The sequence below is a fragment of the Mercurialis annua genome, linkage group LG8, assembly GCF_937616625.2.
Source record: "Mercurialis annua linkage group LG8, ddMerAnnu1.2, whole genome shotgun sequence".
Lineage (NCBI taxonomy): Eukaryota > Viridiplantae > Streptophyta > Magnoliopsida > Malpighiales > Euphorbiaceae > Mercurialis > Mercurialis annua.
Window position 1 is genome coordinate 3,306,039 of NC_065577.1, and position 144,179 is coordinate 3,450,217.

Below are 144,179 nucleotides of genomic sequence, written 5' to 3' on the forward strand. Positions count from 1 at the left end.
TTCCACTTCAATTTAACACAAACGGAAAATTGGAAAATGAACTAAAATGATGATTTAAAAAGTTTGGACATTAAATAAAAAGGTCAAAAAAGTGAGGTATTTTTCAGCAATTAAGCCTTTTTTAATCAATGTTAAAAATTCATATTAACTTTAAAATACATTAAGGCATTGCTAATATATATATTAATAAAAAAACTTAATACTTATTTGAATTTTTAATAAAATAAAATTAAAAAATAAAATTAAAATATATTTGTAAATATTTAAATTATAAATTTAATATTCAATGCATCTTGCATGGTGTGTTTTAGCATGTAGAGCTTAGAATTCATATCGAAATACTACTTACTGAACATAAATACTCTTTATATTGATATTCACTTGAATAGATTGTATTTGGAGTAATATTTATTTTTATAGATTGCGTTAACTATTTAAATAAACATATCATGCTTGAGTTTAAAAATTTAGCACGATTGTTTAAAGAGATTGTATGCGCAGTTATTGAAATATACTCTCCTTGACGAATCGGGTAACAAAAATAATCAAATCATCTGAAATCAATTTTTGACATATTTTATTAATATATTTGACAAATTTATAAAATTATATTAACATAGCATGATTATAGGAGATTGATTTAATCTTATTAATTTTTTTTAATATATATATATATATGTAGTTCTTTAAAACAGAACCAATTTATTCTAAAAAATTATAATATATAAACTGAACTGATTACTTTCAGTTTGATTTTCTGATTATTTCGGTTCGGTGCACAAACCTATCTAAAAGCATGGCCTAATCAACTATTCTTTATTTTGTCTTAGCAACTTCACGGCACTTCAGTTGATGGTGGGACTGTACTAATATATAGTACTACATTGATTTTTAATATGTAAATTAAGAAAAATATTGAAATTTAAACTATAAAATATTATCCAAGAAACGAAATTTAAAATCTGCCCCAATTTTTTAATAGGCTTAATCATCAAAAAAACCCTCACCTTATCGCCCTTTTTCAAATGCACCCTGACGTTATAATTTTGTCAGTTGTACCCTAATTCACAGGTTGCAATCTTTGTGGAGAATTTTCGGAATCGATAATGCACGTTTTTAGGGATTGTGGCTGGGTCCGTGGTCTTTGGTTGGTTTCACCTTTGGGCTTGCGAGTTGAGTGCTTTAATGTGCAGAACATGTCATCTTGGTTTGATGTTATAAATGGAGGACCTGGAGCTGTTTGTAGTTTTGCTTTGGAAAATATGGTTTCAGCAGGGAAACATTTGGCTGCTGTTCTTGATGTCTCATATGGTGAGAGTCTGGCAATCCTTTTTGGTTTGAATATTGCCTTAGACTGTGGTTTCTCAGAGATCGTGGTGGAGAGCGATTCCCTTTCGATTATTCAGATGATTTGCAGTGGTCCGGCGGATGTATCACCCCAAGGTCTTGTCATCGGCGACATTTTAGCTTTGATTCCGAGATTTAATTGCATTAGTTTTGTGTTCACTCCACTCGTAGGGAGAAAATAATAAAACGGCTCACGCTCTGGCACGTTGGGCTTTATCTATTTTGGATATTAATTATTGAGGATGTTCTTAATCATATTTGGTCTTGTATTACCGAAGACATTTTTTTGGCTTTTGAGTCTTAATCTATTGCTCAATTTTTCAATAAAAAAAGTGATGGTTATTTTGCTCTAAGTTTGACAAAAAAATCAATTAAAGTTAAATATATAAGTTTTTTCAAAAAAAAGCATATTTTTCTTTGAAAAAAGTTCAAGAAATTGTTATTAAGAAATATTTTGACAAAAAAGAAATATTTGGAAAGAAAAAGACACCTTAAATTTAATATTTTGACTTACTTTACTTTTAAAGTTCTAAATTGTCCAATATATTTTGACATTTCAACTTCAGTTTGTAAATAATGCTATGTGAGTTTTTTGACTCCTCATTTAAAGAGATATGATGAGTCAAATATTAAATTTGATTTTTCTTTTCTATTAAAAGATACAAATTTAATCTTATTGGGCTCTTTGTGCAGAGTATAAAAATCAAATGAGTCTTTATTGATTACTAGTAATATTGACAAAACAAATTTTAAAATTTTAAATTTTTAGTGATTTAAATTTGTTCAAAACGTTATAAAATAAATTTCAATTTTTTTATTTTTTGTATTTTATAGCTTAAACCGTTTTACGACAATTTATGCATATATGGCAGCTATACTAGATAAATATATTGGCATATCAAATTTCAACATCTTAAAAACGTTACAAATAAAATTTTATAACATTTCACTTTTTTGCACTTGATAGCCTGAAAATGGATTAAGATTGTCGGAAATCGAATTTGGTTTACAAAATATAAAAAGATGAAAAGTTGAGATTTATTTTTTAACATTTTAAATAATGAAATTAAATTTTTATAAAGTTGAAACGTTAACGTTTATTTTGCCAATATTTCTAATATTTTTTCAAACTTAGACGCTGAGCTTAAAAAATTAGAAGATTCTTTATAATTTTATCAGTTCATATGAAATCGTAGTCAAACATTTGTTAATTATTTGAGTAATGACTTTTTAAGAGCATGCGTGCTTTACAAGAAAACCGTTTAGGTATTTTAATCTGAATAATTCCAGTTAATCACACAACTGTTCCTGCTGTTCTAATTCATATTCTACATTTCCCTACCACCTTTACAACCTTATTATTATAGGATTATGCTTATTTCTTCTTAATTTATAGGTTTTTTTCAAGTTTAATTAGTAAATATTCATGAAAATTTATAAAATTTTGCGGTTAGGATTAGTAATTTTATTTTCAAGAAAAGTGGTTTTTTGTGTGTCATTTGATGTAATAAACTTAAATATATTCAATATTTTCTAAAATCATACTATTAAACAAATCAAAATCCATACGCCGTATGATCTTCTATTCATATTAACTTAATAATCTTTATATTTACTCGAAATCAAAATTAGTTATGTGTCAAACTTAAAACTACCCCGATAATTTGATAAAAAAAACATATACTGACAGAGCAACTTTTAAATATTGGACACTATTATCCCTCTATTAATTAGCATTCATTTCTTTCTTTTGACTATTCTTTTAATTCCTAAATTAGCCTTATTTGAATAGAACACTTAAGCTTGAATATTTTTTTAATATTAATTTTTCTTTTTTTAATTGAAACCACACCTTTTAATAAACCTGCAAATTAACTTTCCGACGGCATATTTTTGGACTTTTTATGGCTTTGATAATAAAATGATGAATAAAAACGCAATATCACAATTAATATATATCACTTGCACTCAACATTCTGTTAAAAAAAAACTTGCACTCAACATTGTTAGACAAATGCAAGATATATCACTGTCAATGTAAATTTCACCTGCACTTGATTTTGCCACAAAGTTTTCTTAACATCACAATTTATTATTTAATTTGAACAAATTAATCTGAGTAATAATCAGCATAGAAAAACGTCAACATTGGACACCCATAAGAAAAAATTATGTGAGAAGATGTATTGCATTTTTTAAAAATAATCATTACTTGACTAATAATGCTGTTAAGAAAATTAGTTTTGCAGGTTTATCAAAAAAATTAGTTCGATTAAGGAGAAAGAAATCGATATAGAATAAGTATTCAGATTTAATTAAGTGTTTTATTTATTATCAAATAAGGCTAATTTAAAAATTAAAAGAATAGTTAAAAGAAAAAAATGAATGCCTAATTAATATAGGATAACAATGTCCAATATTTCAAAGTTGCTCTGGCCCTATAAATAGTTGATCTGGAAATATCGCCATCCTAAATTAAACTTATCATATCATAGTACATTATTAAAATGATGATATTATTGTAATTTAATTTGTTATTTTAAAACCATTAATTCAGCAAATAATGAATGATTATTTTAATACTGATAATGTTATTGATAATCTGTGATCTAACTTACAAATAATCAAACAAACAAGAGCTAAATCACATAATTCAGTCACACTTGGCAATCTCATATTAGCTCCAAAAAAAAAATTAAAATCCTCACAGTCAACACATCACTCTCTTCTTCTTCTTAATCTTATCCCATTTTTCAATCAAATCCTAATTTGCTAAATCTCCCAATCCCACCTCTCTCTCTCTCTACACTTTCTCTCTCTAGAAATAATAACACTCTCCACCACTCTCCTCCCTCCACCCACACCACCATCATCATCATTACACCAAATTCCCACCAAATCGGAAAATTGTTCTGACCCAATTCAATTCATCGAAAACCCAGAAAGCCCTTTTAATTTTAGTTAATTCCGTTGAGTAATTGTGTCTTTCTTGCATGATTAATGGAGAATTACTCGTATAACTCATACCCAGATTCCGGCGACTCATCGCCGCGATCACGCGAGATTGAATTTGAGAATCCGACGCCATGGGAGGATCAGTCATCACAGCCGCTGTCGCAGAATTTCAAAGCGAAATTCATGTGTAGCTATGGAGGTAAAATTCATCCACGTCCGCATGATAATCAGCTTGCGTATATTGGTGGTGAAACGAAAATTCTCGCCGTCGATCGGAATATTAAATTCTCTATCTTGATGAGTAAGCTTGGTTTACTTTGCGGCGGCGGAGGTGGCGGGGACGCTGATATTTCTTTTAAATATCAGTTGCCCGGTGAAGATCTTGACGCTTTGATATCCGTTACTAATGACGATGATTTGGAGCATATGATGCATGAGTATGATCGGCTTTTTCGTGCCTCTGCTAAACCCGCTCGTATGAGAATTTTCATTTTCCCGGTGAATGTTTCGCCGGCGGCGAGTTTTGGTTCTGAAGGGTCTAAATCGGAGAGGGACCGGTTCGTTGCGGCTTTGAATTCGGGTGCGAGTCATGTTGCTGAGAATAACAAACCAGTTGCTCAAAATAATGTTGATTTCTTGTTTGGGTTGGAAAAGGGTGTTCCGGGAACGCCTCCGGCGGCGATAAAGGTGCCGGATTTACCGGAAATTCATGCCGGGTCGGGTCATGATGATCGGGTTATGGGGTCGGATCCTGTTGCTATACAGACCCAGTTACAGAGGATGCAGATTAGAGAGCAGGAGCAGCAAGCTATGTATATGAAGAATAGTGATGATAATTTAATGAATGCTTACGGCGGCGTTGTAAGCGGCGGAGCGGAATATTACGTTCAAAAAATGCCGGAAAAAATTCCATCTCCGGCGAATTTACCGGTTTCTTTACCGCAGCCGGTTACTGCTCCGGCAGGATATTGGCCGGAGAAACAGATCCCAAACGGAGGATTCCCGCCTGGTACGGTGTCGGTAACCACCACTCCTATGCCGCCGGAACAACAGCTTTATTACATGCCGGGTCCTGCTCCGGGTACTGTTTATCATACTCCGGTGATGAGACAGGTGACCAGTCAAACAAGTCAACCATATTACATGCATAGAATGGGAGCACCCGGAGGAGGACCGGAAGTTTACCGGGAACAGCCGGTTTACAATATGGTTCAGCCGCCGCAGCAAGCGGGGCCGATGAGGCCAAGTGTGCCAGCTGGAATGGGAGTGCCGGATACTGGCTATGCGCAAATGGCGTATGATAATGGAGTCGGGAGACAGGTTTACTACACTGCGCAGGGTGGTGGTATGATGCAGTATCCACAAGCACCTCCTCCTCAATATCAAGGCGGTGGCGGCGGAGCCGCCGGTGGTGGTTTGAGCCAAGAGGGTAAAGTGGGGATTTCAAAAGCTTCACAGTAAATTTCAGTATTATTATGAATATTATTAATTATCTTTTTTTAAATTCTATTCTATATATAGAGATATTTATGCTTCTAATTTAAGGTAATAATTATGTGCTATTATGTAATGTGTTAGTTTTTATTATTTTATTTGTACACAATGGCTGAAGATTAAATAAAATAATCATCTTTAGTACAATTTTCAGGCTTAAGGTTGCAGTCTGAATTTTGCATCAGAAATGATTAGAAATGGACCACATTTTGAATCGAATAAGAGAGGTAAAATTTAATTATATTCATTTTTTATTTTGCTGAAATAGAAAAATATTTTTTTGAATTGGAAAAATAAAGAAAAATCAAACAATAAAATATTAAAATTCAAATCAAATCTAAACCGAATTGTAGTATTTTATATATTTAACTATTTGAATAATTAAATGAATCGATTTGATCATTTTCAATTCGAAACAACGAGCTCGTTGATATGTATAGTTTAGTGCATACTTGTACTCTTGACTACCCTAACACACATGGACGGAACTAGAATTGAGCGATCGTTTTTCATCTATTGCACATCTTTTCTTTACCGACTAATTTATCGTATTGTATATTTTTCTTATACATATGGTTTTGATATGTTTTATTCCGCCTGTTTTTTGATAATTGGGGAGGGATTATTGATTTTTTTTTATTTCGTCTTCCTTTCTATCTGCCCAACCTCTTAAACTTTTAAGTCCGGTACGGCTAACTCGTATCATCATCCCACAAAGCTCTCGACAGAACTCAAACTCGAGATGTTTATGGAATGTTTTACATTCTCCCATTAGGCTCTAATATTTGTCTAATGTGTAAATTTGCTAATATGTCTTCCACATTTAAATATTTTACTATCATTTCATAATCAATTTTTATTCTTGCCCTAAAATATTGACATTCTTGGTATTGCTAAGGAATGTGATAGTGCAATTATTCGAGTAAAATTGTGATTCTTATGCTCCTTTTCTTGTTACTCTTAGGATTTCATTATTCCCCACACTTTTTTAATCTCTTGAAGGAATTTGTATAAAAAAAAAATTAGGTTATGACAAACAACAAGTATTTGTGCTCTTTTGTGTGCCTCTAAAGCTCAAAATAAAAAAAAGCAAAAAAATGAGTATTATATTGCAGTGAAAATTTATATAATTAAGTTGATTGAAATATGTTGAATAAGTTTATCACGAAATTGCCAAATTGAGATACATTTAGAGTCCGTTAAAAAAAAAAAAAAAAGAGATACATTTAGAGATTATTTTTCTTTAAGTCTTTTTGCTTCTTGTTACTATTATTTGTATGTTTTTGTTATTATGAGACAAGTCTTTTAATAGTGTTAACTTATCATGATTCAAAGATTATAAAAACAAAGTGATTTTTTTTTATTTTTCTTGAGAAAATATCAAGATGTTGATTCTTTTGTCAATAAACAATATATTAAATTTTAGGAAATTGATATGAGTCATTGTCTTTAGTAGTCTATATAATGTATCAAATAATGTTGTCTTTTTCATTTGGCTTTTTCAACCCAAAATTTAATTTGTACCCAAAAAGTGAAAACTAATAAATATATTTGAAATTTAAAAAAATGTAGCCATTGAAGTTTCATAACCAAAACCATTCACATTTTTTTTACACATTGATATGTTGACGGATGATAAAAGTTAGTTAGATGTTGCATTTATAAAAAAAATACTTGAATAAATGAAAAAAGTTGGCATGCTGAGATTTCAGACATCACCTTTTTTATACATAAAATTAGGTTATATCAATATAAACATAAAAAAAACATCATAAATCAATTGATATAAGATATTTAAAATAAAATAAAATCAATTAGTTGATATATTCAAAATGAAATAAAAAAAATGTAAAGAACGAAATTTTAGCAATATAAATGAGTGCAGTGAATTTCAGTGGTGAGAATTTTCAAAAATCATTTGCACCTTTAGATTTTTTTTTATCTCAATCATGCTCTATTTTATACATAAGTGCTCTATTTTATACATATTTTAATAAAACAACAATAAACAACCTAAAAGTCTAAAACAACAATAAACATCCTCAACCTTCAAACTGGGATAAAAAAATTTACAGGAAAATACTGGGATGAAAAATTTTACAAGAAATTTTTTGTGTCTTTACTAAGAGATAAATAAAATTACACATTCAACTCCTTGCAACTAATTAAAGAGTACTTCTACATGAAATAAAAAAAAGGAGTAAAATATATTAAAAAAATTCATGATTCTCAATTAAGGTTTAGGGTTGTTTATCCTGTTAAGTTCTCTTCAATATTATTCGGTCAAAATAGAAGCTAAAATAGTGCTACCTTTTTCCTTAAATTTTTACATTAATTATAGTAATTTGGTAATAAATTTTTGTTATATTTTAAAATTCCATAATTTTATAGTTCATTTCAGATAAAAAAAATATACTATGCAAAAAGAAATCATATCTGTATGAATTAAAACTTTGTAAACGTGCCCTGATGAATAAGGCAAATGTGAATAGATAAATTATTTTCTTTGCATTCTACTGATGCTATTATTGTCTTTATTCATGATACTGATAGCATGAATTTTCAGATACAGGTGTGCAAAATATAAATGGAACATGACCCTACTACCATATTAAATTTATATTTTATGAATAATAAATATTAAATAATTGGCTGTTTCTTTTTCTTTTTTAAAAATAATATTAATAAAAACTATTTAATCTTATCTTCTTATTATATTGATATATTTTCTGCTGGAAAAATCAATATTCTATCATTAGTTTCAACCCCTGATGATATGTCACTATACATAAGATGATGTTAAATTTGAGAAGTGTGGAGCCAATTTATGTGGGTTGTTGATTTGTAATTGGGTCTTGTATATTGCCAAAATATTTGTTGTTTGTTATTTTATTAATTAGAATAGAAGAGCGTTTACGGAGAAATTGAACTCGCGACTTGATAGTTTATCGCCCGACGTTTAGCCATTTGAGCTATAGTTATGACTAACATTAAATACTCCTTAATTTTGTGTTAAATTGATAGATATTTTAGACAAATATTAACATTAAAATAATTATTCCTAAATAAAAGGAGGTAATTTATTAGAAAAGTAAAAAAATATTGAAATATCAAAATCACTAAAAGTTGATTTTTTTTAAATTATTGGACCTTATATATATTCAGAATTTAAATTTACATTTTTTTTCTCTTTTAACACTGTTAGTGATATAAAGTTTGTTCTGATTTTTTTTGAAAAGTTTAAATTAGTTTTATAGCTAAATTATTATAAAAATTAATTTATTATAATAAAAAAAACTGATTTTTTTTTGACATCTTTCATATGCCCTGTGTTCGATCCAAGCCTGCCTCTGCAGGTAGTAGGCTGAATTAAAAATGAATATCTAAATTAACTCCCGCTAACTCTCGCTAATAAGTAGAGTTTGTCTATTTCTGTTTAAAAAATAACAGAATATCTAAATTTATAATTATATTTAGATTTTAAATGTGTGTAAAATACAATTTTTTTTTTAAAATGGACATTATGAGTTTAATTATTAATATATATTACATTTATCTTTTTTTTACACACTCTAATGGAATCGTCTTTTCCGCATGCATTTCACAATTTAGTTTGTATTTGTAAGGGCTTAATATTGACAGGAATACAAATGATAATAGCCCAACTCATGATGCACCTGACCCAAGTTTAAATATCTCAACACAACAAAGCTCGAAATAAATAAGGCAAAATTCATATGGAAATCCCTTTATTTTATCATTTTTATTCGGGGAGTTTTTATACTATTTTTTTTATCTTTTGAGTCCATCTACTTACCTAATATTTAATTTTCAGATCTTTTTGTGCAACTGGAGGACAAAAAAATTATAAATAGAAAAACTAGAAAATACTGGAAAAAAAATTGAAATGGATAAATAGAAGGACTGAAAGAGTGAAAAATAGTACAAGAACTTAATGCATAAAATAGTATAAAATGGGGGCCTCTAGATAGTTTAGCCAACAAACAACTGCCCACTTCAATAAAACTTACAGAAATATAATTTTAAAGTGAATATTTTTTTTTAAGAAAAAAAGAAATTATTGAAGAAAGGTAGCATTTTAAAAAAATTAAATTCACAATTTTATCAGAATATTTTTTTTTTGACAATCAAATAATCTTTTATTGATAATAAAGAGCAGTTACAGGTGTAAGAATTCAGAAAGGGTATAACCGTTTCTAATGACCTGACATGGAATAAGATATAAACCTTGATTCGCAGATCGCATTACAAAACAAAATCAAAATTACATAACCGCTCTAACACAATAAGATCAAATCCTTTTCTGTCTAACAGAAGACTCACAAACTCTTCATAAAAAACAACAAATCTTTCATATAGAAAGAACAGCAAAATTTTCAAAAAAGAAAGACAATCGCTGTAAAATAGTTATCAAAAAAAAAATTAATATAACCTATAACGATTTCATTTTCAATCTTGAAAGGACTTGATCCATCTCTGATTTTTTATTTGTATATCTATTGAAATTGATGCGCCTCGTCGATAGATTTACCAACCAAAATGAAAAAGATGAAAAGGAGTCGGTTATTTATTTTATTCTAAAGTAATAAAAAAGAAATGGCTACCGCCAACGGCAAAAATAAACCATTGACGACAGCCGAAGCGAAAAACAAAAGAGAAACGCTTGACGACTAGGGTTTTCTATCAGAATATTATTTAATGTATATCATTTGAGTTATAATTCATTCATTTTAAACAAATATCTTAAATCATTTAAAGAAAAGCAACAAGATGAAGAAAAAAAAATTGAACATAATTCATATTAGTATACGGATTGGTAATTGGTGATGTCGTAAGAAATTACGGACTTGGATTGAGTTTATATGAATTTTTATCATTTATCAATCTATTTAAAACACATAAAAAGCATATCAGTTATATTTAACCCTTATAAAATGTAAAAGATATATTTAATTCTATTCAATTAATTATATTAATAGGTTAATTTATTGTATATGACTCAAATATGTCGGTGTAATAAATATTTATAAGCATCAAATTTAATTAATATTCATTTTTCTATGTCTAGATTATGTCTAATTTAATAAATGTAATAGAGTATTGTAACATATTTTACTTTAAACAGATAAAAAAAATTATATATAAACTATGATCTATATGACTTGTTAATGAGTTAGATTATTTGCGTCGTGTTAACTATTTAATAAATATGTCATGATCGGATTTGAAATGTTAACATGATTATTTAAACGCGTCGTGTTCAAGTTGTTGAATATGTGTTATATTTAAATAGATACATTATCAGTTTGTGGCACGACAACATAAATCATTAGGCTTAATGAATATGATGAAAAAAATGTTGTTTACGCAAATCTTTTTCCTTTGAATAAATTATACATATACATAATTCATAATTTTAAATCTATAAATGCTATTTAGTTTAAATATATTTGATACATATTGTAAGTTTCTAAATTTAATAGATTAGCATTTCTATCATTTAATAAATTTTCAATTCATCAATTTTTTTTGGCCAAACCCATCCTCAGGTCCCTCTACTCTTCACCTTTTTTTCATTGGGTCCTCTTACTTCCATTTGACGTAATTGGGTCCCTTGAACTTCTATTTTGTCGTTTTTGTGCCCTTACTTGGACGGAAGCCTGCGCGTTCGTTTCAAACGCTGTTAACTGACGGAGATGGTTTTACACGTAATTAAACAAGGAAAAATGAATTCCACGCTGTCACTATGCAGCTGACATGGAATAAAATAGAACATATTTCTCATTTCATTTCTTACCTTTTTTTACTTTCACTCTTCTTCTCAAATAGCCAGTGCCGCTCTGTATTTTGTTTGTCTCAACAATGGAAGATGAAACTGACTACGATGGTGTCATTCCTGCTGGAGAAATCCGCAACTGTAAGTGCGGCAAGAAGGCAAGGGTGTTACTCTCATGGTCAGAGAAGAACCCAGGACGAAGATTTTTTCGCTGTGAGGTTAGTTGTCCTTCTTACTCGAATTTTAGGGTTTCTCATTAACTGTGTTATGGAGTTTGAACGATTTTAGGGTTAGGGTTTGAACGATTTCTGGGTTAGGGTTTGAACGATTTCTGGGTTAGAGTTTGAACGATGTTAGGGTTAGGTTTTGACCGATTTATGGACTTTTCTTGACTCCAGCTATTAGGGTTTGAACGATTTCTGGGTTTTTCGTTTATGTATGCAATTGGGTTAATTGTTGTTTTAATTTCAAATTTTTTTGATTTGATTTACGTTTCCTGGATTGGTACTAATTGGTGGCTCTGGCTGTATTTAATTGTAGGGCAACCAATGTTCCTATTTCCATTGGTATGATGAAGAGTATTCCCAGCATATTAAAGCGATGCTTAACAAGCTCAAACGTGGAGAAACTGCCAGGAATAAGGAGGGAGAATACTTGAGGATGGAAATATTTCGCTTGCAATACTTGATGGAGCACGCAAGCACCCTCGATGCTGTTCAGTTGGAGAAGCAGCATAAGGAAATGAAGATGGAGAAAATGAAATTGGAGAGTGAGCTTAGCGAGGTTAGGACTGAGCTGAAGACCGAGATGAAAAAGAATGCACTGGAGATGAAGGATTATGTGAACCAGATTAGCTCACTGAAAAAGCAAAAGGAGATCTTCAATTATTTTACCATTGCTGTTGTTGCTGTGTTGATTAGCATGATTATTTTCATGCAATTTTAAGTATGTATTTAGTAGACTTGCAATGCCTAAGTGCAAGTCTATTTTGATGTAGTAAGTACTTTGACTGCTGATGGAGGTATTATTAGGATTTGAACAATATTTTGTAGGCCTGTAATATATTAAGTACTTAATGTTGAATGTTTGGCCTATTATTAGTAATTTGTGGTTAAATTTGACTTAGTAAATTTGTTTGATTTAGTTGCATAATAACAAGGCATTACCAATTTTTAGGAACACTGTAGTCAAATGAATGAAATAAGCTTTACCAAGTTCAGCCTGATATGCAACTAAACACCTGATATGCAACTAAGCACCAAATAAGCTTTACCAACTAAAATAAGCACACACAGTATAAATAAGCCTGATAACACTTCATTTAGAACAAGTAAAGAGTACACTTCATTGAAGGAGTAATTAGTGCATTAAACCCCTGTGCTAATACATACACCAAAGCTGGGGCATCAAAACAAAAAAACAGTGCACTAAACCCAACTTTGCACCAAGCTAAAGTAACTAGTGTAGTAAACCCCTGTGCTAATACATACACCAAATCAGGGGAATCAAAATACCAAACATACGTGCACTAAAGCCAACTATGGACCAGCCTAAATTAACTAGTGTCACTAAACCCCTGTGCTAATAAATACACCAAAACAAGGGCATCAAAATACAAAAATATCACCATATTAATGAGAGTTTGTTTTCTCAAGTATCAAAATAACAGAAGCAAAGATCAGTTCTGTTCTTTGGGAGGGCATGTGCTGGAACCAGGCTTCTTAGGAGCCCTTAGTTGTTGCTGCAGCTGGGTGATGCTAACTGCTTTCTGTCCTTGCCACTTTAACACTGTAGGTTTTTTCACATAGCTCCTATTAGAGGGTACTGCAACTTGAGTTGATGGTGCAACCTGAGTTGAGGCAGCAACTTGAGAACGTGTAGTATATCTACCAAAGATGGGTGCAGCAGTCTTTGATCCAGGCTGCAAACACAAACAAACAAATTATTAATATCACTCTATAATTAGACCATCTACATTAATGACAGAAATACTCACATTGAGTGTTCCTTTCCCTGTATATTCACTAATAAAGGTGCCTGCTCCAACAACTGGTTTCCATGGCTTCTTTCCTTTGGGTTGCACTGGCTGCTTGCCTTTGGGTTGCACTGGCTGCTTGCCCACTGGTTTCCATGGTTGCTTGCCTTTCGCCTGAAGTGACCCCTTTGCTGTTATCTGAACTCTCTCCGTCTCTGTGGTATGAACCTTCTGCTTCCCTTTGCCTTTGGCTTGATCAGCCTGCTTCCCTTTGCCTTTGGCTTGATCAGCTTGCTTCTCTTTCCCTTTGGCCTGATCAACTTTCTCTTTCCCTTTGCCTTGAACAGCTTCCTTCTCTTTCCCTTTGGCCTGATCAACTTTCTCTTTCCCTTTGCCTTGAACAGCTTCCTTCTCTTTCCCTTTGGCTTGAGCTGGCATTTGGACAGGTTCATTTATCACTATGCCTTTAAAGTGACCAGCCCTCATAGCTTCAGTAAAGTCATTAAGTTGAGTGACAGCTTCCTTGAAGTTAGCAATGTGCTGTGAACTCAGTGGTGTATTGTCCATGTCATCTGGTTGTGTAAACCTAATGCTATCATTATATATGAACATAAACTCAGAAATGTCATTTTGCTCCTTGTAATACAGCCCACTAATTCTTGGATACCCTAAATTTGTAACATGTTTCATGACCACACTGTAACAAAAGCAATCGATTTCACACAGTTCATCAACCAATGTGTGTTTTCCATTTTTATACTTATTGTTGCTAAATGTACCACCGTGGTGAATAACAATACCAACACATTTGTTAGACATATTCCTGAAAGAAAAAAAAATCCCAATTAGGGAAACATTTTTACTGCATAAAATTAAAAACCACACCATATTTGTATAATTCACACAATCAGGAGGTTTTTTTTATTACAATACAAGGGTATAATATAGGTCAAAACTACCAAGGAGTTCCAGTTAGGGCAGCATGTTTTTTTACCAGTCTGGTACATTAGGGCAAAAAATAAATACAAAGAGAAACATCATTTATCAGTTCAAACCAACCACTGTTAAAACCCTAGCTTTTAATTAAGTTTGACAGCATATAATAAATGAAAAACGACAACACGACCAGACTTAAACAGTTCAAACCAACAACAACAAAAGTACAAAACCCTAATTTTTAATTCGACCTTTTGGGGACCACTTCGAATAAACAAACAAATTTCATACAAAATTCAAAAAAACCCTAATTTTTCCAATCATGGTTTTCGGGACCACATCAAATAAACAAATAGTACATTAAAGTTTAAATATACTAACCTCTGAATCTTCGACAGCAAAACAGAATATGGTCCACTACCCAAGTTCTTCTTCGACAGCAACAAAGACGAATCTACTTTTAAAACAAAATAGGACAAAACTTCGCTTTTCACTCAATAGGATTCGTTTAGGGTTTCAATGTACTGGGAAGATAAAGATCATCGCCATTAATTTAGGGATCGTCAACTGAGATTGATTTAGGGTTTACAAATAGTGCGATTAATTTAGGTTTTCACTGGCTTCGATTAATTTAGGGTTTCAAGTCTGATAAAAAACGAAGGTATTAGGTTTTAAATGAGGAAAAACGATCGACTGCTAAAGTGGTAGAGGAAAATGATTCTTTTTGGGTTTAATTTAATTTTTTACTGATATGAGTAAAACGTCGCCGTTTTAATTTTTTGAGTTGTCATGAACAAAACGGCGCCGTTCGTTTCATCTACTCAGCATCCACGCGTTTATTATGAAAAGCACATGTGGAAGGTAGTGGATGGTGACTTGTCCACCACGTGGCTACTCAATCTCGGTTAACAGCGTTTGAAACGAACGCGCAGGCTTCCGTCCAAGTAAGGGCACAAAAACGACAAAATAGAAGTTCAAGGGACCCAATTACGTCAAATGGAAGTAAGAGGACCCAATGAAAAAAAGATGAAGAGTAGAGGGACCTGAGGATGGGTTTGGCCATTTTTTTTTAATTAGAAGATATTCTTTTTTGATAAATGATGAATATATTAGCTCATACACAAGAAGTTGAAGAATAAAAATAAAAACACTAGCTTGAAAAGAAAAAGTCTAGTGATTTAAATGCATCATTACCATCATAACTAAAATTCAGATAATGATATTTGTAATGACGAATGACACCCTTGTTCATGACGAGAAACTCGCTTATTTCTCGCTTTCTATATTTACCAAACACTAAAGAACCAAATAGTATTTAAAAATTTCTCTGTCTTGAAGAAGTTAGAAACATCAAACGTAGAAATTATCAATAACATCCGAGAACACCCAACTCTAGACATTTAATTTCCGAAGTAGAGTGTCCCAAAATACCCGAGCTGTTGCACAATGAATGACAATGTGCACGGCAGATTCAAGTCCTAAGCACAAAAAACACCCTGCTATATTAGTAGGAAGAAGGCTCCTTATCATTAAGAATTGATTCGAAAAGCGATACGATCCCAGTACACCAACTCGACGAAGAAAAAAATTCGAGGAGGTAAACATTGCTTCCAAAGGCTGGTGAGAAACTGATTTTTATGATGGCCACAGAAAAATTCAGATTTTCAACTATTATCATAACATAAGCAAGTAGTATTAGTCTTTTCATAGGAAAATGAATATTTAAGTTTGAAGATTTTTTATTTCTTATTTACAATACCTATGAGCTAATATAAAAATGTATGCAATAATGTGCAAAGAATAATTGCTTAGGTTTATAATATGTAAAAGGAATATCGATATATAACTATTTCTTATTTAATACTTTGGATAAAGACATCAACTTAAAGAAGTGTTCTTTTAACTTGAAATCTTGCTATACAAACTTCGAATCTAATTACCACACAATCATCAAAAAAAATTACCACACAATCATGAGAATGAACACAAAATAAACTAAACGAATTTCGGACACAAAATATCTTATTTATAATAATAAAAAAATACTTCCAACTTATTGCATTCAATTGTGAGATTGGTTGCAAATTTCAATATATGTTACTAAAAATGCTTGTTTTTCGTTTAATAATATATGTACTATATCCAGAAATTGTAACGATAATTTTTTTAATACAATAAATTAAATAAATTGTAGATTTAGATTCTGATACCAAATTTTAAACAGCTGTATATATGAGTACGGTTCGAACTCGCAACCTCACTTAAATTAGAAAAGCGCCTTACCAACTCACTTGCGCTTTGGTGTTAAAAAGTTAGTATTATTTTAACTCATTTCTTTCTTTATTCTATGATTCCGCATATAAAGACTCACATATGCAATGAAAAGTTTGCATAGCCCTGAAGTTCTATAAATCTACCATCAAATCTAGTATTTGTTTTGTGTTAAACCCAGAGAATATGAACGATCCAAAATATGGTTATCCTTACCCTCCTCCAGGTACTTAATTAATATTTCTTAATCTACACTTTGTTATTAATTTTTTCTTAACCATAATCCACTTTGTTTAACTATCTAGTTTTGCTTGATGTGTAATTTTTACAAATAAAATAGGCTTAATACATATGCGTGTCCCTGCACTTTTCTATTTTTGCACATAAGGTCCCTACACTAAAATATTCATCATTAAATCCCTGCACTTTAACTTCCATCATCCCCAGGTCCCTCTATTAAGGCGAGTGTTGACGCCGTTAACGCACTTTCAGTTTTCTTAATTTTAGATCCCTGCACTTTTAATTTTTTAATGTTACGTCCCTGCACTTTTAAATGTTGAGATTATATATAAATATGCATTAATTTTTAGTTTAATAAAATTAAATTTAAGTATAAAATATTAAAACCAATAGGGTACGAATTTAACATATTTAAATAATAATAATGTCAAAAATTATATCTTTTAGCTATTATTTTATTGAAAATTTCATTCATTCTTACTGAATGTTTAATGTATTACTATTCATCTATAAATAAAAAAAATTATTTATTTATTTTATTATGTTGAAAATAAAAGTGAATTTAATTTTTTTAACAAATAAACATAAACTTAGAGAAATAAAACGAATTTTAATATTTTTTATAAATAATTAAAATAATATTCTATACCGATAAATTTTATTTTTTAAATAATATGATAACATCGCACTTAGAGGTGTAAACGGACGTTGATCTTGATATATATTAATTTCGAAGTTGAGTATGTTATATAAACTTACAAGTTCGAGCTATCTACTTCCATTTTTAAAGAAGACATATCAAGCGGAAGTCTGAATGAATTTCTAATTTCTTAATAACTTTTATGTTACTTTTAATTTTTTTTTAAACTAATGTTGAATATTTCTTGAGTAAGGGCCTCATTCACGAAATGTACTCTAATACTTAAATCATATTTATTTTGATAAAATGATTGTTAATATAATTTTATTAAATCTTTAAATTATAAATTACTTAACTTTAAATAAAAAATAAAATTAATTAATTCTTTAATTATATTAAAAAATAAAAGTGAACTAGATTTTTTATTTTTTAAAAGTAAATATTAACTAACCTAAATAAAACTAATTTTAATAGTATTTATTAATTATTAAAATGATATGTTATACCAATGATTTTTTTTAAATAATATATAACAACATCGCACTTACAGAAGTAAACAGACATATTCTAAAAAAAAAAGTAAACAGACGTCGATCCTCATATATGTCGATTTTGAATTTGAGTGTGTTATATAAACTTACAAAATAAAGCTTACTGCTTCCATTTCTAATAAAAATAAGAAATAATAATATTTTTATTAATTTAAAAAATATTTTTATTGTTAATTTAAACATTATAAAAAGTTAATTAAATTGCATTAACATCTTATATTATTATTTAAAAATTATATATTTTTTAAAATAGATTTATTAAAATAGATTTTTATATGAAAACAATTACAAGAACTTTGTTTACATAAATTAAAGTGTAGGGACCTTATTTGTATAAATTAAAAGTGCAGGGACCTTATTTGTATATATCAAACTACAATATTTAATACTAGTCTCATTAACGGCGCGTGTACTGCACGCGCTAACAGAACCTTAACAGAGGGACCTTGGGATGATGGAAGTTAAAGTGCAGGGATTTAATAATGGGATACTTTAGTGCAGGGATCTTATGTGCAAAAATAGAAAAGTGCAGGGACACGCAGATGTATTAAGCCAATAAAATAATATGCAGGAGCTTATATAGGGCCACCGGCAGTTACGGCACCACCGCAATATTATGCAGCTGCACCGCCACCAAGAGAGGTCGGCTTTCTTGAAGGATGGTAATTATATATTCTTTATTTTATGATTTATACATTTTTGCAGCAGTTCACGTTTTGAATCAATTGTATTCTAATTAATAAAAAAATACAGTATCTTGGGTTATTTTATAAGAAAAATGGTTTATATTTATTATCTAAAGATTCATAAAAAAATAATCACAACATAATTTTTTTATAAACTTATATAGATAATTTCTTAAAATTTTGTGATTTTTTAATTTCTAATTATGGATTAATTTATTATAAATATAAAATAAGTGTAAATATACATTTTTATAAAATTTACTAGACTCTCAATATTTTTTTATTTGTTGCTTTAATTAGTACTAGTCATAAATTGTTGGACCAAACCGATATAATTTTTGATATATTTGTCTGTTTTGTTATAAAATTAGATATATTAATTCCGTTTAACTTCTTTAATTATTTCGCTTTGTCACAAATCTTTAGTTACTGTTTTTTTCTCGTCTCTTGTGTTTTCTTTTTATAGTTATATAGCTGAAACGAACGATCTAAATTATCTAGTATCTAAATAAAAACAGAAATTATTTTTTTAAATTATAAAGAAAAATTAATAATTTTAACCTAATTCAAAAGGTGACATCGGTTATCTCTTTTATTTAAATTTAATTAAATAACAGTTCATACACCAACTAATATAATTTTTTATGTTATTTATTTTTGTTTGAATTGCAGCCTTGCAGCTTTATGTTGCTGCTGTTTATTTGATGAATGTTGCTGTGATCCTTCTGTTGTATTCATCACTTAATTAATGATACTTATTTATATTCACTGCAGTACTAACTTAATTATCAGTTTGTATGTCTTTTTTTTATTGTTAATATTGAATGTGTTAGTTTGATTCCATTAAATTATATTTATGCATTTAATTTAACTGTTTGACGAATCTGTCTTTCTTTCATTAATGAGAACTCATATTCTATAAATTGATAAGCCATGCTTCTTTAATTATTTCAACTAGACATGTTCCTGAGTCGGATTTGAGCGATTTCGGACCGGAATTTAATGGATTTCAGAGTTTCTATGGTAAATTCGACTTCGGTCGAATCCGGAATTATGCTCTTTTCATTGCTCAAGTCTAGATTTGACATTTGGTCGAATACTATTCCAGTCTGACCTGCTTGGGTCGGACTTAAATATTTATTTGAAAAACTTTAAAACTACTTAAAAATTCCTCAATTACAGAGAATGCTTTAAGCGCAAAATTTTCACATGTACTAAAAAAATCACTTGTTAAGCTATTATTTAAACTTACAAAGAATACATGACAAGATACCTCAAAGATACATAGCGTATTAAAATTAAAATTTTAAAATTTAGAGTGAAAATATGAGGCACGTAAATAAATATAAATAAATTAAAAAAAACATATTTTTGAACATTTTGACCGCGTTTAGGTAGTTTTTGTGAATTTTTCTATTTTTTTATATCAAGGCCGTTTTCGAGTACATATTAAGTTTTTTTTATGTGTTAGATTGAGCTTTTATACTGAACTCCGTATAAATTAGATAGTAAATATTCGATCTGATTTGAAGTTGCATTTAATTGAATCCGATTAAAACCCGTCTAGATTCCGCTCATGAACATGTGTATTAAAATCTTATCTCACGACTGAATTTATACGGATTTTTTTTAACAGATTATTATCAAACAAATACAACAGATGATTGATGGATGAGGAAGACTCTATCCTGATTAAATTGTTTGTTTTTTTCGTGGAATTCTGCCTAGAAATGCCCATAAAATTGTCTTATTGAACTCTGCACAGCCAAATTTGCTGATCTTTTATGGTTATCTCACATTCTACATTTGCGTAGAACTATCATAAAAAAGTTTAATCACAAAAAAAACCCGATTTTTAGCCCATTTTCACTGTACCCTGACGTTGTCATTTTGTCTATATCACCCTAATTCGCATTTTTTATTTCCAGTTACACCCTAAAAAACTAAATTAACTTTTTTTCACTAGAAAAAATGTCAATTTAATTCTCTATTTTTTATTTATTTTCTGAAAAGTATTTCATATACTAAAAGTGAAGGATCCAATGAGTTTTTTTTCTAGTAAAAAAGGGTCAATTCAGTCCAAATCTACGAGATATACATTCAACTACTATATAAAAAGTTTGAGATATACTTAAACACATGATTACATTCATATATTCAAAACGCTGTTCAAAACTATAAACTGACTTTAGCATCAGAGAGTTAATCGGACAATCACCGTCCAGTTAATTTCTATCCTATTTTGCATGTTAATCCACCGAATCAGAAGGCATACTCTATCATTACTTAAGGTGAATATTTAAATATATATTGATTATTTAAAAATTGAAGTTACTAATTTGATTTTTTAACTTAGTAGTAAAATCAATAGTATTTCAGAGTAAATAATAAAATTGTTATAACTACGAAGTGGAAAATTCTGACAGTGCATTGTTAGACTAGTCTCTTTGAGATTTATAGTTGTATAGTTTAAAAAATTTGTGAGGATGTTACTCGTTAAAATAAATACATATAAAATTTAATGTAAAACAATTATCATTTCATATGAGATCACCATGATTGAAATTCAATTTTTTTAAATATTATTTAAAAATAACTGGTTTGTATTAGATTAAATAGTAGTAATAAAGAAAAACTGATTGGATTAAAATCAGGAATAACAAAGGCCCAACAAGGCAAAATTCACATATCCAAATCCTTGGGCTTCAGAAACTTGTAAAACACAACAGAATCAAAGCAAAACCCATTTTCGAAAATAAATACAGTTCCAAAACAAACCTTCAGCTGTGGGGAGTGTATGGTATTAAGTTCCCCAAAAATATTTTTTACTTTTAAATTCAAAAATAATTAGTATTTTTTAAGAAAATAGATGATTTTAAAAACAAATTGTAATTAGACAAAAATGTAAACTTTGTATAATTAAGTTAATTTTTAAATATATTGAAATTCCTATTCTCTTTTTGTTACAATACCATATGAAAAGATGCTCAATAATTATATTTATTATTGAATTACATTTAATTTAGTGAGTTCTTGATTTTTGTATAATTAGTTAATACTATAAGTTTTTTAAAATATTTGATTTAATTTTAAAGTAATTTGTACTGAAAAATTGATTAACTAAATTAAATCCCAAGGACAACACTATAACTAAATTGACTAATATCAAAATCAAAATAATAATTGATTTTTTAAAATTAAAAAAAAAAAAAGAGCACTCCATAAATTAGATCTAACTTCACTGAGAGGTTGTTTTCCTGATAATTTCAATCAAAGAAATAGATAGTGTTGATTAGTGAAACGATTAGTATTTTCCTATTATGTGTTTAAGGACAGGACGGCCGAATTAGGAAAGGACAAATAATTAACTAGTATATAATTATTAGTTCTTTAAAGTTTTAACAGTTGATTATTATTAGTTCTTTTAAATGAATTTATTTTTTAATTTAGACTATTTCGCAGTTGGTGGGAGAATTTTTTAAGTAGACTCAATTCACCACGTTATCCGTATACTAACCTATTATATTATGGCACGTCATTAAAACAGTGGCACTATCGTAATTTTATTTGTTACTTTTTATACATTTGAATAGTAATATTACGATATTGCTGCTATTTTAATAACCTATTATAATATGACGTGTTAGACTGAGTCAATCTAAAAATTTATTAGTCGACAAATTTTGTTTATCATTTAAGTCATTTTATGACATGTTAGATAACTATAAATTACAAGATAAATTTCTTTTGGGAATTTAATAATTATGAATTAAAATAAGATAGGTTATAGTATTTATCTTTTTAAGATAAGATCTCAACTAAAGATTATTTACTTATGATTTTGTTCAATTATAGTGAGACAAATCACAAAGTGACTTTTGTTTAAATATTATTTATATTCATAAAAAATTTACTTATTTATGATTTTTTATAGGAGCATCTGCAAAAAAAAAAACTTCACTTTTCACATTTATAACAATTTTAGCAATAATTTTAAAAAATTATAGAAAAAAGTCTTTTTTTTATTTGATATTTTACGGTCCAAAGTCATTATTCAATTATCATTTTATCATTAAAAACCGTCAAACGGTATCATTTGGTGACAAAGAAAATACATTTGTGCTAGAAATTACCAAACATATTTTTATGTGATAATATCTAAAATTTATGCTTAAATTGCTATAAACATAAAAGATGGGTCTTTTTTCTGCATGCAAATAATTCTCTTTATATAATCAGGCAAGTTTCTTTTAAATACTACTGAAAAAATCAATGTAAATGAGACATTGACAATAAAAAATGAAATAAAATAAAATGCAAGTTTTTTGCTGGATTATTAGAAATTAATATCTCAATAAAAAAGGAGAAAATTGAAATTAGTCAACTAATATCATTTTAGTTGGATCATTAAAAATCAATATCTTAATAGTAATACAATAAACAGCAATTAAAATATTAAATTAAAATGATGGCTCTAATGAATCATAAGAGTCAGATTTTTATTTATTCTTTTGTAATTTATTATATTTTCAAATAATATATTAAACTTTTATCTGTTAATACATTTCAGTTTATATTTTAAAACCGATAAATTTTTAAACTTAACATTTGGGAATCAAATCAAGATGATTTTAGGTTTCAAGATAGCGGGAAAATTTCCCACCAATTTTTCAACAGATTAAAAAATTACACGAAAAGTAAAATTCTTGACATGATGACATGTCAATAGTTCATTGGTTTAGTGTACGTTTGTTGCAGTAGACCGACTTTATCCGACAATTGCTTCTACAATTCTTACTCGTAATTTACAAGATCAAGGGGTAATTCCGTAATCTCCAATTCAATTCAATAACAATCAGCTTCATTCAGACGTGTAATGACGGAAATACCCTTGTGCTGTGACACAATTAACCACACGCGCGCTTTCACAGTCACCAATCACATGCGCGTAGCTTCGCGCTTACGCCGGACCACCCAGTTGGCTTTTTCATTTTATCCACCTCATCAATAAATGTGGACCCTATCCAACCCACGTAAATTAATAGGAAATGATTCTTAAAGTTTTTATCTTCGAGAAAATGTTTCTATTTAGCTTCAATTTTAACAAATTTAGTCCTTATAGTTATCTTTAAAAATTATAGATAGAAAAATTAACAATATCTATGAAAAGGATATCGTTTTAAGTTAAGAAATACACATCTTAAATCGAACGAGTGCCTAGCCTAATGTAAGGCCTCTCGAGCAATGGCAAGATCATTAGTTTTTTGTTCAAGTTAAATTTCGTCTGACTATTTAATATATTCATAATTTTCAGATAGTTTGAACGTAGTTTCTATTTAACTATGATTTTATTACGAAGTTTATGATTTTTCTAAATAATTTAAATTTTTTGACTCTAATTCCGACTAAAACCTACTTAAAATTGCATGTGGTACCGCTCGTCTCCATTATGGTTTCTAACTCAATTTTGCAACCTGTATTTTGGCTGATTTAAATGCTATACAATTTGACTACAAATATCTAACCAGCTAACATCTATTTTTATCAAAAAATAAATAAAAATAAATTTCATACAATGTTTAATCCAAAAAAGTGTCATGCAATTTTATTCTTTTGGTTTTTAACGAAAATCTGCATTTATCTATATGTTAGGGATTACTTTGTCAGTCTTAAATATAAAAAGGATGTAAACTTACATAAAATATAGCTGAGGGCCATCTAGTAATTAAATCAGTGAAGAGCCTTAAATTCACGACAAATTCAATTCAAATTCACAATCTTAGCCCTAAAAATCACTGACTTCCATCCAACAGTCACGAACACATCCACGTGTTTCAAACTCCATAATCCCAACCTTACATGCCAGGTCACACGGTCAGCTAAACGGTCAATAGATCAAGATAAAAAATTAAATTAACGGTCCAGATCCTGACCGTAAATCAACAGGGCAGATCTCATTGCCTTTAAAATACCACCATCGTTCCCCTATCTTCCTCGCTCTTACAAGGGAAACGAATTCCCCCAAAAAAAATCCCCAAACCCTAACCCTAAAAATTCACCCATTTCCAAATTCGTTGTAAATTTCCGATTTGAGTTAGTTTTTTTCGCGGGAGATAATTCGCGGTGGCGCGTGGAGTCAGTAGAGCTGCGCGTGGTCTCCACGCAGAGAGTAATTGATGTTTCTTTGGTTGCCAATTTTGACAAATCTTAGCCGGGAGACGGCCGGAATTTCGAGATTGCCGGCGGAATTTCATGGCGTCAGCTGTTCTAGCTAATCGAAACGAACCCAGTTGGTCCCAGCCACAGCCACGCGGTGTTGGTGCTAAATTCATGGGCAAGGTTCCCTTTTCAAACCCTAACCCTAACTCTAAATTCTCCAAGAAACGGCAATTTCAACCGGCGGCTCCTGCTCTGAACTTTGATATACCTCCGGCAGCTGCGGTGGATGATGCTTCGTCGATAAATCGGAGACCGGGAGCTGTTTCCGGTAGCGAATTTAACTCTGGTGGTTATGTTACGTTCAATATTGGTTCTTGTACGAAAAAGCAACTTTTAGAGCTGAAGAATCAATTAGTAGCGGAGCTAGATCAGATCCGGCAGTTGAAAAACCGGATCAATTCATCTCAGTCTGCACAGATCAGATCCACATCAAATTTCAACAAGAAACAACCGAAAAAGGGTATTCTCGGCAACAAACGGCCGCTTTCTGGAGTGTCGAATTACGGAGGGTTTGTCGCGAAAGATGTGAAAAGATCGAATCTATATAATCACCCTGAGAATGTGCAATTGATGAAGAAATGTGGGCAGATTTTGAGTAAATTGATGAAGCCGAAATTTGGGTATATTTTCAATTCCCCTGTTGATGTTCAGGGGTTAAATCTTCACGATTATTTTGATATAATCAAGCATCCGATGGATTTGGGTACTGTTAAGAAGAAAATGGCTGAGAATGCATATGATTCGCCTGTCGATTTTGCTGCTGATGTTAGATTGACGTTTAGCAATGCTATGAAGTATAACCCTAAAGGACATGATGTTTATACTTATGCTGAGCAGTTGTTATTGAGATTCGAGGAATTGTTTCGACCGATTAGAGATAGATTGGGCGATCTTTATGAAGATCAAGATCAAGATCATGTGTATGATGATCGTGATCATGAAATTGAGATTGAGCATGAGCAGGTTCATGAAGTACAAGCTAGTTCGTGGGATCATCATAACTTGAATCGCAGCGGTCTTGGAAGTGATGGAGGAGGTAGCGGTGGGGAGATTGAAAGGATTAAGCAAGATCCTGAAAATGTGACTCACATGATGGCCAACTCTGAGCAGGCATTTGTAAAACCAATTCCCCCAAGTGCATTGCCTAGTAATCCTCAATCAACATCGCAATTGCCCGTCAGGACTCCATCGCCATTGCGAGCGCCTCCGGTGAAGCATTTGAAGCAGCCAAAGCCTAAAGCTAGAGATCCTAATAAGAGGGAGATGACTCTTGAGGAGAAACATAAGTTGGGACTTGGATTGCAGAGTTTGCCTCAAGAGAAGATGGATCAAGTGGTGCAGATCATAAAGAGAAGGAATGAGCATTTGCGGCAGGACGGGGATGAGATCGAGCTAGATATTGAAGCTGTCGATAAGGAGACACTTTGGGATCTTGATCGGTTTGTGACTAACTATAAGAAAATGGCTAGCAAAATGAAGCGCCAGCAATTAATGGGCATTCCGCTTCCTGGTGCCGCTGTTAATGATGACAATAAGGTAACAAAAAATCTCATGGTTTTGGCTAATATATATTCATAATGTATCTGCTATTGTTTTGAATCTTATCGTGTGATTCTAATTTGGTTATGGCGGGCTTGATAATGCAGGATCTTTCTGGAAACGAAAGAGTTGATATTACAATGGAGGCAAAGAAGCCGAAGAAAGGGGATGTTGGTGATGAGGATGTGGACATTGGTGACGAGATGCCAATGAGCAGTTTCCCACCAGTGGAAATTGAGAAGGACAATGGTCACGCTAGTAGTAGTTCTAGTAGCTCCAGTAGTTCAAGTGATGGATCCTCCTCATCGAGCGGTATAAATAATTTTGAGTCCATTTTACATCATTTTCTAAAAATGAACAATTTTATTGCTACATATGCTATAACAAGATTCCAAATTGCAGATTCTGATTCAGGAAGCTCATCAGGGAGTGATTCTGAGGATGCACAATCGTAGGAGAGACATCAAAGTCGAATTTGTTTTAAACAAGTTTCGCAATTAACTTGAATATGGCAACAGACGCAGAGGTACTGCATTTTGTTGTTGCTTTTGGGGGGAAGAAAAAAAGACCCAATTTCTTGAGATTAGCAAATAGCAGCTTGCAAACATGTTTTGTACAGGGAGAGAGGGTTCTCAATTTGTTGTTGGTTGTTGGAGAAGAAATCCATGGAATTGGTGGTCAAAAGATGAACTCTTGGAAGGAAAAAAAGTAATTGCTTGTGTAAAAAGATGATCAAAATTGTAGTTAGGTTTAGGATATGTGGTGAAAAGTTTAGGATATGGTTTAGGGCTTTTAGAGAAGAGAGAAATTTAGATTTGATGAAATTACTTTGTACACATTACAATGCCTTAATACAAGCTTTTTAGCATCATCATCTTCATCTTGGGTTTTCTCTTTTGGTTGGTATAATTGGCTGTTATGGAAGTGGGGGGGAATATTATGTACCTACTAGCACTCAAGATGTTGAGCATGGCTATTGCACAAGAAAAGGGTCCCAAAAAAGTGAAAGCAAATTCTTCAATCCTTGCCTTGGCAGACAAGATATGCATCTTCATCAATTCTAGTGGATACATTTATGAAGTTAACTGAATTAACAGAATTAATCAAACTGTTCGATTTGCATTATGGAAAATGTGCGATATCTAGTTTGAACGTCGATTGAACAATCCGTATGTGATCCATGGATTTTCCATCGGCCCTCTCCGGACTCTCCAACTGATTCTACCATAGAGGCCAACAGATAAAGCAAACCCCTTGCTAAGTCTGTCATCGATCCCACGAGCTTCTTACTAATTCAATCACGATGTCAAAGTTTGCAAAGACTAGTCAGAGTTTGATGTACTCCCACATAAAATGCGTCCCAAGTGAAATACTTATCAGTATTCATCAAAACTGTTCTCTACCCACTCCTACTCGAAGCAAAGATTATAGGATATTTGTGTACTATTTTGTTTGTTTTGAACATAGAATTTGTATCTACAATGAGGGACCAAGTATTTTTGTAAAGATGGTCACTATCACCAACTAGTCTTTAACCTAGAGAGATACATGGTCATGGTGGATGTGAAAAGAACCTAAAACCATATGGAGTCAATTTTTAAGGTTGACACTAAAAAGATGACTCAAAATGGTTCAAATTGACAAAACAAAATTCAATAAACCAATTTTTGTGTGTGACCTAATGATCATTTGCCAAGAAATGAGTGGGAAGATTGTCATAGCCAGCTGAATCCTGTGACATTACAGGCTCACCAACTGATTCCAACCTTTTTAAAATGCTAATTAGTGGGTCCAAAATGATATAAAATTAGTGGCAAGGTTAAAAAGAGAATTAATAGCAATAATTTGGTGGGCTAATGAAATTTAGTAAATGTGAATTAATGTCAGTTCAGCTATCAAAATCATATGATAATATACTTAGTCTTGGATGCTAGTATTAAAATAATTATTCGGTTGGCAATTAAGATAGTCATGTTCTTTAAGGGAAACTTCTTAATAAATTTAGCTTTTGGTGACTTTTAATGACATTTCCTGCATTTTTAGATACAAAGTGCGGTTGCTTTCAAGATACAAAAAACCAACTTCTTTTCGGATATTTCTTTGCAAACACCACCTTGGAATTGACCTATTTCACCCTCACTATCAGAAATATCATCACATTAGGGGTCCGCAAAAAAATCGGACCAAAAAAATCAAACTCGTACGAATGATTGAAAAATTATGGTTCGGTTTAGTATAGTATAAATAATCAAACTTGGATTTAGTTCTGACATGATCATCAAAATTTTATCAATGGTACTTGAACTTTCTTCTCTCCCAACGCGATATATAAATTTCAGTACATAATTTAAATATACGTAAACTATAATTTTATAACAAAAAAATGTCTAATTCGTTGATAAATTTGTATTTCCATTAAAATTAACCGATGTTACAATCATATGCATATCTACTCAGCAAAATGCGTTTTTTAACCTACAAAACACGCATCACATGAGGTTCCACGTGATTGCCACATTAATCTATTTTAACAAGTACTCTATTGTTGTAAAATTAAAATTCGAGTACTAATCAAGCTAACGTAAAATTTCCCCAAATGACCATAATATCCCCATGTGCCTACGACATCTATCATCCACCACCAATTCAACAACATAATAATATCCACAGAAAGTAGGAGCACTGCATAATTCAATCACAGTGAATTATTAGGAATGGTACTATTGCATTCTTAGGTCTTGCTTCCCCTAAAATGCCAGGAACAAAAAATATAATAGACTTACTGAGACTATTAAAAGGTATATACAGTTTGATAGACTCAGCAAGCAAACTAATATATACATATATACCCTATTTGTTGACTGTTCACATATCTCATCTAATAAAGCAAAAGGAATACTACTAATATGATAATACTAACACTTATTTAAAGCCAACTTCTTATGGATTCTATTGCTAATCTCATCCTAATAAAATATTCCAATAAAAAAAGACATGCTGGAATGTCATGTAGTAGGGTTCAACACCTATTTTTCTCCATAACGAATTCACAAAAATTCAACACGCAGGATTGCAGATCATCTGAATAAGATACGTAGCGTGATTGAGTTAAAATCGCCGATCAATGAAAGCCACGTCAATTCTAAATTGATGTGGTTCGTTAGTTGATGATTTTAACTCAATCACGCAACGTCTTATACTTACAGGGTTTACATTTAGATACTTATTCAAGACATTAATGTCGAACAGCAAGGAAGAGTATGCATATGAGTGGGCAGAGAAAATGATGAACAAGCTGCAAGTTTGATGAAATTTGATGTTCCAAAAACAAAAGGAACATTTATCTGGAAAATTTAACAAACATATGCAAATCAGATCCATGAACTAACATCTTTTGCGCAAGAATTTAACAGGAAAAAAAAATAACTCGAAAACGGATAGATCATAGGTTCAAATAATCAAAGTGATACAAGAATTATGCATTTACCAAAACCTGACAGTATTCTCAAATAATACATAAACTAACTCATAAATAGCAGCTGGCAGATAATCCCAATAAATGTAGCAAGAAGTTGATAAGACAAAAAACACTGATTTTCTAGTTAAAGCATCAATTCTGGACTCTAACTGAACCTAGTATATATAAATATGTTTGAGGCAAAAAGCAGGGAGCTTCAACATTTCAGTGATGTATAATATCAAAGATGTGAAGCAATATCAATTCTTATTGCTGTCACTGGCTTTCTTCAAATTGATAAAAAGCTCACCGAGTTGAGATTCGCAAGCAGCTTGAGCCTCGGGGGTCAACGCTTTCAAAAAAGGCTTGGTGATATCATGCGTCGACACAATTTGAAAGATCTTGACGCAAGTTTTTCGCACCTCAGCTCTCCTCGACTTGTTCTCTGGCATATTTGTAACCAATTCCTTTATCAAATTACTTAGCTTTTGCAGATGGCTTTTCAAGATTTTCTTTGATGCATTGCGGCTGTCGTCATCAGTACTACTAGAACAAACCATCGATTTCAATATTTCCATCACTAAATCAAGAGCATCTACTCGGCGAAATTCTGACTTTGCAATGCTACATTTCTCCAGAAGCAACCCAAATAAATGATGTCCAATCCATGGCCTTCTTCGAAATATTTCTTTCAAAAATTCAGATTTAATTCGAGACCTTTTATTGTCAACATATTCCACCAACACCTCTTTAAAAATATCAAAAACTCTCTGCAGTTGAGGCTGAGGAATATTCTGAGCATCGATGATTTTTAGAATCCAATAGGTTGAATTCTGAGCTAGGGAAACAATCATTTTATGGCGCTTCAAGGAAGCTGACTGCTTCTTCTTTGACAGAGCTGCAGATTTCTTTTTCTTGAATGGTTTCGATGCCAACTTCAAATTCTTTTCCAGTAAAGATTCAAGTGTAGATAATTGCACATTTTCACCTTTAGGGAAGTCCTTCCCTTTAAATACTTTCTTTTGTAGAATTCCCCATATACGCTGTCCAAGCTGCTCACTGATTTCTGTAGTATGCGGATTAACAAGTGCACGAGCCAAATTTGTGTACACTGTCAGAACTTCAGGTTTACCTGCAAAATGAAGGCAGAAAGGAAGAGTTTTAATATGCATCGTGAACAGTGATTACTTTTTCTTTTAAACGCTTGGGCAAGTGAGAGGAGGCACTTTCTGACGGAAAAAACAAACAAAGGCTTAAGTGTTTTCGTAATTGTTAAAACAACATCGCCGACAAAGAAGGTTAGGAGCTTATTGCACCAGAGTCTGATGGCCAAATTTAGATTTATGCTAGAATCAAGAGATTAACATTTCCATAGTACAGCTTATCTCACCAAAAGTAATAACTTGCCTGGATTTTCATGTAGGTAAATCTCCAGCAAAGAAAGAACACGGAGTTTGAACAGAATTAGCTGGGATTGAGCAGTTTCACTCCCAGCCTGATTTCTTTTCTCTCTGAAAATTTGAGCAAGATAAGTATCCATGCGGAACATTGCATCATCATCCATATCATCTCCATCAGAATCATCGGAATCTTCAGGCGGTTCTTTTCCAGCTTCATCAGCTTCAATTACTGCCTCAGAATCATCTGTCTGCTCTTCATTGTCACTTGTTTCACCTGTCTCAGCTTCATCAATGTCTTCATCTTCTTCAACACCAAGAAAATCTTCATCATCATCATCTTCACTATCTGCTCCTTGATGTCTAGCTGGTTTCAAATCTTTCTTGATGACCCGCAACATCTGAAGTAGTCCGTCATTCGTCACATCATTACAGAAGTACTTGAAAACCTGAAAACATATATCATGCAAAGTAAAAATCACAATGCCAATGAAAACCAGAGGAATAAAAATTAATTATACACAAATAATCTCTTAACAATTCTAATACCTCCTTAAGTCCATTATTTAATGATACTGAATTATTTAGCAAGAGAAGTCAGAGAGCAACTGTATTCCAAAAAGAGGTCTGTCCAAGTAACTAATTCAAAAACTTAATAAAAATGAAAAACTTCTAAAGGTATAATGCCTCACATTGAGGGAAAAAATGAAGTTAAGAACTTGACCTAATTAGAGTAACAAGACAGGTACATAATACAACAGAAAATCTGCATTACTAAATAAGTATAGGAAACATCACGGCTAAACAAAATCCAGAAACTAAACTTATCATTACTGCACACACCTGTTCAATGGCAGTCCGCAAAGGAGCTGATGATTGTGGCAACAATGAAAGGAATGTCTCCACAAGTACATCCATTAACTCAGGACCGTCATCACTAGCCAACTCATCTTCTGCTGAAGATTCAAGATTAGAAGTTGGATAACCTTTCTTACAACAGATAATAAGTTCAGATACTGCTTCGTAGAATTCTCCTGGTTGAAGGAGCACTTGGAGTAGCAGTTGGATTAGTAAGTATCTCAGTGAATGCAATCGATTTGCATCTGCACTCATCCCACCACTCCTTTCCTGGATGAAGTAAAACATGTTAAGCAATTGGACGATCCTTCACTAGATACAAACAATATATCATGTCAAAGATACGAAGGCTTAAGTACAGACATAAAATGCGAACAGTACAACTATTATTACAAAACCATAAACGTGCAAGTTAAAAAGAGTCATTGGTAAATGAGCCACCGAAATCGACAGCAAAACAAATCCCAAAACACTGGTTTAAAAATGTATTATATATACAATCAATGCAAAAGATGCTCCAATTTGTCAAAATTTCAATTTTAGCCAAGGCACATGTACAGTTAGCTAAAATTTTGTGGTATAATAGACAATGCCATACACAAAAATTTGCATATTCAAAAACTCAGAAAACTCAGACTAAATACATTGTCAAGATATGAACAGCTAGATTTAAAATATTCAGTTTTACCTCTCTTGAAAGCCTGGATTCCATTTCTTGTAATTTTTCAAAAGCTTTTTCATCCTCATCACTTAAAGTTCGAAATAAAGAGACCGAAGGAATGTTGCGTAATGTACTGAGGAAGCGCATGAAGTAAGTGCCTACATCACTGGGCTCAAGACTAGTTGCCAAATACCGTGACCCCTCTATCTTCTGAGCACTTGCCAGCAAATGTTGGATCTGCTCTATACACATTCTGCAAATGGCACTTGATGTTGCTATTCTTGGCCACCTAAATTTCTCCTGTAACTCGAAAGATGTGATTTCGGAACCAAGGGAAGCAGAGAATAGACCTTGCACAGCTAAGAACTTCAAAATTTCCTTTTGCACCCGGAACTTTTCTTCTGGATCCAGCTTCAAATATTTCAAAATACTAGGGAGGGACTCCACAACCCAACTTTTAAAGGAATCTGAATTCCCCACTGCACCAGCTGAATCCCTATCTTCTATTGATCCTATCTCTGAGTTATCATCAGTTGTCTGGCTCTGATCTGAAGGTTCCTCGGAAGTGTGACCTTCATCTACAAACATGTTCGATAAATTTTGTATAAACAACATACAACCTGCTTCTGTTTTGAACTCTGCCATCAAAGCTTTAACTGTCTTTGTCCTTGTGATGTTATCAAATTTTCCATTACTATGCTTTTGAAAAGCAACTATGACAGCAACCCTTCTTACATCATCACTTCCGACCCAATTTGACAATTCTTTGAGAAAATTTTCTGCAATTTTATACAGCCAAGACTCTTTAGTTGAGAGTATATCCATCAGGGACTGAACCAGTTTATGAGACAGAACAATGGGAACGAAAGATGCAGGTAGCCTTGGGAGGAGTAGAAGCAGAATATCAAATGCCAGGTGCTTGCGATCATGAGATGACGGAAGAAGTGTTCCCTCAATAATTACCTCACAAAAGTTCTGAATACTTCTATCTGTTTCTTCCGCAGAAGAGCTAGATTTGCGACTTTTTTTATGCTTCTTAAGAGAATTGGAAGCCGACACCATATCCTCAGCTTGCACAACAGCATCAGGTAAAAGCAAGTTTACCAGAAATGGCCACACACTGTGAACCCGAGGTTGGCAGAATGTTGATTCCTGCAATGCTCCACACAAACAGAAGCATCTTTAGCAGGGCTTCTACTTTGTTTTACCATGATATAAAAAAATGCAGTAATAGATTCAATAATCACCTTCAAACAATGGGCAATTGAGGCCAAATTGTCAGAGGCAAAGAATCTGCTAGGGCTAAATGGTTGTGGCAAAAGATCTCCAAACATCGGGCTATCATCAGATATTTTTTCCTGAAGTTTCAATGCTAAAAGCAAAGCATCAGGATTTCCAATATTCATGGCTTCTTCAAACCACTTAGAAAGAGTGGAATTCTGAAGAATATGTTCCTTCACGGCCTCAGTTGGCAGCTGCAATCACAGACCAGAGAGAATCTAGACTATGAGAAGTAACTAACATGATATAGTTTTGTCATATCATATGAGATACGTTGAGAAAAGGAAAAGGTTTGTAGAACCAAAAAAAACTCCAAACAAATATTAAGAAGTTCCACAATCACACATGATAAGGAAAGACGATAAATTTTATGACAGCTACTATACTACAAGAGTGTTATGATTATATCACGCCCTAACAGGGAAAAACTATAAAGGTTTGTGTTTCATTGTAAGAGTGCTATATCCAATTTCTGTTTAAAGGGTGAGTTATACAGCAATAATCCTGAGACCACTGTTGAGCAAATTAAGTTATCGAGAAACTAAGCAGCAGTTTAAACCGCATAACATCAAACAAGAGATTTATCCATTAGCAAAGAAAAACAAATAAACTTCTATAACTGCTAGAAACATTTAGTCATAGAAATAAACTATTCAGCAGTGTTTCACTTATTGTCACATTTCCTGAGCTCAGATAATCAATATCGTCACATAATTTCAACAGGTTTTACTATTGTGAACTATTTAGCAGAAACAAAATGGCAAGAATACACCTAAGAACTCATAAGCCTAATATAATGCTTAAATCACCCTTCAAGAGAACCAAATAACCATCAAAAGGGTCATTGTCACAGAAGGTAAACCGCACTGCAACAATTGACAACTTTGAAAAAGTAAGCAAAAAGAGATGACACAACATGCATATATTAAAATAAAATAAGTAAATAACTAATAGAAAGCTAATTTGTTTCTATTGAACAACAGCTAGTGTGTAATGATTGGACGCATAACACATATAAACAAGAAATCAATGACCAGAGTGGTGCAAACTTATTGAATTACTTTTATTTAATCATCACGATAAGTTACCTTTTCAACCAAATATAAAATAATGGCAACAGCAGGCTCCTGCAAGTACCGCTTCTTTAATGCGAGAGAAAGAAGAGCACTAGTGAATTCCTTAAGGATTGGAGTATCTTTATCAGACATCCACTCTTGAGTGATTCTTCCTGATCGGACAAGAGCACCACAAGCAAATAAGCGACCCAAAAGACAATCCTTTATTTCCTGCAATGGCACAGTAAAGTCACTAAAGGGACTTCCTTGTAGAGTAAATAGCAACCACCACATACAAACATGTCATTGCTCACCTGACCCTTCATTGAAGAAGAAACTTCCAACAAATCAACTATTAGTCTCAACAGCGAGTCCAATTTGATGCTTGAAATTGTACCAACTAACACAGTCAATCCTAATGCAAAACCTTGTCTAGCACACTGGAAAAGCAAGGATAAAGCACACATTACAAAAAAGTTTGCCAACAACCATATATTATATATAACCCATGTAAGTTCATTGTAACCAAAGATATATAGCATAACAAATATCCAACCCTCCAAAAGCCAGATCTATTACTGCAGCTTCTCTACTCTTTGCTAACAAAACTAAATTTCTTCAATCCTATTCTTAAGATGAGCGAATATAAGAGTTCTTCTTTAATCTGAGATCAGTGCTACTTCTTTAATTTGTTTTTAGAACAGCCACCCAAAAAGTTTTCATTTTTTCCATTACTCAACCTATAAAACAAAAGCCTGACTCCATATGACAAAAGAAAACACACAAATTCCATGAAACTCAAACAACACATACCTCCCGTGAAGAAGAAGCGCCGCGAATAAGCCTACGCACAGCATACCTCAAAGAAGGCGCACAATTATTCAACCCATCATCTTTCTCAGCTTCTAATTTCAACCCACCTTCAATCAACTCCTTATTATCAACCATCTCATATGCCTTCTGAACCTCCCTTAACTCACTCACCAACCTCTCCACCGCAGCTTCTCTAACCGATACATCCGCAGACGCCAAGTCCTTAAAAACCCCAATATGAAACTCAGGCAACCCACTACTAGACGAACCCGCATTCTCCACACTAATTTCGTTCACTTTCATATCGACGTCCACCACCACTGGCTTCGGTTTCGAGTCTAAAGCAACCCGGTGCTTCTTTTTATCCAATGCTTTTCGTTCTTTTTTCCTTTCCATTGGTTTTACTGAACTAGCAGTAGCAGGAACATCCAAATTTTCCGTTCCGACGTCCTTTTCTTTGGCCTTTTTCAATTTCTTTTTAGTCGGATTCAAATCGCCTACTACTGCATTATTATTCTCAGTTCTTGGCACCAAAGTATCAACTTCCTCTATAGAACTTGAATTTCTTTTCTTGCTTCCCATTTTTAACCTAAATTACAAAAAAAAAAACCTTAGTAACTTTAACATACAAAGAATCAAAGTTCATAAATTCGAAACTAATTAACTATAGAAACTATTCGTAAAAAAATTAACTATAGAAACATTTCAACTGATTAATAAAAAAATTAAATTAAAAACTGAAGTACCTGATGAATTACAGTGTCTTTTTTCTGTTTGATAAGTTAGAGATTTTTGGTATTGGAAAAACCTAAGAATTTGATAAACCCTAATTTGCAGGTGATGATAGTTGAAGAAGAAGCATAAAAAACCTGGACTATAAACGGATCAAAAGCCCATCATAAATTAACCCAACTCTCCGGCCCATTCTTAATTTATGTGATAATATATTATTTTTAATAACTCAGCAAATAGAAACTCAAATCTAAATATAAATCATCTTCAGACTTTTTAACTTATTAAATAAATTCAAATTTTTGAGCAGAAAATAGTAGCTTATTTGATATTTAAAATTTATTAATATTAAACCCATAAATTGTTTACTTATAATATTTTTCATTGATATGTATAATATTTTTATTAGTACTTATAATTTAGTGTTATGTAATTAATTGATGTAATTTAGTAATTTATGAGATAACATCATAGGCAAATTAGTAATATGTGAGCATGTATGTTAGACGGTATTTTACTAAGGTCGTTACTCGTTAGATCAAATTTCCACACGAATATAACATTTTCCTTCCATAAATGATAAAGAAAAGCTAATTTAGTAATGTAGTTCAATAATTTATGTTCATCAAATGAAAAAAATGTTAAAATTAAGATCAATGTTAAGATGTGTGAATAAATTTGAAAAAAAGTATGCAATACATGATAAAATTGAAATCAAAATTGAATATGGTAAAATGGAATTAACTGTTAAAATTCAGAATTTTTTCAGTAATCAAGTTATGTTAAATTTTTTGAAACCAAAGGATCATTAGTAACCAATATTTTCTTTCTCTTTTAGTTTATCGGATCTCAAATAATTGCACAAAAGGTATATTTGCAATTCTTGGGGTATATGTTTTCATGGAAGAAGGCTTAAAAATAATGTTGTATGATACTACATTGGATCATTACTTCTATTTCAATGATTCTACTGATTTACCATAGGGGTAAAATAATTTTTATTGTAAAATTAAATTAAATTATGATAATTAAACTACATTTTTTTTATATTTGGCAACCAGAGAGCTCTTCACCCTCCAATCATGCTTGCATGACCAAGCTCGCACAATAAGGGAAGTGTAAGAATTTCGTTACCAAAAGGAATGATTTCAAATGTTTGCTGAGGAGACAAAACAATCAGGTTAAAAAAATTTGGTTATTGATGATATAACTAAAATAGGGCTCACCCTTCATCTGCAGTTTCAAATGAACAAAAAAGGACTGCCTAATACATTCAACCTCCACTGTTTAGATACAAAACCGCTAGAAACCATATACCCTAAAAGACGATCAAATTTAGAAGATCCAGCTTAAACGTGCTTCAAGTCGGAGTTGTCGACTTCGCATGCTCACTTCTTCACTTCCTCGTACTCTGCCTCGGGAGCAGCCTGGTCGCCACCGCCTTGAGAGCCTCCAGATGCATCACCGCCACCACTGCTCTTGGCCATATGCTCGCCGATCTTTGATACTGCCTTGTTTGCAACATCGAGTTTGGATTTGATCTCTTCGGCATTATCTCCGGCCATTGCATTCCTCAAGTCTTTAACAGCATCCTCAATCTCCTTGGCGACTTCGGCAGGGATCTTCTCTCTGTACTCATTCAAACTTTTCTCAATGCTGTAAATTGTGGTGTCTGCGCTGTTCCTAATGTCGATTAAAGCTTTTCTTTCCTGGTCTTTTTGAGAAAATAGCTCTGCCTCCTTAACCATCTTCTCAATTTCATCTTCCGAGAGACCACCAGATGATCGGATGGTGATCTGCTGTTCTTTTCCGGTGGATTTATCCTTCGCGGATACAGTGACTATACCATTGGCATCAATGTCGAAAGTGACCTCAATCTGAGGCATGCCTCTCGGTGCTGGTGGAACACCAACAAGTTCAAACTCGCCCAAAAGCTTGTTGTCGGATGACATTTCACGCTCACCTTGGAGCACCTTAATACCAACCTGGGTTTGGTTATCAGCTGCTGTAGAAAACACCTGAGGTCGAGAAGCAACAGTCAGACATAAATTATAATATCACAACTCGAGAAAAGACAGACTGCAATAGATGTGTTTGCCAGCAATACACCTCAATTATCTAAAAGCCAACTCCTAGCCCAAGAGAACATTAACATATCCCCATCATTTACAAGGTAACTCCTATCTCAAGAAGACACAGCAGTTGACTCTTCATTTACTCGGTTAATAAATAATTGCTATCATGTGTCTGCTGAACTAAAGCATAGCCATCTATCTTTAGAGGTAAAACAAAGGTGAACAATAACACAACCTATTAAAATTGGCTCAAGTTAAATCCCATATTTTAATTATGAGAAAGAATATTATAAAGTCTAACCTGACTCTTCTTAGTAGGAATTGTTGTGTTTCTATTGATCAACCTTGTGAATATACCACCAAGGGTCTCAATACCAAGTGAGAGAGGAGTGACATCCAAAAGAAGCAATTCCTTCACATCTCCGCGAAGAATTCCACCCTGAATTGCAGCTCCCATTGCAACAGCCTCATCAGGGTTGACTCCTTTGCTTGGACTCTTTTTAAAGATCTCTGAAACTATCTCTTGAACCTTGGGAACACGGGTCATACCTCCGACAAGCAAAACCTCATCAACATCCTTAGTGGAAATGCCAGCATCCTTCAAACAGTTCTTGCACGGGTCTCTGGTCCTCTCAATCAAATGATTCACCAAACTTTCAAATTTAGATCTGGTCAGCGTAATGTTTAGATGCTTTGCGCCAGATGCATCAGCTGTGATGAATGGCAAATTGATCTCAGTTTGGGCAGTCGAAGACAGCTCTATCTTGGCTTTCTCTGCAGCTTCACGAAGCCTTTGCAGAGCTAGCCTGTCCTTAGTGAGATCAATGCCCTCGGTTGACTTGAACTCACTAACTAGATACTCCAACAAAGTATTATCAAAATCCTCTCCTCCCAAAAATGTGTCGCCATTTGTTGCTTTCACCTGAAAGGACCACATTCAATTATTAATTTTCATGCTAAGAAAATACAAAAAATGCCGCAAATTCACAAAGTAAAAGAATACATACCTCAAATACACCGTTAGAGATTTCCAAAATAGAAACATCAAATGTCCCACCTCCAAGATCAAAAACTGCAATCAAACCCTCCTTGTTGTTCATTCCATAGGATAGCGCAGCAGCAGTGGGCTCATTGATAATTCTCTGCACATCAAGTCCAGAAATTCTGCCAGCATCCTTCGTGGCTTGTCGTTGGGCATCATTGAAATAAGCTGGCACAGTGACAACAGCTTTTGTGATCGTCTTTCCAAGGTAAGCCTCAGCAGTTTCTTTCATCTTGGTCAAGATGAAAGCACCGACCTGACTAGGAGAATACTGCTGTCCATTGGACTCAACCCACGCATCTCCATTTGAAGCCCTAACTATCTTATATGGAACCATTTTCATCTCTTTTTGGGTCTGAGGATCATCAAACTTTCTACCAATTAGACGCTTAGTTCCAAAAACTGTATTGGTAGGATTGGTTACTGCTTGACGTTTTGCCGGAGTACCAACTAGAAGCTCCCCCTTCTGGTTGAAGGCAACCACCGAAGGTGTCGTCCTAGATCCTTCAGAGTTTTCAATGACTTTTGGAGTCTGCACATCATTTCAGAAATAATATAAATAAATGATCCAAGTAAAGAACATACAATTTTAAAGGCAAACATACTACAGGCATCCCACAGTAAAATCTTCAACTATATACCTTTCCCTCCATGACAGCAACACACGAATTGGTAGTACCCAAGTCGATACCAATAACGTCATTACCAGCAGGTTTTGCACTGTTCAAAACAAGTAAATATTAAGATTCTCAGCAGAAACAACTCACAGATTTTTGGGTACATATAAATAAGCAAATCACAAACACCGAACATGAGAAACATTAACAAACCACAAACACAACTAATTACCTGAAAGCTCTTGCCCAATTATGACCTAGATTAGAAGGACTCCATGATGGTTTCACATTGCCAGTCAACTGAAAACAAAAACAAATGTAATCAGCTCTAATTAGCACAAATTATTTCACGAAAAAGTCTTTAAACTGTGACTTTCAATTCTAATAACAACTGAATCAAACCAAAAAATTAGAAATACATCAGCACAAAATAATTCACAGATCCTTAAATATTTTCCACGATCCAACCCAAATAAAAATTCCCTAAAAAAACCAATTCATAGCATTAAACCCTATCTCCAAGAAAAGTAACCAAAATCAATCAAAAAAAGATCATAAAAATGAAAATCAGTACTAAATCTAGCTTAACCAAGATTAAAATAACCTCTAAAACAACAAGGAATAATAAATTCACCGCTATAACGAAATATTCAAGGAACGTACACATTTATAGGCAGAGATAGGGGCGGCGGCGACATCACGGCGTCGCAAATTGCGGAGAAGAGCGACGGCGGCCATGATCGGCGGATCTTTTGATTAGTTATGAAGAGAAATGAATTTGATCGAAGAAGAAAGAAAGTGAGAAATGAATTGGGTTTTTATTGTGTAAGAAAGGGTTTTGGATTTGTGTTTAAGGGTTTAAGTTAGGGTTTTTGTGAGGCGCAAAAATGACCACTCTAGCTAAACGTAGAATCTTCTAGATCCTCTAATGGTTGGGTTCTAAATATTTAGTTCAATAATTATTACTTTTGTTATTTTTTAGATTATTATTTTTATATATTTTCCTGATATTTTAATTTTATTTTTTCTGATATTTAATTATTATAAAATTAAAAATTTAATTCAAATAAAAAAAATACTCTATCCGGAATATTTTAAATTATAGATTAATTTTCTATTTTAGATATTGATATCTAATACTACTAATTTAATTATAATGTTAGTGAAAAAAATTAAAGTATTTGATAATTTTTAAATTAAAAATAATTTTATATACATTTTATGAGTATAGTGAATACTATTTAATAAAAAGTCTATTCGGATAGTGAATAAATAAATTATTATAATACAAATAGTTAGTATAATTTTAATTAATTTTTTTTATAATATATATAAGTCAAGTCAATTAATTATGAAAGGAAAATACTTTTCTAAAATGTAAAAGATTTCAAAATATTTATTTCAAATATTTATTCGAAATATTTACTAATGAGTTATATCCCAAAACACCTACAGAATCAGAAGCGCCTTTTGTTTTGAAGAGAAAAAGACGGAACAACAAACTATTGGGTTGAGAGTTCGATTCTTCCTACAAACGCTTCTTCTCTCCAATTATTGAAAAAAATGAAAATTTTTGATCCCTAATTTGCATATAATTTCAAGCTGGACTGTGTCAAAGGTTTATAGCTTAAGGGTGAAACCTGTTATTTAGCCAATTTCCTTAATTCCAAAGTGCCATGAGCTCTGAAAAGAGTTGTCGTTTCAATAGAATTAGCTGTGGAAACGGCAATTTATGCGGGATTCAGTTTGCAGAGTAGATGTGTTGCCACGTCGACAGAAATGTATTTGTGTAGCTGTCCACCGCCATTTTCAAGAGGTTAGTGTCTTGTTTATTTTCCCTTTGCTTGGAGAATAAGCAATAGCTTTACGTTGAGGCAGTGTTTTTAAACGATTTATAAATTCGATAAAATTTAAATAAAAATAATATATTTATCCAATATACATTTCGATTAAAATTTTATATTTAAACTTTTTATATATATATAATTAGAAGTAGTAAATTGATTGAAATGATGGCACTCTAATTATAAACTAAAAATTCTTTCACTCTTTTATGATTTAACTAATTTTATTTTAAATAGAGAGGGACATAATCGTTGATTAAATAAAAATATAAAATTATTTTATTTTATTGATTCGGATGATAAACACCATAAATGAACATAAGAACTAAATTGTTAATAGAAATAAAAATGATAGACTATATTATTTAATTTTTAAACAGAAGAGATGAAGGTATGAATTATGATATATATGGGGCACTTATAGTAATTTGCTCTTATTTTTATGGTTTTTACGGGAACCGAGATCGGTTGGATTCTGTCCGAACTATCCGGACCCGGCCCGCAATTGGGTCTACTACGAATGCTATCCCATGGGCCGATAATGATCAGCCCAAACAGAACCCAACCAGCTCCTACAATAAACCGGTAAACCACCAGCAACTCCAACAAAACAAAAACACAAAGAGGCGGATTAAACAAAGTCATTACCAACTGAAATAACAGCCATTCCACAACTGCATTTTCATTGCATTCTTCTTCAAATTCAATCCAATTCAACCCAAAACACAACCCAAATCAGAAAAATGGAGCAAACCCTCCTGAACAACTCACCAATCTCCACACCCATTAAATTTTTCCACCGCAAACCCACAAAAAATCGATCAAAATCAAATCTTTGCACCACTGCAATTCAATCCCAAACCAGTAAACCAATGGGGCCCTTCACAGGAAGAGACCCAAATGTGAAAAAACCGGTATGGTTAAGACAAAAAGCCCCACAAGGGGAGAAATTTGAGGAAGTGAAGCAATCACTGTCCAATTTGAAACTGAACACTGTCTGTGAAGAAGCTCAATGTCCTAACATTGGAGAGTGTTGGAGTGGTGGTGGTGATGGGATTTCTACTGCTACTATTATGCTACTGGGGGATACTTGTACACGTGGCTGTAGATTTTGTGCTGTTAAAACTAGTCGAAATCCGGCTCCTCCTGATCCCTTGGAGCCTCAGAATACTGCTTTGGCTATTGCTAGTTGGGGGTAAGGGTAAATTTGAATTCTTGGTTTGGTTTGGTTTATGTGTGCTTAATTGTATGTGTTTGTTCGTTGATTAGTTGGTTCAAAGTTTTAGTCTTTGCTTGATCTTGTGATTTGGAATCTTAGTTTTAGTCATGTTATGGATGAATGTTTGTGGAAATGTCGAATTCGGACAATGTATGAGGTTATCAATGAGCTTTGGCTTAATGATTATAGAGTAGTAAATGTAAAAGGAAACTACAGTTATGCAGACTGGTTTTTTTCTAATTATTTCCATAGTTACGTGTGAAATTGAAGTAATTGTTTGGAATTTATCGAGTATTATATTTTAGTTGAGTTGTGGGCATCTTTGTTTCAGGTTTTTGTCTATTGCATGTTTTGGTTTCCATGCGCGTGGATTGACTCTAAAAACTTTTTCAGTGTGGACTATATTGTTCTGACGAGTGTGGATCGGGATGATCTGCCTGATGGTGGAAGTGGGCATTTTGCTGAGACTGTTCAAGTTATGAAGGTGTATTTTTCATCAGGGATATTTTTTGAGTTACTTTCTTGTTTTCATGTTATTACAAGTTCTGTTGTGCAACAGATTGGAATACTGATGATGAATTTGACTCATGTTGTGCAGAAGCTCAAACCGGAGATTATGGTTGAGTGTTTGACCTCTGATTTTCGTGGCGATTTAAAGGCTGTAGAAACTTTGGTGCATTCTGGATTAGATGTCTTTGCCCATAACATTGAGACTGTCAAAAGGCTTCAAAGAATTGTTAGAGACCCTCGAGCTGGGTGAGTAGCATTGATGATTTGTGCGCCCATCGGTTACGTCAATTTCTTGTTATGTGCAAATTGTAAAGATATCTTTATCAGAAACAAAAAAAAAGTGCATAAACCAAGTGTTGATGTTGGTTTATTTACAGGCTACGCAATCAATTCGTTTTGGATAAAATTGATTGAAAGTGCTAATTCTAAGCTGTAGTCTGATGTTGCAGGTATGAACAGAGTTTATCAGTTTTAAAACATGCGAAGGACAACAATGAGGGAATGATAACTAAATCTTCTATTATGTTGGGTCTCGGAGAAACTGATGACGAGTTGAAGGAAACTATGGCCGACTTAAGGGCAATAAATGTTGATATTCTGACACTTGGACAATATTTACAGGTACCAACTACCAATAATATGCCATCTTTTTCTTATGATATCTCGCTTAAGCACTTCATGTATAATGCTATGAGGCCTCAGTTAATCATTTAGCTTAGAGGATGCCAAGAATTTGGTCTCTTGTGTTTTATAATGGATCCTAGTCGTCTTTTAGTTTTCAAATTGTCCATTGTCTGGTTCTGTTGTTGCCAATTAATAGTACAAATCTCTCATCATATGTCCTTCACTAAGCTTTTCTTTTTATTTCATGTTTCTTTGATTAAATTGACACTCTGACCATTATTAATCCAAGAGTTGCTATGTAATGCAGCCAACTCCATTACACTTGACTGTTAAAGAGTATGTTACACCTGAGAAATTTGCTTTCTGGAAGGAATATGGAGAGTCTATTGGATTCCGATATGTAGCCAGCGGGCCTTTGGTAATCTCTTTATAACTGTATCTCAGGGCTGCTTTTTGTTAAGAGGGCTCTATTTTTATTTGAATGAATATGAAGTAAGCCATGCATATTGTTTAGTGAAATAATCTATAAACAAATCAATACCATCTTGAAATTAACATATACTCTTTTTTACATTGTTACGGTTTTCGTAACTGAGTGTGTTCGACTCTGTTGTTATTTAATTAAGAAAACATGAAAGACCATTATCAAATAATCCATTATTGAGCTCATTTGATTTATTGAGCTCATTTAATTTATTGAGCTTTAGAAGATGAATTATTGCGTGTGAATTTTCAGGTTCGATCCTCCTATAGGGCCGGAGAGCTTTTTGTTAAGACAATGGTGAGAGAAAAGGCAAAAGACATTGTTGCCAAATCCTAGTGGCACCATGTCACCCAAGTTTGAGTCCATAACCAGTGACAGTCGCCCTATGAAGACTTGCTTTCACTGCGGCTCCGGTGGGTTCATGTAACCAAACCACTCTCTTTTTATGGTTGGTTTTATTTCAGTCCACTTCGTCCTAGACTGATGCCAAACTCAGTTGGCTGCCTGCATGGGGTTTCAAGTACAGCATGTTCCAGTCTGATGAGCATTATTGATACTGTTGTCATAGAAATTTAAGTGTATCGTTTATTTTGAAAGAAGTTAGGGTTAGATACACGTAGGTAACTTGCAGAAACAATTTGCTTCCAGCAAGTCTCTCTCTCATTGCCTGAGATGGTTGTTTTATGCCGGAATTGCGTATTGAATTCATTTTATAGCAAACCTATTTTTTTTTTCAGAAGATAGATTATATTAAAATAAACATTAAATTGCAATGTATTGACTGGTTCGCCATCCTGTTTGTGCACACAAATCACGAACTTTTAGGGATTTTGGTGTGCAATATTACTCGGTTAAAAGAGATTTACTGAACCAAGATGAATCAAAATTGTAAAATGAATCGAGTTTTGATAATTCGGTCTGTAATTTAAAAAGATCGGCGAATAATTGAATTTGCCAGAATGCCAATTAGTTTGTCATTGAACTCTTTATTTGGTAATATGTGAATGTAAATGATTGAAATTGTACTTTCACTTTGAAATAGAGCCTATTTATTCAAGTGTATTTAAACTGAAATTTCTTATTTTTGTTATGAAATTTATTGAACAAGTTCTAACTGAATTTAACCAAACCAAAATTATACGGTTTTGTTTAATACGGTTGCACTCATATTTTGATTGGTTTGTGAATTATAAAGATCACACAGCTTAACTTCTCACATACTCAAAATTTAAAGGAAAGTAATATAAAAAGAAACATTTAAGGTACATATATTCAAAATGATATCTGTTACAATATGTACAATGTGTTGATCAATTCTAGAAAAATCAAAAAATAAAAGATTACATGACAACAAACTGTGAACGAAGCTTGACCTCTAATCATGACAGTGAGAAATTTCTCAGGCAGGGCGGATGATCATAATGACAATTTGTAGAACCAACCGTGATCAAGAAATCACCGACATATATCAACAGAATGAAAAAATACAACAGTTTCCATTTCGTATCCTTAGGACGAAAGACATATTCTGCTAAAAGAGAATTATCAACAGAACCTGTCATCGGAATATTTTAAATGCGAAGGTAACCTCCTCTATCTTCATGTACACGGGTTCTCTTAAGAAACGACCTCCTGTTGAGCGTCCAGCTTTTTTTTATTGCCCTGTTCCTCCACCATGCAGCTATACGAGCATATAGTGAAGGGAAAAGGAAGCATAAGAGCAGGAGAATTAGCATCACAAAACAGATAAACATTACATTACGAAAGCCATCTTCCAACTCCGGATTCTTCTGCCCTGTCCATGGAACTCCTCCCACATTCATGCCAAACACTGTCAATAGCATCCATCGAGACTGATTGGTATTATGATCATTAGATTTTATAACTGCTATAATGGAATTTAATATTAATTCGCAACATTTACCTCCAGTAATTATAGACAGCGGAAGGAATATAATCGAAAGGAATGAAAGATAATACAGTTTCTTGTTTATTTGCTCGGATTGCCAGCTATCTAGACCTGCCTGAATTGCTGTTACACGATTTGCTATAAACCCGACATTCTCTTTTAACCTCCTCAGTCGTCCGATTAATTCTTCTAGGGAGTTAATGTCCTCACTAGCAAACCAGCTTTTTGATGAACATTTTTCTTTAACTCTTGGAAAAACTTGTTCCCCATGCGCAATTACCTAAGTTCAATTGAGATACAAGGTTTCAACATTATTTTGCACATTAGATCCAAAAAGAACAAAGAATTTGCATCTATTTACATTCCTCAGAGTAATAAATAAAAAGTTGAGGATAAGTATTAATCAGATATAAAGCCGAAGTTAATGATGAATACAGCACAAAATTAAAGCCCTTTATACTCCATTATAAGTCCCTTCTCCTACCCGTATTGAATAGAACACGTTGAGCCAAATCTTCTTCATGTAAAACCTGTTTTATTTAGATCGGAAAAATCATTTGCTTTTATGAAACCATGAACTATGGCTCGAATCCGTTTTCAATCCTTTTTTCGGTAGGAGAAATTGACAATTGAATCCACTTTTTTCCATTATTTCTGTATTTATAATAGTGCGAAAAGAAGGTCCAACTCCAAGGTTGTTCTGTTGTTCAAGAATAACGGCGTCGAGTTTCTCGACCAGTTGCCTTAGGATTAGTTAGCTCTTTTTCTCGATGTGGACAAGGGGAGGAATATAAGTCAATGGTACTATTTTGAGAAGTAAACTAAACTAAACTAGATAGAATACCAAAGACCTATTTGGCTCAGCTGTTGTTTAAAAGTCGACAATAGCTTTTCCAACAGTTTCATTTTGGAGCTTTTTATTTCAACTATTTGATCAGCTCCTAACTTCCTCCAACCTCTAAAGCATACATGGCCTTAAGCTTCGAGCTCGCTGCTGATTAGTTTCTAGAATTTCAATTTCCAGGTGCATGCTTGTCATCAACAGCTTAAATATGGTTCAATACACGGTTCAGTGCTAAACTAGATAGAAGACTTAAGACCTATTGGTTCAGCTGTTGTTTGAAAGTCGAGAACAGCTTTTCCGACTGTTTCATTTTGGAGCTTTTTATTTCAACTGATTGATCAGCTCCTAACTTCCTACAGCCTCTAAACAAAACATGGCCTTAAGCTTCGAGCTCGCTGCTGATTAGTTTCTAGAATCTCAATTTCAAGTTGCTTGTCATCAACAGCTTAAATATGGTTCAATACACAGTAACTTATGTTATGAGACTCCTATTTCTATCTTCAGTCTAATCAGGTATACGATCAAATTGGCAAGAGCGACTACCTGTAATAGACGCTGCAGATTAAGATGCATTTTAGGAAATCTTCTATCATCTAGCATTTGTTTCTTCAAAATAAAGCCACCTGCATTATACAATATAAATAAGATTTGGCTTCATTGCAAGAGGAAAAAAAGAAAATGCAAATCTACACAGTCCGCAACATTAAGCCCTTTATACTACATTATATGTTAGTGATCATATATGGCATTTCCTATATAGCACGGATATGGGGAAATGGGACACTGACCTAGCGAAACGGTGTTAATTTAAGGTTTTCTATGTTAAAAATGAAATTTCATGGCTAAAATGGTTTGATTGAATGAAATGTTCGTGCTGCCTAGTTGGGCACCAAAGCACCATGAACCTTAACTCTCTTCCAAATTACAAATGTCTACTCCAGATGCATATAGAAAGCACAGAAATATATACAAGAAAACTTGATTTTACCATTGTCGAGTTTAATCTCCACAGAGTCTAGCTCAATCTCAAGTTTAGTCACCATATCTTGAAGGTGATCGACGTATGTATCAACAATGTGAACAACGAGATTTGAAACAGATTTCGGAACAGGATTATCAGCTTCCTCGGAGTGGTTCATCGTTAAAAAGAACTCAAGAACATGTTCCTTAATCACAAATCCACGCTGTTCCTTTTGCTCCCCTCCATTGTACGACGGAGTCTCTACACTAGGAATTTCCGAGAGTAGAGATTGACCAATTGGCGAAAACCCCAATCTCGGAACACGCCCCAAGGACACAGTAATTATCGAATTCTCAGTAACTCTAGCAGCTAACCTAAATGTATAATCACTAGAAGGAGGACCCGGAGAGTTAACTCTAAACACAAGTGCCCCATCGACGAAACCACAATAAGGTCCATTGCTGACTAGTGTTAGAATATCTTGAAGTTTCAATGGAGGACAAAGAACATCAATGAGACATTGTGCAGATAACGAAAGCTTCTCATTACTCTTCGGAAGCTCGACATGATACCAACAGAATTCGTTTCCGTGACCTTCTGTAAGGTCCCATTCTTTATTGTAATAATTCCCATCACCATCAAATATATAAGCTCTTTGCCTCACCCTACCTGAAAATTGGGATCTATACAATGGTCTACTCATAAGCGGAGTGTCCCCGGTGGCTTCTCTATCGATATCCGAATCGCCATCTCCCGTCGAGCTTACTCTAGCAAGATCCATAGTTTTTGCAGCCTAGTTTAATCTACCTAACTTTGCATACAATACAATTCAAGCTCAAGAATTTCTACACAATGATCCCCTTTTGTTCAATCCAAATCCATATAAATGAAGATAAACCAACAGACCAAATCAAAATTGAAAATTCCAAATTGGCAGTTCAACAATCCTACAGAATTCAAATTAAGACAAATTTTCAATCTTAATCAAACTTAAGCAACATTAAATACAAATATTGTCCCATGCAATACAAATACAATGAAATTAAATAATTAATATTCAAGAACCAAATAAATTTACCTGATGAACTGGGTCAAGAACTTTTGAGCAAACCCAGATCAAGAATTATTCCAAAACCACCAAAGATTAAATCTTTAACAAAACCCAGAATTTATTTTATGACATTTGAAGAAAAAGATTGCAAATTTGAAAGTTTCAAAATAAAATGAAAAATTGGTCTGAGAAGACGAGGAAATTAGCAAACAAATTAAGATAACGTGTTGTGAAGGTTCTAAGAAAGTTCTCATTCATTGAATTAATTAACATATTTGTTAATTAATTCAATGAATAATTAGTTTTAAAAAAACAAATAATTAGTTTTATGTTTTTTTAAGATACTAAAATAAGCAGCAGTAATGTTCACGATCTCAAGAATTGTAATTAGGGATTTTGATTAGTTAATTAATAAGGCGTTTTAGCCTTTGATTAAAAAAAAGATTAGTTAATTAATAAGGTGTTTTAGCCTTTGATTAAAAAAAAGATTAGTTAATTAATACTATTTTATTATATAATTGTTTAATTATTTACCAAATTGTTGCCTGCCATTGTTGCAGAAATTTTTGGCTCTTGTTTTTCTTTGTGCTGCTGCTACATTTTAGGAGTTTGTTTTTGTACAACACCAAAATAAGTACATAATCATTTGTTTTTTTGTTAATTTCTTTTCTTTTTGTGTAGTTAAGTAAATTTTTGGAGTTTTATTTTTGTTTTTATATCTTTAGAGAAAGTTTCACTAGTACCAAAATTTTCCCTTTTTTCTCATCGCTATAATTAAATAACAATTCCTAATTATAATGCACATGAACTATATAATTTATAATATAATAAATTATTTATTAGCAAATGTGCCGTCTCTAAAATCGAGTTTATATGATAGTGATATATGAACGTACGTTTGAGATATGAAATATTTTTACGGGTTAATTTCATAAAAAATCACGATCTTTATACGAACTTTTATTTTAATTATGACCTTTAAAATTAATTGTCATATAAAACTATAACCTTTTATTTTTTATTATATTTAATTTAAAAAATTAATTCTTTGAGTAAGATAAAAATAAATTAGCAAATAAATAAATTGAATAAGATACTTTTGCTTTTCCTTCTTGCCTTCTTGGTACCTAAAAATTAAATTCATTAAACCATCTTGTAGTTTGTTAGGTGTTAGGTGCAATTGATCATTCTGTTATCAAGTATAATATATTCCGATTATGAGTATATAGTATTTACTATAAAATTATGCTCGGTATTCTCAAAAAAAAAAAAAAATTATTCTCGGTCAATTTTGTTTTCTATTTATGTACTTTTCTTTGTTATCTATATTTACACTTCGTAAAATTTCAAATTGTGCAATATTACATGAAAAAATCAAACCTATTTTGAAATTTTTATTTTTGTTCTAAGTTAAAATGAATATTTGACTATAAATTGATTGTTAGATTTTAATGATAAAAATAAATAGAAATGTATTTAATGTGAAATATACAAATATGTAATTTCAGATGGATTGGATCAGGTTTTAATCTTAGAAGCTGGGAAACTTCAATAAAGTTGCATGTCCCTTTCGAAAACCGAAAACTCTCAAAAACTCTCGGAAACTAACGTTTCGGGCCGTTTCCGTAAATAAAAAAAATATATAGATATTAAAAAAACCTAAAAGAAATTTCAACAAATAAGTTTTTTAATCAATTATTAATAATTTGTATTGTTCACTTTATCTACGATATTTTCTTCCTATTTTTATTGGGTTATATTTGATTTATTTTATTAATCAGTATAAATATATAAATAAAATTTAATATATATAACATTTTAAATTTGTTAATGTTATAAATATATTCTTATATTTTATTATTATTTATATGTTTCTTTCATATTTCGTGTTAAAATTTTATCATTTTTTCGTGTCCGTTTCGTGTTGTTTCTGTTTTCCGTTTCCATTCCCGTGCCATACGAAGGAGAGTAAAGCCCATTGACATTGTTCAAGTTTGGATATTCCCATTTCCAAAAGCCCAAAGGTAATCCTTACTTCAACTTTTTAACAAAAACTCAAAAAGCCCAAACTATGGGGAATCATTTTGGAGAATTCTAATAATTTTTTGTTTTTGACTTTAAGAATTCAAATAAATTGGTTGTTGATAGTAGTGTTTCAAAAGCCGTACTCATCATTTTTTTTTGGTTCCATCGCCAATTGAGTAAATTACATTTAAAAAATTAGTTTTAAACATGCATTAGGGTATATAACAGGTTGAACATTTGGTTAAGTCGATTCAATCATCGGTTCTATCAAATCAATCACCAATTTTTTTTGTTCCATCGCCAATTGAGTAAATTACTCTTAAGAAAATTAGTTTTAGACATGCGTTAGGATATATAACAGGTTGAACATTTGGTTAAGCCGGTTCAATCACCGGTTCTATCGGATCAATCACTAATTCTATTAATTTGGCCTGAATCAATTGCTCCAATAAAATATACGGTTTCTAGCGTAAGTCTGACCAAATAGCTGGCCAATTTTTGGTTCAATAATACGGTCTGGTCTGCTTGTAAAATTACAAGTTTGATAGTGCTAAAAAATTTGGGTTCTGATACATCCTATCTATTAATGCTATTTTTTTATTTACATTGGTTGTGTAAAATTTTAAAATAATTATAAAGGGTAATATAAAATAAATTCTTAAACTATACATATTTTCTCAATTGAATCACGAGCTTTAAAACGTCTCAATTATATATAGGAAAATTCAAATTTTCTTTCTCAATTCGATACAAATGCAGACGTGACACTCATTTTTCTGAGGTGAGTATTATTTTTGCCAGCCACATTATCATATTATGACCCCGTGAATCAAATTGAGAAAAAAAAATGAAATTTCATGCATACAATTGAGATTAACTAAAATTCGTGATTAAATTGAAAAAACTAGTATAGTTTATGAATTTTTATAACATTACCCCTAATTAGAATAATAAATTATTTACGAAATTCTATTTGATTAAATAATAAATCTTTCAAATGTATATTAATTTTCTTTTTTTTCCGACATATAAATAGCTTCATTTATTTATTTTCGAATTCATCAAAATTCACTAGATCGTATACGAAATATTTGTATTTGTAAGAAAATTAAAATTATTCAAAAATCAAGTCCGATAACCTGATATGGAACATGTATTTTGCACTTAAGTATCATGACTAATTCACATATCTACTTACGAAAATACAAAATTAATTATCAAATTGATATGTTAAAAAATATAATCTTAGATTAAAACGTTTTCATCATCTGCAATATCAGACACCCATAATATCTGATTCAACAATTATCTAGAGACACTTTTATAAAAAAACACTTTTTAAAAAGAAAGAAATAAATTTCAATAAAAAAAGACAAATAGAATTGTCATAAATAAAGACAACCAATAAAATAAAATAGTAAAAAACTACTATAATTCATAAACAAATTCATTTTTATTGTTTAAACATCTTTACTCATCCTCGGTTCTTGACTCGTAACAAATTGGATTTGATATTGCGCATCATATTCAATTATGAGTTAGCTCAATTGGTTATTAGTGTAGATAATAAGCACGAGACTTAAAACAAATTCATTTTTATAATGCATAACATGGACGAAATATTTTAATTCATAGCCTTGATTATGGACATGATATAGATCTTGATAGTTTAATTTAAATATAGGGAAAATGAAGGATTGAGAAAATCTGATTTGGAGGATGGTCAATTCGAAAAAGTCTACTCTTACAAATCGAAATTGATTGTATTGGAATTTAGGGATCAATGAAAATTTTAGCACTTTAGATAGTTGTTATATTATATCACGTCACATTAATAAATGAAAAATAATAATATTTGAAGACAATATTATTCAAGCAACTCAATCATAACTAGAAAGAATTGCTTTCTACCGATGGAAATTGGTTCAAGTGGTAAGCGGTTTGATATCGCTTAAATAAGGTTTTGAGTTCGAGTCTGTGAATGCAGAAAATTTTCATTGGCAGACTCACCCACCACACCAGATGCGTAACGCGAGTCGAATCCGGATTAGTTAAGGCGAAGCCCTGAAAACCGGACGGACTTACCAAAAAAAAAAAATTGCTTTCTCGCATTGTATATTTATAAAAAGGGTATTTTTAGTATCAAATTTTTGATCTTATCAAATATAGTCTAGTTTTGATAAATATTCATCATACGGTCTATTTATCATGTCGATTTTTACCAATTAGATTCAATTAATATTATAAAGGACTTTGTTTACAAAAATAAAACTTAATTTAGTTTCTCTACTTATTTTAGTATTATTAGTCTAAAATTAAAGAAAAAAAATTATTATAATGATTTATAAAATCTAATCAGTACTTAAATATTAAAATTACTATATTTTTGAAAACAGTCAATTTTTTAATTATTTATCAAATAATTTTGTACTATAAATTAAAAAAATTAAGAATAATTATAAATTATTAACATCTTATAGATTAATTATCTTTATTTATAAATTAGTTCAAAATTAAATAGACAAAGTATACGAACTGACTATAATAATTTATATATCTTAATATTTTTTTGTTTCTATTTAATTTTAGACTAGTTTAATTATATTAAAAGTAAGTCGGGGGATTATTTAAATTTTATTTATGTCATTGAATATTTTATAGTTTCGATTCAATCACTACTAAAAAACAGGAAATTTGCGACGGACTACAACTCCGTCGCTAATTTTCTTCTTTTGCGACAGAATCAGCGACGGACTTCTATCTGTCGCTGAATATACCAAAATATTGGGCGGGACGCGGGAGTGTCCGGGCCATATTTTGCGACGACCAATCCGTTGCAAAATGTAATAGTCCGTCGCAAAATTTGTCGGGGACCTCCCGCCAAACTTTGGTGCCAAAAATTGCGACGGACTAATTCGTCCGTCATAAAACAGCGACGGATATATTATTCCGTCGCTAAATAGCGACGAATGGATTGATCCATCGCAAACTGCACTGGAAGCGCGTTTCACTTGCAGTTACGACGGATTCTAAGAGATTAGCGACGGATTGGTCGCTATTTCATTAGCGACCAAGCCTTTTGCGACGGACATAATCCGTCGCAAAGGGTAATTAGCGACGGAAATTTCCGTTGCTAATTACCTGAATTATAGTAGTGAATCTAATTGGTAAAAATTGACAAGCTGAAGTAGTCAAATAATAAAAAAATGTTTTTGGTGTTAAATAACGTCTTACAAGTTTAAGAGGTAAAATTGATATTTGATTTAATAATATTAATTAAAATAAACAATTGATACATTTTTTAAATTAGAACTAAAAGAATAATAACATAGCGTTTTTATTTGTATAAACCTAAATTCCTTAAACATATAATTGATACATATATATTTTTAATTTTTTAGAACAGGATTCGAATTTGAAGTTTTTAATATGGTTAAACTAAGATATATAAATAATTTGGCAGTTATTCCTAAAATAAAATAAAATAATTTGGCAGTTCGAATTAAATCTTAATTACTCTATCTATGTCCAACTTGCTTAATTAAATTATTAGAACAAAGTGGCATTTTCCATCTCCGGCAGCCGGCAGGTATGCAATTGACTTTTTAGTGTCCTCTTTTTTCTTTTATTCACACTAAATGATATAACCAAATAATAAAAATACTACTGGGCAACGGGGTTAATCCAAATGGTAAGCGGTTTGGTATCGTTTAAATAAGTTTCGGATTCGAGTCTTGTGAATGCATAAAATCTCCGCTGGCAGACTCACCCACCATATCAGGTGCGCGACGCGGATCAGATCCAGATTAGTGAGGGCGGAGTTATAAAAACCGGATGGAATACTGAAAAAAAATAGTACTAAGAGAAAAGGAAAATCAACTAATAACTGAAAAATAAGTCGAAGTGAGATAATTTAAAAAAAATATCAAAAGACAACCAAAAATGACAGATAATTATCAGTCATATGAAAAATGGTAGTTCATCCTCTTTATTATTCCGCTTTTGCTAAAATTTAAATTTAAAATTCAAAATCTTATATTGTCATTGAATATTTGATCGAGTTTTTTATTTATATGATTGAGGAGAGAAAAAAACATGTAGAGAAAAATAACCTAACAATTTGATCGAGTTACTTCTAATTTAACAATTAATTTATATTTGTCTTGTTTAGTAAAAAGATTGAACATAGTAATCTAATAATGATTTGAAACTTTTATAGTTAACTCTTTTATAAATGGCTAGTTTCGCATTACGTGCTATACACGTGGCTCGTAACATAATTCTTCAATGAATATATTAATAAATTTATTATAATTATATCAATTTTTTATTTATAATTAATATTAAATTAGTTAAGAATTTTTGTAAAAGTAAATATAATATATTCGGCTATTAAATTTTCTTCTTTTGGTTTTATAATAACCATAATTAAATAATTAATTTTTTTTTAAAATATCTTTAAAAATAATAAGATAGAAATTTAAATAATAATATATTGACCAAATACAGTATTTTAATTTTGTAGTTCAATCAAATAAAAAGATAGGTATTCCTACTAATTTGGAGACAATTTAGCTATTTTTTACATACTAAAAATTAAATTGGAGATAATTTAACTACGTATTCCAATTAGGATTTTAATTACAATAGTGATCAATTAAATAACTAATTAGTTAATGATCATAAAAATTTTATTTAATAGTAAACTGAAAAGGATTATTCAGTAAATTTGTCTGTTCCATTCGTACTTTTATATATAGTATAGATATAGATAATTACAAAGTGTTATAAATCCTATGAAGTGAAATCCTAGGAACCACTCATAGATCATACACTAGATAAAATATCTTTAAATTAGCTACATTTTATTAGGATAACATTATTTTTAGAGCAATGCTTAAAAAGAACAATTAAGATTTTTGTTTCAATAAAATTATTCCTTTTTAAATAAATTCCCAGTAATTTTATTAAATTAAAAAGAATTAATTGCTAAATAAATTATATTTCTGATGTGTTTTATAATTACTATATTGATTTTAAATTTTGGCAATATCAAACATCTAATTTATATTTTTAATAATTAAAATACTGAACAATTTTTTTTAAAATTATGGATATTAAAACAATGTAAATTTTAATGTTTTCATAAGTATTTTTCACTGGAAGATTGTTGATGTCCCGAATTATTAAAAATTAATTGTTCTTATCTGACATTATTAAAATTTAAAATTCATATTACAATTATAAAATATTTTAAAGTGATAATTCGATTTAGGTTTAATCTAATAACAAATATTTTGTATTCTATCAATTATTGCTATGAAACAGTGTTTTTTTAGCTTGATGCAATTGAGTGTACATGTGCTTTGCCATATCCATAAGCTAGCTTAGTGCTTGTGAGTTGTGGCTAATTACAAACAAAAATTGGAAAATCATACAAAACAGCCGTTGTGCCATATTATTCGTATCATAAACTAATTATTTGTTAGTCATGTGAAAAATTAAATAATTAAAAATAATTGAATAATAATTAAAAAAAATATTTGTCAAATATTTCATAATTAGAAGATCACTAATAATAAAATGTCGACATCTCCCTTATTTAGGGAGTCAAACCTTTGTGCTAGTGAAGAAGTACCCTTTTCACAGCTAATGAGTTAATGCTTATCTTATTCGTAATCATATTCAACTATATTAAGACCACCTTGCATATTTTCAAATTAATTACTCATGAAAATGATTGATTTATATGATATTGGAGAATTTATAATCGAGCATTTTACAATTTAATTCTTGATCAATTTTATATTTTAGTATAAGATAAAAAAAAAATTATACTTGTATACTCTTGAAGCTAACAAGTATTTATGTATAGGGGTGTATACAAATATACAAATTTTCGAAAATCAAACTAAAATAATAAATTTAGTTTAAGTACTATTTGTATTCATTTTTTCTTTGTTTTTAACGCTGAAATTTGCTAAAATGTTATTAAATCCTTAACTCTATGCATGATATTTATATTATCTATTTAGTTATTTGACATGTATCCTTTTTAGCAAGAGTTAGATGGGTTGTGCAATTTGACGACAGGATTATCATATACTTATCATGACAAACAACATATATTAGGAGTGTTCACGGTTAAGAGGAATTCGGAAATTGACAAATACATAGTTAAGAGGAATTGAGAAATTGACAAATTTCTAAAACCACATTAAATATCAAGAATTTTTAAAATAAATTCTTCGGAATTGTATCATTAATTGATTTAGTTCGATTTACAAATTTTATCTTTTTATACATATAAAGCACACAGATTTAGATTGAGCATGTAGAATTCGAATTCCTAATTTTTAAAATATAGGCTTAATCATCCAAAAGTATCTTATATTTTCGGTTGTTTTTGTTTATGTTCTCATCTTTTAATTTTTTCAGTTCTTATCAATATCAATTTTTAATTTCAATTATAAATATTAATTCAAATTGAAATAATAAAAATTCAAATAGATCTTTATATTACTTCATATTATTCCAGTTAACATTTTTATTATATTTTTTTAAACATGAAGCAATATGAAAGGTGTATTTAATTTTTTTTTCCACTATAATTTATGTTATAATTGAAAATAAAAATTAAAAAATTGACTAAAATCAATTTCTTTTAAAAATAAGATCATATACGGAAAATAAATCAATTTTTGAATAATTAAACTTAAAATTTACGACCAGTGCTATATCCACCGGCGACATCATATTCCTAGTGTATAGTTTTGACCTAGATGCAAATAACAATATAAACTTTTTTTCTTTTTTCTTTTTGTATCTTCTTTAAAAACAATTGAAATAATTTATGTTGTTTGTATTTGAATTCGAACCCATAACATAATGATTAGATATTATTTCTCCTTTTACCACACAATGAACCGTAACTAAATCATCCATAAAAAAATCATAATTAAGTTGGTTTTTTCTTTCAATTCGGGTTCAATTTTGTTAATTTTTGAAAACCGAGTTTTAATGTGAATGATCAATTGAATAATTGAATCGATCCATTCCTATTTATGTATTTATAAAGTATGTTAAATACAATAAGAAAATTATCATTGAACCTTCATCCATTTAAAAAATCTTATAACTTTTTTATTAGTATGAACATAAGGATTTCGAATCCATCTTAAAGCTTCATATTCAATTGATTTTGCAAGTTGCATTGTTTTTAGCCTTATAAACATACAAAAAACAATCTTAAATATCCTATCATGTGACCCCCCTCTATTACATGACAAATATAGTTGACTCCAAATTATGCCAACCCATTAACATATAACTCTTAACCCTCACACTACATGCACATAAATATATCACAATTCTCTCATCTCTAACTCAATTTCATTCCTTCAAGCCATGGGAACCCTAGAAATTCAAACACCATTCCCCACCACCGATGTCGAAAAAACCGACGCTGCGGCGGCGGCGGATGAAGACGACATTTCGCCTATCGAGGAGGTTCGGCTAACCGTGTTGAACACGGACGACCCGACCCTTCCGGTATGGACGTTTAGAATGTGGTTCTTGGGCTTACTATCATGTGGGCTACTTTCTTTCTTGAACCAATTCTTTTCTTACCGAACCGAACCACTTGTAATAACTCAGATCACGGTCCAAGTGGCTACACTTCCGGTGGGTCATTTCTTGGCCGCTGTATTGCCCAAGACCAAGTTTCGGATCCTCGGATTCGGGTCGAAATCGTTTTCTTTAAACCCGGGCCCGTTTAACATGAAAGAACACGTACTAATATCCATATTTGCTAATGCTGGAAGTGCATTTGGAAATGGGTCGGCTTATGCTGTGGGTATAGTGACGATAATTAAAGCTTTTTATCAGAGGAAAATATCATTTTTGGCTAGTTGGATTCTTATACTTACTACTCAGGTAATTAAGTAATTAATGTTTAATTAGTTCATAATTTAATTGTTTTATTGGTTCTTAGTATATTAAATTTTGTTTGGTTCTTCTTTTTCTTGGTATGAAAGCAAGATAATGTTTTGTCATCATTCTTGTTTTGGTAAGATATGGCTAAAGTAGATCAACTATTTATTTCCTTTTTTACCAAAATTTTGACGCACTTCTTTTAAAAATTATTAAAATTAAATTTATTTTTCCATTCAAGACGCAAGAAATAAAATAAGATAAAAATTCATAATTTTGAATAAAAATAATTTTAAAATAAACATTTCAAACTCGTTTTATCTTTAAACTCTAAATTGTCCAATAATTTCTGTCATTTTGGCTTCAATTTGTATATAATGCTTAAATTATTTTCTGTCACTTATGCTAAATATATCAATTTTGAAAGTGTTTTTATATAAAGTCGCAAGTTTGACTTTATTTGGCTTTTTTTTTTACAAAATTCAAAAGATGAATATTTTTTTATTGATAAATTTGTATACATTCTAGAGACGAATCTTGAAATTTATAATAACTAGTTTTGCATTACGTGCTACGCACGTGGCTCGTAATATGACTTGTCATTTTAATTAAATTTGATATAATTATATCAATTTAATATATTTATAACCAACATTAGTTAGAATTGTTAAAAATAAATAATATTTATTAATTTATTATTCGTTGAAATTAATTAATTTTAATAATATTTATTTATAATTTATAGTACCATATATTTTACATATACCTAACATTAAATTAGTTATACTTTTTTTGAATTATAAATTATTTTTATAAAATGGAATTCAATTCCTTATTTACACAGAACTTTATTTTTAATAATAAAATAATTATATTTTAATTTTATCCTTAATTAGTAGTTTGGAGTAATAGCTATTAAATTTTAAATTAGATTATTAATTAATAAATAAATATAAAAGAATTCTTAGGAAAAGGGATTATAATTTTTAATTCCGTAAATCAATTTAGTCACGATGATTTTACACTTATACATAATTTTACATAAAAACAATTGCAAAAAATCTTTATAAAATCTTTAAACTCCCGGTTAACTTCAAGTTAAATTTCAATTGACTACAAATTAAACTCTTTATTTATAAAAGACATTTACTTGTAAGAAATTTTAAACTCAAAATTAAACACCACCTTATATATTCATATAAAATATTAAACGTCAAATAAAACATACTACTTAATCATATGTTTCCTATGCAAATAACAGCTTTTAAATTAATATTTTTTTAATAATTCAATTATATCAAAATAAAACTCTACCTAAGAAAGTGGCAAAATAATTTCTTTATATGATTATAAATAATAGGCATATATAACAAGGATGAGTTTTAATGGAGTGCAATTAGTATTTAGTAGTATTTACTTGTGCCACACAAGATTGATGATGTCGAGGAATATATTTTTTAGATCCTGGAGAATTGAGAAAGGAGGGCAAGAAACCTTCTTTTTTTAGGAGGAGCATTTGTAGGAAATAAATAGAAAACGTAGTGAATTAAAATTAAATTCACAATCTCTTTATTCTAACAGTATTTTATTCTTTATTAATTACTAATTTAATTAGGATAAGTAATGACCATAAAATCAATTTTTAATATAAATTTTAAAGGATTATTTCGTAAATTTGCCTGTCCCCCCCATCCGTGCTTTTATATATAGTATAGATAAAATCTCATTTACTTAAGTTCATAATAAAAATAATGAAGTATCACTTAAATAGATGATACATACTTCCATAAAAAAATTAATTTATAACTTCGATTTCAACCATGAAAAATTTATTTAAGATAGTTGCGTAGATTAAAAACTTAGTTTATTTGTATAAAATTAGTCAATTTATAAACAAAAAAATTTACAGTTTCATTGTTACATTAAGTAATTATTTTGCATTTTTGATTGATCTTTATCTTTTTTTTTATTATTTTACAATAATTAATAAAAATATATATGATATTTGTAATATAATTTCTGATTGGAGAATGAATGACAGGTGCTAGGGTACGGCTGGGCCGGGTTACTGAGGAAGTATGTGGTTGAACCGGCACACATGTGGTGGCCGAACACTCTGGTTCAGGTCTCACTCTTCAGGTAAATGTTACTCTATTTCCCATTTTTTAAATTATGGATTGAAATATTTAAGAGTTTAATCAAACCAGACATATTAATCGAATTAAAATTGACAAATTTAATTTAGTTTGCTTTTATAAAATAAAAAAAATCCGGTCAATTTTAGACACATAAAAAGAGTTTGGTTTAAATTTTATTATAGATCAAATCGAAATAAACGAATCAATTTAAAAATTGACCAAACTGACAAATTTAATTTTGTTTAAAATTTAAAGATTAACTTTTAAAAGTTTTAGTTCGATTTGATTTTGTAAAAGCAAAATTTTTATTCGGTTAGATTCGTTTGAGATAAACGTACACAACTAGCACTAATTATCATTACTTTAGTTATTATACATATTTGTTATCATTAAATATAGAGAAAAATTGTTATTAGTGATATCAGAATCTTAGTAGTCCTCCTTCTTAGTTATTTTTTTAATAACTTTAACTAAAAAAGACTAATTATTAAAATATTTTCTCTAGTGCATGTGATATTTTGAGTTAAAAATATGGATGATCCACAAATTTTGGAATTAAATATTACCCACTATTATGGCTTAATGATGATGCGAGGTCTATAAAAAATTAGAAATACTAGCAACTCTAGAGTGACAGCAATTATGCACTGGCTGCTACTTTTCAATTTCACATCAATTTTTTGTCCTTCTTTTTCTTATTGGTGATGTAATGAGGTATATATATATATATATATATATATATATATATATATCTATAGACGAATTCATATAAATTAAATTTTAATTTATTTTAATAATTTAATTTATGACTCTTTCAAATCAGTCTAGTTATGCTCAATCATACATTTACAGTCTAGTATGCTCAATCATATGTTTACGTAGCATTTGAAAAATAATCTAAAATATTTTAAATAAAGTTTATCAAAATTGATACACAATATTGAATAAACAATAGAATATTTTAATAATTATATAAAAATTAAATTAAAAATCTATAGTTATCTTTCATATGCTTATAAAAAAAACATAAGTGAGTGTAATTTAAAAAATTATGAATCTGATTATCAAAATAGATTAAATTTGACTTACGTGAACTTGACTTGTAAATTCAAGTATAGAGATAATTCTTTATTGATTGAATAAAAAGCGTTAGTTTGTTTTACATGTAAAGTAATTATTTTAATTTTTTTAACGCACATTCGAGATTAAATATTTAAATTTTTAAATAATTTTATCACATTAGTACAAATATATTTCATTGATTAAATACAATCAACTCTTCCTAATTTATGACTCAATTAAAAATAAAGTATGCTTTAACTTCCTAGAAATTTAATTTTATGATTTTAAAATATTGTGGAGCACAAATATTATTTGAGCTATAACTATTAGTATCAATACTCTACATTTTCCACTAGGAAGGGGGAACCAATTGATGTCAAAGTCTAAGGATATTGTTCATTATAGCTATCATTAAACATCAAGGTTGATATGATGTGAAGCAATCCTTAATAATAACACTTTGAATTAAATAATTAACTTTTGTCCCTAAAAGACAGCTCAAACTTACACTCAAGTCCTTTTTCACACCATATAAGTGATAGAAAACGAAAATTAATATTTTCCATGAATATGACTAGGTACAAAATAGGAGGACTTTTGTGCCTATCAACATCCAATTTGATTTGGTCTACACTTTAATTACTCGTTTTCTACAAGTATCAAAAAATCAAATGCTTTTATGAAATTATGTACTTATGACTTGAATATGCAGCCAATTTTTTTTTTTATATATAAGATATCTAATAATTGTTTTTCTTTTTTATTTTCATATCTATAATAGTGTGAATAGAAAGTCCGACTCCATATTATTGAAGAATATAAGTCGGATATTATCAATTTTGATAAATGAATTTTTGTGAAATTAATATTATTTAAAATGAGGAAACAAATACAATAGATGTTCATCAATTTGGCATTAGCATAAGTGGATTGGGACAAAATTATTTGTGAAGGTGTGAATAAGTGAGGTGGTTGCTGAAAATAAATAAGCTGCTGGGCGCTGTCTTTAGCAATAAAAGGATTAATTGTCAAAAGAAGAATAAATTTGGCGGAATTTGTCAATTTGGGTTTATTAATATTTATTGAGACTTAAGGAAAAATTAAATAAAATAATTATATCACATGGTAGGGGTCATGTTTGCTAGAGTTTGTTAATTTTAAATCAATTCATATATAAGCTGTAATTTTTTCATATGAAATCACAAACTTAAATTCTTTTGATTTTTTTATGTTAAATTGGAGAGACAAAATACATTTTTATTGATTTGTCATTACTAAAACATTGGTCAAAATTCTTGATCATTCCAGAAATAGCATGTAAAATCAAATTAGAAAGGATTCTAATTAGATTAATATCTTAGATAAAATTATAAAAGATTTATTTTTTCATAAAAAAATTCTAATTTAAAGTTGCTACAAATCAAGTCAAAAAGAAAAACCAACCAAATTCAATTGGTTCAATTTATTTTAATTCGAAACATTTATTTTTTGACAAAATTAGTTTAATTTGATCCAAATACTCCTAAATTCAACTATAAATGAAATGTAAAAATTACTTGTGATTAGTTGCAAGTTCATGTTGCACTTTCAGCAATGTAAACAATAAAACACTCGATCTAAAAAGACCTTATCACCATTTTATCAGCACACATAAAATAATGATCAACACTTTGCATAAACTCTCTGGTATGATTTGCAGGGCATTACACGAAAAAGACGATAAAAGTCAAGGAACAACACGAGCCAAGTTCTTCGTCATTGCACTAACTTGCAGTTTTATCTGGTACGTAGTTCCCGGTTACCTATTCACAACACTCACAAGCATTTCATGGATCTGCTGGGTGTTCTCAAAGTCCGTAACGGCACAGCAGCTCGGTTCTGGCATGAGAGGCCTTGGTCTCGGAGCTTTTACACTCGACTGGTCTGCCGTAGCGTCATTCTTATTCAGTCCACTCATTAGCCCTTTCTTCGCCATTGTTAATGTTCTCGTTGGCTATCTCCTTATAGTCTACATTGCTAATCCTGTTGCTTATTGGGGCCTCGACTTGTATAACGCGAAGAGATACCCGATATTCTCCTCGCATTTGTTTACGGCTCAGGGTCAGAAGTATAACATATCAGCTATTGTAAATGACGAATTTGAGCTTGATCTGCCAAAGTATGAGGAGCAAGGAAGAATTCATTTAAGCACATTTTTTGCTCTTACTTACGGGTTCGGTTTTGCAACCATTGCGTCTACGCTTACGCATGTTGCGTTATTCTATGGAAGGTAAAACAATACAAGCATTTCATTTCTCAGTAGCACTTTCTGACCGAGAAATTTTTATGCACACACTGTCATATGCTAATATAAGAAACTTTAATCCACAGGGAGATAATCGAGCGCTATCGTGCTTCTTCCAAGGGCAAGGAGGATATTCATACCAGGTTGATGAAAAATTACGACGATATACCTTCTTGGTGGTTTTACGTGTTGCTGGCTTTGTCACTTGCAGTTTCGCTTGTTCTCTGCATATTTTTGAAAGATCAAGTTCAACTGCCGTGGTGGGGACTTATCTTTGCCAGCGCAATGGCATTCTGCTTCACCCTTCCGATCAGCATCATAACTGCAACCACAAACCAGGTAAACGGCAATAAATCATTGCTCAAGTAAATAAAAGTTTACTCTTTCGCTATTACTAATGATCCAATACGTTGTGTATAGACACCGGGGCTGAACATCATTACTGAATACGTTATGGGTATCATATATCCAGGAAGACCAATAGCTAATGTGTGCTTCAAGGTGTATGGTTACATGAGCATGGCTCAGGCTGTCTCTTTCCTTAATGATTTCAAGCTTGGACACTACATGAAGATCCCTCCAAGATCAATGTTCCTGGTTCAGGTACATTTCAACAACAGTAAAAACTAAAATAACAAGCAACTAATAAGGGTGTGTAAAAACCAAATCAAACCAAATAACTGAACCGACAAATTGATTCTTTTTGACTCAATTTGAAATATTTTAAATTCTTGTAAACTCAGTTTGGTTCATTTTTTAATAAGTATAAAATTCCAGTTTGGATTCGGTTTGAATTGAATACACCCACCTAGTAACTAAAACGCCCGTCAACAAAGTTGTTTGCACAGAAAATCTTCTATAAAATGTTCATTTGGGAATTCCAATCATTTTTAAGCTGAGAATTTGAACAAGCGAGCAACAGTGAGCTAAGTAGCATGGACACTTCATTCAATAAACGTTTCCCGTTTTGAAAATGTGTCAAAACATTGGCATTTCTAACATGAAATTTTATTTTTGACAAAGGAAACCTAAAATATAGAACTGTTTTGATGTGTCCAAGTGTCCCATTTTTCCGTATCCATCCCTGCCCTACATAGACAGTCAGTAGTTTAATACTTCTCATTGTTTAATTTTGCAAAAGTTTAGACTAGGTATTTATGATAAGGTTACAATTGCTAACATACTTTTGTTTTATGGTAATTCTTAGTTCATAGGAACGATGCTTGCCGGAACTATCAACCTTTCAGTTGCATGGTGGTTGTTAAACTCCATTAATAACATATGCCAAGATGATCTGCTCCCTCCCGACAGTCCTTGGACATGCCCAGGAGACAGAGTCTTCTTCGATGCATCGGTCATATGGGGTCTGGTGGGACCAAAAAGGATCTTTGGTAGTCTCGGAAATTATCCAGCCATGAATTGGTTCTTCCTAGGAGGTGCAATTGGACCCGTTATAGTTTGGCTGTTGCACAAGTCATTCCCAAAACAGTCTTGGATTCCTCTAATTAACCTTCCTGTCCTTCTAGGAGCAACGGGATCAATGCCTCCAGCAACAGCGGTAAACTATAATTCATGGATCATAATTGGAATAATATTTAACTTTTTCGTCTTCCGTTACCGGAAGAAATGGTGGCAGAGGTACAATTATATTCTTTCAGCTGCACTAGATGCTGGAGTGGCTTTCATGGCGGTGCTACTATATTTTTCGGTGGGCATAGAAAATAGAAGTATAAATTGGTGGGGCACGAATGGTGAACATTGTGAATTAGCAACTTGTCCGACAGCCAAAGGCATAAATGTTGCTGGTTGCCCCGCCAATTAATGACATTAAAGGTTCGCGTGTTTCAGTTTACAGTGATGCATAGAATAGATTTAGCAGATAATTCACAAGTAGGTTTCATAAGTATGATAACTATTACATAGAATTCAGCTTTACATATAAAGTCACGGTTATTGATTTATGTTTTCAATGTGAAATGCAAAAAGTGTAATATAAATTAAATTGAGAATCACAAAAAAAGTTTAAGATTGAAACCCTTTGTTTATAATGTTTCAGCATCTAAAAAGCAAATTTGTAAGTACAGCAAGTATGTCGGGCAATAGAGTCTTCACAACACAAAAGATTTCATCAACAGAAACTAGATTACTAGAATAATTTACTGTATATTATGCCATGTATATCATATAATGGAGATTATTTGGCTTAAATAGACAGAAATAGCACAAAGATCAACGATCTACTGCGCAATTTATGCACTCATGAGATAATGTGTATAATATTATATGTATAGAAAATAAAATTATAGATAGAGAAGAAAAAGTTTACGGGCATAGTATAGAGAAACGTAACCATAGTGCTTCATACCTTGATGCGGTTATGATGTACTGCCTGAAAGCCACTGATTATACTCATCCATCCGAATAATAAAAGAGCTAGAACTAGCTGAGCCACCTCCACCGTATGCCTTCATATTCAGAAAGCAACCGATTTCAGCTAAATAATTCGATAAAAATAAGTAAATGATTTGATCAATTTTCATGATGCATACCTTTGCAACTTCTGAAGTATCAGCAGCACTATCTGTACTCCTCAAGGCCATCTTTAGATTATTTCTTAGCATGTAGACAACAGCTCCTATGGGCCTAATAGAATATATACATTTACTTAATTAGTGGCAAGTTGCACGCAAAATAAATGAAAATTCATATTAAAAAACAGAAAAAAAATTAGAAATTAAAATTCTTGGAACGAATGTTGGTCTAACTTGAACAATCGAATACACATTATACCTTAGACCAGCTTCAGCACTTTTTACACTGAGCTGTCTGCCAATTTCATCGCTTAAGTTAGAATTGCCATCGGCTGTGACCCCCTGTGATTATGGATTATGATAAGTTAAGATCAAATACACGTTACACAACCTAAAGTTACCACACTCCTCCGGGATGGACTAGGAGAAATGAGATAATTTACGAGGAGAATAAACGAGATACTATAAACAGGAAATATTACGTCAAACAATGAATTCAAAAAGAAAGAAATCATTTACCAGGCACTCCCCGTATAATCCTCTACCCAACCGAACTTTAAAAACTTTATCCAACAACTTGCTTGCAGCAATCTGACGAGCAGATATATACGAATTCCCCTTGGCAATTAAGTCCATGGAGCTTATATCCAATAACTACTACAAGCAACATGTTTAAAGATATTTTAGCACTGAAAAACATTTCTGAAATTGCAAAGAAACATAAAAGATGGTATGGAAACAGAGTAAGCACTTTACAATATGTTAGGCACACAATTTGAGCATTTTATATGATAAACATATTCAAAAAATGCTCAAGCCATTAATCAAATTCAATTATACATATACATATAGTGAAGAGTATTTCCGTTCTTCTGCTTATTCAAACTTATATGACCAATAAAGTGTATCAACTTACAAAATTCCTTAAACTGCAACAAATTGCCACATATATATTATATATATATTAAACCAAAACTTAAGGAATTTCATATATAGATATATCATCTAAAAAAATTCATAGTGAAGGAATCAAATGAAATTCAGTGCACCATACCTCTTCAAAAATAAATGGATTAGTAATACAATTGAGCTTTGAGCGCCATTCACTCAATCCAATTTCAAAACTTCTAATATCCGGTAAACTCCGTCGTTGAAGATCTACATCTTCAATGTACTTAAGAATCATTTCAACACGGTCTTGGTCTTCTGGATTCAACAATCTAGCAGCTCCCTCCTTTATTTTTATTAGGAAAAAACAAACTCCCATTTAACATCCGCCATAAAAACTGCAACTTATGTAAAGCATAACAAGATAAAGTCTCAGAACTACTTACATTAGAAGAACTCATACGCACAAGCTTGTCAGAGAAATACTCATACACAGCACTAGAAGTACTCTTCTCAACATCAACATGAAATGTGACTAGCTCTGAGTACTCTTTCACAGAAGAAATTCTTGAAAGTGCTAATTTTCTATGATCAAACCCAATTATCCTTCAAGTAAAAAAACAGTATAGTTCATATTTTTTTGGCCTAATAACCCAGCAAATCCAAACCTTTAGCAAAAGTCTCAGTTCTAAACAAACCTTTAAAAAGTCTCGATTATAGCCAAAATAACATTATATAGTTTTGCATCTAACCACAAATAGTTGATATACTTTCTATGATCAAATCCAATTACCCTACAACTACAAGTGAAAGAAACAGTAAAGTTCATATCTTTCTGGCCTAATGACCCAACAAATCCAAACCTTTAGCAAAAGTCTCCATTCTAACCAAACCTTTAAAAAATCTCGATTATAGCCACAAATCACATCATGTGATTCCAATTTTATCCAGCCACTGAAATTGAATAGAAATCGGGTATTTATGATGTGGTGGCACTGACGTCGCGAGTAAAAAAGTATCGATTATAGCTTAAATCGCATTAAATGATTTTACGTCTAACCATCGATTCATTTCATCGAGGAAAATGTCTCATTTTCTATTCAATTTCGAGGGAAGGATAAAGCCAAAATCAAATAATGCGATTTCGGCTACAATCCATACTCTATAAAGGGCCTATCTTTTTAGCATTTCCAATATTTAAAAGAAAGCATAAAACTGACAACAAATCTAAACTCACTTGCAATTAGTTTGCTTTGAAAGCAAATCAGCAAAGCCTGGAGGACCAAGAAAATCCAAAAGATAACATCTTTCAAGTCCTTCAAACAAAAAATCTTGAACCCTGAACAAACCCAATATCAAACACATAGGCAAAATCTTTAAAAACCCTTAAATTTTACACAAACCAACATCAAAAACAGAGTTAAAATCCTAAAAAAGTTAAAAAATTACCTGAAAGGGTGAACTGAGGAGAAGGGTAATGTAAGACAAGGGAGATTGAGATGGGCATGAAAAAGATGAGCAAATAAAGCTGAGAAAGCTCCTGAGAAAGATGGGTAGTTGTATAGTATTAAAGTTTGGATATTTTGTTGTTGGTTTGAGTTTGATATTAAGTTTAAAGCTGCGTCTGATCGAAAGGTTTGAGCTTTGAGATTTGAAAATATTGGTAAGCTGTTTTTCCATTTTGTGGGCAGTAGCAAAGCCATTTTCTTGGAGAGAGCTTGAGGAGTCGCAGTGTTCTTGTTGTTTAAATATGAACGGCGTGTCGTTCAGTATAATTCACACTTTAACTATTTTATTTGAAAATTAGACGATTTGATCCTTCAATTTTGATTATGTCAATAATTTAATCCATCGTTTTAGTGTTAGTCAACCAAATCAAAGGACCTGGAGAGTAAAGTAATTTTAAATTTGATGGATGAAATCGTATACAAAAGTAAAAATGGAAGACCAAATCATTTTTTCAATTTTTTTTATTTAGTCTTTTAACTCGGTTGACTAACATAGAAAATGGACGAAAAGAATAAATCTTTGATGGAAATAAAAGTGAGGGATAAATCGTTTAATTTTTAAATAAGAGAAAATTAAAGTGTAAATTATAATATAAGTAGGAAACTTTAAAATAATTTGCTCAATTAAAACTTACTCTTGTGGTTTAATTAGGGCATAAACTTCCTATACGACTAATAAACACAATTGTATGACCAAGTAAATTTTTATGGGTAATTAAACATCAAAAAGTGACTATTCTGGGAAACATTGTACTATAATATTTAAAAGTTTAGGAATAGATTTGATAAAACAAATAGGTTAGGCACTAAATTAGTATATTTGAAAGAGTTTAAGCATCCATAATACAATTATCCAAGAAAAGAAAAAACAAGTACTCTAGATCCTGCCGCATCCGATCCACCCAAATTACTATTTAACCTTCAACAATCATAATTCTCAGTCTGAGAAATTTTTCTTCTATATCCTCTTCAATGTACGAACTCAACTCTATCATAATCAGTACGTTTTCATCCGTTAGATTTATGGATTATTTACTAATTTTTATGCAGATTATTTGCTTATTTTGTTTGGTAACAGACGTGTAGCACCACTCTTTACTGCACTTAGTTTATATTTTTCAAATTTATATTGGCGATTTTTGTGCTTTATATGTTTATTTGTTTGTGTGGTTTTGAATTAATTTCGCTTCGATGAAATTAGGTTTGCCTCTCTGATAGATTCGTAGGACGGAATTTATTTAGTTTGAAGTAATTAGCTAAACTAGATATATAGTTGAGTTTAACTTTGAGCATCAATTTTGTTAAGAAGATGAAAAGTTTATACTAGTTATCTTAGTGGATCGCTTATTAGGTATATTAACAAAGAGCTAATGCTCAATACCGTAATTCCTTATGTTCGTGACTTTATAGTTGCTCGAGTTTAATGTTGTATTAACTTATTTTCTAATTTGCATATTTGATTCATCTTCTATCATCATACGTCCCATAATGTTGTGTCTAATAAATTTCATGAGAGCATTTGTCTTCAACATTATATGACTCATTTTTTAATGTTTAATTACCCCGTCAAAATTTATTTGTTCAAACTATTAAATAAATTGTGTAATTATAGTACTTCATAATAGTTAGATGATAGCATAAAACAATCTCAAAAGTATTATTAACAATAATGGTATTGGTTGTGAGATTTTTATATATAGGCTAGAAAAGTACAATTTAGTGCAAATATTTATAAATATACATTATAGTTGTTTTCTTATAATCAATGCTATTTTTTCTTTTGTTTTTCTTAATTTTTCTTTCAGAAAATCAAGTGGATAAAAGTATTATATCATATATGCAAAGCTAAATCATAACCTGACAACAATCTAATGTATTTGTTATTGCTTTAAGTGTTGGCAATGTCATTTAAATTTTTAACAATTGTCATTCAGTAATACTAGCGACCTGTTAGCTTCATCTACTACTATGAGTTGCGAGCAAAATCTAAATCAAATGGGGCCTAGTTTGGAGTAGAGAGAACTATATTCTGAACATTCACTAAACTTTAAGATAGCTGAAATGCTACACACATGACACACTTCCGAGAAGGATATGTAAATATTTCTTATGAAAAAATCCATATTAGTATGTTGCACTAAACTAGGGATATATTACCTTATGGAGAATATAGGGTTTCATTTATTTGGTTCATTGGCAAGGACCTAATAGTAATACTTTTAGGGGCCAAGCATGGGAAGTCTTGTGCGTTAGAATTCGGTTCTCGTATTTTGTCGTCACAAAGTCCAGTGAGCACGAGTTTAGGTGAACATAAACCAAATGTAAAGTATTAATTAATCCTTCCATAGATTGCTGTGTAGGGACGCCCAGTGGTTTTACTATATTGTAAAATATGAATTAATCCTTCCACACCAATTGTCCATGAATTTTGTTTGTATTGTATGTTTCCCACTGTCTTGTTTTTGGTATTGTTTATGATTATTTGGAGATTGGAAGTACACTTGGGAACTTGAAAATACTTTGTTGATGTCATTCACCTAATGACAAACCAAATGTCCATGAATGATTATGCGTTCATGTTTGCTACTTTTTCCCTTTGGCAGTGGAATTTATTTGTCAGTTTCCCACTTTCTTGTTTTTGGTATTATAATATGATTATTCAGAACTACACTTGGGAATAAATTGTTGTTTGGTTAAGATATATCAATAAATTCTAAATTGTGAAGAGTTTCTTAAGACTTTCTTTTTGATATGTAACTTTGAATTTGCTTTACCTTTAAATAGATGAGTACACTGGTGATAAGCTACTGAATTATTAATACCTGATTGCTCCAATAAGTTTAACTACTGATTCTTATTTTAGGCAATGCAGGTAGTAGAAAGGATTCAGAAGAAGTATACAGTCCTTTAGTTGCTTTTTCATTACAGAATATGCTGAGGGAGAATGCTGTCTGTGTAGAGTACATTTTTTGAGTTCTTCAACATTCTTTCCTAAAAGGGGAAATAGGTATGGAAATTTAGAAAAACTCAATAAAATACCCCGTGTTCTTATGTTCTTGCTGCACAATTTAGTTTCTTGCTGTGGTATTACTGCATGAACTACAATTTATATGTGGTGTTTTCTGTTTGTCTTTCTGCTTGTATGCTTAGTTTACTGCTTAAATTGAAGTGAAATATTTTTTAATATTGAAATTAATGAAGTATGATTTTGATGGAATAGCTAATATACAATTGACAACTCGTGATTATATTTGTTACCTCTTGTTTGTTGATATGAATACACAGATCCCTGTTGTGCATGCTCTCTTTTTGAGTCATGTATTGTTTAGCTTTAATTTTATTTGGTCTTTGTTGCTTTGTGTTATGTTTCTTAAAATAATATGACATGTCTACTACATCACGAGTCTAGTGTACCCTTTCAGTAAGATTGCTCTCGACCATTTTTAAATAGATTAGCCGTGAAAGCAGGTGCTTTACGTCTTTTTTTGGGACTTTTATAAAGCTTAATGTGTTTGTGCTATTCGACAGGTGATTAGTCGTCAAGATGAGAAGTTTTAAATTTGATAAATCTTCAGAAAATATGTGGAACTACCACGATTCAAACAAGCCGTTCAATCTCGTCAATCATTATAGATATTAACACAACTAGAGCAACAATTGGCTCATCTCATAGCGGCGCCATTATTGCATAAGCTTTTGTTGACTGGAGCTCTTTCCAAGAATTTTACTGCATTTCCAAAATCTATCCTGTAGAATGTACCATACCCAGAGTGATTGTGCTGCTGTGGGAAGATACGTCTCATGGCTGATGTACAAGGTCTCTTGACTTGGAATTTTGAACAGCGGTGCAAATTGTTAGGACAATGACTAATGTCTATCTTAGCTACTGCCTGCTTTGCTGTTGCAGTTGTAGTCTACAGAAGGTTAGAAAAAAAAGCAATCAGGTGGTTGTTAGAGCACATAACATCTCAGTGATTAATTAGAACTTACCCCAGTTGCATCGTTTTTCCCAGTGCTTCATTGCTATTTGGCTGTGGTTGGCTCAGCTGGAGATGGATTGGAGCATGCAAATCATATCCGTTGCTTAAAGTGTATGGCAGGTAGGAGCTTTTATTTGCCTTTCCTATATCCCTGTCTTCATTTACCTGAGAACAAAAGCTTCTATTTGAGCTTCTACCTGAACTATAATATTCAATTTATCAAACTTTAAGGTATATACTACACCCTCCCCTTATTCTTGCAATAGTATGAGGGCACTTTGTGCACCGAGTCAGCCCTTAGTACTGGCTTTATGGCTTATTGGTCAGGTACGATATTAATGCACCTTTGGTGTAAGGTGTTGTTATATTCACTGTAGGCCAGTTGCTGTAGAATTGTTATGCTTAAGTTCTTGTTTACACAAAAGAGGTCGAGTTTAGAGTTGAACAGTAGGGATATATTTTCCCTTTGATACTGATGCTGCATAGATGACTACCTTTTTACGTAATTCTGCATTTTCTTGACACATGAGGTCTACTTTCTTGTGTAGTTTTAGATTTTCTTCATAAGCGAGATTTCCCTGCAATGACATGTTTGAAAGAATGTTAAAATAAAGATTTCTAGAAATGATAAACATTGAGGTCGGTATTTCAGAAATACCTTGCTGTGTAGTTCTGTGATTTCATCAGTTAAAATTTGGTCCTGTGACAGAAGAAAAACTAAAGGTTGTACTAAGAAGATTACATGATACATTTGTACGTGAAGGAAAAACCATGAATGTAGTAGGATAGATAATAACTGCAAGGCTGTTGTACCTTTTTCATTCGAACACCTCTCAGACTCATCTCTAGTTGGTTTTCTAAATTCTGTAGATCTTTAACGCTTAGACCAGAAAGTTCTTCTCCCATCAGCTGCCTACATGTTATAATGAACAGATGAAATGTGCAACACTGCTACTGGAGTTTTACATACATAAGTAACATAACTATTTGACAATACTAGGAAAATCACTTTTTGTCATACAATCTATTTTTAGCTAACTTATCTTTTCTAATAATGCTATTTTATGTTCTTATAGGCCTTCCATCAGTTAAAACTGTCTAGAACTTCAAAAGCCAGTAGACATTTGGGTTCTGACATTTATTTATTTTTTAATCTGCACCTAAGTTAAGACCTTATTCCAATTCTTAAAGCCGTCTTATTTTCACCTGTTTATATATCCTACGCTAAAATAAGTGCTTGATTTTACCTTTCAATTGATGATTGCATTGAACACTGAGTAAAGATACGATGAATTCAGCTTTCAATTGAAAATATTTGCGCAACAGTTGTGCCATTGTGGTATCCTACAACTTACATCTATTTGCAATCTGTCATGGCCATGTTATGTAGTATTTAAAAGCCAGTGACTTGGAAGCAGCTTTTGCATTATTGTAAAATTTATGACATGAAAATATGAGATTGGATGTTTGGACATGTAATGCATGTTAAGCTGAGACATAAGTAGAATTTCATCAGGCAAAACATGCACATCAAGGTTTGAAATTTGATAGTTTGTATTTGATTTCTTCTTTTGTGTGTTACTTCATCCAAGTAATAGATTAATATTTCACTTTTAGGGAGAAATTTTCAACTCATTCAATAAACTAAACAATGTTTATTTGCAGTAATTACTTTTTAGTTCACTTATATATGAAAATGTGAGGCTTATTTGTAATTTTACAAAGTGATGGGTCTATCAAACCTAATTTGATGTTTGTTGCTAGGCTTTACCTTTTTATATTTTCAACTTTGTATACTATTAACACATTTGTAGTCATGTCTTTCAAAATATCCCTTTTCAATTGACACATTGATCTTTTATTTTTCCCACATTTTCATAATCATACCATCTCCATATCTAAATGTTATTTAGGGATGGTCTTCTATTGATAATTTAGTGTCTATTATCATCTATGTTCATGATTGTATTTGAATGCCTTATCATTACTTCATTTCTTGGGAATATTTGCTTTTGAATTTTGTTAGCTTAGGCTTTGCTTCATTTTATTTTACTTGTTGACGATCTAGAATTGAAGAATTTCATTACTTATTCATGTCTAATGTATCCGTTAGCCTATACGAAATCTTTATTCAGTTCTTATAGGATACCATGGCTAGGGAAATCCTTATTCAGTTTTTATAGGATATCATTACCCTTTATCTAATGGCCATGCATCATATAAGATTTATTGTTGAGTGATTGTCGATCATACCTATGATATTCTTGTAGGTATTGCAATTCCTTCCTCAAGCTTGCGACCTCCCTTTGCCAAAACTATATGAACAAGGTGGACGACATTATTTAGAAAAGGCAAGACTATGCCTAGAATGGAAAATAAAGACATTGAAAATGAGAAATAATTACCATAGAAAATTTGGTACTAGATTCAACAACACATGGACATTTCGCACAATTATCGTAATAATGAGTTTGTGATTTTACTTGATTGTTTCAAGCATATTGTTACATCTACTAGTATATTATTTTTGGGATGTTATGTTTAAGATATTTTTTTTTTGAAAAGTGATGGACTTGTCATGAACATACATAGGTTTGAAAGAAAAGCTATCTATGCTAAACCATTACTTCATAAAGAATAAAATAGTTATCACCTTTGCCTTTTCTCTTTGTAATTTTATACCATTACACTTGCCTTTGCCTTAATTTTTGACAAGTATGCATGTGATGGTTAAAGCTCATTCCATGCTATTCTTTTACTATATCTAGATAAGAAAGATGTCTTTTTGGTTGGCTGGCTTATTATGTCTACTCATTTAAGAGGGGAATGAAGAAAATCTGCCTTTGTTTAATAATAATGGAAAGGATTGGGAAGCCAAATTCTGATATCAAGAAATTGGAATGATTTGGATTCTGTTAACTATAAAAACTATAAGGGTTTGAAAGGATGGAGTCTACGGGTCTGAATTTGATACAACTTTATAGAAGACTTGACGTTAGAAATGACGTCTAATTTTAGAGCAATGGAATTTGTTTTAAATTAGTTTGATGGATAAGATGCTTGCTTGACTGTGATTGAGTTAAAGATACGATTCCTTGGTCGAACATATGGGCTATTGGTTGATAATATAGGTTGACATGATGAACTATTTCTGTTGAGAAATTGTGATGTTTCTAGAGTTTTAATTATTGGTTTGGCATCGTATTGATCAATCTGTGACACAATTTCAAAAAGGTGATGCGATACCTAAGTGATACTTTATGGTGAAAGCAGTTTAGTAACCCTATCAGTGATGAATTATATGATATGGGCAAGATTGATACCCACGCATCGACAAAAAAAATGTTTATCTACTTTTGCAAAAGAAAATAAAAGTAAAAAGAGAGATTAGAATATTTTATTGAAGATAATGCTTTCTTTAGGTGTTTATGAGTTTACATGTGGTGTATATGATAGCTTTTTTTTTTTTTTTTTGTAAATTCTTTTGATTTTGATTATTTTATAAATCATTTATTTTAACCATAAGAGAATGACAGCCGAAACAGTACGATACAGTTTGATTTCAGAACTGAAATAGTTCATGTTACCTTTTTTATAAAGCTCTAGATAGTGTTCTAGTGTTGATGATATTGTATTCATAGTTAGAAGTAACAAAGAAATTGCTGACATAAGGGAAAGTTTCAAATGTGAACCTTATTCCTGGTCTAGTTAGAGTGGATACATTTTTCTGAATTAATCTAATGGAATACATGAAAAGAATGATGTTTGAATTGGTTAGTAGCAAGTCTTAATTGCCTCAAGTTTTCATAGTTTGACGTAGATGTAGTGTTGAATGATGTTATTTTTACACCGAGTACAACTTGTCGAATTAGATCGCTGGGTACTGCACTTTCTAGATGATTAAGGTAATTTGGCATTGCAGAGATTGCCATGAGCTTGACTAAAGACAACCTTATGGATGAGCCTAGATGTCACATATCAATTAATCTTGAATGTCTAGATTTGTTTCGTGGCTGATGATTTGTTTATACATTTCCTGAAGGATTTTGGGATGGTTTATTCAAGTTTTTCGGCTTTAAACTAGTACTCAGATGACATTTGAATGTCTCATGTTGTCTCTTTTTGCCCATATATCATGATGGTTTACCCTCATTTTCTAAGCTATGTTATGTGCAGGTTTGAACAACATTTGAGGAGCCACTTCCAATATCTCAAGGCACAAGAAAATCAAACAATTCCTCGGTGAATAAATCATGCGATTTCCACACAGTTCTTAACAGCTTTTATGACAATCTATAGCTAATGGCTCATTCTCGTCAAGGCCGCCCGTATTTCAGTCATCTATTTGGCTTTTATTAGTTTGGTTTTCAATTGTTAATTCATGCAATATTTGAATTTTAGATGGCTGGAATCATGAAGATTGAAATTTTGCAGCTATGGAATTTTATTTGCAGTTTAATTAGACTTTGAATCAGTATGTTTTTCTTCATGAGGTGTTCACAGGTTCAACATGTATACAATTGTAGAGTTCTGCCCAAATTCTAATGAAGTTGTGCAAAAATGCACGTTTGAAGGAACATAACTGGAGATTAGAGTAGCAGAATTACTGTAGTTGATACCCGCTAATTTTTAATTTTTTTGGCAGAGACCCGCTAATTAAATAGTGGGTTAAATATGTTTGCGGTTACTGAATTATATGTTTTTTGTATAACGATTATCAACATACGATTTGCTATATTTTGATAATTTAACTAATATTTTTACAACCCCCTAAGGTTATCTGATCAATTTGATTCAGATTATTCCTATAAGAGAAGAGAAGAAAAAATGGTGTATTTAACCACACTATATAAAATAACATTTTTATTTAACTGTGAATTGGGTAACCATATTATTTTTCTGTCTCCCATATGGGTAAAAATTGGCATCAAATGATACGGTAACCTTTCATTAAAAATATTAGTTAGGTTAGGTTATCAAAATGTAACAAACAAAACGTTGGTAACTCTTCTTTTAAAAAATCTGTAAAAAATTTATTGTTCAATATGCGCAAGAATGTTTAACCCACTAAATAGTAGTATTAGCATTCTGATTTAGAATGGCTCTTAATTTGCACTGATTTGTTAAAGGCGTGATGGTATATAAATTCACAAACTAAACATGTTTTTTCAATTTAATTATGAATTTTAAAACGTATATATGCAAAAACTTTCATTTTTTTACAAATTGATACACGAGGTCATAATATGGAGAAATTCTTATGTAGACTCGGTCTACCACGTCATCCGTGTACTAAGCCAATCATATCATAACACCTCATTAAAATGAGGGTATTCTTTTAAATAATGATATTACAAGAATACTCCCATTTTAAGATGTGTTATGATATGATTGGTTTAGTCCACGGATGACGTGGTGGACCGAATTGATAAGTCATCAAAGTCATGCATATTATTCACGTTAATGCTAGTTGTTAGTGGGTGAAGTAGTTATTAACTAAGTTAAATAGTTGTTGCTATTTTCTTGCTGGGAAATTCTTACCTAGTTCCGGTCCATGAATTTTCCATGCACCTACCCAATGAGGTGTTAGAAAATCTAATATAATTTTCTCTCTTTTTTTATTATTTTTTCTTTCTTTTCATTTCTCTAACACCTTATTAGATAGGTCCGTGAATTTTTCATGAACCCGGTCTAGGTAAGAACTTCCCTTTCTTGTTATTATTAGTTGTGGCTGATTTTTAGGGATATTATCTAAGGTTTAGGAAGTAGTTACTACTTATCTTGTATTTAAACTATATTTCCCGTAAATAGAAGTTAAGCAAAATTATAACCAAAACACTTGTGGTTTGTCTCACCCTAAGAGATATTTGTGGTTTAATTCTCGCCCTAAGTAGAATTTCTATCTCATAATATAGTTCAACTCTGATTCGGACCTATCACGAATCTACTTAAGAATTTCTCCATAATATGCTAAGATGGCGGCTAAAAATGACTTCCACTTAAAAAAAATCATCCAATGAATGAGTGCTACATCAACATATTATGACCCTATGTATCAATTTGAAAAACAAAATGAAAATTCTTGTACACGTTAAAGAGTTTATGATTAAATTAAAAAAAAACACCTATTGTTCACGAATTTATAAAACATTATCCCTTTGTTAAATTTACACGAGCTATATATCTTATCTTGTATCCGAATTTTTCGAGTTTTATATTTTGGTGTTTGATATTTTCTGACATAATTCAGAATATTGACGGGAGCGGCAATTTTTTTTTGAGGGAGACAACCGGAGAGCAATTTTTGTATAAGAATTAGTTTGCGCAAAGTTATGTTAGCAATGTTATACTAATCAGCTATGTTTTGAGATGAAATCATGAGTAGATATATATTTCGGCTGTAATTTATTTTATTTTTTGTTTTATTATCTTGAATCACGATCAACTTGAAACACATATTATTTCTCTAATTATCATCGATGAGTTGGATAACTGTACAACACAACGCTTATGCCATGTTATTCGATATAAGTTAGTGAAAGATTAGACCTCTTCTTTTAAAGATTTGATCCAAAACCGTACAGATTGAAAAGAAAACAAATATTATATTATCCAAAATTTAATTAATTTAAGTTTAAGTTTAATTAAATAAATTGAGCTGAGTTTAAAATTGGTGGCAGAAAAGAAAGAAAAATTATTTAAGATTTTGAAGTAAGATGTAAAGCAAGTGAATAATGACCTTGATTTCTGAAGCAGGATTCACCAGTTGATGCTGTTCCTCTTTCAGCTTGGTGTAACGGTCAATAACGGAATTCATACTGTAATGGATGGACATGGATCAGAAACATCATGCACAAGAAAACATTACCTATGGATAGACATATTTACGGCTACGTAACTATATATAGTATTTTTGCAGAACGGTTATCAACATTTAATTTATTTATATTTCGATAATCCAATTCATTTTCGAAAGACAGGAAAAATTCAAACTGATTTTTTCTTGTGTGACCGAGGGATAGCCAATTTGTCAATGGACAAACGAATTGTCACATAAGCAAAATTTGATCTACATTGATCGGATAATATCCCGTTATTTGAAAAATGAATATCACCGAAATGCATTTTTTTATATGAAAATCTATTTCTTAATGGAAAAGTTTGATTAAGTTTATTGGAAATTCGTTAGATGAAAGCTCAAGCAAATCTGTCAAGTTGACATCTTAAGACAGTCAAATTACATTAGAGAATAAGATACTTCAATAAAACAGTGAATTAATCAGAACTAAAAGCAATCAACATCGAATCTTAGACCTAAAAATATTGAGGATAAACAAATCAATAAAATTAAACATCAATGGTATATGCAATACACAAATAATGAAAACACTATATATTTTATTATTAATTACAAATTACTTCATATCAGAAAGTAGCAAGCAAGATTTGAATATTTTTAACTTGTAAAATATTAAAAAGTTAAATCGATTAAACAGGCCAAACCAATGAAATTAACCTATTTAGCCTTCATCAACCTCATGCATGCAGCATGCACATTCGTATTGTCAGTTTAGACAATGATTCTTAACCCTAGTATGTCAAATTTTCAATGAAGGTAGGGAAAAAATATATTTGTTTCACTACTTTAATTATATCATTTAATTGTAGCATTGGATATATAACATATACAATAAACATAAGAATTTTCCGTAATTAATACTCTAAACAAATTGTACTAGTTCAATTATCCAACAAGAAAAAATCTTATCTACACTGGATGTATTACACTGAATAGTAAAATTTAAAGTATACTATAGTTTAAATATGGTGAAACAAATATTACATATAGTGGAGTATAAAACATTCAAAATAAATATCTCGATCATTCGAGAGGATCTAGATACGGATTTCAAATCATCATAATCTTTTTTACACTGTAACATGCATTAATTGATCTATAAGATGATCATTGTCACTAATTGTATATACAGGCAAAAAAAATTACTTTAGTATATCCTAGAAAAAAAACATATTATGAGTTAATTCAAGGTTAGCATTTCTAGTTCACAATCAATGAGTTTTAAAACTTAATTTTGTGTTTACTAAGTATATGATTCTTGCAACCTTAATTTGATCTTCACAAATACTTAAAAGAAAAAAGGTGCCTAGGTATTTAAAACTCCACTTTAGATTAAATCTGAATCATGCCTCACATGGCATAGTTTCTAAGATTATTTTCTTTAGAATAATGCCATAATTAAAATAATCATTAACTTAATCTTAGATTAGAAAACACCAACATGAAAGACTATACAACATTTTTTCTTTGAAAATAAAGAATTAAACAAATTTCTTGGATGAACAAAACAATCTGCAGGTTCATTTTATGCGAATAATGACACTAATTAACCAAAAATATACTACAAATCCATAAGTATACATAAATAAGCAAGAAATTAGAAGAAGTAAATAAACTGACCTAGTGCTTGCATAGTCATAGAGCTTGGCTGTACTGGAGAAGATCATCACACCAACTTCTGCATCGCAAAGTATCGATAACTCTCTAGCTTTCTTCAACAACCCGTTTCTTCGTTTCGAAAAAGTAACTTGCCTGCTCGTCGAATTGTCGATCCTTCGAATCACAATCTTCCCTCTTCCCATCTTTTTCTTTGCTAGATCCAACAACGATACAAAGTCAATTTCCATGAAATCTTATCAAAAAATACCTCAATAAAAGTAGTGAATCAAAACAAAGAGCAATCACTAAATCCAATTTGATTAAATTGTCTTACGATTAGTAAATAGAAGTACACACTCCATCTATCATATCATTTGAACGATCTAATTCATTCTTGTACAGCCCAATAAAGAACTTATAATTATCACTTCGAATAAAATAGAAAAGGATATATAAAGGTTTTAATTACTAGACATATTTGTTTACATTAAGCTCAAAGAAATTATACAAAAATTAGATCGAAAAAAGGAAAAAAAATCAAGAACAACAAACTGTTTTTTCATCAAATAATAATAATTAAAAATTTAAAGCAAAACCCCAAAATAGAGAGACTTACTTGTTTTGAGCTAAAGTTTGGAGTATGAACAAAGGCAAAAGTTAGAAGAAATTTTTATAATGAGTCTATTTAGAGAAATATTTTTAAGGATTAAAATTAGTTTTTTTTCTTTATATGGAAAGCCGAAAGTGGTTTTCTTACAAAACCCCAATACCGCTTAGCTGTTTTGAGCTATAGTTTTTAACCTACTCGCTTTCACAGAGTAACAACTGTACAAGTGAATCAAAAGTACGACTTGAGTGAAGAGTTAAGCGCCGAAATGGACAAGTGTCAACAGGAGAGCGCGAGTGACAGAAAAAGCTACTCGCGAGAGTGGGATACTGCCTTCCTCGTACCTAGATTCGTGGGAGTTGTGGTAATAGCAGAAATGATGGGGCGTGTCTGTCTAATAGATTGCTGACACGTTTTAAGTAAGCAAATCAGAGGGCGGTTTTGTTTTATTTTATTTGCTGCATTTGTAGTCTTCTACTCCTTTTCATTGTTTAAATATATTTTTTAAAATGTTTAAATATTTAATCATCATGATTACCAACAAGAAAGTTAGTAATAAAGAAAATTCTTTTGAGAAAAGAATATGGGTTTTATGTGTTATTTTATACAAAAAATTACTTAATTTTTTAGTAATTAATATCATAATATTTGGAAAAATTATATATTAGAGTACTTAATAGTATATTAAAAAAATTAAATGATTTTATAACCTCTTAGTTCAATAATTTTCATTTTTAATTATATTTTCCTATTATTAAATTTTATTTTTAGAAATTTCTATGAGAAGTCTTGAATATGGAGAAGAGCTAAAAAATATTCAATAAAATAATTTGTATTATTTAAATAAAATAATTTTAGGTGTAATCATAAAAGTGGTTGGAATTAAGAAATGACATTGTCTGCTCAATACTCTATTCGATGAATATTTTTTTAGAAAAGTAATACTAAACAGCTGGTATAATGATTCTAACCTATCGTCAACTATCTTTTGTCTGTATATGAATTAATTGAATAGATTGCTGTAAATTTATTTATCTGCTAAATTTTCTATGAGATACGAAGTTCTCCATTATACAAGATAAAGAGTAGATGTTACAAATGAATTAATCATACTTTTAAAATCTTTACCATCTCATTCGTACTTGCTTGTATAAACTATAATATGTTTATTTGCAAGTTGGTCCTTCAATAGTACCAAATTACAACGTGCAAAAGTAGCTATTTTTGGAAAAATTTCATGTGAAAAATCAAAGTGTAGAGAAGATTTCAGAGATTTTGTGGTTAATTTTAGTAATGTTTCTAAAAGAGGAAATCTAAATAATTACAATATTAATATAAATGTTAATTATAAAGGCAATATACAAGAAATCTTCTTTCTAGGTCGTTGGTTGGAGGTTGCAACTGTCAGCCATCAAACCTCTCATTGCTAAATTGTAAAGGAGAAAAGTAAAAATAAAGAAAATAAAGAAAAAGAGGAAAAGTATATTTTTTAAACTTAAAAAAAACTTATTGCACTTTAATTAAGCAGTAATTTACTAGTAACTTTTTAAAAATAAATGAATAAGTAGTGATTAATTAAATATTAACAGTCTTTGATAATTTAATGCATTTAAATGGTATTTAGAGCCGCTTATTTAATTAAAGAATAATCAAATATATAGTGGGTCACTTTTTTTTAATAAAAATATTGCGGTCATCATAATATAAAAATAAATAAATTTAAAATATGTATTAAATTTAATAAGTGAATCAAATTGATACAAAAAAGTATCTTTATTTAAATAGTTAAGTCAAAATATCATATTTATCTTTCTTTAATACAACTATTTTTATTGTATTATCTTAATCACTATTAATTATTATTTTATTCAATACAAAATATAATTATAGATCTAATTTTTTATTTTTCTAATCTCGATATATAATTGATATTTGAAAATACATAATTAATCATATTTACATACATTTAATAATTAAATTAATAATATCTAACTTAACTATCTATTTTTTGCATTCCAAATTAGGTATTATAAAAATATATCATAGGTTATTAACATATGATTAAGGGTCGTATTATATTTTTATTAATTGTAATAGAATACATTAAAGGAATTCTATAATATACTCCACCAAGTATATAGTATAAAATTACATCTATACTCACTCCGTACATTTTTAGTCGTCGCTTTAGGTTAGATTATTAAGATTAAGAAAATACTTATTTTGTCTTAAATTATAAATATAAACACTAATATAACTCTATTTATAAACTCCACTATTGAAAAATTAAATTATAAAAATAGAGTTTTATCAACCCATTATTAGATGATTTAATTTTGAAAATTGAACTACCATTTAATGAAGTGATTTAATAAGAATATCAAATTTGGAATGCTATTATAAAAGTCACATAAAAATACTAAAGTGATAACTATTGATGGACAAATATGTTGATCAAAAGCGATAACTAAAAATGGATAGAGGGAGCATTAAAATACTATTCCAAGATTCATTTTTTTTAATTACTCCCTCCGTCTCATAAAGAAAGAAAAAGTATCACCTTTTTTTATCCCATAAAAATAGAAAAAGTGGAGTTAGTTATGTCAAAAATTATCAAAATACTCCTACATGCTTATCATAAAACATTAAATACATATTTTGAAAAGATAAATAAATGAGTTGTAAGTGCTATAATTAGTGAAGTGGCTTTGGAAAATGTACATAATTAATTGATTATAAAGGGTAATTTAGACAAATTATGACAAGTTACCTATAAATAACTACTCCCTCCGTTTTTTTTAGTTGTCCATTTAGCAAAATATATTTGTCTCTAATTAGTTGTCCATTTGGAATTTCAATGTAATTTTAGCTATTATCTTCCAAATTTACTCATCCCTAATAAATGACTCCATGTTTTCATTTAAAAAGCATTTATTAACTAATACGGCTATATTAATATTTTTTTTCATAATTTGAGACTGTGTAATATTTGCTAAATGGACAACTAAAAAAGAACGGAGGGAGTACTTTCTTAATTCTTGTAAAATGGGTGCTTTTTCTATCTTTATGTGACGGATGGAATATTTTTTTTTGCACAAATTAGAGTAAAACTCCTTAAATCAGTATGTAATAGAATATGAAGGACTCTAATGATTATTAGACACGTATGAGAAGGAACCCCCAAAATGATTTGGTAAAAGAATCGGATTAGTTGCTAATTAAGATAAAACTTGATTGGTCAAGACCCACGTGATTAAGATTCTTTTGTCCAATGGGGATACGATGTTTCCTTAATTACTTATTTTGAGGTCTTGGACTAATCAATATCAACCCTAAATTAATTGCGTTTTTTCACGCCTAAGTAAACATATTAGCCAAGTGTCAATCATCAACAACCTATATTTTTACATTTTCATTGACCTAAGTGCACAAAAATTGCACTATGGGATGACTAAATTTTACATTTTAAAATCTATTACTAGTACTTCATTGTTTGGATTTTTCACTAATTTATAAACTTATGTTCAAAGAGTTTAGCTTAAAAAGATATGACAACATGTTATTTGACCTAAAATAATTCGAGCGACAAGTCGTCCGGTCAAAATTCCATACCCCCAAATAAAATTTTCAATTCCGTCATAAGATAAAATCCAATTACATCAATTTGCCAATTGATGTAAGAAACAAAAACATTTGACTTAATCATTGCAAAATTTTTAATTTTTTAATTTTAATTTATGGGCTAAAATTTTTAAAAACTATAGTTTTGGGTTGTTTTCAATTTTTAGTTTGCAGCCATAGATTCAGCATAAACTTTCATATTGCTATATGTTTACAAATTTTTTATGGTAAAAACCCAGAATGAAATAATATGAAAGGCATATTTCAATTTTTTTCAATTTGAACAAATTAATAGTTATAATTAAAATTGAAAAATAAAAAAATGGACTAAAATGGACTATTTGAAAAATTTAGGAAAGAAAAAGTTAATTGTTTTTTTAAAGGCCTAATTACTTAAAAAAACCCCACCTTGTAATATTTTTTTGTTTATACCATGACCTAGGAAAAAGTTCATTTGTACCCTTTTTTTGATTTTTCGTTTTCAACTCTATCCTAAAGCACTAAACTGAACTGTTTTTATTTAGAAAAAAGATTAAAATAATTCTTTATTTTTTTAACTTATTTGTATTTTTTCAAATAGAAAAGAGATGATATAACCCTTCTATTTAATTATTTTTAATGTTTTCATCCTTTAATTAATTAAATTGTCAAAAAATAAAATTTTGGGGTACAATTGAAAACGAAAAATCAAAAAAAGGGTACAAATGAACTTTTTCCTAGGTCAGGGTATAAATGAAAAAATATTTTAAGGTGAGTTTTTTTTTTTAAGTATATAGGCCTTTTTTAAATAATAAGCCAAACAACTTTTTGTGGATGGGCAAATTGTACTTTTAAATTCTGCACAAAGTTTAAGTCAAAGTTGTGTTAACCTCGTCCTGGTACTAAAATAGAAAGCATCCACACATGGAAACTGCATTATCCTATTATACAATCAATTTAATAATCTGAAAAAGAAATAATTAAATTTGAGTTTAGATGTAGAATTAATTATAGTTTAGTTAATGCATGACATACAGTAATGAATTAATTTGAGTTTAGATGTAGGTACTCTCCCATTGCTAATCTCACATATATTTTTTTAGGGTAAATGCTAATCTCACATTTACAAATAGAAATAATTACTATCACTAATAAAATTAGATTAAATTATTTTTTCTGATCTTTTTCTTTTAATTCCAGGTGACTGAAATCTTTCTTATAAGAAAATTTTGACTATCTAATTAGTACATGTCGGAAGAAAAATAATAATTTTTAAATATAAAAGTAACAGTAATTTCTTCTTTACTATGACAGCATTTAACATGATTTCATACATCACAATTTTATAGACATAAAATAGGAAAAGTATCAAGTATAACGAGATCCCCGAGCGGCTTAAGTATTATTTCACCATTTTACATTGATGGAAGTAAAATGATGAAATTCAGCATAGAGAAACTAAATCACTCCGTCCTAATGTAATTTTTTTTATAGAGAAATTCACTCTAACATTATAAAAAAAATAAAATATTTATAATTTTTTTATAAAAATACTATCTTATTTTTTTTATAAAAACATATCTAATTCATATTTATAAAAATATTATCTCTTCATTATTTTCATCTTTTTTTTTTCATCAAATTCTATTTTTTTCTTTCCTCCATTACTACGTAACATCAACCTCCGTCTTATAAAACTTGATGTCGTCGATATCAGCCGCCGCCGCCCTTTGTCCTCGGTTCACTGTCCCTCGGCCGCTCGTCAGCCCCTGCACGCCGCTCGTCGGTCTTCCACGTCGCTGCCGCCTTTCGCTAGTTCTTCACGTCGCCGCTGCCCGTCAGCCTCACATCGCCGGCGTTTGCCAGATCTAAAATATCGGACCTGAAATTTCAGATCTGATTTTCTCAGATATGATTTAAAAAAACGTACTTAATTCGTATTATGTACGGATTATATACAATAAAATATATATGCATATTATCTAATTTATATATGAAATTTGTATTGATGTATACAAGATCATTTTTTTATATATAAAAAGATAGTATTTTTATGAATATTTTTTTAAAAACAATATTTTTCGAAAAATAGAACTGTGAAATAGTATTTTTATAAATATTTCCTATTTTTTGATATTTGTATAAAAACCCCATTCTTTTTATTAATAATTAAAAGTATATTTAGGTATTTACCTAAAAAACAAAAATATTTGCACTTTTTACCTCAACAAAAAAAAGTTACAAAAAATACCCCACCTTTTTTCCATATTTATATTTTTACTCTCGGAATTAAAATAATTATAATTTTACTCCATTATCATAAAAGCAGCAGTTATATTATCATCTCGTTATCATAATTTTTTTGTAAAAATTATTTTTCGTACGTTATCATACTATTATCATTAACTCTGTCATACTATTATCATAACTTATTCTTATAAAAGATACAGTTACATTATCATATCGTTATCACTGCAGTGTTATGATAACGACATGATAATATAGTGATACTGATACGATAACCAGACACTGTTTTATCATAATAGTATCATAAATACTATCATAACATTATCATATAGGTACCATAAATATTATCATCCCGGTATCATATGATAATGTTATGATAACGACATGATAATGTTATGATAACAATATGATAATCAAACATTATTTTCTGTAAACAATCTTTTTTTTTTCCTGCAATATTATGATAACTACATGATAATACAGTGATACTCATATGATAATCAGAAACTGTTTTTTTATAGAAAAGCATTTTTCTCTGCAAATATTATGATAATGCAGTGATACTCTTATGATAATCAGATGCTGTTTTTTTTGCAGAAAATCGTTTTTTTTCATCATAAAATCGTTTTTATGCAGATTTTAGATCTAAAGTTGAAAAAATTCAAGAGAAATTTATTTAGATCTGAAATTAAAATAAATCGTATTTATTACCACAAATTAAAAAAAAATTCGCTTAAATTAGATATAAAAAATGCGAAACGACGGAGGAGCAATGTCGGAGAGCTGACGGAGCGATGGCGGAGCAATGGCAAAGAGGCGGCAGAGGAGAAGGAAGAAGAAGAAGAAGAAGAAATCAAAAATGGAAGAAAAAAATATCCAAGTCAAAAAAAATGGAGAAGAAAAGAGAGAGAGCATGTGAAAGTGACATGTGAAAGTGACAAGTAGTGGTTGAGAGTAAAAAAAAGATGCTTGGAGTAAAAAATAATAAAAAATAGGTATTATAATAAATAAAGATAAGTCTTGAAGTACAAAATAAATGGGTGATGTATTTTTTCTAATGTTTCCTTGTTGAGGTAAAATTTATAATTATTTTACAAATTGGGGTATTTTTTCTAATTTTCTCTTAAAAGTAGGTATCATTCCTAACATCTCAATTGGTAAGGAATGTTAGGGCCCAATTTGGATTTATGGGCCTAACATAATTTAGATTATAAAAATATATTTTTTCTTGAAATTTTTGCATTAGCAACTCATTAATCATTTTCTCAAAAATCTCTTTTTTTTGGATAACTAAAAAACTATCTAAAAAATCACTTAATTTATAAAAATAAATACTTCCAAAAAATTTAATTTAAGCTAATAATTATTATTTTTTACGTAATTTACCTACTTTTTTTACTTCAAAAAATACATGTTTGATACATATATGATACAATATGTAAAAAGTAAAAATCTATTTCGTATTTTTGTAAATGTTTTAGGTGTTAAATGTAAATGTTTTGGGAAGTACGTATGTTTGTAATTTTTTTCCATTTTTTTTTGTAATTTTTCGTACTTTTATGAAATCCATTTGACATCTATAATTAATTGTCAATAAATCACAAACACGGTCAGATATTGTAAAATATATAAATCATACAATATCAATTAAATAATGTATATAATTGAAAAATATATAAAAATAAACTTTCCCTTCATTTTAAAAATTTGGTCATTGCCTGCACGGGTTTGATCTAGTGGTAAGTCTCAGCCATCTGGGAGCCAAAGGTCGAGTGTTCAAACTCCGGCTACGTCCTTTCTTAATATGGAGTGGTTGAGGTTGGATTGCTGGCCATTATAGCCCGAAATTATCAGGTATGTGTGCTTGCGGGCGGTCCACATTCCGGAGTTTGACAATGATATTGAATTTCGGCTCAGTAGAGTGAGTCCTCGTCACTAAAAAAAAAAATTGGTCATAAACTACGCATTGGAAAATTGAAGCAATTGACTAATTTCTAGCGGCAGATTCTGCCATTCAGACATACTTCACTCTCAAAAGTCAAGCCGAAGCTTGTTTGCATTTCATAGGATTCCACAGACAAGAATGTACATAAAATTGTCGTAAGAATCTATGTATTTTGTCACACAACACATACATATTAATAAATTTTTTTAACAAAAACTTGAATTTTGATTCATGGAATATTTTAATTAACTTCAGAATTGCCGCCTGCAAACTTGAATTTTGATTCATGGAATACCCAATCAGCATTTTTTATTGCCGAAGTAAATCATTAGATTGTTCCATGAAAAGATAAGAGACATAAAAATAATTTCAAATTTCCATTCATAATCATAAGTTTTAACGTCCCTGTAAATATTTTTAACCTGAAGTTAGAAGAAATACTGCAGATTGCTTGTCCTGTAAGAAATTCCTTTTTACAGGCATCTCCTGAACATTTTTTTTTCATTCTTTGGTCCGATTCCATGGCGATCCTGTTTTTTCAATACTGTCTGTTCGTTATCGTTTTCGGATTTCAGACAACTCCGAGATCTTACGCGACTCCGTTAAGTTTCAATTATTCAAGTTTTGATTCAAATGTTCCTGAAATTTTCCGGGAAAGAGATGCAGTTGCCAGCCAACAAGGAATTGACCTGACAGCGAACCTGAGTGATCAGAAAAAAGACGGAAGCGTCGGTCGAGCTACGTATTCAAAACCATTGCATCTTTGGGATAAATCATCAGGAAATTCAACAAATTTCACTACTCATTTCTCTTTTATCATCAATTCAACTAATCAATATGAGTTTGGTGATGGTCTAGCTTTTTTCCTGGCCCCAAACGGTTCCAGAATTCAACCTGATGTAAAACCTGGTGGTGGTCTCGCTCTGTCTATCACCGATGATGCTGAGCATGCGTTGAACTCCGACGAAAACAAGTTCGTCGCGGTGGAATTCGATACGTTTCTAAATTTCTGGGATCCTTCTGTAATGCATGTAGGCATCAATATCAGGTCGATGAGATCGAATTCTACAGTGCCGTGGCCTAGCAATGTGATGAATGGAAGCAGAACGGAGGCTTGGATTGCGTATGATTCTCGACGAAAGATTCTGAATGTTAGTTTTGTTTATTTTAATCGTTGGAATAATTCGCGGACGCGTGGGAGTTTATCGGCTGTAGTTGATCTTGCCAGGTATTTACCGGAATGGGTTACTTTCGGGTTTTCTGCTAGTACAGGATATTTATACGAGGTCAACAGAATTACATCATGGGATTTCGATTCGAGTTCTGATATTGTAGATTCTGAAAGAATCGTGAATTCTGAACCTGAAGCTAATTCTGTATTTCAGAAAAAAAATTATAAAATCAGTTCAGCATTTGTGATTGGGTTGAGTGTTGGAGCTTGCTGTTTGATTGCTGGAGCAGGTTTTATTTGGTACGGTTTAAGACGATACAGGAGGAAAGAAGTAGAAATGAATGATGATGATCATATCCTGGATGTTTCGTTCGGTGATGATTTTAAGAGTAACGGGACAGGTCCGAGGAAATTTTCTTACAACGAATTGGTCGATGCGACAAAGAATTTTTCCGAGGGAGAGAAGCTTGGCGAAGGAGGATTTGGTGCGGTTTATAAAGGATTTCTGAAGGATCAGAACTCGTATATAGCTGTCAAGAGGGTATCGAGGGAATCTAAACAAGGAATCAAGGAATATGCGGCAGAAGTGAAGATTATTAGCCGAATAAGGCATAGGAATTTGGTCAAGCTCGTCGGTTGGTGCCACGAGAAAGAATTACTACTCGTGTACGAGTTCATGCCTAATTGCAGCCTCGATTTCCACATATTCAAAGGAGAAAACTTCTTGACTTGGAAAATTAGGTTCAGAATAGCACAAGGATTGGCATCTGCACTATTGTATCTACATGAAGAAGGCGATCAATGCGTGCTTCACAGAGACATTAAATCGAGCAACGTAATGTTGGATTCAAGTTTTGAGGCCAAACTCGGGGATTTCGGGTTAGCCAGGCTTGTTGATCATGCAAAAGGAACACAAACCACAGTTTTAGCAGGAACAATGGGATACATGGCTCCAGAATGTTTCACATCAGGATTTGCAAGCAAGGAATCTGATATATACAGTTTCGGAGTCGTTGCTTTAGAAATCGCCTGCGGAAGAAGAGTTTTTGAACCGAAATTGCATCAAAATCAAGCAAGATTGGTGGAATGGGTTTGGAATTTGTATGGAATTGGAAGATTTCTTGAAGCGGCTGACTCTAAACTCTCCGGAGGTTATGATGAATCAGAAATGGCGAGATTGATGAGTGTCGGACTATGGTGCCTGCATCCTGACAGAACATTTCGTCCGTGTATAAGACAAGTTATCAATGTTTTGCTTAATCCTGAAGCTCCTTTGCCAAATATTCCATTAGAAATGCCTATACCAGCTTATGTTGCTCCAATCAGATTATCTATATCATCCATTAGTCCATCATATAATTGTGCAAGCGGTAACGGAAGCGAAATCAAGAAATTAAATTACGATATAATAATCGATGATAATTCGTCGAAAATCACATCTTCTTCTCGAGAATCATCGCATTCTGCCTCACTTCTATTGATCTCAGGATAAGTTCAAGGTCATGTTCTTTTTGTTTCTAATTTAATTCATAGTTGCTGCCTAAAAGCTACTTCATTGTCGGGAATATTTTTTTGTTGATGAATTTATTACCAAGAAATATAATAACTGTTTCATTGATGCATTTTTTTTTGGTTAAATCAAAATGGAATCTTTGATTATGTGATAATTTACCAGTTCAATGCTGCAAGAATCACATGGATTAAGGACAGCCTTATCGACTTACAATTGTTTTCATTTATGGGGCAATTTTGCCCGGTTCAGTTTGATTTAAAATTATGACTTAATCACTCAAAAACTCCTCACCTTTTAGCCTTTTTTGTAAATATAACTTGACGTAAAAATTTCTCCAATCCCACCCTAATTTGCCCTAATATGTTTTAATTGTACTTCAAAGCATTAAATTGATCTCTTTTTACTTATAAATTTAAAATAATATTTTATTTTTTATATTATTAATAATATTAGGGTCTAATTGAAATATAGGCTAAAAATGGAAGATTATTTTAACATTTTTGCAGGTGAAAGAAGGTCAATTTAATACTTTAGGGTACAAAACATAAAAGAACAAATTAGAGTAAAATTGGAGAAATTCCTACGTCGGGGTATATTTGCAAAAGGAGTTAAAGGTGGGGGATTTTGAGTGATTAGCTAAAATTATATATATGAAAAAGATAAATTATTTTTAAAATTAAAAACTTTACAATTTTTATCAATTAAGGCTATTAATTTTGATTTTTTACACTTATGTCCCTAATCAAAAGGTTTGTTGCAATTATTTTTGTTTTCGAATTGAATTAATTTTAGGCTTCTTTAAATAAGTACCCTACATGGCTATACTTAATTAGATTTTTACTGTTGACCAAAAAAAAGATGATGACATATTTTTTAAGTTTACAAATTGCACAAATAACTTTATGATATTTGAGGATTACTGTCAACTATAAAAAAGGAAGGAAGTGGTTTAAAAGAATCAAAATCTCCTACAAAATCTCAAAACATAAATATAGCAATTAATATTTAAGAATCTTTAATAATCCTTAATTATAGTAACTGATAATTTGAATTATATGCCATAAACGACAAAAGGGAAACCAAAAAATAAAATGATTAAAAAAATAAAAACAACAAGCATTTAAGAAACAAAAAAAATCCAGCAAAACAAGAAATTCATCAACTCATCATAAACAATCAACAAATATGAATACACAATATAAATTTATTTATTTGTAAAAAAAATGATATACTGTCAGTTTACATGTAGTTAACCATTAATAAATTAAATTTAATAAAAAAACTATTAACATCATAAAATTATTTTTAGATAAATCTAACAATAATATATCCTAAAATTAACAGTACACCAAATTAGTTAACTGTCAGTTAACCAGTAATCACTTATTAGTTAACTTTAACTAATAAAAAAAGATAATTAACATTATGATAAGTACATGTTTTAGATAACCAACACAAGTATAGTTAACTAATAGTTAACAGTTAGGAAACATATAATTACCCCCTAAATATTTTCAAAATTATTCAAATATAACAAAAAAACAACTGAACATCAAATTTTAATTATTTTAAAAATAATCATACGTATAAAAATAACTGTTAGTTAATTATTAGTCACATATTAGTTAACTGTAATTAAAAAAAATTATCAATATATATTCATGTTTTATATAGAAAATCATACAAAGTTAGTTAACTATTAATTAATCATTAGAAAACATATAGTTAATCTTACAATAATTAACCATTATTTTTACATCATTGCTAATATCCCAATTACAATAAAAGAGACAACAGCTACCAGCCACCGCGCCTTCGTTCATCGTTCGCTTTCGTTCATCGTTCGCTTTCGTTCATCGTTCGCCTATCTTCGTCCCACTCCAACGACTGCTTTCTTCGTTCAACTCAAACCGCCTTCGTTCATCGTTCGCCTATCTTCGTCCCACTCCAACGACTGCTTTCTTCGTTCAACTCAAACCGCCTTCGTTCATCTTTTTTTCATCAGTTTGACAGAAAAAAACTGCAATATAAAAAATAACAAAGACGATTCAAAAATTTTAGAAATGCTTGCAGAATTAAAGTTTCTGTTATAAGTTAACTAATAGTGTACTAATAGTTACCTAATGGTTAACTAACATGGATACTGACAGTAATTATTTTTTAAAAATGCAGGAATGACAACGTTCAAGGTTGTTGTTTATTATAAGATCAAAGAAATTTTAATTAAAGATGATGCGGAATTCTGAACTCTAAAAGCAATAACATATAAGGAATTTTTAGAACAATTACCTTGACATCAATGGATTTCTTGACGTTTCTGTCGTCTCCTCCATGGCTTCATATCTGTGATTTTTGGACGTTCGGCGGCAGCTTGGCAGCGGCGGGCTTGAGACAAATAGTGTCTGACGGCTGCAGCAAAAGACGAATTCGATGGCGGCCGCGATGGCGGAGGGCTTGCATCGGAAGCGGGCTGAGAGAGATGAAGAGATTTCTCGGTTTGAGATGGGTTTTTTGGCAGCCTTTGTTTTTGCCATTTTCAGAAGATATTCAACCTAATTTCTAAACAAAATGGGGAATATTTTGTTAATGATAGTAGTTACAGATTGAAGGCAAGAATCTAGGGAAAATATATGAGGAAAAGGAAAGTGCATAAAGATTGTGGGTGTTACCAAAATAACGGCATTGTATTTCTTTAATTTAAAAAGTGTATTTGTGTGAAACATAAATTGTTAATTCAAAAAAAAAAGATGGCAACTGTAAATATTAAAAGAGAACTTACTCACCGTATAAATCTAATTAAGTTGGTCCAACCAAGTAACTGAGCTAATTCTCTCTTAATTTTACTTATGTGGCATGTCATGCATTGTCAAAATTTAATATCTCCAAAGACTGCACAAGCCCTGGAAATAACATGTCAAAATATTTTGCCAATCGGACAAAATGTGGCACGTCACATAAATTTGGAAATGGACATAATTACAAGATACTCTTTAATTTGGAACATAACTATAATGATGAAAAATATTAGGTGTAATCAATAAAAAAGACAAAATTTTAAATTTAATAAAAAAAATTGGTCTATCTATTCGGTTTCAGTTGTAAAAAAAAATTGAAATTTAATTTTGAAAAAGACCAAATAAAAAAATAAATTCTAATTAAAAACTAATGGAATCTAATTTATTTGGTCCAGTTTGAAAATTTTAGCTTTTTTTCATAAAATTAGTTCAGTTTTTTTTTTTTTAATAAAACAGTTTAGTTCAATTAAGTTTGACTGAAAGGCATATCCTAATCGCAAGTGCTAGTATGATTTACAAGTATTGCCCTTTTGTAGGGTACATTTGAATCCGATTCTCTAATAATATGTTTTGACTTAAACAATAATTTGTCTTCTCAATTTGTATGTAATAAATAATTAACAAATAAATTAATTTTATAAACAAATCAGTCATGAATTTATTAATTATAGTTGCCACCTCAACTTATAAGTTAATTGTCCCTTAATTGACGATTTACCCATTCAACTTGTAAGTTAAGTTACTCAAATAGAACTAATGCACATAATCAGTAAATTTATGATTGATTTGCCAATAAAATTAAATTATTTATTAATTGTCTATTACTTATAAGTTGAAGGGGTAAATTACTACTTAATTTTTTTTCTTTATTTCTCAACTACCTAAAAATGCTATAACTGTGACAACCATTCACCAATTTTTCATGTTAAAAAAAAACATCCTTCTCCTTTTAAAGTTATTACCTAAAAATCTTTTTTTTCATTGAATGATACTCAACTACCAAAACATTTGAAACTAAAATTTTCAAATTCTCCGGCAAAGATGAGATATTTGAGGAAACTAAATTTAAATAGAATCTACTATAATATTAATTTATAAGATTGAAAATGAGTTCTTACAACTTATAGGTATGGACATGTCGATGGATATTAGACTATTTTATAGTTAAATTGTATACTTAAATAGAAATTAGGACATAAATAAGACTGCCCTTAAAATCTAGAACAACATTGCAAAAAGTAAAAAAAATTAACTGAAAAATTAGCTAATTTTTTTTTCAAGAATCAACAACGAACTTGCTAACCATTTCAATAATCGAAAAGAAAAAAAATAGTTTAGTAACTGAAATGAAAATATTGAAAAGTTTAGCGATGTTTAGGATCTGTTGAAACAATTGCTGGAATTTGTAACGAGGCTGAGTCGCGGACTAGGTCACTCTCTTTTAGACGTTTCGCGGCACAGCTCAGTGGTGCAAAGTTGACTGACAACCGCGGCGCCCCTAGAATAAAACAGCCGGAAAATACTATTATCGCTGCACTGCGATAATAGCTCTGTAAACACTTTCTGTAATACTGCTCTCTGATATTTTATATTTGCAAATGAAAATACTTGCACTATTTATAGGAAAAATAATATAGCTGTTATACATCAGTTAAATATAAAAACGTGCAAGACTTTAATTCAAAAACGTTTTATAATAATAAATCAGGTCCAAAACGTTTTAGAAGTTCAAGGGATGTGAATAATTTCAAATGAAAAAAAACTGTTACAAAATTAAAAAGAAACTGTTTAACAAAAAATAAAGTGTTCGAACCGAACCGAACCACCCATCCAACCCAGACCAGGCCGAGCCGGCCGACGGACCGGACGGCGCGCGTGTGGTAAATCGGGAAGAATCTAACTCCTAACCCGTTCACAAAATTGGGTACCCTTTGGGACCCAAACCCAAAGGAGAAACTCCACTATTATAAACTCAAATATATTTCGAGCAATTTCTGTATCAATAAGATCATGCATAAACAAAGATATCTTTTGATTTGAACCTTTGCATAGTGAGTTAGATTCTGATTCAACAAGAGTGACTCGTCGTCTTGTACTCTATCCCGGACATCAAACCGCACACAACCTTTTCAGAGTATTATTCTTATGTCCGTGCAATTATGGCCATGCACGTTTATCCCAGTTTAGTGAACGCTTTAGAAATTTTGCCTCAAATTTCATAGGAAGCGGCCCCACTTCCACATTCACAAAGGTGAAGCTATCAAGAGTACTCCTGTAGCTAGGTACTCCACTCCATATGGAGTATAGACTTCATTAAGAGTTTCTATTAACTCATCCTCAACTCGCTTCAGAAATCATGCATTAACGTTGCATGTTCTAGCTCATATTATTCATAACTTGTTATTACCCATTGAACCTATTTCTTGGAATCTCCAGTCATTTAGTTCGAGTTCAAATTATGAATAATTCATTCTATAGGCAATAGTCCCATTCCATTAAAAGTTTTACGGACTTTCTCTATAGCCAATCCTTTCGTCAAAGGATCAACTAAGTTATCATCAGTGCGTACATGATCCACTCTTACAGCCCCTGTTGAGATGTATTCTCTAACAGTGTTGTGCTTACGACGTATTTGTCGTTTCTTACCGTTATAGTAACGGTTCTCAATTTTTGCAATAGCCGCGATACTATCGCAATGGATCAACGCAGTTGGTATCGGTCTTTCCCATAAGGGAATCTCAGCTAGCAGGCTTCTTAGCCATCCTGCTTCTTCACTAGCAGCAGCTAGTGCTATCATCTCTGACTCCATCGTAGATTGAGCCAGAATCGTCTGTTTTTTTGATTTCCAAGAAACAACTCCACCAGCAATACTAAAAATATAGCTGCTCATGGCTTTGGAATCATCTGACAATGTATTCTAATCTGCATCACTGTACCCTTCAAGTACAACAAGATGCTTCAGATAATGTAATCCAAGATTTGTTGTTCTTTTAAGGTATCTCATAACCCTTTTAATATCATGCCAATGCTCAATACTAGGTATACTAGTAAACCTGCACAATAATCCAACGACATATGCAATGTCGGGTCTTGTACAATTAGTGGCATACCGAAGGCTGCCAATGATGCTCGCATATTCAGACTGTCGTACACTATCACCAGTGTTCTTAAAGAGTTTTACACTTGGATCATAAGGCGTACATGCAGGTTTACAGTCGAAGTAGTTATATTTCTTTAGAATCTTCTCAACATAGTGAGATTGATCTAAAGAAATTCTTTTATGCCAAGAATGACATTCGCTTCACCCAGATCTTTTATATCAAAGTTGGCACTCAACATTGATTTCACATCATTCACAATATGAATATTTGACCCAAAAATCAACAAGTCATCTACATAAAGACATATGAAAGTACAAAGTTCCTTTTCAGATTTGTAGTAAATACATTTGTCACTTTCATTCACTTTAAAACCATTTGAGATGACAAGATTATCAAATTTCTCATGCCATTGCTTAGGTGCGTGTTTTAGACTAGACAAAGATTTGTCTAACTTGCACACCTTCTGTTCCTGACCATGTATCACAAAACCCTCTGGTTGGTCCATGTATATTTCTTCCTCCAATTCACCGTTTAAAAAAGCAGTCTTAACATCCATTTGGTGTACAACCAAATCATATAGAGCAGCGATCGAAATCAGCACTCTAATGAAAGTTATTCTAGTAACGGGTGAATAAGTATCAAAGAAATCAACGTTTTCATGTTGTCTATAGCCTTTGGCAACAAGACGAGCTTTATACTTATCTACGGTGCCATCAGGTTTCAACTTCTTTTTCAGTATTCATTTACAACCAATGGTTTTGCAACCGGGAGGCAGATCAGTCAGATGCCACGTCTTATTGGACTCTAGTGAATCCATATCATCATTTATGGCCTCTTTGCCACAAATCAGAATTTAAAGAAGTTAGAGCTTTTTGGAGGTTCGTAGGATCCTCCTCTAAAAAATAGACATGGAAATTAGCTCCAAAGTCTTTCGAAATTCTAGCTCTTTTACTTCTTCTGATTTCTGGTTATGTATCATCAGTAATCTCATTATTCCTGACCACAAGAACATTACTAGATGACTCACCCCCACTATTTTCTAATTTAAAAGGAAATTTTTGTTCATAAAAATCAGCATCTACTGATTCAATAATCACTCGTGAAGTCAAGTCATAAAATTTATAGGCTTTGCTATTGACTGCATACCCAATGAACACACATTCATACGCTCTACTTGCCAATTTTATTCGTTTCGGATCAGGAATCCGAACGTAGGCCAAACAGCCCCAAGTTCTCAAATAAGACAAATTTGGTTGTCTTTTCTTTATTATCTCGTAAGGTGAAATCTTACTGTTTGATTTTGGAACTCGGTTGAGCACATAACAGACAATTAACAGAAACTCACTCCACCAATAAGAAGCGGCTCCAGAATTCAATAAAATAGTCACTACTGCTTCTGTGAAAGTTCTATTTTTTCTTTCGGCTTTACCGTTCATTTCGGGAGAATAAGGAGCTGTTCTTTCATGTACAATACCATGCGAGTTATAGAATTCTATAAACAAGCTTGATTCGTATTCTGTACCTCTATCACTTGTAAATCTTTTGATTTTCTTATTGAATTGATTTTCAATTTCTGAAACAAATAACTTGAACATGTCAAGTGCGTCACTTTTATTTTTCATCAAATACACATATGTGAAATCATAACAATCATCAATGGAAGTGATAAAGTATCGTTTGCCGTTTCTGGTCAAGGTACCATCATGTTCACATATATCAGAATGTATTAAATCTAGAGGTTCAGATTCTCTAATTACTGATTTATGAGATGTTTTTGTTATCTTGGCTTGACTACAGAATTCACATTTTTCAAACTCAGTTTGATTCATTTTTGGAATTAATCCTAGGGTGCTCATGTTACTTATTATCCTTTTGTTTACATGACAGAGTCTAGCATGCCAAATATTAAAATCACAAATCAAGTAAACAGAAACTGAATCTTTATTGATAATTTCAACATTCATTTTGAACATACCCTCACAAGTATAGCCCTTTCCCACAAAGATACCATTTTTGGTAATGGTGTACAAATCACCTCCAATAGTCTGAAAAAACCCCGCCTTGTTGAGGAGATAGCCAGATACCAAATTCTTCCTCATCATAGGAGTGTGCATCACATCCTTCAAAATTAAAGTTTTTCCTGAAGTAAACTTCAGTTCCACAGTACCAATTCCAGCAACAGTAGTGGTGTGAGTATCACCCAGCAACACTTTCTTATCATTAACAGCCGTGTATGTTTTGAACATAGCACGATCATAGCAGACATGGCGATTTACACCAGTGTCTACCCACCACCCATTTGATCCACCAACAAGGTTGATCTCAGCCATCATTTCAGTTATCATAGCCGTAGAAGTCTCTTCAGTCAGATTAGCCCGCGGAGCAGTATTTGGCTTGTTCCGACACTTACATGCCATATGACCTGGTTTCCCACAATTACAACATAAAAATGGTGGCAGGTCATTTCTCACAGGTGGTTGCTGTTTCACATTATGGTTCCTTGAAGGATTGCCATTCTGGTTCATTTTGTTACGGTTCACATTTTGGTTCGAGTTCGAATTACGATTCTGATTCTTAAATTTTTTGCCATTTGGCTTCAGATTCGCCGAACTAAACTTTCTTGTGCTGTTTGAAACAACAAGCACTTCATCTCTTTGGTCCTATTTTCTTGCCTCTTCCTCAATTCGAAGGCGAGTTATCAAACTCTCCAGCGAAAACTCCTTGGTTTTGTGCCTGAGATAATTCTTAAAATCCTTCCACGAGGGAGGTAATTTGTCAATTAAAACAGCAACTTGAAATTGTTCATCAAGAACCATACCTTCAGAGATAAACTCATGAGCTATTTTCTGCACTTCATGGGACTGCGCCTCGACAGATTTGTCATCAGTCATCTGATATTTGAGGTAGCGGCTGACTGCATATTTCTTTGTTCCAGCCTCCTCGGTATCATATTTTTTCTGCAGTGCCTCCCATTTTTTCTTGGCAGTTTTGTCGTTGTTGTAATAATCGTACAGATCAGCACTTAGTGCATTAAGAATGAAATTCATGCACAAGTAATCATTGATCATCCCCTGTTGGAGTTCATCATTTTGTTTTTCTTTTTCTTCGTCGGCAGCAGCTTCATCGACAATGGGTTTTTCCATGGACAGAACGGAAACCACTTTTTTCATAGTTAGAAAAAAATCAGTCTTCTATTTCCATCGTTTGACATGCAGACCTTCGAACCGAAACGGTTTGTTGGTATCAACAGTAGAGTGAGCGTAGCCAATAGCCTTGTCGGAATTCATGGCAGCAACTGTAAAGGGACACGTCTAAAAATTGTTGAAACAGTTGCTGGAGTTTGTAACGAGGCTGAGTCGCGGACTAGGTCGCTCTCTTTTAGACGTTTCGCGGCACAGCTTGGTGGTGCAAAGCTGACTGACAACCGCGGTGCCCCATAGGATAAAACAGCCGGAAAATACTATACCACTGCACTGCGATAATAGCTCTGTAAACACTTTCTGTAATATTACTCTCTGATATTCTGTATTTGCAAATGAAAATACTTGCACTATTTATAGGAAAAATAATATAGCTGTTATACATCAATTAAATATAAAAACATGCAAGGCCTTAATTCAAAAACGTTTTACAATGATAAATCAGGTCCAAAACGTTTTAGAAGTTCAAGGGATGTGAATAATTTCAAAGGACAAAAAAACTGTTACAGAATTAAAAAGAAACTGTTTAACAAAAAATAAAGTGCTCGAACCGAACCACCCACCCAACCTAGACCAGGCCGACGGACCGGACGGACGCGCGTGTGGTAAATCGGGAAGGATTTACTCCTAACCCGTTCACAAAATTGGGTATCCCTTGGGACCCAAATCCAAAGGAGAAACTCCACTATTATAAACTCAAATAAATGAATTTATCTAAGCAATGTGGGAAACCACTTCTTTAGCACTTCTCATTTTAAATTTCAATAAATTCCAACACGATCAATTACCCCACGTTTTTGTATCCTTTAGTTCGCCAATGCCTCATCTTTCGACTTAAGTAGCAATTTGTCCATTCAATTTGTAAGCAATGGACAATCAATACATAAATTAATTTTGTTGGCAAATCAATACACGAACTTGATGATTATGGACAATTAGCCCATTTTGGCAAATTAACTTACAAGTTAAAAGGGCTAATTGCCAATTTAGACTTGTAAATTAATGGGGCAAATTGCTCATAATCACCAAGTTCGTGTACTGATTTACCCGTAAAATTAATTTATGTGTTAATTGTCCATTACTTACAAGTTGAGGGGGCATATTGCCATTTAAATCTTTATCTTTCTTTATCACGGTGACCGAACAAAAGAGACAAAATTAGATAATTATAATAAATAATAATGTTGAAATAAATGAAGAGACAATTGGTTACCCGTGGTCAGGGGGGCGGTTGCTCACTCTTCGTCCTTAATTCTGTGTATTGTGTATGTGACATTTTGATATGTATGGTCGAGAAGGTTCACAAAAACCAACCAAACTCATAAATTTGGTTCACTTTAGTATAGCACTATGAAAATTTAATTTATCAGTTCGGTTTAAAATATAGAAAAAATTTAACAAAAATTTTAGTTTAAATCAAACCACAAAAACCAAATCAAATAACAATATTAATAGAACTATCAATTTGATTTGAAAACATTATATCCTCATATTTTTATGGTAAAATCACTCTTAAGATATTTATACTTTTTATTTTTTTTACTTCGTTCCTGAGCGTTTTAATTCTTTTATTTGGTCTCTGTACTTTAGAAAATTATAATACAAAGTCATTTTGTTAATAAAAATGCGAAAGTGTGAGAGATTTAGTATAACTGAAAGTACGTGGATTAAATAAAAAACAAAAGGATTTTACAAAATCGTTTTTAAAAGTATAAGAAGAAAATAAAAAGATAAAAACGCTCATTGATAAAATAAAGAAAAAAATAAAAAGTAAAATATGTTAAGCCTATTTTTATGGGTGATGCTATCCGGATAGAATCTATCCGGATAGAAACCCATTTTTTTAAAATTTAATTATTTAATTAAAAAACAATTACTCATCTAACCTTGCTGTCATTTTTATTATCATTGTCAATTTTTAATTACTATTTACTTTTACATTTACTTTTAATAATTAATGTTTATCTCCAACTTATTTGAATTCAAAAAAAATCTACACTTTTTATATTTTTGTGATAAATTAATGGTAAAAAAAATCTACACTTTTTAAAAATTATAATTATTATTTTACCAAATACAATTTCATGAAATTATAATACTAATATTTCTTATGGTCAAAAATTGATACATTTCGGCTAATTTGAGTTCTCCAAAAATGCCAAGAAAATGCTCAAATGTTTACTTGTTTTATGACCAGAATATAGTGAAGTGAATTTAGAAATACCTGATAAATTTAAGGCTTAAACCCAATAAATTGCACGCATCATAAATTAATTGGCTTTCCAAAAAGGCATGAAACAAAATATTGCCAAAAACAAAAGGTAGGATCTTGAGTAACAGATCATCATGCACATCCAGGATGATTTCTTTTACCAATTTATTTCTCATGCGCACTTGAAGTGTGTGCACAAGAAAAATCAACAAATACATAGCCATTGGTCCTTCAAAATATGAATTAACTTGCTAAGTAATATTAGAACGCAATTAACTGCAGGATAGGACGCTTTGAATAATGAAAATTCAAATCAACTCAATTAAAAAAAGACCAGCTTTTTATATTTATTAGAAAAAAGACCGGTTTACTAAAAAGGAGCTAATTTTACAGGAGAAATTTAACTGTGACTATAACACTCAACCATTATACAAGAACAAAAAAATTTAATGGAAAATAGAGAACACAGAGATGAAGTTATGCACAATATTTTTGGTAGTAGTGATGATGATAGTTTGTTTAATGAATAATTGTGATAATTTAAATTTCACTAACGAAGAGAACACAAATAATGAAGCTGTAAGAGAAATCACTACTGGTATGTTATTTTCAAATTTCACAAATATGTATAAAGCTTATCAAGATTATGCGAATTTTCTATATTAATATTATATATCGGGACTAACGTATATTATTAATTGAGTTAATGTCATAAAAATTCATCAATTTTATACGTTTTCTCATTTTAATCACGTAGTTTAAATTTTCTCGTGGCATGGATCAGTTAATCGGTCCATGAGAATAATATATAAACCGGTCCATAATAGTACGGTTTTTATAATTAAAAAACTAAACCTAAACTACTAGCTAGATTGAAGATCAACTGTTAACCGCAGTTTTTAAAACTTCAAAACCTAAACATATGGACCAGTTTATATATTATTCCCGGAAAGTTTAGCATGAACTGCTTGTTTTGATTTTTACTTCCCAAGAATAAATTAGAAAAATAATTAAAAGATGTTAGGAAAATTCTACTTATCTAGGTTTTGCTAGTGAAGTCACTTCCCTTTAACTAAGGAAGTCAAACTATTAACTTCCCAGGAAGTACAATACTCAAATTTAACCAAGTAAAAGATTCAGGTTTTAACAATTTTAGACCGGATCACTGACCGATTCCCTGCTTAAAAGGTTCGACCGTCCGGTCCGGTTTTTAAAATACTGTTTCTAAGTGATTAAGCATTTAACCTATAAGCTACATTTTAGTTTTATAAAAAATTGATATAACTCACTTCAAACGCAAAAATTTTACTTTAAATTTTACATACATAACAATATATGTTTAATACTAAATATTATATATATTTTTGTAATAACTATTTTCTAAATTCAAACATTTATGTTTTTTATCAATTACGATCAAACCTTTAATTTTTTAATTGACTAAAAGTTCAAAAAGATTCCTTATTTTAACTTACTAAATTAATTACCCATAAACAAATTTTACTACAAAACTTTTTAATTCATATATCTAAATTTTAAGGTATTTTCCATAATTTATTAAAAGATTCCTTATTAATAATATACTTTAGTCCCGATATATTATTTTATCAAATTTATATTTTCAAGTCAGTCTATAAAGTTTAACAGAAAAAATACGTGTGCAATAAAATGGATGTTTGATTCAACTTTTCGGTGAAATTTCTACCTTTAACTTTCTAACAAGCTCGATTTAATGATCTAGCGAATTTTTTTAAAAGTTGTTGGTAATTTTTTGAATCTCTAACTATTTTTAGAAAAAGTAATATTTGATGTTTGTCAAAAGTTTGTAGCTATCCCTATTAATATTATATCTAACAAATCTCACCAAATTAGCGGTATCGTTCAAGTATCTTCTGCTAGCTAACCGTTATTTAAATTAGATGAACTAAACCAGCCGTTGTTTGAAAAACAGTTGAACTAAACCAAATCGTTAGTCCACAATTTTAATCAGTCTAATCGATGAGGTTTGATCTGTTTGGCACGGTTAAAACGGGGGCCACATTGGTTTTGAATTTGAATATTTTAAATTAAAATTAACCGAACTGGCTAAATAATCAAATATTAAACTCTTTTCATTTTTTTATATATTTTTATCGGTTTTAACAAAGCGTACCAATATTTGAAGTGAAAATCACTTTTTAAATCAATTTGTTTTTTTAATAGTCAGTTCAGTCCAAGTTAATTTTTTTTGGTAGATTCAATTTTAAGTTTGGAAGAGTTTGGCTTGATTGATTTGACCAAATGCACTCTTACATCAAATTTATTAATTTTAGAAAAAATTATTATGAAGTTCATAAATATGAAAAAAAGTCATACTTTTGTTCCTTTTTTTTAAATTAAACGAAATAGTCAGCCATTTTCGTTTACGCCAGTAATTCAATTTTTTTGTGTTAGTAGACCAAATCAAATAATCTAGCTAAAAATTTTATGTTTAGATTTTAGTCGTTAAATTTATTTTGATATAAATATGAATCTAGATTATTAATTTATAAAATCTAGTGGTTGAAAAAAATTAGATAAATACAAGAAAAGTATATTAAAATATTTAACTCACTAAATTATTGTTTATTTTTTTCTAATATTTATTAATACTGTTAAAGAAAATTAATAAAAAAAAATTGTGTAATTTTTTTAATATTTATTATTATACTTTAATTATATAAAAATAAAACTATGTTAAATATTTTCTCATCTCTATTCTACCAATTTCATCCCTAACGAAACTCATCTCTAGCCAATTTGAAATATTAGCTACACAAGAAATATCTTACTTTTTACTATTTACCATTGATTTACAAAAACCAAATTGATGCAATGCAACAAACTGATGCCGCAAAAAATGGGAAACAACCGTTCTATTTGAAGAAATGTAATCATCCTTTTCCCTCTATCTGTCAAATGATTTGTCCTAAATCTTAATTTCAAAAAATAACTGATTTATTAAGATTATGGCTGTTTTTAACCGTAAAATATTATTTATTAACTGAGGGTTATACTTGTCTTTTCATTTTCATTTTTAATTTAAATTACTCAAAAAATCCTGAAATACTAAACAAAAAGACCAAAATAGCCTTTTCTATCCGGATAGATTCTATCCGGATAGCTTTTTCCTATTTTTATAAGTTAAGTTCGATTTGGAAAAACTACATTTAAATTTTGTTCGGCTCGAACACATCCTTATTTATAGATGGGATAATCTTCTAACCTTGTCCAAAGTGCCCAAGGAAGTTTCCTAAAAATGATTCTTGACTGTGAACTCTGCAAGCAGCAGTTATTTCCAACACTAAGAAAATTGTCTTCCTTGTTATAAAATATAAAATTAAATACAAATTAAATTACAAATTTTAATGTTATTTAGATATTTAATATATTTTTTTTGAATTTCTTTTATCATTTTTTTATTTTAGCAAATTAGAATACCGAATTATTTTTCTGTGACAAATACAAATGTGAACACCAGAATATATACTGTTCTGGCAGCTACATCAACGTCCTTTTTCAATAGAAAATAGATCGGCGTTTCAATTTATTAAAATGTAAAAATTAGTGACTGATTTTGTCAAATTTCAAAATTTGTGTTATAGTTGTACAACACACTAAAATTATAACTTCTTTTACAATAACCTTAAATTATACTCAAAGATAATAAATATTTTTTAAATTTTTGTGAATGAGATTTTTAAAATGAAATGGAGTGAGTAATACAAAACAGTTGAACGTGACTTTAAAAAATTGTTCATAAAGTCGGACACAAAAATTTAAGAAGACAACTCTGAGAAAAAAAAAACACGAGACACCGCTAAGTGATAAATCACACCATGTGCCGTTTTAGATCCCAAAACGGAGACATAAATGTGAGTAGAACACCGAAAAGAAATTTCGGTCTTTACTCCGACTCTTAAATAAGTATAGATAAAAAAAAAAAAGTTTAACCTTGAATGTCATTTCATTTCTGACATATTTTAATTTTACTAGTGAATTGCCGTCTGCGCAAATCACCATCAAATGAACTAGCTTGGTTTACATTTCTTAGTCAACATTCAAAACGAACAAAAAAGTCCTTATCTAATCAGCAATCCGACAAATCATTAGATCGTAAAGGTAAAGACAGAAAAAAATTGCCAGTTATCATTTGATCTGATCAATAATAAGTTGAAGCTAAAGACAAACAAATTTTGCAAATTTATTGTCTCTTCTATAATGTAAGCAATATGTGTAAGAAATATTCTTACTTCATTGTCTGAACATTCCATGGCGATCCTGTCATCGAACATTCAATTTTTTCGGTTCTGTCTGTTCGTTATCTTTTTCGGATTTCCGACAACTCTGAAATGTCATGTAACTCCGTTAAGATTCAACTATTCAAGTTTTGATTCCAATGTTCCTGACATTTTCCGGGAAGGAGACGCAGTTGCTAGCCAACGAGGAATTGACCTGACAAACAACCTGAATGATCAGAAAAAAGAAGGAAGTGTCGGTCGCGCCACGTATGCAAAACCCTTGCATCTTTGGGATAAATCATCAGGAAATTTCACAAATTTCACTGCCCAATTCTCTTTTATTATCAACTCATCTCGTAAATCTGAGTTCGGAGACGGTCTAGCTTTTTTCCTGGCACCAAATGGTTCAAGGATTCCTCCTGACGTAAAACCTGGCGGTGGTCTTGCTCTGTCGATCACTGATGACGCCGAGCATGCATTGAACTCGGACGAAAACCAGTTCGTCGCGGTGGAGTTCGATACGTTTAGTAACTTCTGGGATCCTTCTGATAATCATGTAGGCATCAATATCAGGTCGATGAAATCGATTTCTACTGTGTTTTGGCCTAGCAATGTGATGAATGGAAGCAGAACGGATGTTTGGATTCGGTATGACTCTCAACGAAAGAATCTGAAAGTTAGTTTCATTTATCGTAATCGTTGGAATAATTCGCGAACGCGTGGTAGTGTATCGGCTGAAGTTGATCTTGCCAAGTATTTACCTGAATGGGTTACTATTGGATTCTCTGCTAGTTCTGGGTATTTATATGAGGTCAACAGAATTACAAAATGGGAGTTTGATTCGAGTTCTGAAATTTTAGGTTCGGTCAGCATCCTGAATTCTGAACCTGAAGCTAATCCTGTAATTCAGAAAGGAAAAAATAAAATCAATATAGGACTTGTGGCTGGACTGAGTATTGGAGCTTGTAGTTTGATAATTGGAGCGGGTTTTATTTGGTACGGTTTAAGACGATGCAATAGGAAAGAAGAAGAAATGAATGATGATGATCTGATCCTGGAAGTTTCTTTCGGTGATGATTTTAAGAATCACGGGACAGGACCGAGAAAATTTTCTTACGATGAATTGGTTGATGCAACAAAGAATTTCTCCGAAGGAGAAAAGCTTGGTGAAGGAGGATTCGGTGCAGTTTATAAAGGATTTTTGAAGGATCAGAACTCGTATATCGCGGTCAAAAGGGTATCAAGAGAGTCTAAACAAGGAATTAAAGAATACGCAGCGGAAGTGAAGATTATTAGCCGAATGAGGCATCGGAATTTGGTGAAGCTCGTCGGTTGGTGTCACGAGAAAGAATTACTACTCATGTACGAGCTCATGCCTAATTGCAGCCTCGATTTCCATATATTCAAAGGAAAAAACTTCTTGACATGGCAAATCAGGTACAAAATTGCACAAGGATTGGCATCTGCACTACTGTATCTACACGAAGAAGGCGATCAATGCGTGCTTCATAGAGACATTAAATCGAGCAATGTAATGTTAGATTCAAGTTTTGAGGCTAAACTCGGGGATTTCGGGTTAGCCAGACTTGTTGATCATTCAAAAGGAACTCAAACCACAATTTTAGCAGGAACAATCGGATACATGGCTCCGGAATGTTTCACATCAGGAAAAGCAAGCAAAGAATCTGATATATACAGTTTTGGAGTCGTTGCTTTAGAAATCGCCTGCGGACGAAGAGTTGTCGAACGAGGATTGCAAGAAAATCAAGCAAGATTGGTTGAATGGGTTTGGGAATTGTATGGAATTGGAAAACTTCTTGAAGCAGCTGACTCTAAACTCTGTGGGGATTATAATGAATCGGAAATGGAGAGATTGATGAGCGTCGGACTCTGGTGCGTGCATCCTGAGAGAACATTCCGTCCCTCTATACGACAAGTTATAAATGTTTTGCTTAATCCTGAAGCACCTCTGCCAGATATTCCATCAGAAATGCCTATACCTGCTTATACTGCTCCAGTCAAAATGTCCTTATTATCCATAATTCAATATTACAATTCTGCTAGCAGTAATGAAAGGGAAATCCAGGATTTAAATTACGATATCATAACCGATGATGATTCATTGAAAATCATCGCGTGAAGCATCATCTCCTTCGTATTACTTTTGTTAATCTCGCAATAAATTTGGTCTTGGTTTCGAGTCATCACCGGGATAAGAGTGAAATCATTTTTTTTAAAAATGTATTTTCCAGTTTAAATGGTACATATTTTGATGTAACTATAAATTACATGTCATCCCAATTTAAAAATCGACATGTATAATTGAGTTTATCCATAATCTGCTGATTTTTGGCTCTAAATTCGGTCGTTTAATACACTTTTTGGATTATAATTGAAGATTGATCTTATTAATTGATGATTTCTTTTATATGCTTTGGATGTATAGGATTTATTGTTTAGAACTCAAATGTATATCTTACTTATTTTTTAATTTCGGGATCAAAAAATGTTTAAGAATTTTTATCACTCAAATTATACTTTTTATATTCTATTTCAATGAGATTGATCGGAGCAGATATGTACTTTTTATTATCCGGATTGTTTAGATTTCAAATTCGAGTTGTAATTCACTAGAGGTCTTGAGCTTGAATTCCGACTTAGCTAGAGATTTCGAGTTTGAATTCTAACTATGCAGTAATATTAAAATAAGGGTAATAATGGATATAAAAAAATAATTTTTCATGTATTTTTTTTATCTCGCAGGTCCTTATTTGATGTTGCCGGATGTGCTACGCGATTAAAAATTAATGTACATAAACTAGAGAAAGCAAAATAAATATTCTAAGAACTAGATTAATAAATATTCAGATTTGGATTTTTCCTTTTGTTTCTGAAAAAGAATCATTAAATATTTTCCTTTATCTAAATTATACGTTTGGAACTTTGAATTTTTATTTCCCACTGGATGCAAGTAAGAATAGGTAAATATTAATTTAATGGAAACATATTATAGGATTATCTTACTTGTTCTTTACTTACTTGCTCATGAGTTTGACCCTTTAGTATTATTATAAGGAAAAATTACACCATCATGTTTGAATTTTTCCGAATATACTATTTCGGTGTTTGACCTTCTAAATTAGTATTTTTATTTTTAAAAATATATTTATAAACGTGCTTTTAGCTATTTTTCAATCACCGATTGCTAAAAATTAATTACAAAACTCATATTGATTAAAATTTTATATTAGCCAAGAAAGTGTTGCCACCTTTAATTTTTTTTTTTTTGACTTTACAGTGTCATGTCTTTTATATTCTACCGAACAGTTAGATTTTGCATATATTTTGGTATAGATGGTCAATTAACAAATTATCATTATAAAACTTCTTTTTGTTTTTGATTTGACAACATTTTTGTGTGTGTTGTAATTACAACAATGCTTGTTGCATTCACTATCTTTTTGTTTAAACGGATGATTTAGATCTAATTTATTTGAAACATAATGTTTCTAATATAAATGGGATAGCAAGTCCTAATAAAATAATTATTTGTATAATATATAGAACTCTTACTTTTTCTATCGAAGTCATTTACCTTTTATATTAACTTTAATTTAATATCACAGCTTTAATTTAGGTAAGAAGAAGAAATCTAATGAAAATTATGTATGTTAATATTTCCGATTAACTGGATCAAAATAAACGTCGCCAGATTGTCGTGGATGTGTTTCATTCAACATTATGATTTAAGATACTACTTAAATTAAAATATGTATTACATTTTTATTAATGAAATTTAAAATACATAAAATACGAATCAATCATTCAAAACATGGTTTAACAAATGTATGAATAGTAATAAGGATTGATGAGAAAATAAAGCAAGTTTAAAGAATAAGTCAAAAGAATACTAAAAAATGATTATATAACAATCTAAAAATTGACAATCCTTGATACACCATCAATTTTTATGTGCATGCATAGGTATAAATAATTAAACTCCATTAATTGTTGAATTAAACAAAAAACTCAATTAAATTGAAGTAATTGCAAAAAAACTAATAGAATGGAGAATGGTGGTGAGCAAATGATAAGGAAGACAGAAAATGAAGAAAATAAAAAAGTAGAATTGCCATTAGAGACAAGTCCTTACGTGCAATACAAGAATATTGAAGATTATAAGAAGCAAGGCTATGGTACTGAAGGTCACCAACAAATTAAACCTAATCAAGGTGGTGGTGCCACTGATGCTCCTACGGTTTCCGGCTACGGCTTACCTCAAGGAATCAAACCCGTTCTCTGATCGATTGCGACGTGTTTATGTTTTCGTGTCGAGTTTTATGATTAATTAAGGTTTGAAATTTTAATTAGCTTTATTAGTTTTTAAGACTATGGTTATGGTTGTGTTTATAGTTGTATTAAGTAATTCGTGTTTTTGGTTGGGATGAATTTTACAATTTTGTGGAATCAACTTGTAAATAAATTTAATTCCATCTGAGTTATATATATAAATATCTTTTATAAACTTCCGATATATGTAACTGAAGAAAGAAATTGCAAAAAAATAAAATATCTAGTTTTGTTTCACTATTTTCATATTCATTTTTTTAATTTAATTTTAAAGTTAAATGCAAATTAAATCATAATTTTTAGTGTGTGCCGTTGGAACTATAATACGAGTTTCAAATTTTTACGATATCAAATACGAAATATCATATATATTTTAAATTTGGAAAATCAAACAATTTTTTATTATAAATATATTTATGTGAATGTCGGAACAATATAAATTTTAGCATTCGCATCAATATTTTGTTCTTTCTTCCAATTTGAAAGTTTAGAGATCAGGTGGAACTAGATTGGAGCTAAAAGACCTAAATATCATTTTGATAAAAGTTCAAAAATGTATTTGTATCTTTTGTATAAAAAATAAAACAACATTAGCTTGACATGCTATATATTTCATTTATCAACTACCTGTAAATGCCATAATTGTGACAACCATTCTCAATTTGTTCATGTTAAACATAATCATCCTTCACCCGTTAAATTTATTATCTCTTAAGTGTGCTAATTGTTTTTATTTATATTGATAGATAAAAAGGAAAAAAAGAAAAACAATTAAAACTGAAATACATTTCAATGGTTTTTTCCTATTCTTTTTATATAATTGAGATATTCGAAAAAGCTAAATTTAAATATAATAATTAAAAAGGACGCTGAAGGCTTGAAACTTTTCCTCCATTCATACTCTTATATAAAGACGCTGAAGGTTTGCAACAGTTTATATTTAAAGAACGGGAATTAAAAACAAAAAATAAAATTATTCGCTAAATTTAGAAACGGAAAACATTTAATAAAATAGGATAACATAGAATATTCACTAAAATTAGAAGATGGGAAATATTCATAAAATTCGAAGTCTAAAAATATTTCATCTATACATTACATCACAAAAAGAAAATGTTCACCAAAATCCTTCTTGAACTTGTAATAATTTATTATTCTTCTTTAATCTTCAAAAATAAACTTTCTATTATCTCCGATAGTTTTCAAACCCATCTTTTGCCTTCCTCAAGAACTATGTACACTTTCTGCAATAGAATTTCAAGAGTAATTTATTAAAACATATTCAATTATTAATCATGAAAAGAATCAAATTCAAATGAATAAAATCAGACTCATACCTGAATGTACGTTCATAGTTCTTGTAAGGCACCTTATACGCCAGCTATCATAGTCCAAAAGAGCAAGTCCGGAATGGCGAGCAATTGTACTCCCGTTGACTTCACTTCACTGCCTTTTTTGATTATCTAGGCGAATGGCATATCTGCATTTCACAAAGAAAAATGCAAGTTTTCACTCAAAGGCAGGGAATCCGGAACATGGATCGTGTCCAAAATCAACAAAAATTGATCATGTCAATAGAGGAATCCCATCAAAAATGAAACCAATTTCACCTCTGTAATACCCATCTTCCAATCTCTTTAACAACAAACCAAATAAATAGATAGCTACAAATCCAAAATATTAAGCCAAACATTACTTTACTCACCTCGAGGATGAAGTGTACCATTGCCATCGACCATTGCTAACTGTTGAAACACATAAAATCTCCCTTTAGATTAAAAATTTCAGTTCAAATTCTCCATTGAATTGAATGACTATAAATGTCAAAAACAAAATGAAAAAAATGAGAGGAAAGGAGAGCACAGAATAAAAATGAGAGAAAATGAGGGTATTCTTGTAATTTTGTTTATTATTTGCATACATTTTTAAATAATGATATTATAAGAATACCCTCATTTAAATAAGGTGTTATGATATGATTGGTTTAGTCCACGGATGACGTGATGGACTGAGTCTACCTAAATTTGTTTTCTTTTGTTACCTCATACCAAATTATAGAAGCACCTTCAAATTATTATTATCATTTTTTTTTACAATTTCATATGGTTAACTGTAATTTTTTTGTTGTAATTTCGTTTGTTTTTTGCATACATTTTGAATAACGATATTATAAGAATACCCTCATTTTAATGAGGTGTTATGTTAGTCCAAGGATGACGTAGTGTACCGAGTCTACCTAAAAATTTCTCGTAACAAAAGACAGCAATTTAAAACTGCTGCTATAGTTAAAAATATTGTTTGGTATGAGGTAATAAAAAACAGCAGTTTAAAAGTGTTGTTAGATTCAGTCAAACTGTTGCATTTTTTTAATCTATTGCAACCGTTTTCTATAACTGTTACCTTTTGTTGTAAATTTTTGATTTTGTTGTTTTCTTTGCAATGGTTTTTAACAGTAACCTTTCTGTTGTCTTATATGTATTATTACAACAGTGTCAATAGTGTTGCTATGCTAGTGTTGCTAAAAGTCACTAATATTATAGTGTATTCACAATAATTTCTCAAATAAAATTCCAAAGATTAGGTGTTGTCTTAAGATTCTTGTTACAAATCTTTTTTTCTCTAGTTCAGCTTGACCTTAAATTCCTCTTCATTTTCTTTGAAGCAATACTCTCAAAAACTTTAATTACCAATACAAAATTGATATTGGATTGATATAGTCTAAATTTCATGAATTTTTCACGTAATTACTAATATTTTAAAGGCAATACAATTTCAATCATCAAGGATAGGATTAGGATTAGTAGCATTTAAATTTCACAATAAAATATAGTAAAAGTTAGTATTATGAAAAATATAAAATTCATAAATTTATGGGATCGCACAAGACCTCTTCACAATAATCTTTTATACATATTTTTTTGTATCAGCATTATTTCCTGAAGAGGTCAATTAATTTATTGCCGAACACAATGTCTTATTTTCTAGCCAATAAGTCTCTCTATTTGTCACATAACTTTTTTCTTGAAATTACAACAATGCTTGTTGCAGTCTCTTATGTTTTTGTTTAAACGGGTAAATCTAATTCTAATTTATTGTAAAACATAATGTTTATAATTTAATTGGGATAAGTCCTAACGAAATTATTATTGTACTATACAAATCTTATTTTTTCTCCATGTCATTTATCTTCTAAATTAACTTTGCATTTGATAAGAAGAAAAAATCAAATGGAAATTATATATGCTAATGTTCTCCTATTGGCCGAATCAAAATAAACATTGTTGCAAGATTAAAATTCAAGATGTAATATATAATATATATATACTATTCGCTTATTGAGTTTTAAATTCACATGTTAAACTATAGATGCTCATCTATTGAAAATATAAATTGATTATCGCAATTCATAGATACTATTGGCAGTAACAAAATGATTATCAATTTTGCCTAATTCTGCATAAAAACTGTCTTAATAATCTTCATTAACTTGAAGTTTAATCTTTAAAAAGAGGTTTATTAAACTTTTGAAAACAGAAATAGATTGTAAAGGTTTGATTTGAAAGTTACTACAGAAATAGATTGTAAAGGTTCATCGATGGAGGACTACTCCCTGAAGGTAACCGGTCGGCGCAGGGGTGGCGGCCGCCCGGGTTTGTTCAACTCTAAACTTGAAAAAATTGAAATTCAGGTGGCTAATCGAATCTACAAATGATACTCGGTAAGTATTCATAAAAATAACTCGACGTACGTTCCTTAACATAAAAATATAATTTTAATAAAGTACACTGAGCAGCAAAATATACTTTAGTACTAGCAACATAAAAAATATATTTTAATACAGAACATTACCACGTAGTCGTCTCAATGCTTATGCATTGACGAGAATGAGAAGATTCTGTTGTAAAATCTCGCGCATCATTTCCTAGAACCTCGTTGTGGCGTTTCTTTCCGTGTTTAATCACCAGGGAATTATGCGTTCTCTCCTCAACAATCTTGTCAAGCTTTGCAAATATGCTCTAGAAATGAAATCCATTTAGCACTATTTTTAATAATATATGATTATTTTATGATTTAAGATTATACCTTGCAATCAGCTATGTGCTTTCTCTTATTTTCATGAAGACCAGTTAAATTCATCCTACAGAATGGGATAACGCAATGAATCTCCGCCATTTTTCTGATCACTGTAAATAAAAAACCTCTTAGGATTAAACAAAATAGCACTTCTCCGATTACCGTTGAAAGAAACATTGCATAGCAGTGAATTGATGAACTTACCTTAGAATGATTAGATTATTTTTTTAGAAAAACTTCAAACAATTTTTTAGACTTAATCGATTTCTTTATATAGACGAACTTGTGGTAGAATTGTAAATTTAGGTAAGTTAAATTGTTTATTCAAATTAAAATATAAAAGTTTCCCGCCTATTCTGAGTCCTGATCGTATATCATGTTATATTTTTCGTTAATATTCCGATCACACTTTCTATCATTGAAGTTCAATTTATCGCCAGTGTTTGAGAGTTGTGGTAGAAAAATTAGAATTAGTCAGGCTCCTGCCAATTTGGAATCTTGGTCATATAGCATGTTACGTTTTTTGTTATTTAGCCAACCACAATATATTGCATGGAGAGTGTGCCCTCGGTTTTCGTGACACGCCTTTTTCCTGTTACCCTTTTTTGCCAGGGTACATATTTTTAAAAGTAATGCTATATAATTCTCTTTTTTAACCCACCTTCTTTAACCCACCTGATGTGGCAACAAATTAGTAGATGCATTTAAAGTTGTTTTCTGGGATTCATACTTTTAAAGGAGAATTGGACGAATTAAATGCTGCCACATAAGGAGGGACAATGAAAGTAGTATAAAATAATGGGTTAAATAACATTTTTTTATTTTTAATTCCATCACAGATAAAATTACCATTTTCACAGTGATGAAAAAGGATAAGGTTGGTCAAATTCATGTCCGGCCTTAGGACTAGGCCATTAAGGCCTAGGCTTAGGGCCTCAACATTATGAGGGCCCATAATTTTTGTGCCTGCACATTTTATTACACCCTTGAAAAAAAATGTTGTCAATGTAAATATAAAGGATCTATGATAATGTCAACATAATTTTTATTAAATGGTATCGAATCTTGATAAAATTTATAAGCCAATGAAATCTGTTAAAGGGCATTAAATTTTGCCAAAATCGTAAACTAATATAATTTTTAATAAAAATTTCCTTAATAAACTTTGTTTCTTTTTCAAACATTTTTCTGGTATAAGTCTGGAGATGCTAATACTAGATTCTTTCATAAAAATGCCACTCAAAGGAGAAAGAAAAACTCCATCTCCAAGCTTCAAAGTGATGAGGGTCGGTGGTGTGAGTGGGGTAATGGTTTAGAGGAGCATGTACTGGATTATTTCCAGAATTTGTTTAAATCAACAGTGGTGAATGATGATAAAATTTTGGGTCTGGTAATTGGAAATAGAGTTGAAGATGCTGACCAGCTCACTGATAATGTGACTGAAGTGGAGCTTTGTAAGGCAGTTTTTAGTATGCAAAGAGACAAGGCTCCTGGGATAGATGGTTTAACTCCGGCGTTCTATCAAATTTATTGGTCAATTGTGAAGACAGATTTGATGATTGCTATTAACAGTTTTCTACATAATGGAATGGTTTATGAAGGAATGAATGACACTGCCATCACGTTGATTCCAAAACAAAGCAACCCTACTAAGATAAGTGAGTTCTGTCCTATCTCTCTCTGTAATGTGTTCTATAAAATTGTGGCTAAAATATTGGCAAATAGGATGAAACCTTTACTTCCCAATATCATCTCCGAGAGTCAAAGTGCTTTTGTCCATGGTAGACTGATTAGTGATAATGTTTTGATTGCCTATGAAGCTATGCATTTTCTAAAAAGAAAAGGGCAGGGTAAAGATGGTTTTGCAGCGTTAAAAATTGATATGTCAAAAGCTTATGATAGAATTGAGTGGATTTTTCTAGAAAATGTGCTTTTAGCTTTTGGGTTTGGTCAGAAATTTACTAATCTTGTTTGGAGTTGTATTAGCTCTGTTCGTTATTTTGTTGTTCATAATGGTTTGGAAGTTGGTCCGATTATCCAGGGTCGTGGTTTGAGGCAAGGAGACCCGCTATCTCCATACCTCTTTATTTTATGTGCGGAAGGGTTAAGTTTGATGCTGCAAAATAAAGAGAGATTGGGGTTGATTCATGGCTTAAAGATTTGTAAGAGAGCCCCTTCTATTTCGCACCTGTTTTTCGCAAACGATTGTTTATTGTTCTTCAAGGCAAACAAGGCGGAAGTAGAGCAGGTTAGAGAAATGTTGAAGATTTATGAAGAGAGTTTAGGCCAGATGGTAAACTTTATGAAATCCTCTATTTTCTTTAGTAGGAATGTTAATTTGGATTGTGAAGAAGATGTCAAGAATCATTTGGGTGTAATTTCTATGAAAACTAATGGAACCTATTTAGGGTTGCCTTTCATGATCGGTAGAAACAAAAGCGTTGTTTTCGAGATGTTAAAGAAGAAAATCTGGAAGCGTATTCAGGGCTGGAAACACCAATTTCTCTCGGCAGCTGGTAAAGAGTTACTTATTAAGTCTGTCCTTCAAGCAATCCCTAATTATTACTTTAATGTTTTTCTTATTCCCTCTAATATTTGTACTGATATTGAGAGAATGATGAATGGTTTCTGGTGGGGGTCAAAGAAGAAGGAGGGCTCTAGAGGCATTAACTGGAGTGACTGGGATAAATTGTGTCTGCCAAAGAAGCTTGGTGGAATGAGTTTTAGAAAATTGAGAGATTTTAACTTAGCGATGCTTGGGAAACAGGGCTGGAGGTTTCTTAATTCGCCAAATTATCTTGTTAGCAAGGTTTTTTTAGCTAAGTATTTTCAGGATTCTGATTTTTTGACTGCCAAATTAGGTTCTAATCCTAGTTACGTGTGGAGAAGTCTTTTAGCAGCTCAAGAGATAGTGAGGAAAGGTACTAGATGGCGTATTGGGAAAGGAGATTCTATTTGTATTGGTACTGATCCATGGTTACCTGACGAAGGATTTGGCATAGTTAATTCTGAATTGCCTGATGACGTAGGGCTGTTAAAGTTGAGTATTTGATGATGGTGGAGAACGGGTGTCGGAGATGGGACGATGAGAAGTTGACCGAGCTGTTTTGTGAAGCTGAAAGGAACTTGATCAAGCAAATTGTTATGGTTAATGAGAACCTTAATGATAAACTGATTTGGTTACCAGAAGTTAGAGGAGATTTTTTTGTCAAGCGTGCCTATAGGGTATCATTTGGAGATAAGTGTAATGGAGGAATTGGGGATGAATCTTTCTGGAAGTGGTTGTGAAATAGCAAAATCCCTTCGAAGTGTAAGGTGTTCGTATGGAGAGGAATGCGGAATTGGTTGCCTACGGTTGATGCTTTGAAGGCCAAACGATGTGATATTTCAAGCTTATGTCTTCTCTGTGAGAATGAAGCTGAATCTGTGCCCCATTTGTTTCTTAATTGCGCCTTTGTGTCTAATTGTATGCGTCTGATTGGTATTGTTAATCATACCCATAGCTGGACATCGTTGTTGGATTTCTTTATTTTGCTAGAGGGAGGGAGAGAGACACAAGAGGGGATAAGTCATCAGCTATGCTTCCGCTCATGGAAATCGGAACGGAAAAAAGCAGAACCTTCATGGATTAACAAAAAAACACTAAATCATTCATAACCTAAGCTTTCGCTCATGGAAATCGGAACGGAAACAAAGGCAAAACTTTCAAGAATGACAAAATATACACTAAATCATCAGCTATGCTTCCGCTCAAGACAAGTTGTCACTACGGACAACCCGGCTACAATACCATGGGCTGCTCCACCAAAAGATCCACCAATTCCACACCAAGGAAATGGCAAGAGAATATTACAATTTTACAATAATATTACTTTTATTAATATTTATATATGTATAAATAAATATAAAATTTATTTATTGAAATATTTATATATAAATATAATATGTGTGTATAGATACATATATGAAAATAAAATATATAGACTAATACACACATATAAGTAAAAATTATTACGTATAATTATATATAATTTTTATCTAAATCTATATTAACCAAACCAAACCGAAACCGATGCTAAAATATGGTTAACCGAACCGGAATATTACATAAATATTTGATGTGGTTTGGTTTTTTATATATTTCCTTAAAATATGGTTAGGTTTTGGAGTTTACTAAATTAAACCGAATCGAACCGAACCATGCTCACCCCTAATAAATGATAATGAGTGTACCAAAAAACGTATATATGTAAAAAGCCCTAAAATTAAAGGGTTATTGATTGGTCTCTGAAAAAGGTAAAGAGAATAATTAGAAAACTGAAAACGCACAACTTAAATGCACAGATGTTTATGAAAAGCCTAATAAATCTTGTAATGGAAAAGCCTAATACAAACATATAACTTATGACAAGGCTAATATATAAATGTATTTGGTGTGTTTAAGAACTAAAAGATATGTGAATTAAGTCAATATAATTTTAGTATTAAGGATTAATAATGTGTTTATTTGTATTCTATCATTTGAAATATAATAATGTTATTCATAAAAAAAAATGTTTATACATAAAAGATTATTCATACACACAGAGACAGACCTACAACATAATCAGAGGTGGCCAAAAAAAAAATCTAATTGTATCCACCAACTCTATTTTTTTTATAACAATATAAAAAAATAAAGCAAACAGCAGGACCTAATAAGAGACATACATACAATGTAGCAAATCAGAAGAAAAATCCAACTAAAATGAAGAACGCAATTTTATCCACGTTTATAAGTGATAATTTATAACTTAATGCCTCTGTTTTAATATCAAATCTCTAAAAATGTTCAGTTGTGTTTAATTCTCATGAAAAACATATAAATAAAATTAAATAATCATTTTTTTAAATAATATTTAGGTTTAAGTATTTGTAAATATATAAATAGGTATATTTTAAGTCTATTTTTAAAAAACGTGTATTTGATTCGAGCCGAATTCAATTAAATTATAATCTTAATATTTTTTTACAATTACACCAACTAATTATAATTTATCAAAATATTTTAGTATTTTAAACGGAACTGTACAAAATCAATAAATTTTATTGATTTTTTAATTCATGTAATTTTATCAGTTTGAACTAATTTTTTAAAAGTCAAACTGAATATAATAAATATCGTACAAAAAAGTTTAATAAACAAAATCAATTGCACATATTTTAAAACTTAGGTCGTGCTATTTTAAAATTCGGATTGGCCCCCTTAATACTATGTGTCTAGGTCCGCCACTGCATACACATTCAATATTTAAAATTGTAGTTTGATAGTTTTAATTATAGATTAGTCATTCAATTAATTAGTTTTAAAATTTGTAATATACAATTAAAAAATGAAATATATTTTACATAAAAAATTATATTATCTTTATCATTGGAATCAATAAAAAGATTTAAAGGTTTTTTAATCCAGTGTGATATATAATTGAAATTAGGGGTAAGTAAGAACCGAACCAAACAGAAAAACCGAACCGAACCGAACCGAAGTTTGTAGTTTGGTTCGGTTTTTTGGTAAAAACGGTTTGATTCGGTTTCTACTTTAGGTAAACTTTGGTGTTCGGTGTTCGGTTTGGTTTGGGAGTTTTCAAAACCGAACCGACCGAAAAACCGAATTAGCCAAACTTTAAAATAATATATATATATTTTTTAAAAATAATATACATATATACTTATATTTATATGTTTTTTGTCTTTATATCTTAATTATTGTTGATATATGAGTTTATAATTGTTATTTAAACATATATAGAAGTTTATTAGACTCTAATATTTAATATTTTAATTAATTTTAATATAAAAAATTTTAAAAAAATAAAAAATAGTGAAATTCTGTTTTAACCGAACCGTACCAAACCGAAATTTTCGGTTTGGTTTGATTCGGTTTTTTCACCTCCAAACTAAAAATTCGGTTCGGTTTGGAAATTTTTCAAACCGAAAACCGAAAAAATTTCAACCGAACCGAACCGACCGATGCTCACCCTTAATTGAAATATAGCCTTGGGAAGAGAATATAAAAATATAACAATAAAAAGATAACTGATGTACAGTTGAAAAAGAATAAATGAAAAATGTATTAAGTTTTGTAACTTTTTTTTATTGTTATATTGTATAAAAATAGGTTTAAAATAAGAAAAAAAAATCTCATAAATTTTAGTATCAAATTGAATTGTTTATTTAAAAAGAAAGGTCAATATTGATTAAATATGTAGGTCAAGTCATTAAATGTTGCCAGTTATTTTTTTGAACGGAAATGTTGCCAGTTAACATTTGTAGAAAGATTGGTATTCCAATTAGTAACGTTTTCTAAGGAGGTAACTAAAATAATTAGTTACATTTTTAAGGTAATTTAAAGAGAAAACATAAAAAAATTATGTAGTCAAAATAATTAGTTACATTTTCTCATGAAGAATTAATTTCCTATTTAAGACACTCATTTACATAATTAGAATATAATAATACATATTTAAAAAGCACATTTTGAGAGTTTAATAGAGTCGAGATTATAATGGTACAAGAAAACACATAACCTCTCGGAGCATGCATAAATGCAAGATTGTTAAGCCAACAGAAATACTGAAACTGGAAAAGCTGATATAGAAAACGCATACTAATTCCTCTGGCGTTTTTACCATAATAGGTTATAAAAAGAGTTTCAAAAACCAAATGCCGAAACTTATTACTCGACAAGTTTCAGTGCAACGGAACCTCAATATCTGTCTGAAACTTTCGTGCAGATTTGGTAAATATAGAAGTGCCATTGCTGAATCTGTGAGAAAAAACCAATATGAAACCGTAGAACACTGATACAAAATATTCAGCCTTTTTACAGGATATCAAAACTCGATAAAATTCAAAAGTTGGAATTACTTATTTATATATAAGTTAATTTTTAAAAGACAATTACTGAATGCAAGTACAATTTGTGATCATTTTGTCTCCTATGTAAATTATCCCTGAAGAACATAAATAAAATTATTCTATTGACCTGGGCCGGTCTTAGATGAATCGAGGCCCTAGGCGGTTAAATAAATATAAATTAGATTTTTTTTAATATAATAATGGATGCGTTTTTATATTATAGATAATAAAAATATATTACATGTAAATAAATATACTAACAAATACACAAAGATTTCAAAATTTAATTATAATTGTAAATTATTAAAACTCTTTAAAATAATTTTTTTTTGAAATAAATCATTAAATGCGTCCAACTTGTTATCAACTTTTTTTCTCCATAATCTAATAAAAGTATATTTAATTTCAAAAATTAACTTGTAATGAAACTATAATATCATCAATATTGGATTGAAAATATATTAAACAAATCATTTATTTAATTTAATTGAAAATTGATTTAAATAAAATATGACCAAAAATAACATAATAATATAAATTAAAAAGTTAATCAATTATTTATATTGTCTAAAAACTTATTAATTCAGCTTATTATAAGAATTTGTAACAAGCTAAATTATTAATTAAGAATAAAAATAATAATTAACTATAAACAATTGTTTGGAAAAGAGATAATTAACTTAAAAAGTACGTATAAAAAATAGCTGAGTTAAAAGAATATATATTTTTTGTTTTGACAATCAACTGAAAATTTTATTAATGGGAATCAGATAACAAAACATCCAACATAAAGTTAGGGGGATCATCAGACCACACCCTCCCCCCTGACATAGAATATGTTGCTCTTGCCAAGGAATGAGCAGCACGATTCGTAGAGCGATAAACAAACATGACCTTAACATTAATCAAGGCTTTCAACAAACAAACACAATCAAATATTAAGCAAAGTAGAACAGAGTTAGGCTGAAAATTTGACTTTAAAATCTGAATAACTTGCAGGCAATCCATCTCCACAATCACCATCTCTTTATTCCTATTTTTTATCCAAGATAATGCTTCCTTGAGGGCCCAGGCTTCAGCTACCACTGGAGCTAAATTTTCAGATGTTGTGAAATTAGTCGCAGTGAAATAGCAGAAAATAAATTAGAAAATCAAGCTTATGACAAAATATAGAATCGAACTAAAAAACAAACACAAGATTTACGTGGTTCGTCAATGACAACTCCACGGGCAAAGGAACGAGTTTTATTCACTAATAGATGAAGAATACAAAAGAACGGTAGAGATTTTTCTAATGCCCAAACCCAACAATAAACCCAAATTGCTTTGGTCGTACTTATCTGCCTCACACTCTTAAATTCTACAAGCCATGAAGCTTGTGTATTTATAAAGTTCAGATTAGGTCTAAAGGAATAAGAAGTCATAATCATAATAGGATTTAGACTTTCTTTTCCTACACAAAGACCAATAATGACATAACTAATATCCAACACATATTAGGATAAATTAAAGTCCTAAACTAATTAGAATTCTAGGAATAATCCTAACATCAGACCTGGAATTCGAAATAGCAGCAAGCCAGCAGCCCCTATGGTCCCTCTTTATAGCAGCACAACCTGTCACAAAATCTGAGTTAAAACATGCTGCATCCACATTTATCTTCGTCCATCCTTCATTGGTGGAGCTTTCGGTGGAGCAGCCCATAGTATTGTAGCCGGGTTGTCCGCAGTGACAACTTGTCTTGAGCGGAAGCATAGCTGATGATTTAGTGTCCGGACTCCAAATTCCTGCAATAAAATGTATGCATCTCCTGATGATGCTAACTTACCTTAGATACAACACTGTTATGCCAATATGGTTGTAAATTTTCTATGAAAATGCTTATGTAATGTGTTCTTCATTATAGAAGAATTATCTTAATAATAAGTGTAGCTTTGCACTTAACAATGTGCTGATGTAGTAAGATCATCTAACTGTATTGTTTCTCTCTACAGGTATAAGATATATATTGAGGGGCCGAGCATGGTCAGTGAGTGAAACGTATATTCCTGCCTGTGATTTAGTTACTCTAATTGTGAAGCCCCAAGCTCTATTGTCAGCAATCCATCGGCAATTGAGCTGGTGATTATGTTTCTGCAAAATAAAGGTAAGCATTGAATCCAAATTAAGGTTCGCAATGCCACAAGTTTTGCACATGATATAATTACTTCTTTCTACATGTTTAATATACCTCCAGTTGAGAACGTTTTTTTTTGTTGGTATTTTATTCAATGGACTTATACGATTACTGTTAGACAATCTTTTTTGAACAACTTATGTCGTTTTACTTTACTGAAGTTATAATTTGTTGACCGACCTTGTCTATTAAATTGAAAGCTATGCCTCATTATTTCATTTGGTGTCTCATTTTTTTGTAGAAATAATAGCATGTCATCATCAATCATTTGGAACCACCGCGAAGGCTATTGCTAGAGAATGTGTCATTTGACTGATAACGGAGTAGCAATTTGGTGGTGATGTTGGCTTAGAAATTTGAACAAGATATTAAGCTTTCATATGAATGCAATTCGAACAATGTATTAATTGCTTATCAATGTTGAATAATTATGACTATGTTGATGGTCAAATGCATTTAGGCTGTTGATGAACTCATTGCTGAGGAGTTTTAATTTCAAGACAAGTTGAAGAGCTTTCTTTAAGAACAGTGTAATTTAAATGGAAAATGCTATTCAACCTACCGTTTTTTACCTCCTTCATTGTCCCTCCTTACGTGACAGCATTTAATTCATCCAATTCCCCTTTTAAAGTGTATATCTCAAAAAAAAACTTTTAATGCATCCACTAGTTTCTTGCCACGTCAGATGGGTTAAATAAGGTGGGTTAAAAAGGAGGGTTATATAGCATTACTCAATTTTAATTGTTGTTTTTATTGTTCCTGAGCTGATTTTAACTGCTTTCGAATAGGGAATCATAATGGGGATTATCATGAATTCTTTTTGTCAATTAGCATTATACAAAATCAAATATATATTTTTTGCTGAAATTTCAGTTTTGGCGACAAAACATTACTTTTGTTTCTGTTAGCTGTAAATATTAGCAACTATTACTATTTTCAGACAAAATTATCAGAGTGGTCACTGATTAAACAGGCGACCCATTTTAGGCGATACTTGGGGCGACCAAAATATCCATTTGGCGATGAAATTTTTAGTTTCTCCAAGTATAACTGTCACGACCCATTTTCATGAATCGCGACCGGCGCTAGGGTATGGGTAATGTAGTACCGAAACCCGTAGCTAGCCTTACATTTAATTCATAAACACATAAACCTGCAGAAAACCAATGCTCGGGGGCAACCGAGACTTCAGCCTAAAACTAGCAGTTATAATATTCAACAGTTAATATAACATGCTTATTCAATTCCGAGTATAAAATAGATATAACATTAATAATCCGAAATAATTATATAACATGCCAGAGTAATATAACTAGTCAGACCAATCCGACAAACAACTGTAATAATAATAAAGACGTCTAGTCAACTACTGCGGTCTAAGAATAAAATAGTTTGACAGTTTATCAAAATAAATGGAACCTCCGAGGAAAAGTAAATGCGGAGATCACCAGACTTTCTCAGATCATAACCCTGGAAAAATTTGGGAAAACGACGGGGTCAGATATACTGAGATGAGTTCATACCACTATTTACATTTATTAAGTGGAAAACCTTTAAAACGTTTAAAACATTTAATAACAATATTACGGATAATAGTTGGAACCCTAATCCACAATTCTAAATAATAATCATAATTCAATAGGTCTGGTCCCGAGAGCTGAGCTACACCGAGTTACCAATGACCACACTTATACCAGAGTCCCGAGAGCTGAGCTACACCGAGTTACTCTACCTGGTCCCGAGAGCTATGCTCACACCGAGTTACCACATTCCCATATATACCTTACCCAGATCAATACCGGTGCGCACGCAGTCCTAATGATGCCCATTAGGTAGCATGTTCCAACTAAGAGCCATAATATAAAAACAGTTCAAAATATACGTACAGTATATATATTTAATATTAAAATAACAATTTACTTAATAAAGCGGTAAATAGTAAATATTAACTCACTGCTTGCTAATCCACGTGAATACCGGCAAGCAACTAATCCTGGTTCGCCTCTGGAGCACGAACAATAGACGGGTCTAGACAAATAAAATAATTATTAAAAACAGACCCTAACTCTAGGGAGTACTAGACACCACATAGGACTAGCACAATTAACATGTCGGAATAAACAATCCAAAGCACACACAAATAATACCCATAGGTAATAAAGCCCAATTTAAATAAGTCTATTGAGTTCTCGCTTAAAAAATGCAATTCATAAATATTATTTAATAACTTTAAATAATAAATAATTTCCAATTAGTGGGTTAGCTGAGTTACCAATAACTACCAAGCTAACCTCACTGGTCGGGTGACCCAAGTCTAACCCGACTCAAAACAATTATCAATATAAACCCAAGTTCATATTTATAAAATAAATTAACAAAATAAATATCCATTTTAAAAGCGGAACTCAATAACTTCAATTCCAAGTAACCCAAGTTACAAATCAAAAACTTAATCATTTTAAGTTAATAAAAATTCAGGGACTAAATTGTACTTTAACCAATTAGGGCTAAATTGTACTTTTGCCAAATAGGGACTAAATTGCACTTTAGTCAATTTGATATTTAAAATCAAATTAATTACCTTTGTTTATAATTAATACTAAATATAACGTTACTAATCAAAAACTTAAGTAAATAAGTTTTAAAAACATTTAGGGGCTAAATTGCAAATTAGCCAAATTATACCAAATTGATATTCTTAATTAAATAAAATTACCCGAGCAATTATATCGCTAATTTAGAATTTATTATCGCTTATAAAATTCTAATTAACACGAAATCCAAGTTATAACCAAACAACACTAAAGTTTAACCTTAAGGATTTATTTGTTTTAGTTAAAATAATTTATTGATCAAAATGGCCTTTTGGCCATCTTCCCAAATTTGAAACAGAAACACCACCCGCCTAAGCCTTCATTCATACCAACAATTCCATAGCCAATCATAATAACTCAATCTTTAATATTCCATCAACAAACCATTCCTAGACATCATACAAACAACCTAAGAAGTCTAAGCAATTCATAAGCCATTCATGATTTATGTTACAGTAGCTAACTCATAATCAAATATACATAGCATTAATACACACTGTCACCAATTAATCAAAACGGAATCAAGAACGTCAAGCAACGATGGATCCCAAAATCATTGAAATCTTACACAACAACAACCCAAGAGATTTATAATCATTAACAAGGTAAAATCATAACCAAGAAAAAGAAACAAAAGATCGGCAGTAGGTAGTTCATCCAAGAATCAGTTTTTAACAACGAAAACGATAAACCGAACGGCGATTGAAACGAGGTCGATTACGTACCGTTTAGCAAAACCGAGCTAGGGAATCGAAGGTACGGGAGTCTAGAACGTCTGAGATCAAACGGAATCAGTTTCGATCTAGAAACGAACAAGAACGACTCAAATTACGTAATGCCGTTTCAAAACAAAATCTGAAAATCGAAGGGATTATGAACACTTACTGAACAGCAACTTTGGAGGATGATTACGGATTCAATACTCAGCGAAAGAACGAAAGGAGAGTGGCTAGGGTTAGTTTGCAGTGTGATCTAGGTTTTCTATGAAGAAATCGACTTAAAAAAACGTAGGGAAGTGGGCCGTAAACGAGTTCGAAGTGGGCCAAACGAAAGGGTCCAAGGGAAACATTGTTTCTCGAACGGGAATGGCCTTGCAGGCCTGATTCCCGTTCGAGAATGGCCTGGTCTCGAACGAGACCAGGCCTGAACTTGGATTCTCGTTCGAGAATCCAAATTCTCGAACGAGAATTCAAATAAACTTCTTTTTTTTTGATTTAAAAATATAATTGGTTAAACCAATCAAATCACACTCAAACCAAACAACTCGAACCAAGCCACTAATATCGAAATTACTTCAAAACGACCGGGAAAAATGTCGGAATTTAAATGTAAAAAAAAATGTAAAATTTTACGGGATATTACAATAACTTGCTCCCGGACAAAGCTTTGATCCCTTGAAAGAATTGTGCGGATAATACCTAGCCTTTAACACACAAGCAACAAGGGAATTCTCGTCGTGGATTAATCTCCATCCTTGCTTAGGCGGCCAAGACCTCCGGCTGATTTGGACCGATACATTTTTTCCCATGCATCCCATCAGAATTTTGACATTAAGCTTTGGAATTCATTGCAAATATTTGCTGGCATTCTAAATACAAGCGCGATGACAGCGAGCGAAAGACTAGTCAGGAGAAGAAAACGATTGCAGAAATTAGCACAATGACGGCGAGGGAAAAAAATCGTAAAAATGAGAAGAGAAACTTTAAAAAGGAGCACGCTTGATAATTTAATAGTTGAAAGAGTATTTTTAAAATAAATTTAAAAAATGATGTACACAGCGTCATTTCCTCTGAATAAATTTGTTAAAAAGGATTTGAGCCTTGAAATGGTTGGTATAGAACATCGATTTGGATTTGATAAATTATTTTTGATTCTCTTTAGTTAACTATTAAAAATTACTATTCTGAAAAATCATGTAAGGTCAAATTTTATCATAATTGTATATTTTTTTTTATTTCTAACAAAAACTCTAACTATTTTAAATAATTGGTAATAAATAAAAGAAAAAATTATTTTGAGATTCCTGAGGTATATCATAATTAACAGTTTGATACCTCTTATTTCAAAAGTCTATTTAATGGTCATTCAATTTTAATTTTATTAACTATTAGGCCCCTCCGATAATTTTGGCATTTACTTTTAAACGATTTGATACCCCATTTTTAATTTTGTGAACGGTTTGGTCTCACTTTAAATTTTATTAAATGATTTGGTACCTCAGTTTTAGTTTCGTTAAACGATTTAGTCTCTCAAATTAACGGAAGGGTCTCTCAGTTAACGGAATTAAAACTGAGAGAACATTATTTGAAACAAGAGGTACCAAACTGTTAATTATAATATAACCCAGAGACCTCAACGTAATTTAATCTAAATAAAATGAATTGATATCATATTGACGAATTTAATTGATGAATCACATTACGAGCCACGAGCGTAGCACGTAATGTAGAACTAGTATATGCATATGTGCTTGATCGCTTAATTCTGCAAGTGTACAGAATCAATTGTAGCAAGCAATACTCGGAGTATTCCGAGGTCGAATCCATAAAGGACGAACTCTTTAAAATGTTATTTAATTTAACTTTTGTAAAGTAACTGTTCTGTTAATTTGATTTGATGTTGAAAACAATTAATTAAGTAATATAAAATGAAAGAATATTTTGGATAAAATATCAAGATTGAAAATAACTAGGATCTCGGGTTTCACCGTAGTCGAGGGGAAATTTTATCATATGCAATAATACATGTCAAGAGCTTTTCCATGACAATTGTTTCTACGATATGTTTATTCTCTCTCGAGACATAAACTTGTGTTTAATTAATTCTGGATATTTCTCAATTACCATGTTAATTAATTAAACCCATTAAGCAAAACAATTAACGCCATCACAATTTCAGCTTTCTTTACGAGTGTACTTATGTTAAATTCTTCTTTTTATTCTCTCACCCTAAAGGTTAGCATACCACTTTTAACATCAATTGATACTCCTCCTGTGGCCAAGAAAGGTCTCCCTAAAATAATAGACAAATCCACTTCATCATCCATAAGCACTAGAAAATCAGCTGGTAAAAATATTTTACCAACTTTTACGAGGAAATCTTCTACTATGTCAAGCGGTCGTTTGATGGATCTGTCCGCAAGTTGTAATGAAACCGTAGTAGGTTTCATCTCGGTTATGCCTAGCTTCCTCACAAGCGACAGCGGCATCAGGTTGATGCTAGCACCTAAATCACATAAGCAATTAGCAACATCAACATTACCAATAGTACATGGGATAGAGAAACTTCCTGGGTCTTTCAACTTTGGAGGTAATTTCTTTTACAGTCTTGTACTACACTCCTCATTCAAAGCTACTGTTGCATACTCCTCCAATTTATTTTTGTTGGAAATGATCTCTTTCAAGAACTTTGCATATGATGGTATTTGTGCCAAGACCTCGGTAAAAGGAACGTTGATTTGAATTTTCTTGAAGATGTTGAGAAGCTTTTAAAAATTCAACTCGTTTATCCTCTTCATCTTCCGCTGAGGGTATGGAATTGGAGGCACATATGCCTTGATTGTCGGCGGAGGTTTCTCTATAATGCTCTCATCTACCACCTTGTTTTTCGTTCTCTCATTTATAACAACTGATTCGTCCGCCTTCTTTTCTTTTGATGCTTCATCAACTTCATTCTCCCCTGCTAAAGAGATTGCCACAGCTCTCTCCTTGGGATTTGTCTCAGTGTGGCTAGGGAATTTTCCCTTTTCTCTTTCAGCAACCTTATTTGCCAATTTCCCCAGTTGAAGCTCCACATTATGAATGAAAGATTGAAATGATTGTTCAATCAGGCTAATCCTTTCCTCCATTTTATTGTTATGTCCATTCTGATTTGCCATGAATTGAATCATCATCTCTTCAAGAGAAGGTTTCTTCTCTTGTAGTGGAGGTGGAGGTGCTGGTCTGTTTTGGTGAAATTCTGATGGTCCCTGCAGCTTAACGTTGTTCGAATCTCTCCATAAAAAATTCGGATGATTTTGCCACCCTGGATTGTAAGTATTCGAGTACGGGTCGTTCCTTGGCGGTCTATTTTGATTATTGCAAACAAAATTGATTTCCTCTGATTGGACTCTATTGGCATACCTACAAGAAGTTTCATCATGCCCTTGAATTCCGCAGACTGTACAAATCTCCTTCAACTGCTGATTCTGACTAAATAGCATCTTCACTTGCTTGGTTAATTTGGCGACTTCCGACATAACATCATGATGTGAAGATACCTCATGGGCGGCTGCCCTTCGTCCTCTAATGGCTCTTTGTTCAGAATTTAGAGCGACATTCTCATAAATATGATTGATTTCAGCCGCCGTCTTTTCTCCATAACTTCCTCTGGATGCCGTTTCAACCAAAGTTTGCCCACTCATGGTCAAACCTTCAAAGAACATTTGCGTTAGTAATAATTCATCAAAGAAATGATGTGGACATTGAGCAAGAAGCATCTTGAAGCGCTCCCACGTCTCATGGAATGGTTCACCATCAAATTGAGTGAAGTTATATATTTTGCCGCGAAGGTAAAGAGTTTTCTGTGGAGAATAATATTTTATAATGAAAGCATCATATACATCTCTCCACGTATTGAATGATCCTTCAAGTAAGTTCAAAAGCCATGTCCTCGCACTCATCTTCATGCAATAAGAAAAACATCTTTTCCCTAATTCATCCTCCGTCAACCTGTTCAATGGGAAAGTTTCCACCACACTATAGAATTCTTTAATAAATGATAATGGATCATCGACTGCTGTTCCATTAAATTGTGGTAACATGTTGAGATGGATGGTTTTGATCTCATAGTTCTGAGCTTCATCCGAGATTCGGATGCATGAAGGATTATTCACCACCACTGGCCTTTGAATGTCTCTCAGTCGATGCGCGGCAGGCGCATTAACAACAAGATTTACTTGATTCGCCATTATTTGTCTCTTTTCTTTTCGATTCCTTCTGCAAGTGCGTTCGATCTTTTGGTTCTAGGGTAGTAGTTCTGCGCTGTCAGTGCTCTTGGAACGCCTTCGTTGCATATACTACCTGAAATTCACACTTGAAAGAATTTTAGAAATAAAAACACAAAAATTAAAGAAATAACAATTTAAAACCGTCGTCCCCGGCAACGGCGCCAAAAACTTGATCGCTTAATTCTGCAAGTGTACAGAATCAATTGTAGCAAGCAATACTCGGAGTATTCCGAGGTCGAATCCACAAAAGACGAACTCTTTAAAATGTTATTTAATTTAACTTTTGTAAATTAACCGTTATGTTAATTTGATTTGATGTTGAAAACAATTAATTAAGTAATATAAAATGAAAAAATATTTTGGATAAAATATCAAGATTGAAAATAATTAGGATTTCGGATTTCACCGTAGTCGAGGGGAAATTCTATCATATGCAATAATACATCTCAAAAGCTTTTCCATGATAATTGTTTCTACGATATGTTTATTCTCTCTCGAGACATAAACTTGTGTTTAATTAATTCTGTATATTTCTCAATTATCATGTTAATTAAATAAACACATTAAGCAAAACAATTAACGCCATCACAATGCCTTAGACATATCTCTATTCTTAAGTAAATTGTGTTTAAATCTCTAGATCCAAATTCATGCTTCACCGATAGGTACTTCACATGCATTCTAGAATAAAAACATTAAGGTATGTAATCTTAATATTCATGATCATTATAAGAGATTTAAAGAAAACTCTTGTTTAATAACATTAATGAGATGCACTAATACACAATCAAGACTTCCCCTTTAATTATGCTACATCCCTAATCCTATTTTAAAGGTTTAGCAATCCATTGTCATATTGAAGATAACAATGTAATTGTTGTATTTTGAGAACATATGAGAGGAGAAATGAAAAGAGAAATAATGATTGATTAGAACTATCTTAGAGTAAATGTTTACACAATTGCAAGTGTAAGTGAATTATTTGTCTCTACACAAATGTGTCCTATTTATAGGCATAAAAGGAGTGGTAGCCAAGTCTTGAAAGATCTTCTTTCCTTAGCTCATCTTGAGTGGGATCCAAGCTTAATCTCTTTCTTGCCTTGTATAGTTTGATTGGTGTCCAGCTTGCAAGTTTCATTTCCATAATGAGATGGAGCAATTGACAAAGGTCATTTCTTTATGTGCAAGCCAAGGAAAAATCTCATCTTGAGTGTGAACACATGATATGTTCATATGAGTGTCAATATGCACCTAGTAAGGCTTCCAGAAGTGCCCAAAACAGATGATTTGACCATATTCAGAGTGTCAACCGGCCTTGAACCGGTTTGGTGTCGAGCACCGGTTGAGGGCCGGTTTAGCTTTATTTTACGATCAAAAATGAAGTTTCTAGAGTTCTGAACCGGCCTTGGGCCGGCCTGAAGTCGTGGGCCGGTTCCGGGCCGGTTCCGGGGTTGTTTCACCCAAATCCATAGACTTCGGCCGATTCGATTCTTGGTTCGCAAGTGTTCCGTTTTGGAGGCTAAGTTTGAGCCGGTTCAAGCCCGAATTTGGACTTGGTGTCTTGATGAAAGTTGTAGATTTGTCTCGTGTCTTTCCATGACATATTTAATCACATGATTTGGATATTTGTAGCTCCAGATATGATCAGAATACGGAACTATGTCCGAATTTTCAGCTTTTCGATCTAAACTTTCAGAGACTGATTTAGCGGCTACATTGCTTGTACTTAGACTTGATTCTCTATTATTCTTCTTCTTGAACTTGATAGATTCAATCCGGCTTGACTTTCACTTCATTTAAACTCTGTTTATTCAATTATATTCCAAAAATGCTAAGTATTCACAATTTATATTAAAAACTACAAAATGGTGAAATTGAGTATAAAGCTCTCCATTTTACGCAATAAGAGACTAAAATATGCAATACAACTGATCTTAAATTGACATAAAATAGAGACTTATCAGTGTTCTATACTTTCACTTTATATAGGTAATAATTAAGATATTAGTAGCAAAAATATTTTAATTTTTTACGATAATGAGAAATATTTTTGTTTAAATTATATTTTAAAAAATTAATGAGTTAAGAATAATTTTATGATTTTTCATATGAAAATACCTCCTCTTTTGGACTATTTATAAAGCAATTTTTTTCATTTTTAAAAATATATCTTTAATATCTTATTAGTAGGTATCACAACTTTATAGTAGTTTTTAAAAAGCTTTTTAGTAATATAGGTTCCCTAAATAATGTTTATCTATACAAAAAAAAAATTCAAAAAAGTAAATAGGTACTATTTCATATCCATACATGTGTTGCTATTAGGGGTGAGTATCTGATTGGTTCAGTCGAAATCAAACCGACATTCCTTAATTGAATTAACCGTTCGATCCAATAATCTGAATCAAATCGATCAAATAAGAAATTTTAACTAAAAACCGAACCGACCAGATATATTTAGAAAAAAAAAAATCAAAATCAAGCCGACCGATTGGTTAATTCGATCGATTCAGTTAAAATCGGTAAAATTATGAAAACAAATTCAAAGATTTAATTTGAATAATTTAAAATTCAAATAACCAAATAATTAAATCTAATAAAATTGACACCTTTTCTCTTCTTAAAATTATAAAATTATTCCGACTAAAATAGATATAATTGAAACAAAATGGCTGCAAACATAAATTTGGTTAGTTTTGCAAAAGGTAAAAAAATTAAATTTTCTCATTTTAGGCTCATAATCGATACATATCAAAAAGAATGAAATACGTATATTCTCTAAATAAACACAAAACTGACTGTACTTTCATTAATAAACTTATATAATAAATTTACAGGGCTAAACTATGTATTAAAGTTAATTTTTAAAAGGCAATGACTCAATCCAAGTACAATTTGTGATCATTTTGTCTCCTGTGTAAATTCTCCATGTAAAACATAAATAAAATTATTCTATTGACCAACATCACTGTCAAAATGGTAATTTTACATGAGATGGAATTAGAAATATATACGCTGGCGATGAAAAAGGGTAACAGGAAAAAGGCGTGTCACAAAAACCGATGGCACACTCTCCACGTGGCAATAAATTGTGATTGGATAAACAACGAAAAACATAACATGTTAATTCTAATTTTTCTACCACAGCTCTCAAACACAGGCGATAAATTGAACTTCAATGATAGAGAGTGTGATCGGAATATTAACGAAAAACATAACACGATGGTCAGGATTTAGAATAGGCGGGAAACTAAATTATTTCAATTTGAATAAACAATTTAACTTACCTAAATTTACAATTCTACCACACGTTCGTCTATATAAAGAAATCAATCAAGTCTAAAAAATTGTTTGAAGTTTTTCTCAAAAATATTCTCTGATCATTCTAAGGTAAGTTCATCAATTTACTGCATGCAATGTTTTTTTCAACGGTGATCGGAAAAGTGCTATTTTATTTAACCTTTCACAGTGATCAAAGCTATGGCGGAGATTCACTGCATTATCCCCTTCTGTAGGATGAACTTAACTGGTTTTGCTGAAGATAAACAGAGGAATCATATTGCCGATTGTGAGGTAATTTGCTCTCTTTTGGTGATTTATAAAAAAAATGCTAAAATGGATTTATGTTTGTAGAGTATAATGGCAAAGCTTAACAAGATTGCTGAGGAGAGAATGCAAAATTCTCCGGTGATTAAACACGGAAAGAAACGCCACGCAGGCAGGGGCGGACCTAAAACGAGCGTATGGTGGGCAATCGCCCACCTTATTATTTTGAGTCCCTTTAAAAACGTTGATATGAAATTGAAAAATATGATTTTGTCACCTTAAATTATATAGTTTTCCCACCTCAAAATTTATTTGTTGTCAATTTTACTCATCTAATAAAGTTTTAATTTAATTTTGACCACCTTATAAAATATTTTTAAATCCGCCACTGCACGCAGGGAGGTTCAGGCAACGGATGAGCGAGATAAAAGAACAAAATCTTCTGATTCTAGTCAATGCAGAGGCATTGCGAAGACTACATGGTAATGCTCTTTTTTAAATTATATTTAAGCCAAACCCATACTAAGGCTCCTGTACTGTACGACTCTTGTTTAGGAGGTCCCTATTTCAAAAAAGTTATCTCCCCGGTCCCTTTACTTGTCATTTTTGTAATTTTAATGCTCTTTTGTAGAGAGTGTATCTCACTCTCCGTTAACTACCACAACTTGCCGTTAACTAAAAAAATTTCGTTAACAGCAGAAATATATTTATATAATAAAATTAAATAATGCCATGTCACCATTTTTAAAGGTAAAAAAAACTTTAAAAGAGTAAAGTTACTATTTAACCATCTTCTCCAACCATTTTATCGTCATCTCTAAAAACCAGTCACCACCTCAGAAATCTTCAAAAATTTCATATGTACGAAAAGATCATTGTTAATGGATAAAAGAAGCGTCAATAGTTTTACTAGTCGGAGTTTTTTTTTTTGATGATTTGCAGATTTGATTAGCTGAATTTTAATTTTATTTCAAGTTTAGAAACAATTGTATTGTGCTGATTTGATTAGCCACTTGAATCAATCTAAAATTCCGCGGTTTATTGAATTCCGATTGAATTCCACGGCGGCGATGAACTGAGTTTTTTTTCCTGGTACGGTTAAAAGAAATGGGGGCATAATTGTCCAATTTAGTTATAAAAACTTTTGAGATCAGCGAGTTTCACAAACAAGAAAGAAATTGATGCTTCCTAAAAACTAGAGGCATGAGATTAAATTCAATGGTGCTTCTATATTTACCAAATATGCATGAAAGTTTCAGACAAATATTGATGTTCCGTTGCATTGAAACTTGTCGGGTAATAACTTTCGGCATTTGGTTTTTGTCTTTTGAAACTCTTTTTATAACCTATTATGGTAAAAACGCCAGAGGGAATTAGTATGCGTTTTCTATATCAGCTTTTCCAGTTTCAGTATTTCTGTTGACTTAACAAACTTGCATTTATGCATGCTCCAAGAGGTTGTGTGTTTTTTTGTACCAATATAATCTCGACTCTATCAAACTCTCAAAATGTGCTTTTTAGATATGTACTGTATTATTATATTCTAATTATGTAAATGAGCGTCTTAAATAGGAAATTAAGTCTTCATGAGAAAATGTAACTACATATTTTTTACTCCCTCCGTCCATTTTTAGTTGTCGCTTTAGGCAAATATTTTTTTCCATCAATAGTTGTCATTTTAGGATTTCTATGTGATTTTTATAATAATATTCCAAATCTGACCTTTTTATTAATCACTTCATTAAATGGTAGTTCAATTTTCAAATATAAATCATCCAATAGTTGATTAATAACTCTATTTTCAAAGCTAAATTTTTCAATAGTAGAGTTTATAAATAGGGTTATATTAGTTTTTACGTTTATAATTTAAGAGAAAAGAAGCACTTTCTTAATCTTAGCAATTTAGCCTAAAGCGACAACTAACAATGGACAGAAGGAGTATGTTTTCTCTTTAAATTACCATAAAAACATAACTAATTATTTTAGTTACCTCCTTGGAAAACGTTACTAATTGGAATACCAATCTTTCTACAAATGTTAACTGGCAACGTTTCCGTTCAAAAAAATAACTGGCAACATTTAATGACATGACCTACATATTTAATCAATATTGACCTTTCTTTTTAAATAAACAATTCAATTTGATACTAAAATTTGAAACAATTTGATTACGAATTAAAAATTCGAGCGGATCAAAAACTAAAATTGAGATTTGTAATATTTTTTAAAAAAATAATAGTAAATTGCAGAAATCAATTGTTAAATTGTTATGAAATAAAGATTTTGAGTTAATTTGTTGGATCATTAGTTAATTTTCTTTAAATAAGTTGAGAAGATGAAGAAGTAGAAGAAAAAGAAGATGTTTGTTGTGCATAAAACATGTAAAGTAAATATGGAGTATAAAATAAAAGTGGCAGAGTAAAAAAATAAATAGTTAACACGCTGAGGTAAGGAAATTAAGTTAAAAATTTTGGATTAAAAAATGCTAATTTTGTTACAATTTAGACATTCTTCTAATTTTTCCTTATTTCTTTGTATTGTTATAAAAAAATAGAGTTAGTGGATACAACTAAATTTTTTTTCTTTGAGGTGGCCATGGCAACCTCTGATCATGATATAGGTTTGTCTCTGTGTGTATGAATAATATTTTATGTATAAACATTTATTTTTGATAAATAACATTATTATATTTCAAATGATAGAATACAAATAAACACATTATTAATCCATAATACTAAAATTATATTGACTTAATTCACATATCTTTTAGTTCTTAAACACACCAAATACATTTATATATTAGGCTTTTCATAAGTTATATGTTTGTATTAGGCTTTTCCATTATAAGATTTATTAGGCTTTTCATAAATATGTGTGCATTTAAATTATACGTTTTCAGTTTTCTAATTATTCTCTTTACCTTTTTCAGAGACCAATCAATAACCCTTTAATTTTAGGGCTTTTTACATATATACGTTTTTTGGTACTCATTATTTTTTATTAGGGGTGAACATGGTTCGGTTCGATTTGGTTTGATTTAGTAAACTCCAAAACAAAACCATATTTTAAGGGAAAATATAAAAAACCATGCCAAATATTTATATAATATTTAGGTTCGGTTAACCAAATTTTAGCATCAGTTTCGGTTCTGTTTGGTTAATATAGATTTAGATAAAAATTATATATAATTATACGTAATAATTAAAATTATACGTAATAATTTTTACTTATATGTGTGTATTAGTTTATATGTTTTATTTTCATATATGTATCTATACACACATATTATATTTATATATAAATATTTTAATAAATAAATTTTATATTTATTTATACATATATAAATATTAATAAAAATAATATTATTGTAAACTTTGATTTTTCGGTCGGTTCGGTTAACCACTAGTTGAAATCAAACTAAAAACAAAAACCATATTTTTTTTATAATTTGAAACCAAATCAATCCATTTTAACTATATCAAAATTAATTTCAAGTTGGTTTGAATTGGATTAATGGTTTGGTTACCCCTATCTTTTATATCTTATTAAAAATCACTGTATATTTATACGCTATTTACATTAAACCTTTGCACACATGAAGAAATCAACATGTGTCATTGTTTCACTAAAAGTATATATTTTTATTATATGAACTTTTTTCTTTTAATAACTGCACAGATGAAAAGATTAATGTGTCACTATTTCACTAAAATATTCTATATTTTTACTATATGAATTTTTTTCTTTCTTTTAAAATTTTAATAACTGTAGATATAAGATTTTATATATTTTTTAGTCTTTTTTTAAAATATTTATTTTTGATTAAGTGCTCTATTATTACTTTTTAAAAAATACATTTATTTTTTAAAATATAATTTTGGTAGATCATTGGTAGATTATTGTAAAGACTAAACAAAAAAAGATGTAAAGTGTAATTTTCTCTCTAAACAATCGTTAAAAAAACTGTCATCCACAAAAATTTATAAGATGCACGGAAACGGTGGTTCACCCGCGTTTCTACATTTCTTACCGTTTCAGAAACGGAAACTGTGGGGACACTAGCACAAAACGTGTCCCTGCCGTGCCGGGCCGTTTCACGAACAATGGACCGAGCTACGCTCCTCCAGGCCTTGCAGGTTTTTCATATTGCAGGGGTGGCGGCCGCCCGGGTTTGACCCCCTAGCTCCACCCCAACTTCAAGATAAGAAGAAGTACGAAACAAAAGCAGATGATACACAGGAAATCTTAAATTACCACTGGTCCACCATGTCCGTGCTACATAGGTTGCTAGGATCTGACTTCAGTGTTAAGGAGAAAGCAGAATACGATATTAAGCTAAGATACACATTTCCAGCATACAATATGATTTTAAAACAAGATTAACTACACGGTATGATTAAAATGACTTTAAATTTTCAATGCCTGCGAAATGACTTTTAATCGCTCAGTATTTCTGATTTTTCAAACAGTTTAAAAAATCTATTAGCTAGATTCGATTAACTTAGTTGTTCATATGATTTTAAAGCCTGATTTTTCAATTTCATTAAGGCAAGAGGAGGATGGCAAATAAATTCAGGAGAGCACACCACACAACAAATATGGAATGAAAGAATGGAAGAACAGTGAAACTTTTAATTCTTTTAAAATTTCAAAAAATAGCATAAGTAACAGAAGCTATTTTTAATTTCAAGAAATAGCTATATTTTTAATTCTTGTAAATGAGACTTTGTCGATCCGCGTATCCTTTCTATCAAATAGTGAAAGTAACAAAATACAGTAATTTCAAGAAATAGCAATATTTTTAATTCTTGTAAGTGTGAATTTATCGATCTGCATATCCTTTATATCAAATAATAAAAATAAAAGTAAAAAGGATTGCGTAATTTTTAAATCTGAGTAACAGAAGCTATTCTTTCGATAATGGAAATTAGACAAAACAAAAGCAGATCTGAAAAAAATACATTAAATCTTAAACTAATTCCAACTAAGGCATAAGAATCAACTAAGACTAATAAAAATTAGTAGAAAATTAAAAAGCTACAAATCTAATCTTCCATTCATGGGAATCGAACGGAAGACTAGTTAGTAGAAAATTAAAAAGCTACAAATCTAATCTTCCGTTTATGGGAATCGAACGGAAGACTAGTATAAACAAAATCACGATCTAATCTTCCGTTCATGGGAATCAAAACGAAAGATTAGTATAAAAAAATAGAAAGGAAGACAAGTATAAATAAAATCACAATCTAATACGGAAGACTAGTATAAACATAATCACGATCTAATCTTCCGTTCATGGGAATCGAACGGAAGACTAGTATAAACAAAATCACGATATAATCTTTTCGTTCATGGGAATCAGAACGGAAGATTAGTATAAACAAAATCAGAAAGGAAGACAAGTATAAATAAAATCACGATCTAATCTTCCGTTCATGGGAATTGAACGAAAAACTAGTATAAACAAAATAACAATCTAATCTTTCCGTTCATGGGAATCAGAACGAAAGATTAGTATAAACAAAATAAGAACGGAAGACAAGTATAAATAAAATCAAAATCCAGTCTTCCGTTCATAGGAATCGGAACGGAAGACTAGTATAAACAAACTCACGATCTAATCTTCTGTTCATGGGAATCGTAACGAAAGACTAGTATGAAGCAGTGTTTTAAAAACCGGACCGGACCGGCCGGTCGGACCGGTTCAATCGCGAACCACTCAGTGGTCCGGTCTAAAACTGCAAAAAACCGAATCTTTTGGTTAAACCGGGTTGGACAGGTTTGAACCGGATTGAACCAGTTTGAATCGGATTGAACCGGTAAAACACCGGACGTTGAATCGGGTTGAACCGGATTGAACCGATAAAAAAACGGTAAACCATAATTTTTTAATTTTCTTTAAATTTATTAAACCGGTTGAACCGATCATTAAACCGGTTCAACCGGTTGAACCGGAATCCGGTGGTCTCACCGGTTCGACCACCGGTTCGGTTTTTAAAACACTGGTATGAAGAA

At 31.2% G+C, this 144,179-nt stretch overlaps 14 protein-coding genes and 3 long non-coding RNA genes across 20 annotated transcripts; 10 read left to right on the forward strand and 7 right to left on the reverse strand.

The window, feature by feature from the left end:
• Nucleotides 1–4,010: 4,010 nt before the first annotated feature.
• Nucleotides 4,011–5,943, forward strand: LOC126660873 (uncharacterized). The gene has a single exon (XM_050354574.2). It carries the CDS (start codon nt 4,348–4,350, stop codon nt 5,761–5,763), a length of 1,416 nt encoding a protein of 471 aa, XP_050210531.1. The 5' UTR covers nt 4,011–4,347; the 3' UTR covers nt 5,764–5,943.
• A 5,736-nt stretch (nt 5,944–11,679) lies between these two features.
• LOC130014938 (uncharacterized protein At4g04775-like) lies at nt 11,680–12,538 on the forward strand. Its single transcript, XM_056104082.1, has 2 exons — nt 11,680–11,811; nt 12,134–12,538. Exons 1-2 carry the CDS (start codon nt 11,680–11,682, stop codon nt 12,536–12,538), a joined length of 537 nt encoding a protein of 178 aa, XP_055960057.1.
• A 4,346-nt stretch (nt 12,539–16,884) lies between these two features.
• On the forward strand, nt 16,885–19,660 carry LOC126661218 (uncharacterized). Its single transcript, XR_007635554.2, has 3 exons — nt 16,885–17,001; nt 18,778–18,868; nt 19,565–19,660. It is a non-coding gene; the product is annotated as an uncharacterized LOC126661218 (long non-coding RNA).
• A 5,222-nt stretch (nt 19,661–24,882) lies between these two features.
• Nucleotides 24,883–28,156, forward strand: LOC126660056 (transcription factor GTE7-like). Of its 2 annotated transcripts, XR_007635203.2 has the most exons (4): nt 24,883–26,647; nt 26,758–26,962; nt 27,053–27,176; nt 27,270–28,156. XR_007635203.2 is itself a non-coding variant. In XM_050353381.2 (3 exons), the coding sequence occupies exons 1-3, from the start codon at nt 25,145–25,147 to the stop codon at nt 27,103–27,105; spliced, it is 1,761 nt and encodes a 586-aa protein (XP_050209338.1). In that variant the 5' UTR covers nt 24,883–25,144; the 3' UTR covers nt 27,106–28,156. The 2 variants fall into 2 exon arrangements, 1 of the variants encoding a protein (XP_050209338.1); XM_050353381.2 differs by having other exon boundaries at nt 27,053–28,156.
• A 1,917-nt stretch (nt 28,157–30,073) lies between these two features.
• Nucleotides 30,074–37,027, reverse strand: LOC126660371 (uncharacterized). Its single transcript, XM_050353839.2, has 9 exons — nt 36,919–37,027; nt 36,173–36,761; nt 35,674–35,799; nt 35,393–35,590; nt 34,271–34,498; nt 33,051–34,175; nt 32,348–32,632; nt 31,515–31,953; nt 30,074–31,239 (listed from the first exon to the last, which is right to left on the reverse strand). Exons 2-9 carry the CDS (start codon nt 36,752–36,754, stop codon nt 30,368–30,370), a joined length of 3,855 nt encoding a protein of 1,284 aa, XP_050209796.1. The 5' UTR covers nt 36,755–36,761; nt 36,919–37,027; the 3' UTR covers nt 30,074–30,367.
• A 1,058-nt stretch (nt 37,028–38,085) lies between these two features.
• On the reverse strand, nt 38,086–41,547 carry LOC126660318 (heat shock 70 kDa protein, mitochondrial). The gene is made up of 6 exons (XM_050353743.2): nt 41,302–41,547; nt 40,871–40,938; nt 40,663–40,741; nt 39,987–40,553; nt 39,281–39,901; nt 38,086–38,922 (listed from the first exon to the last, which is right to left on the reverse strand). The coding sequence occupies exons 1-6, from the start codon at nt 41,374–41,376 to the stop codon at nt 38,293–38,295; spliced, it is 2,040 nt and encodes a 679-aa protein (XP_050209700.1). The 5' UTR covers nt 41,377–41,547; the 3' UTR covers nt 38,086–38,292.
• A 1,528-nt stretch (nt 41,548–43,075) lies between these two features.
• Nucleotides 43,076–46,039, forward strand: LOC126662330 (lipoyl synthase, chloroplastic). Its single transcript, XM_050356277.2, has 6 exons — nt 43,076–43,677; nt 44,095–44,185; nt 44,300–44,457; nt 44,661–44,832; nt 45,143–45,253; nt 45,572–46,039. Exons 1-6 carry the CDS (start codon nt 43,226–43,228, stop codon nt 45,653–45,655), a joined length of 1,068 nt encoding a protein of 355 aa, XP_050212234.1. The 5' UTR covers nt 43,076–43,225; the 3' UTR covers nt 45,656–46,039.
• Nucleotides 46,040–46,563: 524 nt separating this feature from the next.
• Nucleotides 46,564–50,359, reverse strand: LOC126661191 (uncharacterized). Its single transcript, XM_050355007.2, has 5 exons — nt 50,112–50,359; nt 49,061–49,980; nt 48,616–48,695; nt 47,244–47,508; nt 46,564–47,150 (listed from the first exon to the last, which is right to left on the reverse strand). Exons 2-5 carry the CDS (start codon nt 49,812–49,814, stop codon nt 46,891–46,893), a joined length of 1,359 nt encoding a protein of 452 aa, XP_050210964.1. The 5' UTR covers nt 49,815–49,980; nt 50,112–50,359; the 3' UTR covers nt 46,564–46,890.
• Nucleotides 50,360–59,400: 9,041 nt separating this feature from the next.
• On the forward strand, nt 59,401–67,559 carry LOC126660228 (oligopeptide transporter 4). Its single transcript, XM_050353600.2, has 6 exons — nt 59,401–60,044; nt 62,083–62,180; nt 64,941–65,510; nt 65,612–65,864; nt 65,946–66,128; nt 66,733–67,559. Exons 1-6 carry the CDS (start codon nt 59,517–59,519, stop codon nt 67,345–67,347), a joined length of 2,247 nt encoding a protein of 748 aa, XP_050209557.1. The 5' UTR covers nt 59,401–59,516; the 3' UTR covers nt 67,348–67,559.
• LOC126660229 (uncharacterized) lies at nt 64,781–70,684 on the reverse strand. The gene is made up of 9 exons (XM_050353601.2): nt 70,394–70,684; nt 70,182–70,283; nt 69,391–69,550; nt 69,111–69,290; nt 68,576–68,710; nt 68,316–68,398; nt 68,075–68,168; nt 67,891–67,990; nt 64,781–65,847 (listed from the first exon to the last, which is right to left on the reverse strand). The coding sequence occupies exons 1-8, from the start codon at nt 70,645–70,647 to the stop codon at nt 67,901–67,903; spliced, it is 1,098 nt and encodes a 365-aa protein (XP_050209558.1). The 5' UTR covers nt 70,648–70,684; the 3' UTR covers nt 64,781–65,847; nt 67,891–67,900.
• Nucleotides 70,685–71,361: 677 nt separating this feature from the next.
• Nucleotides 71,362–79,014, forward strand: LOC126661985 (uncharacterized). Of its 2 annotated transcripts, none has more exons than XR_007635689.2 (5): nt 71,362–71,452; nt 73,316–73,459; nt 73,981–74,375; nt 74,466–74,552; nt 78,609–79,014. It is a non-coding gene; the product is annotated as an uncharacterized LOC126661985 (long non-coding RNA). The 2 variants fall into 2 exon arrangements; XR_008789719.1 differs by having other exon boundaries at nt 71,410–71,452; nt 73,325–73,459.
• Nucleotides 73,985–83,577, reverse strand: LOC126661984 (MADS-box transcription factor 23-like). Of its 2 annotated transcripts, none has more exons than XM_050355868.1 (9): nt 83,507–83,577; nt 82,912–83,104; nt 81,172–81,250; nt 76,686–76,747; nt 75,246–75,345; nt 75,091–75,132; nt 74,927–75,010; nt 74,443–74,597; nt 73,985–74,366 (listed from the first exon to the last, which is right to left on the reverse strand). In XM_050355868.1, exons 2-9 carry the CDS (start codon nt 83,091–83,093, stop codon nt 74,336–74,338), a joined length of 735 nt encoding a protein of 244 aa, XP_050211825.1. In that variant the 5' UTR covers nt 83,094–83,104; nt 83,507–83,577; the 3' UTR covers nt 73,985–74,335. The 2 variants fall into 2 exon arrangements, with proteins under 2 accessions (XP_050211825.1, XP_050211824.1); XM_050355867.2 differs by lacking the exon at nt 83,507–83,577 and adding an exon at nt 83,225–83,344.
• An 8,233-nt stretch (nt 83,578–91,810) lies between these two features.
• LOC126660601 (L-type lectin-domain containing receptor kinase IX.1-like) lies at nt 91,811–93,952 on the forward strand. Its single transcript, XM_050354168.1, has one exon. The coding sequence runs from the start codon at nt 91,811–91,813 to the stop codon at nt 93,950–93,952; it is 2,142 nt and encodes a 713-aa protein (XP_050210125.1).
• Nucleotides 93,953–102,529: 8,577 nt separating this feature from the next.
• LOC126660602 (uncharacterized) lies at nt 102,530–103,039 on the reverse strand. Its single transcript, XM_050354169.1, has one exon. It carries the CDS (start codon nt 103,037–103,039, stop codon nt 102,530–102,532), a length of 510 nt encoding a protein of 169 aa, XP_050210126.1.
• A 6,532-nt stretch (nt 103,040–109,571) lies between these two features.
• On the forward strand, nt 109,572–111,709 carry LOC126660603 (L-type lectin-domain containing receptor kinase IX.1-like). Its single transcript, XM_050354170.2, has one exon. It carries the CDS (start codon nt 109,572–109,574, stop codon nt 111,678–111,680), a length of 2,109 nt encoding a protein of 702 aa, XP_050210127.1. The 3' UTR covers nt 111,681–111,709.
• Nucleotides 111,710–126,415: 14,706 nt separating this feature from the next.
• On the forward strand, nt 126,416–127,546 carry LOC126661450 (uncharacterized). Its single transcript, XR_007635665.1, has 3 exons — nt 126,416–126,660; nt 126,856–127,007; nt 127,279–127,546. It is a non-coding gene; the product is annotated as an uncharacterized LOC126661450 (long non-coding RNA).
• Nucleotides 127,547–133,118: 5,572 nt separating this feature from the next.
• On the reverse strand, nt 133,119–134,579 carry LOC126660605 (uncharacterized). The gene has a single exon (XM_050354171.1). The coding sequence runs from the start codon at nt 134,577–134,579 to the stop codon at nt 133,119–133,121; it is 1,461 nt and encodes a 486-aa protein (XP_050210128.1).
• Between the last annotated feature and the right edge of the window lie 9,600 nt (nt 134,580–144,179).

Excerpts from the sequence above, each read along its gene's own strand:
- LOC126660056 (XM_050353381.2), top strand. The coding sequence starts at position 25,145 with ATGGCGTCAGCTGTTCTAGCTAATCGAAACGAACCCAGTTGGTCCCAG. Across the intron at positions 26,648-26,757 it reads CTGTTAATGATGACAATAAG|GATCTTTCTGGAAACGAAAG; the intron begins GTAACAAAAAAT and ends TTGATAATGCAG. Across the intron at positions 26,963-27,052 it reads TGGATCCTCCTCATCGAGCG|ATTCTGATTCAGGAAGCTCA; the intron begins GTATAAATAATT and ends TCCAAATTGCAG.
- LOC126660371 (XM_050353839.2), bottom strand. The coding sequence starts at position 36,754 with ATGGGAAGCAAGAAAAGAAATTCAAGTTCTATAGAGGAAGTTGATACT. Across the intron at positions 35,591-35,673 it reads CTTCTTCAATGAAGGGTCAG|GAAATAAAGGATTGTCTTTT; the intron begins GTGAGCAATGAC and ends GTGCCATTGCAG. Across the intron at positions 32,633-33,050 it reads AATCCAGGCTTTCAAGAGAG|GAAAGGAGTGGTGGGATGAG; the intron begins GTAAAACTGAAT and ends TACTTCATCCAG.
- LOC126660318 (XM_050353743.2), bottom strand. The coding sequence starts at position 41,376 with ATGGCCGCCGTCGCTCTTCTCCGCAATTTGCGACGCCGTGATGTCGCC. Across the intron at positions 40,554-40,662 it reads TTGCTGTCATGGAGGGAAAG|ACTCCAAAAGTCATTGAAAA; the intron begins GTATATAGTTGA and ends AATGATGTGCAG. Across the intron at positions 39,902-39,986 it reads TCTCTAACGGTGTATTTGAG|GTGAAAGCAACAAATGGCGA; the intron begins GTATGTATTCTT and ends TGGTCCTTTCAG.
- LOC126661984 (XM_050355867.2), bottom strand. The coding sequence starts at position 83,252 with ATGGAGTGTGTACTTCTATTTACTAATC. Across the intron at positions 75,346-76,685 it reads TACCTACAAGAATATCATAG|GCAGCTGATGGGAGAAGAAC; the intron begins GTATGATCGACA and ends TATAACATGTAG. Across the intron at positions 74,367-74,442 it reads GGAAAAACGATGCAACTGGG|ACTACAACTGCAACAGCAAA; the intron begins GTAAGTTCTAAT and ends AACCTTCTGTAG.
- LOC126661191 (XM_050355007.2), bottom strand. The coding sequence starts at position 49,814 with ATGGATCTTGCTAGAGTAAGCTCGACGGGAGATGGCGATTCGGATATC. Across the intron at positions 47,509-48,615 it reads ATCTGCAGCGTCTATTACAG|GTAATTGCGCATGGGGAACA; the intron begins GTAGTCGCTCTT and ends AATTGAACTTAG. Across the intron at positions 47,151-47,243 it reads GCTGTCTATAATTACTGGAG|TGTTTGGCATGAATGTGGGA; the intron begins GTAAATGTTGCG and ends TGCTATTGACAG.
- LOC126660605 (XM_050354171.1), bottom strand. The coding sequence starts at position 134,579 with ATGGCGAATCAAGTAAATCTTGTTGTTAATGCGCCTGCCGCGCATCGA.
- LOC130014938 (XM_056104082.1), top strand. The coding sequence starts at position 11,680 with ATGGAAGATGAAACTGACTACGATGGTGTCATTCCTGCTGGAGAAATC. Across the intron at positions 11,812-12,133 it reads GAAGATTTTTTCGCTGTGAG|GGCAACCAATGTTCCTATTT; the intron begins GTTAGTTGTCCT and ends ATTTAATTGTAG.
- LOC126660602 (XM_050354169.1), bottom strand. The coding sequence starts at position 103,039 with ATGAAAAAAGTGGTTTCCGTTCTGTCCATGGAAAAACCCATTGTCGAT.
- LOC126660228 (XM_050353600.2), top strand. The coding sequence starts at position 59,517 with ATGGGAACCCTAGAAATTCAAACACCATTCCCCACCACCGATGTCGAA. Across the intron at positions 65,865-65,945 it reads TAACTGCAACCACAAACCAG|ACACCGGGGCTGAACATCAT; the intron begins GTAAACGGCAAT and ends CGTTGTGTATAG. Across the intron at positions 66,129-66,732 it reads GATCAATGTTCCTGGTTCAG|TTCATAGGAACGATGCTTGC; the intron begins GTACATTTCAAC and ends GGTAATTCTTAG.
- LOC126662330 (XM_050356277.2), top strand. The coding sequence starts at position 43,226 with ATGGAGCAAACCCTCCTGAACAACTCACCAATCTCCACACCCATTAAA. Across the intron at positions 44,186-44,299 it reads AGACTGTTCAAGTTATGAAG|AAGCTCAAACCGGAGATTAT; the intron begins GTGTATTTTTCA and ends CATGTTGTGCAG. Across the intron at positions 45,254-45,571 it reads ATGTAGCCAGCGGGCCTTTG|GTTCGATCCTCCTATAGGGC; the intron begins GTAATCTCTTTA and ends GTGAATTTTCAG.
- LOC126660603 (XM_050354170.2), top strand. The coding sequence starts at position 109,572 with ATGGCGATCCTGTCATCGAACATTCAATTTTTTCGGTTCTGTCTGTTC.
- LOC126660873 (XM_050354574.2), top strand. The coding sequence starts at position 4,348 with ATGGAGAATTACTCGTATAACTCATACCCAGATTCCGGCGACTCATCG.
- LOC126660229 (XM_050353601.2), bottom strand. The coding sequence starts at position 70,647 with ATGGCTTTGCTACTGCCCACAAAATGGAAAAACAGCTTACCAATATTT. Across the intron at positions 69,291-69,390 it reads TGCGTATGAGTTCTTCTAAT|GAGGGAGCTGCTAGATTGTT; the intron begins GTAAGTAGTTCT and ends ATAAAAATAAAG. Across the intron at positions 68,711-69,110 it reads ATCCATTTATTTTTGAAGAG|TTATTGGATATAAGCTCCAT; the intron begins GTATGGTGCACT and ends TGCTTGTAGTAG.
- LOC126660601 (XM_050354168.1), top strand. The coding sequence starts at position 91,811 with ATGGCGATCCTGTTTTTTCAATACTGTCTGTTCGTTATCGTTTTCGGA.